Source organism: Panthera onca, chromosome E2, assembly GCF_046562875.1.
Source record: "Panthera onca isolate mPanOnc1 chromosome E2, mPanOnc1 haplotype 2, whole genome shotgun sequence".
Classification (NCBI taxonomy): domain Eukaryota; kingdom Metazoa; phylum Chordata; class Mammalia; order Carnivora; family Felidae; genus Panthera; species Panthera onca.
In genome coordinates, this window is record NC_138353.1 from 57,138,620 (window position 1) to 57,260,515 (window position 121,896).

The 121,896-nt window shown below is 55.2% G+C and overlaps 3 protein-coding genes across 7 annotated transcripts in view; 1 reads left to right on the top strand and 2 right to left on the bottom strand.

Annotated features, from left to right (window-relative positions):
* The window catches only part of MEAK7 (MTOR associated protein MEAK7), a 30,380-nt gene extending 22,744 nt beyond the window's left edge, over positions 1-7,636 (bottom strand). For 3 of the 4 annotated variants that reach the window (XR_013552580.2, XR_013552579.2, XM_078439112.2), the window contains exons 1-2: positions 7,326-7,626; positions 7,075-7,160 (exon numbers count right to left, since the gene is read on the bottom strand). The gene's annotated coding sequence lies outside the window, so the exon portion shown is untranslated. Of the gene's footprint in view, positions 1-7,074; positions 7,161-7,325 lie in introns of all 4 variants that reach the window. The other variant, XR_013552581.2, reaches the window with a different exon arrangement.
* A 37,387-nt stretch (positions 7,637-45,023) lies between these two features.
* Positions 45,024-81,442, bottom strand: COTL1 (coactosin like F-actin binding protein 1). Its single transcript, XM_078439113.2, has 4 exons — positions 81,174-81,442; positions 80,829-80,911; positions 59,829-59,986; positions 45,024-46,189 (listed from the first exon to the last, which is right to left on the bottom strand). The coding sequence occupies exons 1-4, from the start codon at positions 81,248-81,250 to the stop codon at positions 46,079-46,081; spliced, it is 429 nt and encodes a 142-aa protein (XP_078295239.1). The 5' UTR covers positions 81,251-81,442; the 3' UTR covers positions 45,024-46,078.
* A 24,272-nt stretch (positions 81,443-105,714) lies between these two features.
* Positions 105,715-118,439, top strand: KLHL36 (kelch like family member 36). 2 transcript variants are annotated; one of them, XM_078439115.2, is made up of 5 exons: positions 105,715-105,895; positions 108,183-108,261; positions 112,854-113,927; positions 115,505-115,662; positions 117,691-118,439. In XM_078439115.2, the coding sequence occupies exons 2-5, from the start codon at positions 108,199-108,201 to the stop codon at positions 118,334-118,336; spliced, it is 1,941 nt and encodes a 646-aa protein (XP_078295241.1). In that variant the 5' UTR covers positions 105,715-105,895; positions 108,183-108,198; the 3' UTR covers positions 118,337-118,439. The 2 variants fall into 2 exon arrangements, with proteins under 2 accessions (XP_078295241.1, XP_078295242.1); XM_078439116.2 differs by lacking the exon at positions 105,715-105,895 and adding an exon at positions 105,957-106,094.
* The last annotated feature ends 3,457 nt before the right edge of the window (positions 118,440-121,896 follow it).

Genomic DNA, 121,896 nt, shown 5'->3' on the forward strand with positions numbered 1-121,896 from the left:
TGGAGCATACTCATGACAGCCAAGCAGTCTGGACCGCGTTATTTGAAAACACGGTTCTAAAAAAAAAAAAAAAAAAAGAAAGAAAACACGGTTCTAAAACTCATTGTCACTGAAAAGGTAGAAAAATCAGTATGTTAATCGAAATGCTCGTATTTTTTCAAACCTGACTTGAAAAACGTCTGGAAGGCTGGATGATCACACGTATTTGAATCAAAGCAGCGCCTTAAAAATACCACCCATAAAGTGAATGTGGGACCAGGCAGGCATTTCCCTGTGATCCTGGATCTGCCCCCAGCTGGGGGGTCAGAAAAGCAGGGTCAAGGCCACCTGGGTGGCTCAGTCGGTTAAACATCCGACTTCGGCTCAGGTCATGATCTCGCGATTCATGGGTTCGAGCCCCACGGTGGGCTCTGTGCTGACAGCTCGGAGCCCGGAGCCTGCTTCGGATCCTGTCTCCGGCTCTCCCTCCCCTGCACGCACACGCTCTCACTCTTTCTATAAACAAATAAACATTAAAAAAAAGAAAGAAAAGCAGAGAGAGGAAGAAAAGCCTCTCAGGAGGCCAAGTGCTGTGGCTCATTCATTCCGTCCTTCGCCTTTGCTTGAGACACAGGCTTGAGACACAGGCACCGTCTCCCGCAGCCCAGGAGAGAGCAGCTTCGGGCCAGGTGGAGCCCGGGAGGGGGGAGGGGGAAAAGGGGAAAGGGGAGGGGGGAGGGGGAAAAGGGGAAAGGTGAGGGGGAGGGGGGAGAGGGGAAAGGGGAGGGGGAGAGGGGAAAGGGGAGCGGGAAGGGGGGGAGGGGGGAGGGGGAGGGCAGGCCACCAAGACCTGGCTGACCTCAAGGGGAAACGGGGTACAGTAGGGATTCTTCTTTCTTTCCTCTAGAGGAGAGATTCACACAACGTGAAACTAACCATTTTCAAGAGACCCAATTTGGTAGCATATTCAGCTCATCCGCAGTGTCGTGTGACCACCACCTCTACCCGGTTCCAACACACCTCCGTCACCCCGAAAGGAAACCTCGTCCCCCTTGGCGCTCACTCCCCGCCCCCTCCCCCAGCCCCCGGACGCCCCCTATGGCCGTCTCCACGGGCGTCCCTGTTCTGGACACTCATGTACGTGGAATGACACAATCTGTGGTCTCCGGGGTCCGGTCTCCTTCCCTCAGCACAGTGTTTTCGAGGCTCATCCGCACCGTGGCACAGGCCACTGCATCATCCCTTCCCACGGTTGAATTACTCTGCGGGGATACGGGAGATCGCGTTTGGTGTATCCGCGCATCTGTCCTTGGACGTCGGGGCTGCGTCTGCCTTTTGGGGGTCGCGAATGCCGCCGCTACGAACATAGTACACAGATACTTGTTCGAGTCCCCGCTTTCAGATTTCGGGGGCACATACCTAGGAACCGAGTTGCTGGGTCATACGGTAACCCGACGTTCCACTTCTGAGGAACCGCCGAACTGTTTCCCATTTTCCACCCCAGCAGCAAAGCAGGAGGGTTGCAATTCCTCCATATCCTCTCCAACGCTACTGGTATTTTGGTATCTTTTTTCCCAACAGCCACCGTGGCAGGGGGACCCATGTGCCCCAAAGAGGACCCCAGTAAGGACTCAGACAGGGACCGCAGCGCGCTTACAAAGGCAGCTGGAAACGAGGGCAAGCAGAGCCCAGTCTGGGGCTGTCACTCACAGGCCAGCCGATCTAAATGCTTCCACTCCTCAAGTTTCTCAGCAGCCCGAGAGCCACCCCCCACCCCCCGCACTCAGCCTTTGGGTTCCAAGGCTACTCGGTCCTCCTGACCTTCCTAGAACTGGCATCACCTTAACTGAAATGGAGCACAGGCCCCTCCCTCCCCGGCTCTGCTCACACTGCCCCCCCCCCACCCCCTCCAGGCTCATGCCTGACTTGCCTGCTCAAACCTGGAAGTCACAGAGACTCTGCCCGACAACCACCTGCCTAGCACCCAAGCAACCCAGAGCAGGCAGGCAGGATGCCTGTCCGATGCCCGTCACATCCCTGGCCGGCCTCTCGGGGGGACCGGCCCAGCCTCCCGCTGCCCTGCGGGCTCCCGTGTGTCTATTCCAGGAAGCCAGCCTGGCCCGAGTACCCCCCGTCCCCGCCCCGGCGGGACGCACTCCCCACCCTACGGCACTCACGGGCCTCTTGGATCGGTGCCACGTGCTCTACCCCCACGACCGGTCCCCTGCCCAAGGACAAGCTCCGGGATGCCACCTCTATGCCCCACGGTCCGCCAGGGACTCCGCACGCGCAATTCCGTTTGCCGAACCGTCCCGCCTGGAGAAGAAAACAAACCCAGAAGCCACCGGGGAGAGCCACCAGCAAGGATGGGATCCCCAACGGACACCACCCCCGGGCCTCTCTTTACCAGCGATGCTATCTGATTGCCCCGCATTCCAATTCCCCAAATCCTGAGAAAGCCTCCTCCCTGCTCACCGCCAAGGAATCGCCCTGCCAGGGGGAGGCCAGCCTCTTTAAGAGGGACATCTGGAGCTGAAAGCCCACCAGCATTTAAACGCCACTCCTCGGAAGTTTCCGAAGTTTCCAAACGTTCCAGGTGAGGGAACAGTGTACCTAGAGGCTGTGCCACGAAGGGGCCACAGGCCCCGCCTCCCAGGCCCTTCTTCTTCGTCTAACCCTGCAGTAAGTGACTCATCGTCCCCTGGGCCAGACCCCATCAGAGTGCGGGCAGACACAGAGAAGCCTCAGGCAGGCGCTAGGCTGCAGGAACTTCCCATCACACAGGGACAGACAGATAAGTGCTGCAGGGGTCAGATGGGATCGAAAGGAGAACACAAGGCAGGAGAAAATGTCCCGAAGGACACGTCCCAGCTGGGTCTCCAGGCTCCCACAGGGGGCTACCCTGGGAAGTGGGGACAGTGGGCACAAAGGTGCAGGGGGGCGGACTAAGATCGCTGAGGGGAACCAGCGGGGCTCCGGAGTCAGGGGGCCCTCCTCGTCTGCCTCCACTCACCTCTGCCCCCCACCTTCTCCTCTGTCCCACGGGAACACGTCCCTCCACTGTTGTCTGAAAACACAGCAGGACGGAGTGGCCCGGCCAGATCTCCCGGGGGCCCAACGGGCTGTGAGGAAGGAACAGGGCTGGGCGAGCCGGCAACATTGAGGACAGGAGAGGTGTAGACCATCAGCAGGGGGCTGGGCACAGGCCAGCGCCAGGAGACAATGGGAAAGGCCCAGAAGTAGGGCCAACCGGCAACACAGGTTTTCTTCAAGTGGGAGGGAGAAGGGTGTGCATAGCTGCTTCTGGCAGGACTCCAGGCCTGGAGTCACACGGTGGGGAGGACATCAGCCTCAGAACATCCCCCGGCCCCCCATCCCACTGTGCTTGGCGCCGGCCGAGTGCCGGTGAACAGACACATCTGAAACAGTTCCAAGGACAGGCCCCCCTCCTCTGAAAGAAGGCACAACAACGGCACCAAGTGTCCCCCAGTTCATCTGGCCTCGCCTAGGTCACTACGATCTTGCCAAGTCTTTCTCACCAACTCTGGAGAAGAAATCAAGGCCTTCAATGCATCCTTCTCCCCAAATACAACCTCCTGAACTGTCTTCCCTGGCAGTGGTTTTCTCGTGGGACCCTTGCGGTACGTAGGACAGCCTCTTTGCCTGGCAACCCGACGCTGGCCTGAGTCTTCGGTAGGCTCACAGAGACCAAGTTCTCTTTCAGCAGGAAGCACCTAGATGTCACTTTAAGACCGCTTACATCAGCAGTTCCCATCTGGGGGCCATTGTGTCCCCTAGGGCACATCTGGCAGTGAGGTCCGGCTGCTGATGCTGACTGACATCTAGGGGGTAGGAAGCAGGGGTGCTAAATCTCCTACACAGTACAAGACAGCCCCCCACGACAAATTACCTGCCCCCAAATGCTACAGGGCTGAAGGTGGGAAACTGGCCTTGCAGTTTTGGGGCAGTGGGGTGGAGCCCAAGTGCACAGATAATCCTGAATGCTTGCTTCTCAGCTCAAGGGCCTGAGCTCTGAAGTCACGGTGCAAGCCAAGATGGACAGACCCAAGTTCAAGTTCAGACACTGGCTGGTTTTATAACTACGGGCAAGTTACTAAGCCTCTTCCAACCTTAGTAAAATGAGGGAAGTGCTACCAGCCCCATCATGAGGAAGAAACGATTAAATGAGGCAACACGGGGCTTTCTGGGTGCCAGAAATGGAGACAGATGGGCCCAAGCAAGGCAAGTTTGAGTCCCTCCCCAGGAACAACGGAAGCAGCCCGGCCTGGAAGCAAGGAACCCCCTCAGTGTTGGGGGACAGCCAGGAGCAGTCTTCCCGCAGAACGGAGCCGCAGATAGCACAGTCAGTCCTCACAGCCTCCCCCGCTGGCCTCTGTCCTGGGTGCTCTCCCCTCTGGCTGCCAACATCCAGCCCCTGCCTCCAAGGGGCCACTGTCCTGAGGGCAGTCACCTGGCCCCCAGTGCCCCCTTTCTGGGAAGGCCCCCAACCACCTCATCAGGACATACAGACTTCAAGCCCTGCTTACATCCCAGAACCAGCGGCCCTCTGCAAAGGGTCAGCTCAGGCCTGGGCCCGCCGTCAGGCTGCGCGCAGTCCCTGCTGGCCGGAAGGTGACCTGTCCTGCTTCTGCCCAAGGCTGGCTTCCCTTCCTCCAGGGAGCCCCACTGGCTTATCTGCAGGGCTGTTAGCCCTGGGGCGCTGTTTTTCTCCCCTCCGTGAACTCAGCCACCAGCTCCACTACCCCCCCACCCCCACACCACAGAGCTAGTAAGTTGTGGTCAGAATACAAGATCCCCCACTCCCACCCCCAGTCCAACATAACCAACCCCCCCCCCCCCCGCCCGTCTCCTTCTCCCACAGATGCTCCCCAGTTCTTCCCGCGTCTATGCCGCCTCTACCACCGCCCTTCCCGGAGATCGGGCCTCAACCCAGGGGATCCCAAGGTAAGTAAGTACCTGCTGGGACCCTCTGATCTTAACCACACGAAAGGCAGAAGACGCGGGGTGATTTTGTGCTCCGACTGACCACGCGGGGAGGCCCTCCCTCCCTCGCAGCTGTCCCCCCAAACCCCCCACCTCTCCCGCCCTGGGGCCCAGAGGGGTGGGCGGCCAGAGAGGGGCAGGGCCCAAGCCCACTCCGGGCACCGTTCTCTCCCGGGCCCCGGGCCTTCGCCCCAGACCCCTCCCCTGGCTCAGCTGCTCGCTCCGGGCCGCCGGGCCAGCGCCCCCCGCCCAGCTCCCAGCGGAACCTGCCTTTCAGGTCTCCGGCGTGGATTTTCCTCCGGAGCAGCCCGCCCCCGTTGCCAGGCGACAGCGCTGACGGGCAGCTATTTGCCCCAATAGCAGACATGGAAGCTGAGGGGGCCGAGCCCTGGAAAGAAGTCAGCCAATAGGCGTGCACCTCATGGCGCTTCGGCGGGCGGGGCTAGGGGCGGGGCCAGCAGGCCGGAAGGAGCACCCGGGAGCGGCAGGATTCCCGCGGGAGCGGCTGCAGAGGAGCAGGGAGGGCGGGCAGGAGAGCGAAGGGGCAGGGTTGGGGCGGGAGGCAACGAGGAGCACCTGGGGGGGAGGGGGGGGGCGTGGGAGAAGCTGGGGTGTGGCTGGGATGAGGGAGTAGCTGGGAGAGAGGAGAGTGGGCCCAGTGGAGACAATGAGGGAAGAGGCAGGTAACTGGCTGCGGATCCAGACCCAGGCGGCTCCCCTGTGATACCCCTAACCCGCAGCTTGGATGCCAGCCCTCCCCTGCCCTCCCCCAGGTAACCGAGTCCTCTGCCCGCGTTCATTAACTCATTCTTCCCAGCGGTGTTTAACCGTGCTCATATCCGTTCCAGCCTGACCCACTGTCCCTGACCCCACGCCCTTCTCCACCAGTAACCACCCCCCCCCCCTCACTCCACTCCAGAATGTTTCCAGACTGTTGTCCCAACTCGTTCACTTTCCATTCCTTCCTCAAACCCCTGACACCTGGCCCCAGGGGCCCTGTCCCTAAATACAGCGGGCACTTTCAGTCCTCGCATGCATGCCTTATTAAAGCCCTCCTTTCTGGGCTTCTAGGTCGCTAGTCCCTGGCCTCTCTCTTCCCCTCTCCCAGAAGTTTTCACCGAGCCCCTGCTGACTTCTGCTCTGCGGGAGTCCCTCTCCGTGTTCTCCCCATGCACCCCTTCCCGAGATAACAGCCTTCCTCGTGACTTCACTTCCTGCTGTCCGCTGTGCTGACCCCCAAGCCTGCACTTTGACCCCATATGCTCTTAGCTTAGCAGGCATCTCTGCAAGGCTGTACCTCAAAGCCAGCCCAGCGGAACCCAAACTCAGCCTCTTCCCTCCAAAACTGTTCCTCCCTACCTCCTTCCTCAGTGCATGTCAACACCTGCCACGCCTCCTCGTCCCTCTTTCCCCAGGTTCTGTTTTACCTCCAAGATAGGTCCTGCATCGACCCCTTTCCCTCCATGTCCCCGGGAGCCCCCTCACCCAGGCCAGACTTCAGTAACAGCCTCCTCCTGGCCCCTTTGCCTCCTCCAACCCCCGCCCTACCCAATCAAGGGAGCACTTAACTGGCAAATACCTATCTTGCCCCCTAGAGACAGAGAACTAGGATTGCGGGATCAGCTGGGCCACTCATCAGGCCCCAATGACAGACACAGACAGATAAAGCCAGCTGATGCTTTTTACCGATCCTAAAATTCACAAGAAACGTTCTTTCTCAAGGACGCGCGTCTGTACCTGTAAAGTACCATCAAGATCCCTTTGAGTCGTGAATGTTTCACTCCAAAAGAACTTAAAACTCCGAAATCATAGATCAGCCCACACTTTGCTGTTGACGCTCTCTCAGTGAGCATGAAAACTTCCCGCTCCCGCCCGGAGAACCTGAGTCAACTTTGCCAGATTTCCAACCCAGGCGCCGAGCTCCAGAATGGCGTTGTGGTTCCCGAGAGAACAGAGCCACTGCTGCCCTTTGGAGCCCAGACCTGATGCTGGTCCCTTCCACGTGGCCCTGCTTGGCACCAAAGCCTGCTGCTTTCCAACTGCACCCAAACCCCACTTTTCCACAAAACCCTCTGAAAGCTCACGCTTTACCTTTGTCAGCGGAGCTGCCCAAAGTTCCTGGGGCACTGGGTTCACAAAGCCGCCTTGTCAGATTGCGGGGTTGGTCCTGGTGGAGGCTGTCATGAGGCAACAGGTGGGAGAGAAGGGAACACACAGCATGTCTAGGCTTCAGAAGGACTCAGAAGCCATCTGAACATTCTCCCTTCTTGTGTCAAGGGTCTCCTGCCTTGCCAAGCTCTTTCTGCCCAGCCTTGCCTCCACCCTCCCTACCACTCACTTACCCCTTGGCCATTTTCCAGCTGGGAACCCGGCGAGGGGAGTTCCTTCCTGCTTCTAGCCCTGCCTGAGGGCTGCACGTGGCTGATGACAACCTGTAAAGCGCGGTCCCTCGTGGCACGACTGGCCTGAGCACCAAGGAGAAGCTGTCCAGGAGAGGCAAGTGTCCCAAAGCCCAGCGACACCGGTGAAGGATCCCCACTCTCCAGCTCATTCGGGTTAGGTCTGTGCCACCTGCAGCCAAGGCAGTGGAAGGATTGGATCCCCCTGTGCTTACGCACACGAGCAAGCTCAGAGGGATAAAAAGCAGACCTACTCACGGTTGGTTTGATAGTGTTCTGGCCTCAAGAGCCAGGGACACCCCTGCGCCCATTGTCTGCACCGCCCGCCCCCCCCACAACCCCCGCTGTGCTTTGGCCTCAGAAAACCCTGCAGTAATATTCACGGTGGCTACACCATGCACAGAGTCAGTCTGCTTACCATCACCACGAGCTGGCAATTCTAAGCAACATCGGTGATATAACTGTCCTCCGTGAAAAACGCTTTTACTGGTCTAAGCACTAAAGTAGGGGCTCGCTGGGGCACCTGGGTGGCTCAGTCGCTTGAGCGTCCCACTTCAGCTCAGGTCATGATCTCACAGTTCGTGGGTTCGAGCCCCCCATCAGGCTCTGTGCTGATGGCTCAGATTCTGCGTCTCCCGCTCTCTCTGCCTCTCCCCCACTCATGCTCTGTCTCAAAAATAAATAAACATTAAAAAGAAAATTTAAACTAAGGGCTAGCTGACTTGCCCTGTGAAAGGCCAGGTAGTAAATGTTTTTAAGGTATTTCAAGCCATTCAGTCTCTGTCACAACTACTCGATTCCGTGGTCATTGCACAAAACAGCCACAGACAGTACACGAACCATCGAACGTGGCTGTGTTCGGCTAGGACTTTAATGACGGACACTGAAATTTGAATTTCGTGTAACTCTCACAAGTCATGAAAAATTCTTTTGATCCCCCCCCCCCCCCCCAACCATTGAAAATGTGAAGATCGTTCATAGCTCACTGGCTATACAAAAACAGGCAGCCAGCCAGATTTGGCTCACAAGTTAGTATGGTTAACCATCGTGCTTTAGTAATATTTATATAAGCTTGAAATTTGCACATTTGTATGGCATACCCTTTAAAAGCTGGGTGTTTTGGGGGGAACTCCCCTTCGTAGGTCTGGCTCCCCCCCCCCCCCCATGGCCTCAGCTGTAGGTGCTCATTTCAAGAGTAAGTTTGAAATATCGGGAATTTTCCAAACTCACTGAGGATGTGGCTTGTACCCCGGCTTCTCCTGGGGTACATTTTCTTGTGTTAAAAGAGCGGATTTGAAGGAAACGTTGGAAGCCTAGTGATCGCCAACGCCAAGAAACAGACCTTGGGCTACTTTGATGAGCTTATGCTGCATGACCCCTGGAGCTTTTGTGATGAACAATTCTCAACAACAGAGCAGGCTAAAAGCCTTTGGAATGAATCCCAAACACACAGGCATGAGCAGTTTTTCCGTTTCTGGAATGTCCTACGTAATGAAATTTGTATCAATCTGGGTCAAACGTAGGCTCGCGTCTAAAGCTTGCCCTATTTGTGGAGCTATGTGTCACGAAAGAAGTTTAGGAAGTTAATAAAACAACTACATATATACGATTGACTCAATAATACATGTAGGAGAAGAGGCGAATCTCCCCTTCAAAACAACCCCAAAAACCAAAAAATCCCAATAATTTATGTAGATGCTCTGTAGTCAAGGAGGTGGAGCCTAACTTGCCTGTACACGGACTTCCTTCCAAAGGGGACAGGATGAACGTGGGAGCCGGGTTAACCCTGCCGTGGAGAAGTCTCACCAAAACGACCTCGGCCACGTGATCAAGGTCAACATCAACGGCGATGAGTTGGGTTGGTGGCACGGGCCCTTCTGACCAGAGGGCCTCTCTGTTCCACTGCCTGGCACACCCTTGGACTACCTTCCCTCCTGTGAGCTCACATCTCCACTCCAGGGAGAGTTAATCCCTCCCAGAAGGGGGGATCTTAAGGGCTGTGGAGATGAGGGGAAATCTGAAGGGACTCGCTGGGGGCTGAGGCCGTTTCCCCGGGAGTAAGTGGGGAGCCAGCCTCTCACCTCAGGACCGGGGCTAGGGGAGTGGCGGTCCCCCCACGGGCTCCAGCCAATGCCCACGTCACACGTGCATTACCAGAGGTGTAGGCCCGGCAGAGAAGGGTCTGCTCCTGGCAGTGACCGTCCCGCCACCCCGCTGCTCATCAGATGTGCAGGATCTGGGCCAGGATTCAGAATGCAAAGTGGGCACGGCCACCTGGGGTCACCGGGGTCCAGCAAAGACAGACTGCAGGGGCGTGAGCCCGCCCCGGGGCAGACTGGGAGCCACCAGCCAGAGGCCGGGCAATGCCCAGTCGGGGGGAGTTGCAGCGGGCCAGGAAGGCTTCCAAGGATGCACCGAAGTGGACCTGAGATCAAGATCAGCTGTGAACACGGGCTGGGCCCAGATGGCCCAAAGCCAGCTGGCCACAGAGGGGAGGGTCAGAGCCAGACACGGGGACACGGGGATAGAAGGAGAGGGGGGCAGGGAGGGAACAGAAGCTGTGTTACTGGCTTGAAGGTGGAGGAAGGATTTCCAGAAGCCAGAAAAGGCAGGGGAGAAATTCTCTGGAGCCTCCAGAAAGAACACAGACCTGCTGACATCTTGGTCTCAGACACGTGACCTCCTGAACCGTAAGGGAGTGAGTTACTGCTCTCTTAAGCCACTAAAGGTGGGGTAGTTTGCTCCAGCAGCCATGGGGGGTGGGGGGAGCAGGAATAACCTCTCCTCCCTCCGTCCCTCAGCTGGGAGCCTGCAGGGGTCAGAAAGCAGGGGGGCCAGAGGTAGCAAATCAAGATACAAGATGCCCAGTTAAATTTGAATTTCAGATCAACAGTCACTGTTTTTGGTAGAGTCCCCAATGTTGCATGGGACCTACTACGTACACTAAAAAGAAATTATTGATACAAATGTTACTGGGCATCCCGGTTTTATCCGGCAACGCTAGTGACAACAGCAGCTGTAAGGGAAGAAGGGAGCAAGGAAGACAAACACCACACTCCCCCACCCCCCCCAAATGTCCACAGCAGGCTCTAGAAGGGAGAGGGGAAGATTTAATGTTGAATGAAGGTCCAAGCGTTATCAGTCGGGACTGGACATTTTTCAGTGCTAAACTGAGACCACCAGCAATCTAAAAGTGACCCGAGACTTAGTTTCCCAAGAATGGAGAAAAAAAAAAATCATGGGGAAGTTCTGGACTTTTCATCCAGGGTCGAGCGGGTTCGAGGGGCGGCAGGAAATAAAAAGGCTATCATGGTTGCACCTGCAAGGCTATCTTGGACCGGTGACAGTGGGACAGAAAGCTCCATCTCCAGCTCAAGGTCAAGGGGCAAACAGAAGCAGCCACGATGAAGGGTCCTGTGTTTGCTTCGCATCTGGTCTGGCCCCACCCCTCACCCCTGCTGGGTTAGAGTCACTGCAGGGAAGAAAACTGGCTCCTTCATTTTCCAAACCCAGACCTGTCACAGCGAATGAGGCCATGTGCCCACAAGGTGGCGCCCACGATCACTGTAAGATACTTTGCTACAGTCCTGTGTGTTTTCAGGGGCGCCTGGCTGGCCGTAGGTGGAACACGTGACTCTTGATCTCAGGGTTGTAAGTTTGAGCCCCAGGTTGGGGGTAGAGATTACTTAAAAATAAACTCTTTAGGGGTGCCCGGGTGGCTCAGTCGGTTGGTCATCGGACTCTTGATTTACAAAGTATAGTACACCGGGCACCTGGGTGGCTCAGTCGGTTAAGCCAGCTTGATCTTGGCTCTGGTCATGATCTCACAGTTCATGAGTTCAAGACCCATGTCGGGCTCTACGCTGACGGTGCGGAGCCTGCCTGGAATTCTGTCTCTCCTTTCTCTGTCCCTTCCCCATACATGCACGTGGGCTCTCGCTCTCTCTCTCTCTCTCTCTCTCTCTCAAAATACATAAATAAACTTTCCTGTGCAACCTACAGCCAGTGTCCCCTATGATTAACATCTTACATTAGTATGGCACATTTGTCACCATTAGTGAAGCAATATTGATCCCTTGTTACATGCAGCTCTCCAGACGGGGATGTTTGCTCAGACTCTCCTCGGTTTTTATGACCGGGACAGTTGGAGGCATGCTGGTCAGGTGTTCTGTCGGGTTCCCCTTTATTGGGATTTGCCTGGTGTTTTCCTCATGACTAGACTAGGGTTGTGGGTTTGAGGGGGTGAAGATTTATACCCCTTTGAGGGGTGTAAAGCGTCTGCTCGTCCATCGTATCAAGGACACATGCCATCACTGTGACTTATCTCGGTTGGTGTTGACCTTGGCCAACCACCATCCAGTGTTGACCTGGGTTTCGCCATCACCCAGTCTCTCTCCTTCCTCTTTTCATACCGTGCTCTTTGAATCGTGTGTTTTTCAAAGGTTTGCGCATGGGACATTTACTTGGGGCTCTAGTCTCTTCCTGCCTCTCCAATTATCCAAATAAAACTTCGTCGGGGCGCCTGGGTGGCTCAGTCCGTTGAGCGTCCAACTTCGGCTCAGGTCATGATCTTGCGGTTCATGACTTTGAGCCCCGCATCAGGCTCTGGGCTGACAGCTCAGAGCCTGGAGCCCGCTTCGGATTCTGTGTCTCTCCCCCCGCCCCGCCCCTGCCCTGCTCGCACTCAGTTTCTCTCTCTCAAAAATAAAAATAAACGTTAAAAAAAATTAAAAAAACATTTTTTTTTTAAACTTCATCAGTATCCTCAAAGGGGTCATAGGAAGGAGAAGGCAGGAGAGGACAGCCAGAGACCAACAGTGTGAGAAGGCCCCAGGGGCGCCCTGCCCCTGCCCTGGGAGCAGCGACCCCACACCTGTGCCCTCACACCTGTCACCTGCTTAAAAACCCTTCAGTGACCTCCGCCCTCCTGAGCGGACCCCACGACTCTTCACACCCTGGGTTTGGCCGTTCCCCGCCCCCCCCCACACACACACGCATGCCATCCCACTCTGGGTGACACGGGACACACATGGCCTCTTCACAGTGTTTCGTGAGCCTCGCAGAGTTGGTGACATCCTAGATTCACAACCCACCATGTCTCACCACGACAAAGCTGCATTTCTGCTTTTGTGGTCCACAGGCCTTTTTCTTCCTCTAAGACCATGAGAGGTGCCAAAACCTCCTCGTTGCTAAAATCCTCTGTGCACAGGCCCAGATGGCAGTGTCTCTACAGCTGAGCTGAGCAAGGCCTGTGTCTCAGCCCGCTCACCTGCGTGGGGCCACCGCGGGGACTGCCTTATATGGTGAAAAGCAGCCCCGGGGCCGGGAGGGCAGCAGGGCTCATAAAGGAAGCCCTCAGTTTCAAAAGAGGCTTTGCACGGATTTTTTGCAGAAGGTCTGGCCTCCAAGCCTGCAGTCTGCTCACTACCTTCCCCGAAGGGACCGTGTATCTATGGCAACCAGGAATTAGGTGTCAAAGAGACTTCCTGTCCGGCAGCTAAAACAAAAAGGGGGGGGGGGACAGAACAGGCCTCCAGGAACCACCCCCCCCCAAGAACGCTGTGCAGCGGGGACGAGGCGACATTGGCCACAACCACGCCCAGGACCGCGGGGCACAGGTTCAGGGGCTGCTGCCAACGGGATGTGTGGTGCCCGTGAAAGATACCAGACTTCAGCGATGGGGTGGGGTCTTTTCCTAATTTTTAAAATGGTGTGAGAAGACGGTTTTAACCGTCAACTCTCTCAGTAAGTTGCATTTTCTAGAACCCCGAGGAGGGCTTCCTGTATGGGAAACGGCATCCTGAGCCTGGCTTCCCTGGAGGAGACCAGTCCCTTAGGGTAAGTTTGTCACATCATTCACTCGCTCAGCCCGTCTCCTGCGCCCCTGCTGAGTGCTAGACACCGTGCTAAGGGCCCGGGGACACAGAAGCGAGGCCTGCGAGGCTCAGAAACAGTAAAGTGTCCCTGCCCCCGGGGCCCGTGAAGCAGGCCCCGGGGATCCCAGAATGCCGCCCCACTCCTGACCCCTCCCTGAGCCCACCCGCAAACAAACCGGAGGCAGGGTCGGGGGGCAAGAATCAGGACCACGCGGAGAAGGTGCTGGCGTGCGAAGCTGCTGTCCCCAGTCGGAGCACTCAGGGGCACCCCTGCAGCCCAACGCCCCACTCCTGAGTGTCCCCCAGCCCCCCCCCCCGCCCACCCATCTGTCCTTCCATCCATCCCAGAGGTACTTAGCCCCCACTGCCCCTTGGACTCCCTGGAAAGATTATGAAAATTCTTTAACCTAAGAGGAACAAAGCAGAATAAAACAAACCCTCCTCTACCTACCGCCTAGATCTAGCAACTGTTAACATTTTGCCCTATTTCCTACGGCTGCCGGTATCTGAAAGGAGACCGGAGTCGTCCTGACCCTCAGCCCTAAATAGGCCCATCTCCGTCCCTGTGAAATAGGACACTTGTCACCCAACCACGATACCGTTAACAAAAATCCTGAATATCGTCTGACCCTCCATCCGGGGGCTCCGGTTAGAAATGCGGGCTCTGGGGTCTTGCCCCAGACCTACTGAACCAGAATCCGCATCGCAAGAAGGTCCCCAACTAACCTGCGTGCACATTACAGTCCGGAAAACAAACTCGACACCCGGTCTGTTGGGGGCTGAATTCTACGCCTCCCGATTCATAGGCCGAAGCCCCAACCCCAGGACTCAGAATGTGGCCTTAGTTGGAAATAGGGTCAGTGCAGACGTCATCAGTTCAGACGACGTCATTCCGGAGCAGGGTGGGCCCCTAATCCAGCGTGACTGGCGTCGTTTTAAAATTTGGACACAGACAGACGCACACGGGGAGGACGACGCGAGGAGACGGGGAAAAGGGCGGCCGTCCACAGGCTGAGGGGCGCCTGAAACAGAGATCCTCATGGCCTCAGAGGGACCAGCGCTGCTGACGCCACCGTGATTCTGGAGCCCAGGCCTCCAGAGCGGAGAGAGAGGACGCTTGCGCCGTTTCAGCCAGAGCTTGGGGTCCCGAGCCACGGCGGCCCTGGGACACCATGCGCAGCCCATACTCTAAACCTCGCCTGCAGGGTTTTTTTTCAACGACCCAAGGCTGAGCCCATGCTGGAAGGTTCTGACAGAGCCCGTCTGGGTGCGGCTTAGACTGTCCCTCACGCCGCTGGCAATTCTCAGCTGCAGCCTGCCTGCTTTCCCAGTTAACCTTGACAAAGTGGGCCGGGGAGGGGGGGTCCCCCACCTGCTGCGGGGGGCTTTGCGAAGAAGGGGTGGCAGGTTATCTGGGGAGAGAAATACCCAACCTCAGGGTGGGGACCCTCAGAGCTGTGGCCCTCAACGTGTGGTCCTGGGCCTGCAGCATCCACATCACCTGGGAGCTTGTGGGAAACGCAGGTGCAGGTACCCCCCGCAGACATCCGGGATCAAGAGGCTGGGGGCGCCCAACAAGCTATGTTTTAAGGAACCCTCCCTGCAATTCTGATGCATGCCCGAGCCTGAGGAGCAGAGCCTTAAAGAAACAGGGGCCGGGGCGCCTTGGGGGGCTCAGTCAGTTAAGCGCCTGACTTGAGCTCGGGTCATGATCTCGCGATTCGTGGGTTCGAGCCCCATGTCTGGCTCTGTACTGACAGCTCGGAGCCTGGAGCCTGCTGCGGATTCTGCGTCTCCCTCTCTCTCTGCCCCTCCCCTGCTCGTGCTCTGTCTCCCTCTTTCAAAAATACATAAACATTAAAATTTTTTTTAATTAAAAAAAAAAAGAAAAGAAAAGCACGGGCCTGAACTCTGGATGTGTTCTGACAACCTCCATCCATGCCAGCCCGTGGGGACCTTAAGAGCACCCACACTCTCTCCGTTGAGGTGGCAAGCAGCAAAATCCCCCATCAATAGCCGCAGGCTGGGTATCTCCTTCCCAGACCCCCAAACTGGCATCTCCATTCAACTGATGGCTCCCGGACGTTCACTCTATTCACTTGTGTGGTGAATCATCCACACGGCCAGCCAACACGGTAACAATTTCAAACAGTCGGAGAGAGAGAGGATAGAATACAAGGGAAATCCTGACACGCGGTCCCCAGTCCTGCTCCCCCAAGGCAGCCACGACCAGAAGGTTCCGGGGGCTTTGCCCGGAGCCAGTCTGTGAATCCACACCCAAGTGCATTCACAGCCCCTTCAACACACACACCGGAAGCCAGCGTCATACCTGGTCTCTTTCCTCCGTGTACCATCCACCCTGGAGCTCATACGACCGTCTGTTTTTATAACGTGCCGCCGTCTGAGAACAGATAACTGAGCCCGTCCCTTACGGACCAGCATGTCGCTTGTTCCCCATCTTTGGCCTTTACGCACAAGCCTGCATTTCGCGGTTTTGTACATTTTTACACAAAGGGCCCGATGTCGAGCGGCCAGGCGTGTGGATTTCACGAGCCAGTTAAAACGTCGAGGGGCTGATACAAAGCGAAAAGGACGTTGAAAAATGAGAATACTCGCATAACTTCTGTTGCATCGAGTAAAATCGTTTCCACACCCGAGTCTCGGGAAGATGAGATTTTTTTTTTAAAGAGCCATTAACAGAGTGCGTTGTTTTGTAGGACGCTCGCTTTTCTGGTGCGACTACAGGCCTGGAATGTCTTCACCCTGGACCCTGCAGCTGGTTCCTAACCCTTGCAGATCTGCGGGCAAGGGGGGGCATCACCGGGTGCCAGAACCTGCGTTTTTTCCCACGTGATTCACGGGCACGTGAAAGTTCGAGAAGCCCTGGGCTAAAGAGGGCTTTGCCGACACCCGCTAAGACCCAGCGAAGGGGTACAGTCAGCATGAACTTGGGGGGGGGGGGCAGGGTGTGTGGTCGGACAGCTGGCTGGGGTCCGATTCTGCAGAGTCTGTTTGCAGGACACTGAGAAAGATGCTTCATCTTTCTGAGCCTCAGTCTCCCCATCTTTTTTCCTTGCGTCAATAAGGAAGGGACCCTCGACTCCCTCAGGGGCCATGGTCTTCTGGGCTCCGACCGTCCCAGAAACCCATACGGTCCTACATACTTTAAATTCCGTGGTCGTGGGGTGGCCGGGTGGCTCAATCGGTTAAGTGTCCGACTTGGGCTCAGGTCATGATCTCACGGTGCGTGGGTTCGAGCCCCGTGTTGGGTTTTGGGCTGACAGCTCGGAGCCTGGAGCCTGCTTCGGATTCTGTGTTCTCCTCTCTCTCTGCTCCTCCCCCGCTCCTGCTCTGTCTGTCTGTCTCTCTCTCAAGAATAAAAAAAAAAAAAAAAAAAAAATGAAGGTAGGGCAGAGTTGCTTCCCTGGGGGAGGGGCATCCCTTTTGGGTTTCTCCTGACTTCTGGTGGCTCCCAGCGGTCCTCGGTGCCACGGAACTTACAGACGCATCACTCGCCTCTGCTGCCATTGTCACACGGCCTCGTCCGTGTCTGTGACTTCTCTTCTGTCTCCCATAAGGCCACCAGTCATTGGATTCAGGGCCTGTCCTGATCCAGGATGAGCTCATCTCGAATCTTCATTACATCTGCAAAACCTCCATTTCCAAACAAGATCCTGTGTACAGGTGCTGGGCAGACACGTCTTCGGGGGGGGGGGGGGGAGAGTGTGGGGGGGGCCACCGTTCAAGCCACCACAGCTCGGCCTGCAGTTCGCTCCTCTCTGAGGAGCTTATGCTTGTCACACCCCCTCTCATCCGGGAGGAAGAGAGGCTGTGTCCTCTGAGATGTCAGTCCTCTGGAAGCTGGCGGGGGCCGCGCTCACTCCGGCTGCGTTGTGCACCGCCCTGACCACAGCCCGCGGCTCTTACACCCACCGGGACACCGAGGGCCACAGACACGCAGCCAGGTGGCTGTGAGGCCTGGCCCCACCCAGCAGCCCGCTGATTTCATGGCGCAAACCGGGGCCCCAACATCCAGGGGAGGCCGACAGGGAAGGACGGGCCCCAGATAAAAGGGCGTTCATCTGGCGGTGCTTAGGGAAACACCTCACGACGCCACAGGATCGGGAGCTTGTTTGATGAGCCCCAAGGATTAGTGTCCCGAGTCCTCCACGGTCACATGCGGGAGGCCACCAGAGCTGGGACGCACGCCCGGACACACGCTCTCGGACGGCACAGACGGTCTGCGGGATCCCGTGGGGAGTTCATACAAGCCCGGATGCCCAGGTTGCGTCTACACCAAGGGAGTCAGCAGCTCTGGGAGACGGGGTTCAGGCATCGGGGGTTCCCGTGCACGGCAGCATCGAGAACCACGGGTGTGTAACCAGAAGCTGTTGCCGTGCCGGCCGGGGCTTCGTGGGAGGACATGGGGCTCGAGCTCACGACCCTGAGATCAAGAGTCACACGCTCCTCTGACTGAGCCAGCCGGGCGGCCCGTGCATGCTTTTTGGTTAATGTTTTCCCCTGTCCCATGGACACCGACTTCGTAGTTAGAACCCTTACCTTAACGACTCACTTTCCGTGTGACAACTAAGCGTCCCTTACTTGTAGAGAAACATGAAGGTCCTGGGCATTGCTGACCATTTGCCCAGAGGCGCCTCAGGAAGGTCCTGCTTCAGATTCTGTGTCTCCCCCTCTCTCTGCCCCTTCCCTGCTTGTGCACATACGCACTCTCTCTCAAAAATAAATAAACGTTAAAAATTAAAAAAAAAAGAATTTTCCAACCAAGTTCTGTTCTTTGAGTGAAAACGGACGTTGTTATTTGAAAATGTAACAATACCAAGCAGGCAAATCACACTAGGTGCCCAGCCATGTTCCAAGCCCTTCGCGGCTCAGAACCGTTTAATTATCCCTCGGGCCACGAGGCAAGTTCAGGCATTAACCAAGCGTTACTGCCCCGAGGACACGGAGGCCAAGAAAGCTTAACTGACCTGCTCAAAATCCCATGAGAATGTCTGAGCTGGGATTTGCTTCTGGAATCTGTGAACTCAACCACTGCCCTTTGCTGCAAAGAAAAGAAAGGACGCACGAAGAGAGGAGAAGCCAGCTCAGCTCAGGAACAGGACCCAAACCCACAGAATTTAAGGGCAGAAATGCCCTTAGCCTGCAGCCTCAGGGGCTCGTTGTGGGCAGTACATCAAGAAAGGGGGCAGGGCAGACCCACTAGCTGTGTGACCGGGCCACTTCTCTGCCTGGCTCAGTTTCCCCGTCTGTAAAATGGGCGGTGATCGCACCCACCTCCTATTCTAGGCATTAAGGAAAACTCGCAAAATAGCGCCCGGCTCCTCAGTGGCCAGCAGAGGTTGGCTTTCGTTATTCCTGTTTTTCTGCTCGATTCCACACGCCCAACAAACCACCAGCGCTCCCACGCACCGCGGTCTGGAATGGCGTGAATCTGCGGGGATAACGCAGCCCCCTACCTCAGAATCTGTCCAGGCCGACTTTGTGACAACCGCGTGGGGATCACAGCGGCTTAGGATGTGTGCCTGTGACTTTTAAAAAAACATTTTTTTTAATGTTTCTTTTTGAGAGACAGAGAGACAGAGTGCAAGCAGGAGAGGGGCAGAGAGAGAGGGGGACCCAGAATCCCAAGCAGGCTCCAGGCTCCGAGCCGTCGGCACAGAGCCCGACGCGGGGCTCGAACTCACAGACCGCGAGATCATGACCTGAGCCGAAGTCGGACGCTTCACCGACGGAGCCCCCCCAGGCGCCCCGATGACCAGGACTTTTTTCAAGGTCATAAAAGGGTTGCAGCTGTATCTGTGGGTCAGTTCTCTCATTTCCACACCAAAGCCCCGAACACGGATTCTGGCAGATGGAAAACTAGGCTTCCTCTCGGAGCCTGTTTCCTCCTCTATAAAATGGGCACAGTGAGAGTTGCCTCCATTCGTGTCACTCAGGGTGGCGTCAGGGACCAGCAGCACCAGCAAAGGCTGAGATCCGTTAGAAACGCAGACCCTCGGCCACCACCCCCAGAGCTGCCGAATCAGAAGCTAATTTTGCTGGAGATCCTCTGGGGAATTTGCGGGCACGTTACATTTTTGAAAAGTCCTACCCTGCCTCGCAGAGTCTCGTTTGGAGCAAGTAAATTGTAAGGCTCCTGTACATTATTGACTTAGATACAGGTTAGCTCCTTCCCCTTGACCTTCTTTTCTGCCCAAAGGAAGGTAGAAACTCCACCTTGTCCGTCACCTGCAGTCGTGGTGACCCTGGGCGGAGGCTGGTGTCTGTACCTCATAAGCACAAGGTCTCATCCTCCCGGGGGCCCCTCTGGGGTGGAAACTATTGTCCCATGTGACAGACGAGCAAACAGATGCTCAGAGAGGTCCTGTGACTTGCCCACGTTTGCCGAGGCTGAGGCAGGCCGGGGGACGCTGTCTGATGCCACAGCCCTTGTTCTGATCACCACGCCCTCCTCCCCGTGTCCCTCAGCCTGCGCCCTTTGGGACCCCAGGTTTGGTGCCCTCCCTGCTCCCGTCCTCCAGAGACACCTGCAGGTTGGGGAGGTGGCCCTGCCCCCCCCACCCCGGGGCCACTCTGGGAAGTCTGGACAAACACCCTCCAAGCCAGACCAGCCAGGACCGAAACAAAGAAACCCAAAAATGTTACCAACTTGCAAATTTATGGGCAGTTGGGGAATGCCGGGCTTGCATATTTTAACGCTGTGTCCTTTTGCCCAGTCCTCTGCAATCACGTCATTCTGATTCTCTCATTCACACGGGTAACGAGGGCGGTGGCTGGGACAGTGAATGTGGATGCAGTGACCCTTCCAGAATAGAGTGGCCAGATGGCTCCGTCTTCCTGAGAGGGGTTCCCCAGACACGCCTGAGGACCTTGGGAGCGTCCCTGGAAGCTCCTTCCTCAATGGCTCAGATCTCATCTCTTATTTGGGAGTCCTGATTTCTTTCTTTCTCTTTCTTTCTTTCTTTCTTTCTTTCATGTTTATTTATTTATTTTTGAGAGAGAGAGTGAGCGTGAACAGGGGAGGGGCAGAGAGAGAGGGAGACACAGAAACCCAAGCAGGCTCCAGGCTGCCAGCGCAGAGCCCGACCCGGGGCTCGAACTCACGGAACCGTGAGATCATGACCTGAGCCGAAATCAAGAGTCAGCCACTTAACCGGCTGAGCCAGCCAGCCAGCCAGCCGCCCCCGGAGTCCTGATTTCTTGTTTCGCACGAGTTCCCTCCCGGGGACACCCTGGCCGCTTCCTGCCTGCAGGAGGGAGGCTGGGAGGGTTCTGCCAGTCTCGTCATCGGGAAGGACATCGGAGCCCGAGGGCCAGGAGCAGGAAGCCACACAGCAGAGCGGCTGCTGGAAAGGCCCCTGCGGCTGCCACCCCAAGAACGTGATCTCATTGCTGAAATATCACGGTGGCGCATTCGTTCGACCATTTTAAGGCACATTTAGTCGTTCCTTATCAAAGAAATATAAAGACCTTCCGGACACAAAAAGCAAGAAGCCACACACACACACACACACACACACACACACACACACACGGTGTGTCGGGAGTCACCAAGACCGTGCCACATTCAGAGACTCACTAGAAGGACTCCTATTTGCACACGTGGTTGTGTTCATGGCTGAGATCTATTTAGAGCAACGGGGTCAGGATACGCAGCCAGATCCTAAGGAAAAACCCCCAGGTAGAGCCTTTCCAACTGAATGTATGTGTCCCCTCGAAACTCATATGTTGAGGCTCTAAGCCCCAATGTGATGGCATTGGGAAATGGGGAGCCTTTGGGGGATTAGGTAGGCTGGACATACATGAACTCACGATGGAGAATGAGAACAAGATTCAGCCGATTCCACGGTTTCTTAAACACGACAATCGACACCAAAGGGCAGGTGTGCAGAGGGGGCCCCTTGGCTGCACTGGGCGAGGAGAAGGTTCTCTTTGCTCTAATCTGGTCCAGACCCGACTTCTGCCCGGTCAGGCGCGTGCAGAGGTCCCCTTTGGGGTTCTTGAGCTGCCCTGCTCTGCCCTGGAGGGCTCGGCTCTGTCTACACTCGCCCTAGTAACAAGGAATTTACCAGAGTTTGCTCCCAATTCCCATGGACCCCTGCCCCGCACGCGTGGGGTCTCCACCAGACATCTGCCCTGGGGCTACCTTTTCTCTCAAATAATCATCCTGGACTTTGTCCTCTACGGTTCCCCCCACCAGTGGTGGCCCCCCTTGAATGAAGTTCTAGGAGGATCGGAAAGCCCTTTCCTTTGAGTGGAAAGACCACCTTTCCAGCCAGGTCTGTCTTGCTCACTTGAGTTCCTTTGGTTGCAGGTAACGTAAACCCAGCACCGGGTCCATGAGGGCGTAACCTGGATGCCCACAGGCTCTGCTTGGAATTCTTTTTCTTTTAATTTTTTTTTTTTAACACTTATTCATTTTTGAGAGACAGAGAGAGACAGAGCATGAATAAGCGAAGGGCAGGGAGAGAGGGAGACACAGAATCCGAAGCAGGCTCCAGGCTCTGAGCTGTCCGCCCCGAGCCGGATGTGGGGCTCGAACTCACAGACCGTGAGATCGTGACCTGAGCCAGAGTTGGACACTTAACTGGCTGAGCCACCCAGGAGCCCCAAAACCAGGAGATGCCCAGGAGGCCCCTACCCGGTCCTCGAGGGAGCCACCCGGAGGCTGGCCTCACCCAAGAGCGCACGTCCCGTGTCCCAGGACCCGTCTCGACGGCCATTTCATGGGACAGAGACGCTGACCGGCCCCGCTGGGGTCAGGCATCCAGTCCTGGGGCGGCCGCTGCCGGCCAAGGGGTCAGGGGCCCGCGGGAGCGACACGCTTCCGTGTGGAAGCAGAAACCGCTGTCAGCAGTTGGCAGAAAACAAGCGTATCTTGCAACTTGCTGTAGAACACATTCCACGGCCCCCTGGCCACCGCAGCCCCCGTGCGTGTGCGGCTTAACCATTTCCTTGCTCACTCGCCCGCGAACTGCCCTTCTGGGAGCAGGTCCTCCGAGGGTATCTGGTGATCGATGAGCCGACCTTCGGCCTCCAGTCCATTTCCAGCCGAGCTATCGATCTGGGGGAGATTCTCCGGCTTCTGGCCATTTTCTTGCTCCTCTCGTTTCAACGCGAGCCGACCACGATAAACAAAACTTGACAAGCAGGCCGGGAGGGGGACCGATACGGGCTGCTGTGACCGTGCCTGGTTGGCACAGAAGCCTCACGTACGCGCGCGTGTGCCTTTCTAAGCCTCCCCAGGCGAACCATGTGTCCTTGGCCCTTCGAAGTCGGGGCCTTTAGGGATGTGTGGCACAGCGTTCTCGGGGGGCCACTCAGGGTTCTGTGTGGGACAGACAGCGGCCTCTCCAAAGGAAGTTGATTAGACTCGGGGAGATAAATCTTCGGCTTCCTTCCTCTCTGAGACGATTCTGGGCAAAGTGCCCCCCGCAGTCCCTGCCGGGGGAACAAAGGCCCTCTGTCCAGCCAGGCGCCTCCACCCGACCTCTTCTGCATTATGAGCCGTGACCTCATGATCATTTCATAAAGCTTGCCAGGCTCTGAAACGGCTACTCCCCGCCCTCGGGCTGCAGGAGACCGCTGGGCCTCTCCAGACCGCTGTCCCCCCCCCCAAATGTCCCCCTCTCTAGCCCTGGGGGCCTGCCAACCCCACCCCCGCCCCACCCCCCAGCCATAAATGCAGCCAAGCCTTCTGCTGATGTCACCCTGGCTGTCATCCAGGCCCCCGGAAGGCTTCCTCTAGATGATCGCCCTGAGGGGACCCTGACCTGCAGGAAGGCCTGGTACCCCAAGGGGACGATGAGCGCAGGCTTTAGGGGCGGACACGGCGGCCTTCCAATCCGCCCAGCACCCGCTTCTCAGCCACCACTGGGGGGGGGTGGGTGGGGGGGGTTGGGGGGGGGGCTCCCGAGCTCCCTGCCTCCGCCTCCTTGTCTGCCCACGGGGGATGGTGACAGCAAGGCTGAGCTCACAGGGGCGGTGAGAGGCTACACGTGGTCACGTGTGTGTGCCGTGCTGGCAGAGGGCAGGGGCCACAGCCAGAGCGGGATAAGCCCCAGCAGGGGGGAGGTGAGAAGGTGTGCCTCCTGGCTCAAAGGACAGGAAAGACCTTTCTCCTTTCTTCTGGCCACCCTCCCCTCCCCCACCCCGCCACCCCCTTCCCCCAACCCTACTTGTCCTGCCGTTTTTAATGCATTATTTGAGGACACACCCCCTGGGGCACAGGACGCTCTCGGACAAGTGGGTGGAGAGCCGCAGTGGTTCCTGGGGAGGGAAGGGAGCCGGCGGCTGTGATGGGTTCTGGGAGGCAGGGAGGTGGCAGCGGGAGGCACCAGCAAGGCCCCCACGCGTGCTCCACTGTCCCATCGCACCTGACTTACAAAACGCAAATGCAGGGGCGCCTGGGTGGCTCAGCTGGGTAAGTGTCCAACTTCGGCTCAGGTCATGATCTCGCAGCTTGTGGGTTCGAGCCCCGCATCAGGCTCCACGCTGACAGTTCGGAGTCTGCTTGGGATTCTCCTCCCCTCTCTTTCTCTGCCTCTCCCCTGCTTGTGCATTCTCTCTCTCTCTCTCTCTCTCTCTCTCTCAAGAATGGATACATGGGGGCATCTGGGTGGCTCAGTCGGTTAAGCACCCAACTTCAGCTCAGGTCATGATCGCACAGTTCGTGGGTTCGAGCCCCACGTCGGGCTCTGTGCTGACCGCTCGGAGCCTGGAGCCTGCTTCGGATTCTGTGTCTCCCTCTCTCTCGGCCCCTCCCCCCGCCAAAAATAAACCTGAAGAAATGTTTTTAATGGACAAATGGACTTTAAAAAAGCAGATTAAAACAATGCAAATGCAAAGATAAAATTATTAAGAATTTCAAACCAGCTACCACGGAGAATTAAATCCCAAGCGTGGCCCACCCAATCAGGGGGCCCTGTGTGACTTCATGGCCCAAACGCCCCGGAGACCAGCCCTGACGGTAGTTACTCTTTCGATGTATCCATCACCCCGATTCTTAGATGCGAGAACGTCATTCATCGGATAAACGGTTTCTAACCACTTGAGAGTATCTACGAATGCCGAACTTAGACACACGCAGCCACTCTACTCCTCAGAACATGCCCACAGAACCAGGGCACGTGTAAGACCTTGTGCTAGAATGTTCTTAGCAGCACTACTCACGCTGGCAATGACGCGAATGCCCATCGACGGTAGAAGGGTGTGGGGGGAAGGGTGGTCTATCCACAGGACAGAGACCCACGCAGAACAAAGAATGAGTTACGACTGACCGTGGTGGCGGGGCCGGGTCTCACGAATGTGACACCAAGTCAGAGGAACCAGACGTGAAAAGAGCACGCGGTGTGTGCGTGTGTGTGTTTGTGTATGTGGTTCGCGCACAAAAGCAGGACAACAAATCCATGCTGTTAGAAGTTAGGATGATGTTTACCATGCGGGGGACTCAGTGAGAGAGAGCCAGTGGGTTAAATACTGTGAAGTACGATGTCTTGATATCCTCCTGGTTTGATTTATGGCTCCTGACCGGAGGGGTTCAGCCAGCATTGGATGAGCACCTACTATGTGCCAGGTAACTGGGGACACAAGGTTAAGGATATCTCTCTCTTGAAGAGCTCGGGGTCTGGTGCCAGAGTCAGAGGGATGGCCCTTCCTTTAAAAAAAAAAATTTTTTTTTTTACATTTATTTATTTCTGAGACAGAGACAGAGCATGAGTGGGGGAGGGGCAGAGAGAGAGGGAGACACAGAATCCGAAGCAGGATCCACGTTCCGAGCTGTCAGCACAGAGCCCGACGTGGGGCTCGAACTCACAAACCATGAGATCATGACCTGAGCCGAAGTCGGTTGCTCAACCAACTGAGCCACCCAGGCACCCGATGGCCCTTCCTTTAGTGTTCAGCGTGTGAAGTGCTCCCCAGGGGGATTCCGGAGGACGTGAAGGCTGGAATGGTTTTACAGGCCCAAGGAGATGGGCCAGCGGGGAACGGGGCGAGCAACACCCCAACAGCTCAGATCATTTAGGCATCAATCTACGAGTGGCTCAAGAGCCATAATAAGCCAATAGCAGGGGCCCGTCACTCAGCTTCCTTCTGACTCATGGTTTGGAAAGAGTCACACGAGAGCAAAGCTTAGCTGCAAGACTGCTCACTGCAGCGTTGTATAAATAGTGAAAACATTGGAAATAACCTATGTTTCCGACAGCGGGAGATTGGTCCAAAGAGGGACAGGAAAGAGAAATGAGGGAAAGCTGTGCACCCGCTGGAGTGGTGCTGGGGAGGACCACTGAGTGGCCCAGGACCGTGGACGAACAGAACGCATGCCAGGGCGGACCACCGAGTGGCCCGGGACCGTGAATGAGCAAGATGTATGTTGGGGAGGACCCCCAAGTGGCCTGGGACCATGGATGAACAGTACATACACCAGGAGGACCACTGAGTGGCCCGGGACCATGGACGAGCAGGACACATGCCGGTGGGGGGGGACCACTGAGTGGCTCAGGACCGTGGACAAGCAGGACTCATGCCGGGGAGGACCACCAAGTGGTTTAGAACTGTGGACGAGCAGTATATACACCGGGAGGACCACTGAGTGGCCCAGGACCGTGGATGAGCAGGACGCATGCCAGGGAGGACAGCCAAGTGACCTGGGAACGTGAACGAGCAGGACACATGCTGGGGAGGATCACTGAGTGGTTCAGGACTGGGGACAAGCAGTACATACACCAGGAGGACCACCGAGTGGCTCAGGACCATGGATGAGTAGGATGCATGCTGGGGAGGACCACGGAGTGGCCCAGGACCATGGACGAGCAGGATGCATGCTGGGGAGGACCACCAAGTGGTTTAGGACTGTGGACGAGCAGTATATACACCGGGAGGACCACCGAGTGCTCAGGACCGTGGATGAGCAGGACGCATGCTGGGGAGGACCACGGAGTGGCCCAGGACCATGGATGAGTAGGATGCATGCTGGGGAGGACCACGGAGTGGCCCAGGACCATGGACGAGCAAGATGCATGCTGGGGAGGACCACCAAGTGGTTTAGGACTGTGGACGAGCAGTATATACACCGGGAGGACCACCGAGTGCTCAGGACCGTGGATGAGCAGGACGCATGCTGGGGAGGACCACGGAGTGGCCCAGGACCATGGACGAGCAAGATGCATGCTGGGGAGGACCACCGAGTGGTTTAGGACTGTGGACGAGCAGTATATACACCGGGAGGACCACCGAGTGCTCAGGACCGTGGATGAGCAGGACGCGTGCTGGGGAGGACCACGGAGTGGCCCGGGACCGGGGATGAGCAGTACACACGCCGAGAGGACCACCGAGCGACCCGGGGACTGCGGTGAGCAGACATCGTTCCCTGCACACAGGGCCACGAGCCTACCAGCTCCAAGGCTGAAGGAAGACACGAGCTCTCTGGGTCAGAGAAGGGCTTCGTTAGGTCTGCCTCTGCTCCCTGTGTCCCAGGTCCCTCGGGGGCGATGATCCGTGGCCCAGCATGTTCCTCCCCACGGAGGAACCCTGAGCTCAGGAAATCCAAACCTCTTCTGCTGGGCTAGAAGCCTGCCTGGCCATTGTCCTGCGGCAAGACTCCGTGTCTTAGCGGGCAGAGAATCAAAGCTGCCTTTGGCTTGGGGAACACGTCCAACCAACAAGGCCTTCTGCTACTTAAACAGCCTTACAGACAGTCAATGCTTCTGCTTACAAGACAGGCAGAAACCTGAGACGGCCATGGAGAAGGGTCCCCCCCAGAATGACACAGAGAAATGGCGGCATCGCAGAGAAACGGTTTACGAAACAGCCCCTGTGTTGTGCGAGATCTCGAGTCTCGGGGATACACACACGCATATTACAGAAGCGCTCATCCTCTCAGCAACCTCGGAGGCGGTGCTATTCATTACCCCCATTTTCCAGGCGAGGCAAACTGAGGCCTGGAGAGGTCACGCCGTGGGGAATCCGCACAGCTGGATTCTGAACCCAAGGTGTCGTGGCCGCTTAAAACCACTTTCCTCTGTGTCTTATTACTACAGGACAGAAAGCCCCTCCACCAGAAAAATCAAATGAAGCTAAAACCAGCCGTAGCTAGAGATCAACACCATGTAGTAACACGCAAATGCTCCGGGATTAAGTCAAAAGGCAGGATAAGTAATTTACGTTCAGCAGCATCACAGATACGTGCGAAGAAACAGGTACAAATACCCGGATGGTGGGGGAGCATTAGACGCAATAAACAAAGATCCCACTGGCCTCGCTCTGGGGGGCTGATCGCTTCGGGCTGCTTTTTTTCTTTCCTCCATTTTCTGAATTTTCTATAATACAGTTATAGTTCTCTCATAATGAGAAAAGGTAGAAACATTTAAGAAGATAAAGCACCAACGAGGCTACTCAGAAGCTTTTCGGGATAACAGGGGTCAAGACCTACCCAGCCGAGGGGCGCCTGGGTGGCTCAGTCGGTTAAGCGTCTGACTTCAGCTCGGGTCATGATCTCGCAGTCTGTGAGTTCGAGCCCCGCATCGGGCTCTGGGCTGACGGCTCGGAGCCTGGAGCCTGTTTCCGATTCTGTGTCTCCCTCTCTCTGCCCCTCCCCCGTTCATGCTCTGTCTCTCTCTGTCTCAAAAATAAATAAACTTAAAAAAAAAAAAAAAAAAAAAGACCTACCCAGCCAAGAGGTTGTGCGCAGCCTCATCTGCCTGGAGACTGTTTGACTCAGCTGAATCCTTGCTTGCTTGCTTGTTTATTAAGATTTTATTTGGGGGGGGGGGGAGGGGGCGGCATTCGGAAGGATTCAGAACTAACGGTCTAGGCTGCAGAAACACCCCAACTTCTGTCATTCGAGGTAACCGTGTCAAAGCAACATCAGAAGAGGTCGGGCTTCTTTGGGAAACAGGATTCTCAAAAAAATAGACGAGGAAGGGGCCTGTTTGTCTCTCCTTCTAAAGACAATGCTTAATAGCCTCCTTTAAAACAAACAAAACAAAACACAAAAACCCAGCGACTTTAGTTGGGCAGATCTCTCTAACCGAACAGAGCGGCGCGCGTGTACCTTGGCCCTTCCCAGCCGCCAAAGGATCTTGTTACTTTTCTGTCTGAGGTGCTTCCATTTACAAAGAAACAGACCCTGGGGCGCTTGGGTGGCTCTGCCTTGATTTCTGCTCAGGTCATAGTCTTGTGGTTCCTGAAATCCAGCCCCGTGTGGCGAGGCCAAGCCCCACCTGGGGCTCTGTGCTGACGGCTGGGAGCCTGCCTGGGATTCCCTCTCTCTCTCTCTGCCCACCCCCCTCAACATAAATAAATACACTTTTAAAAAAAGAAAAGAAACAGAAAGTGCCAGACGCACCTAGAGCTTTTTAAATGTGGATTCATTCCAATGAGAATTGGTAAATTTCACATAGAATCCAGGTTTCTGACGCTTCTTGAACTGTTCGCTGATGACACCCCTAACTGGTGAAGTTCACTGAGTTAGGGGGCCACTGCCACTTTCGGGGGGGGGGGGGACACCTGCTCTGCTCGGCTCTACGGTCTACACGGGGACCACCAACCATTCTGAGTTGCCTGGGACGTGGGTCTTTCGGGTTTAAAACCAGACAGTTCTGAGGCCAAACCTGGGCGGTTGGCCACCCTTGTCCCCACCCAGACCATGTGCTCGCCCGTGGTCCTTGTCTGGCCCTGGAATTGGAGTCTGAGACCCCTTGTGAATTACATGTTAATAATATGTTGACCACGCATGATCTCAGGGTAGGTGGGATCGAGCCCCGAGTCAGGCTCTGTGCTGACGGTATGGAACCGGCTTGGGATTCTCTCTTCCCCTCTCTCTGTCCCTCCCCCACTCGCACTCGTTCTCTCTCTCTCTCTCTCTCAAAATAAATAAATACTAAAAAAATAATACAATCATATATGGACCATATGCCCTCTCTTTTGCCACTCTGGCCCCTGACCCCTTTGCCCTTATGTGATGTGCCCACCTGCCCTCCACCACCCACACCTGCATTTCTTTGCCCAGTGGCTGCTGTCTTTGGCCAGGACCACTCTGCCCACCTGTAAGGGAAGGAAGTGCAGAGGCCTGATGTCCTGGGCCAGTGTGAGGGAGGGGAGGGCAAGTACCAGCCTTGCCTTGACCTTAGAGGGAACACGACAGCCTCCAGGGTGCCCCGGGGGGACCGAGTCCCTGCTGCCTCGTATGGTCACAACCCTCCCATTATTTCTTCCCTCCTGTCTCACCTCGACCCTCCTGCTCCCGTATCTGAGACCACTTCCCAAATGACCTTGCCTTGGGTTCTGTTGGTTTGGGACCCGAATTAAGTCAGCCACGAAATCCCCAGCACAGGCTGGCCTGGGGAGCACTCAAGAAAGCATCTTTGAGCAAATCAGCCAAAGGGGTATGTTAGGTAAGCCTTCCTGCTGGCTGAAGTGGGGCCCAGGGCCCGGCTCTGGAGTCAGACCCGATTCCAGAACATCCGTGTCACTTACGGGGGTCACTTACCGCCCCTCTGGGCCGCAGGCCCCTCATCTGTGAAATGGGCATAATCACCACTTGCCCCGAAACGTGGTTGGGAGGACGAGGAAGTTAATGCAGGAACACTCACAGCGCAGGCGAGCATCCCCGTATGTGGCACCTTGTGGGGTCCTTGCTGATCCCGCGGGCATCTCCTCTACCCAGACCCGAGGACCCCCGCGGTCTCACAGCGAGATTGTCAACCGAAGGGCAGGTGCCTGGGGGCTCGGACTCACGCTGCCTGGTGCCCGAGGGGCTAAAGCACATCCACCAGACGGAGCCAGTTCTCCTTCACGGTGAACACGCCCGGAGGACAAGCTGAGGTTGACTCTGTGAATACTTCCCGGGGACCAGTGCATAAGCAGAGTTCGGACAGGAGCCCAGGGAACATTCCAGAACAGCTCCTGGCTCTCAGGAAAACAGCCAGGCAGAGGTGGGGGATCTGTGCGTAATAGCTCGGCTCTGGAGGCCCGAGCTGTCTATCTCCAGCAGGGGACAGCTGCTGGGAAACCGCACATCGGTGTGGGGTGACAAGCAAGCCCAGGCACTGTGCCTATGTCTCCATGGCTGACACCCCACCCCCCTCACCATCTATCCTAGCTACACCGGCCTAGCGAAAGTCCCCGTGCATACATGCCTTCGTACCACAGGGCCTTTGCATGGCATCGTGGTTTCCAATGGCTGCTCGCCAAGTTTGGGAGTCCCAGGACCGCCTCACTTCTGACACCGACGGCAAGTTTGGGGGCACCCGAGATCACACTCAGATTTGACACCTTACCAGGAGGACTCAGAAAAGCCATTGGACCCATGCCATTACCGTTGACACAGACTGAAATCAGCAAAGGGAAGAGGTGTATAGGGCAGAGTTCTGGAAACACGGAGCACAAGCTTCCAGGTGTCCCAAAGGGGTGCTTATTCCCGCAGCACTGATGTGCTCGGAGTATCGCCAAAACGAGCGGCTCACCGGAGCCTTGATGTCTAGTTTTCCCGGGGCTCGCTCACTGAGGACGTGGCAGACCACCTGCGCGGCCGATCTCAGCCTCCAGCCCCTCCAGAGGTCAAGTTGAGACTGTGCGCCCACCCTCATCAAAAAAAAAAAAAAACAACCCACATTTTTAGACCAAGGTTAAAATCCCCTCCCGGCCCTTCTGACCCCTAAGAGGCACCGGAGAGAGAGAGAGAGAGCACGGGAGCAGGGGAAGGGCAGAGAGAGAATCCCAAGCAGCCTCTGCTTGGTCAGCACAGACCCAATGGCATCCTTGCTCCAAAGTCAAAGCCACAGGGCACCTGGGGGGCTCAGTCAGTTAAGCGTCTGACTCTCAGTTTCCACTCGGGTCCTGATGTCCCAGTTTCCTGGGTTCGAGCCCTATGTCGGGCTCTGCGCTGACAGTGTGGAGGCCGCTTGGGATTCTCTCTCTCTCTCTCTCTCTCTCTCTCTCTCTCTCTCTGCCCCTCCCCTGCTCGCTCTCTCTGTCACTCTAAAAAAAAAAAAAATCGAAGCTTCTGGATCAGAAATGCTAGGGGTGGGCCCAGCCGTCTGCATTGTAACATGCCCTGCCGGTGGTTCTGCGCCTGCTCAAGCGTCAGGACCCCCCATGGAAGAGTGAGCTTCCCCGTGGATGTTTTAACATTCCAGTGATTACACAGCAATTAACACGAGCCCTAACGTCACCCCCGCAAAATCTCCAGTCTCTTATCCATCGTGTTAAGGAAGACTGACCAGGGGACACTGAGAGCCAGGGAAGCAGAGGGACCGTCAGTCCGGGGGGCCACACAGCTTTCCCCGGGGCAGAACCAGAATCAGAGCGAGGGCCCCCACTCCCCGGCCTGCTGTCTCTGCCCAAGGACCTCCCGTCCAGGGATCCTATCCTGAGTTTTCTTGGTTTCAAAGCCCCCCCTGGGTCAAGGGCACACGATTTTGCATGAGAAAGCCTACATCTGGGGGTCAGATTGCTCTTCAGATGTGGTTTCTACTCTCCTGGCTGTGTAGCCTCTGCAGGGAGGCTGGAGGTCCCCGCATGCGGGGCACATGCAGACGGAGGGCCCTTCTCGCTCAGCCAGCCTGGGCCCTGAGGGAAAGGGCCCCGGGGTCAGCCCAGGGTGGAAATCAGAATCTCCCAAAACCAAAGCCCAGAGCAGCCTTTCAAAGTGGAACCCCAGGGTGCCATGAAAATGGCCTCTGGGGGCGCCTGGGTGGCTCAGTCGGTTAAGCACGGGTTCGTGAGTTCGAGCCCCGCGATGGGCTCTGTGCTGACAGCTGGGAGCCTGGAGCTTGGGATGGATTTTGTGCCTCCCGCTCTCTGCCCCTCCCCCACTCACTCTCTGTCTCTCTCAAGCGTAAGCCTTTAAAAAAATATTAAAAGAAAAAAAAAGAAAAGAAAAGAAAATGGCCTCTGGAGCTGTTCTTTTTTTTTTCTTTTTTTTTAACTGAAAGTGTGCATCATGAATAATTAAATAGCTATCGCGTCCTGTCTTTACGATGGGTTCCGGGCGGGGAGAGAAAGAAAACGTGAGCACAACCTTTTGGGCCGACGGACTTGGGTTCAAGTCCCAGCTTCACCCCTTAGCTTTGTCATCTCAGGCAAACAGCTTCGGCTCTCTGGGCCTCAGTTTCCTCGCCTGTAAAATGGTTTAACCATACCGCATCCCTCAGAGACGAGCACGGGGTGTACCCTCAGTGACAACGGCGGCCCCTCCTGTGCAGGGAGGGCCCCCACCCCCTTCCCCAAAACACCCCTCACTCTCTCATGTCGGCACTGGGGCGCTGGCGGGGGGCTGCATGGGAGGCCCAGAGCCACGGCTGTCCCACACATAAATGAAACCTGAGATCCTAAGTTAATGTGACTGCAGACCTTCGGGTGTAACGGCCTTTGTCTAGAAGAGCCTTTTAGGAAAACTTCCAAGTGGGAGCCAGGTTTTCAGGCCCCTGTGGGCTTGTTAAAACCGGCACGTCCCCCCTCAGCCAGGCAGCCCTAGGGAGGCCTGCTTGCACCCCCAGAGCTCTCCAGCCCCCCGCCCCCGACAGCTGGTGTGCCCCCAGCCTCCTCCCAGAGGCCCGCGCGGGCTGCAGGCTGCAGGGGTGGGGTTTCCTCTCTCCCTCTTTCAGCCCAGGAACAGCCCCAGCCCCCAAGGCCAACTCAGCACAATGCACCCGGCTGGGGAGGTCAGAGCCCTCCCACAGCATCTGCTGAGGGCGAGCATAAATCCAGCCAACAACCCCCTCCGGGGGACATCTCCAGGTCACATGGGGAGGGGGTGCTCGGCCCAAAGGGGGCCTTAAGATACTCCAGGAAAGCAACACACCCAGGCTTGCTTTTCCTCAGATGCTCCGCAGTGCTATGGAAACAGCCAGTCACACAGGCAGCTGAAGAGAATGTTCTAGAATCTTTAAAGAGCCTGGCAGGAACGAGCTGGGCCTGGAGACCGAGCCGGGGGTGTCTGTCTGGGGCTTTCCAGCCTCCAGCAACCTGGGACCCGCTGTTCCCGCACCTCTCGTTCATTCCCTTGGCAAGGGAGCCAGCCCGTGGGGCAGAATGGCTCCCAGCTCCCGACCACCCCCGCTTCTCCACGTCGTCCGGAACAACTAGAACGTGCTTTCTGCATGAGATGCCAGCCCCTGTTCCATAAATATCCCGATCCGGGCCCTCTTTTGAACATCATGAGATCCGAGAACACAACGGCCACTGTGATGTGGGGTGAGAGCCGCCCTCTGAAACAGGGCAGGACCTCTTCCCTGGCCGCAGTCCCCACCCCTCCATGCTGTCCCCTCGCCACTCTGCCCCCCGCCCAGAGAGGGGAGGGCCTGAGGAGGCCCGGGCCAGACAAGATACAGGTGGCTCTCCCACTTGGGATCAGCAGGCTGCAGAACAAGGAAGGTGGGGGCAGGGGGTGGGGGGTAGGGGGTATGGGGGGGACCAGAGGGGCAGGGATGTGTTCATCCCTGTTTGTTTTTTGAGACAGAAAGCACAGTTGGCTGGTCTGAGCTGGGGCGGTGGGGGTAGAGGTAGAGAGGGGCTGCTTAATGGGTAGCAGGTGTTCTTTTGGGGTGATGGAAAGTTCCGGAACCAGACAGCAGTGATGGCTGAGCCACATGATGAATGTGTGTGATGCCGCCGAATGATTCACTTTAAAATGGTTAAAATGGGGGCACCTGGGTGGCTCAGTCGATCAAGTCCTCGGTTTGAGCCCCATGACGGGCTCTGGGCTGACGGTGCGGAGTCTGCTTGGGATCATCCCTTGCTCTCTCTCTCTCTCTCTCTCTCTCCCCCCCCAAATAAATAAACTTAAAAAAATTTTTTTTAACTAAATAAAATGGTTAAAGTGGTAGATGTTATGTGTATTTTACCACCAAAACAAAAAACAGAAAAAAACCATAAGACCCAGTGCAGGTGAGGGAGTGGGGAAGCGGGTGGGGCGCACACAAACCCAGGGCTTCCGGACTGCTGGTTCCTGTCATCATCTAAAGGTTCAGCTTAAAAACCCTGCAGAAACTCTGGAGTGAAAACGTGTTAGCAAAGGAGTTCAAGACAAAGAGGCCAATTAAAGACAAAGGAGCAAAAGCTGGGGACAACCTAAATGCCATATTCCTTTTCTACGGCTGGGGAACAAATTTCCGCCACCTTAAAACCAGACCCTCCCGAGCCCTTGCCACCCACGGACGCCCCCACAGCCGCGCAGGTCAGTGGCACCGAGCACCACGGCCGGGTCCTCGGGGCATCGAAACCCCAAGGCCAGCAAGGTGCAGTCGCCTGGGGCTCAGGGCCGGTTCCAAGCGCGTTCAGCTTGGTGGCGGAATGTGCTTCCTCGTAGCTTTGTACCCGAGATCCCCGTTTTCCCGCTGACCATCGGCCAGGAGTCTCTCTCAGCCACCCGCCCCCAGCAATGGAGTATCCCCGTCGCACCAAACCCTCGGACACTTTGGACTTCCCCGCCAGAGAGGACTCACTCTTTTAGGTCAGGCCCACCGGGGAGAATCGCCCTTTCTTAAAATCAGCGGTGCCGTGGAACACGCCCCAGCCACAGGAGCGACGCCCCTTCGTCTTTATCGGTCCTCCGCACCCAAGCCCGGGGGATATGCATGGTGTGGGTCACTGGGGGTCATCACAGAATTCTGCCTGCCACAGTGTCCATCGCGGGGGATCAGTCAAGTAGGGATACCTCCATGATCTCGAAAGGGAAGGAGAATTTAAGTAAAAGGAGATCTGTCTATGCGAACTGACGACGAACATTTTCTTTGATGCATTAACTGAAAATAGCACATTGCAAAACTATACACATATATACGTAAAAATAAGACTTCACGTATGTGTACAATGTCACTTAACATAATTTCTTTTATTTTTGTAAGTTTATTTATTTTAAGGGGGGGGGCAGGGGAGGGACAGAGAGAGAGGGACAGAGAATCCCAAGCAGCCTCTGTGCTGTCAGCACAGAGCGTGACGCGGGGCTCGATCCCACCAACCGTGAGATCGTGACCTGAGACGAGGTCAAGAGTCAGATGCTTAACCGACGGAGCCACCCAAGCGCCCCACTTACATGTAATTTCATTTTATCAAAAAAATTCTATCTATGCACGCCTGTGTGTGTGTGTGTGTGTGTGTGTGTGTGTGTGTGCACATCACAAAGCCGCAAGAATACAGAGGATTGAGGCGCCCACAGTTTGTACTTTGGTCTGTGTTCTTCCAGACTTTTTCTTTTATATCCTCCGAAACTACCAGAATTAGTTACATCGGAAATCTATTACTTCTGTAGTTTAAAAAGATTGAAACACTACTAAGAAAAAGGTCACGATGTAATCACTAATTTAATCTCCCCATTTTTTAAGGCACATAAAGGAAAACCGGTCCACCCCCACAGGCCCTTTGATGTGATGACACTGGGTGTAATTTCCAAGCCAGGCTCGTTCTTTGTAGTTTTGAAATGTTCCTTAGTGACTCCTGAACTTACTCACCGCTAAGTGAGAGATTCCAGAAATCAGAGCGTAGCAAGAACCTGGAACCACTCCCCCGGTACCATGTTTTTCTCGAGGAGCAGGGACCGAATGCCTGTGTGCAGGCAGGTCACAGTCTGAAGTGGGTTGTCTACACTGGAGGTAAGCAGCAGCCTGAGATCAGAGCCAGGCTCAGAATCAAGACCCAGCCGCTAATGGAAGGTCGGGAGGGGCACACACACCAGGGGCCAGCAGGGGTGGGGACCCAGGCAGGTGGCCTGAGTCAGGCTCTGTACAGAAAGCAGAAACGATTCAAAGTATTTCTAGCAGAAAGCAACTTAGTACAGGGTATTAGGTGCTTACAGAAGCGATGGCTGGCGGAGAAGCAGCTCCGGACCCAGCCGCCGTAATGACCCCCAGATGCCACCGAACTGACCCGCCAGGGGAACCGCCGCCCTCAGGAGGACTAAGAACCAGAAAGCAGTGCAGGAGACCACTGAGTCAAGAACACGCCTTCTGAGCTGCCGTCCAGGCTATCAGCCCCCACGGCTGCCCTGCACCTGCCTCGAGACACCCACAAAACTGGAGACCGGACGTCAGCAACCGCCATGCGCGTCAGGGGGAAACAGGCCACAGACAGACAGCTTCCGTCTCCCCCGCCCCTGCCTTCCGAACCTCACACGAGTGCATCCAATGGACACCACCAGATTCCCACCCAGAGAGCCCTGGCCGAGAGCTTGGGGAATTCTTTTCTCTCTCTCTTTCTTTTTGTAAGATTTTATTTTTAAGAAATCTCTGTGCCCAACGTGGGGTTACAACGTACAACCCTGAGATCATGAGTTGCGTGCTGTACCCACTGAGCCCACCAGGCGCCCCGGGGAATTCATTTTTAACTTTTCAAGGAAGTTAGAACGGGTGCTGGGTCCAAGGGTGGTTGGTTACCCAGGAGGGGGCAGTACGACCCAGGAGGTCAGGGACCCGGGGGGTGGGGGGGGGGTGGGGGGGGCGGGGCGGAGAGTCAGGGCAGAATCCAGTTCGAAGGCCCAACACCACGTTCGCGGCCCCAGCGGCAAACACTCTGCCATGGCGCCCAGTTTAGGATTCTTGGATGACTCCAGTGGTCCTTAGGTATAGTAACGGGGGCCGGGTTTCTCTGCTTTACTCTCACCGCGGCTGCGCAGATAAACTCTCGCTCAACTCACACTCTGATTGTTCTCAGTCATCTAAGTTGTGGTGGCCACGACTGAGTGGCTGCCATTATCAGCCAAGCACTGTGTTCAGGGCTAAAGGCCTTGCCATATATCGGACAGTTTGCAGCAACCTCCTAAGATGGGGACTGCGCTTGGGGCGCCTGGGTGGCTCAGTCGGTTAAGCGTCTGACTCGTGGTTTCGGCTCAGGTCATGATCTCACAGTTTGTGAGATCGAGCCTCAAGTCGGGCTCTCCACGGACAGCATGGAGTCTGCTTGGGATTCCCTCTCTCTCTCTCTCTCAATAAATAAACCTTCAATAAATAAATAAATAGTGACAAAACAGAGGCCCAGAGGAGTTTTGAAACTTGCCCAAGGTCACACAGCAAGTGAATGGCAGAGCCAGGATTAGAACCCCACCTATTTAACTACATGGCATTTAATTAACAGTATGACAACCACAATTTGGCTACCACAATTCATCTTTGATTTTCTGTTTTTTTCTTTTTCTTTTTATTTTGAGAGAGAGAGAGAGAGAGAGAGCGGGCACACATGTGTGCAGGGTAGGCACAGAGAGGAGGAGAGAGAACCCCAAGCAGGCTCCGCGCTGGCCCTGCAGAGCCCGACTCTGGGTTTGATCGCACAAACCGGGAGATCACGACCTGAGCCAAAATCACGAGTGAGAGGTTTCACTGACCGAGCCACCCAGGCGCCCCTCATTTTCTCGTTAAGTGAGAGAACAACTCTGTGCTTCCTAAATGCAGCCTGTTTGGCAGACAAATGTTCAAAGCCTGGGATGCCCGGGGCGGTAAATCATAAAAGGAATCCTTCCTGCGGGGGGAGGAGCCAGAATCTGCAGTACTCTGTGGGGCCCGGGGCTCCCTTCCAGAGCGAACATTCTGTTCTAAAAGCAAGCCTCCTTCCCCTGTGAAACAGTACCTGGGATCTTAGCCACCCTGGAGGTGAAGGCTCAGGGGGTGGGGGGAGGGATGGGGGGTGCTGCTTCTTGGAGGACCCTCTGTGATCACTCTTGAAGCGATCGTAATACGGTCCCGCAGTTGCCATAGCAACTCCCCATCTGGGCTATTTAAATGAAATATAGGAAGCATCTTTGGCTTCCGGCCTATCGTGGCTTTGAAGTGTGAACCCTTCATTCAACACCTATCTACAAGTGTCATCCAGGGTGTCCAACTGAGAGGCTTACGGGGGTCCGACGGTTAACAGAAAGGACTTTTTGTAAAAGGACGGCAGGGGATTAACCAAAAGTCGGGGCCTGTAGGGCCCTGCCAAGTGCACCTCCCCCACTCCCATCTGTACGGGCAGCCGTCTCAGGCCCAGCCCCTCCTTGCTCTGCAAGAATGTAATCCCGGCGTTACAGATCTTTTTTGGGTTTGTCAAGAATTGTTGAGAGCTGGGTTTGCCTGTGAAATCTTTCCATCTTAAAAAAATTGGCAACCGGTTCAACATTTGGAGCGGGGCTTCTGAGGACTGGTGTGCAGGTGGCGCACTGCATCACTCGGCGGTCACCTGCTAATGACTATACAACCGTCCAGAAGACAGCAACAATGACGCTGGCAGTTTTCACTGATGGGAAAAAGCATTTGCCATGTCCTAATAAGTGGAAAGAGCAGGTTACAAAAACATAAACAGAGCGTAAGCTCTGTTTTGGAAAATAAAAATGTGTGCTCTGTGTGAAAAAGTCTGAAAGGCTGGGGGCGCCTGGGTGGCTCAGTCGGCTGGGCGTCCGACTTCGGGTCCGGTCACGATCTCACAGTTCGTGGATCAGGCCCCGCATCGGGCTCTGTACTGATGGCTCAGAGCCTGGAGGCTGCTTCGGATTCTGCCTCTGTCTCTCTGCAGGAAAAGAGGGCAAATAATCTACCAAACCCCCACCTGTCCACCACACAGATGCTGACCTTTTATTGTATATATTGTCTGTAGCTCTTTTAAAAATAAATGAAACCAAAGGGATACAGCTGGAGTCCTTCTGTGACCCAGCTCCCTCCTTCCCTCCCCGCCCCCCACCCCAGGGCTCACTATTCATTCTCCCAGCGTCTGATACAGTTTTGCCGATACGTATATATTCACAACCGGTATATTATTCTCTTTAAGAAGGTAGCTCGGGTGTAATCATTCTATATCCTTATCATTTTGCGAGTTGCCTTTTACGCCCGCCTTTACGCTTTATGCTCTGGGGTTTACCAGTGGAATCACATTCCATGTCGCCCGTGCACGCCGTCGCAGCTTTTGCGTGCCCTCGCCGGTGACATCAGACTCGGGGACTGCTGGGGACGAGCCAACCAAGAACACGTCGCGGTCTGCCCCAGCTCTCTCCAATTTGCCAAAACAACCCGTGCCAGAATTAGCTCTCGGTTCAAAGAGCCCTCTTCTCTCCCTTGTCCCCCAGCTGCTGGGCAGCTCCCCCAGACCAGGGACGGGGTCCCCCCCTGCAGGCTGCAAGCCCCCTCCCCACACTCCTGGTCTCCAAGTCTCCCCAGACTCACTGGTGTGGCTCTGGGGCTCAGGGCAACACCGGCCCCCTCCTGCCCCTCCTCCCCCACCTGGGAGGGAGCCAGCCTCCCAGCCCTGGGCGCCTCCCCAGAGGAACCTTAAGGCCCCCCCAGGGACAATCAGAAGGGAGGAACAGTCTGGGTAATGGTGGGAAGCTCCTGGAGGTAGAGAAGCTGGACAGGTGCACCAGATAGGTGGACGGACACATAAGGCCTGTGCTCGGCCTCCAGGGGCCATCTGGGGACACAGCCAGAGGTGGGAGCCAGCGTCCAGGTGAGGAAGCTGGGAAGCGCCCCCCACTCCCCGCCGCTTTGCCTGGCTCAGCACAGAACAGATGGGAGCAGGGGTGGGTCCTGTGTATGGCCTGGAAGGCAGTGCAGCCCCGTTCACGGACTGTCGCCTGAGCACCTCCTATGTGAGAGGCTCTGGGGACGCTGTCCCTGCCCTGGAGAGGGTGACAGTTAATGGGGGAGGGGGCAGATGCAAAAGAGGTAGGGACGGGTCCTGGGGCTCCTGTGACTTTGACCACCGCCTGGGGACTTAAAACAACAGAAATGTCTTCTCTTACGGTTCTGAAGGCCAGAGGGCTGAAATCAAGGTGTGGCAGGGTGGGGGGACCTCCAGATGCTGGAGGCCCTGGGGAGGACACTGCCTGCGTCTTCCAGCTGCTGTGGCTCCAGGCGTCCCTCGTCCCGTGGCCACGTCGCTCCAATCCCTGCCTCTGTCTTCACCTGGCCTCCCCCTCTGTGGCTCTGTCTCAAGTCTCCTCCGCTTTCTCTTATAAGGACCACCTGCCATTGGATTCGGAGCCCCTCCTAAATCCAGGATGATCCCATCTGAAGATCCTTAATGTAATTACATCTCAAAGGCCTTATGGCCAAATTCGATCACGTGCGTAGGTTCCAGGGCACGGACACATCATTCGGGGACTGCTATTCACCCCACTACAGAGGACCTTCTAGAAGAAGCAGATCAGGGCGGAGACCAGTCTCTTGTCCAGGGGGAGGGGGTGGGGCCTTCAGGAAAGTGAGGGGAGGACGGCCGGATCAGCGGTCCAAGGAGGGAAGTGCACAGAGTCCTGGCCGGAGAGACAAACAAGGCCTGCTATTCCCCCGGTGGGAAACTTAAACTTGATCCCAGGGCAATGAAGCCCCCCCTCCCAGGGGGCTTTTAGCAAAGGGCTGATAAGGAGCTGTAGTCTGGGGAGGGAAACTCTCTTCTAAATTTAGGAGGAGCTTTTCTTTGTTTTTTTTTTAAGTTATTTGGAGCGAGAGAGGGAGCTGGGGAGGGGCAGAGAGAGGGAGACACAGAATCGGAAGCAGGCTCCAGGCTCCGAGCTGTCAGCACAGAGCCCGACGCGGGGCTCGAACCCACGAACCGTGAGATCATGACCGGAGCCGAAGTCAGATGGTTAACCAACCGGGCCCCCCAGGCTCCCCTCTGAGGTTACGGTTTAAAAGGCTATGACTCGACCCATCCTGACCAAGATAAGCAGAATCCAGGCTCGGACGATTGTCCCCGTTGGAAGATGCTTCTGGGTCTGCCTTCAAGGGTCCTCTGGCACATCAAAGAGGCCCGCCAGGTAGAGCGTCATGCGGTCTCCCCCAAGACACCTTCAGTTTTTCTCTGCTCTTATCTTGAACTACAGGGAAAAAGTGGTAATGGCTCTCACGCTGTCATGGCCCCATGGCCCCATGGCACCATATTGGAGTTCGAATGCCTGGCATTTATCCCTCTTTCTTTAAAAAAAAAAAAAAAAGAAAGTTCATTTGAGAGAGAGCGAGAGAGCGCACGTGGGGGGAGGGCAGAGAGAGAGAGAGAGAGAGAGATAGAGAATCCCAAGCAGGCTCCACACCGTGGAGCCCAACGATCTCGTGACTGTGAGATCGTGACCCGAGCCGAGATCAAGAGTCGGACACTTACGTGACTGAGCCACCCAGGCACCCCGTCTCTCTTTCGTTGAATGGGAGCCCAGCTGCCAGAATTCCTGCTACACCCTGCCCGGAAGGACCACCTGCTAAGGGGCCCTGTCCCGGCCAACAGGCAGCTGGGGACCCACGTGAGGCCACGCAGCCTCTTCCTGTTGGGCGGGACGTTGGTGCTCACTCCATTCCTGTGGCAGACCCACGGCATAGGCCTGGGTTCAAATCCTGCCTGGCTGTATTTCTGTTCACAAATATTTGGGGACATATCCCTGCCCCACTGGACTCCAGCCTGGCCATATGCCTTGCCCTGGCTACCCCAAAGGGAGGTGAAGTGTCCTCCCTGAGGTCACACAGGCTGTAAGCTGTAGAGCTGGGATGGGAACCCTCCCACCTCACCCCGTGCCCGCTCCCACCACCGGCCCCCCTCCCAAGCCCCTGTTAGAAGGTGGCACCTTGGGGAGGAGACAGGGTCGTGAGGTGGGGCTAGACCTCACGCAGGAGACCCCATGGAGCTCCCTCCCTCACCCCTTCCCTGTGACGACACAGTGAGAACCAGGAGAGAGCCCTCACCCGACCACGCCCACGCCGGTGCCCTGACCTTGGACTTGCGGCCTCCAGGCTGTAAGAAATCAATCTCTGCTCTTTATAAGCCCTCCGGGTCCGCGGTATTTTGCGTAGGAGTTCAGCTGACGAAGACAGGTAAGTACTGTGTGCACGGTCCTGGTTTCTTATTTATTTATTTTTTAAAGTTTTATTTATTTATTTTGGCAAGGGGGCAGGAGGGACAGAGAGAGAGAGAGAGAGAAAGAGAAAAAAAGCCCAAGCTTCTGCACTGTCAGCCCAGAGCCCAGCATGGGGCTCAATCCCACGAACCCTGAGATCATGACCCGAGCCAAACTCGAGAGTCAGACGCCCCACGGTCCTGCTGTAGAGAGGAGGAAACTGAGGCTCGGAGAGGTGAAGGCACCGGCTGCCTCTAACCTGGCTCGGCCCGAGTGCAGAGGTGTCTCCTGTCCCCAGCGGTCACCTCCTCACAGCTGCCCCTTTAGCACCCGTTTCTTGCCTCTCTTCTGCAGCTCACTGAGAAGCGGGGGGCCGGGAAGCAGTGGAGGGACAGTAATGAGGACAGCCCCTCCTGGGCGGGGGAGGGGCCGCAGGAGGCCCGGCCCCAGCTGGGGCACCCCGGGGCTGGGCCCCCAGAGTCCACGTTGATCAGGAGCCCTGGGTGAAGTAGAGAAACAGGAGCGTCCCCCGAGGATCAATCAGCCAGGAGCCGCGAGCTCCATGCTCCCCGAGGGCCCAGAAACACCAGGGCAACAAGTGACTTGTTTGACTGCGGATCGCCTCTGCCCCACCCCCACCCCCACCCCGACCGCCACCGCGACCGTCTTTGAGTGGGAGGCCGCCCCTGCCCTAGCAGATGCCTGGCCGCTAACAGGGTCACACAGGCCTTGGCACGCCCCCCACTGAAAGGTAAGGTCCACGTCCCCTCCCCTTGAACTTGGGGGGGGGGGGGCGGGCTCACGACCGCTGCCCCAGTAGAATCCAATGGATAGGCTGCCACGTGACTTCCGAGGGCCACCCAGCCTCCCCCTGGTCCTCAGGGACGCTCGCTCTGGGGGAAGAAGTCCAGAACGCTGACCCCGCCAGGCCAGGGTGGGGGGGCCACGCTGGGTGCTCACATCCACGCCCCGCCGAGCTCCCGGATGGCCGCCCGTGTCGGCCGCCGGCCACAGGACAGGGGCCACAGGAGAGGGGCCTGTGGCCGGCTAGCACGACCGGCCGGGCGGATCTGACTGCCACCGCGTTGACACCCTGCTGGTGAGAACCGCCCGGCTGAGCCCTTCCAGGATCCCCGGCTCCCAAAATCAAGGGCAAAATAACGGTGGCTGTTTTTCACCGTGCGATTCGGGGGGACCCGGAACAGCTGTCGAATGACCAAGCGAAGGGTTTCAGAGTGCATCGAGGCGGAGACTTGAGTAGCTAGAACCCCATCCCTACCCCCTGCCAGGCCCTGACCGAGGGGGGGATCAGGGAGGCGGGGCTCAGGGCCCTCTGCCGAGACGGGAGCTGCCAGAGGTCGTCCCGGGCAATGTCACTGGCCCCCTGCCAGGCGCTGGTTACAGGGGATAAAGAGACGCAGAGGCAAAGCCTCCCTCTGCCCTCGAGACCTCACGATCCCCTCAGGTGCCCTCTGAAATCCCAGCAAAGGCCAGAGCCGCCACCGTAGATTAAACCCAAGCTCCTTGACACACAAACCCAGCTTCGCCCTTTGCTTCTTGCCCCGGGCACACATCCCCACGGAGCCTCTGTCCCCCGACCGCCTTCACCCACCTCACTGCTCCTCTCCTTCAGGTTTCAGGCGTCACCTCCTCAGGGAAGCCCTCCTTGATGCCTCTGACCAAGCCCAGGGCCCTCGTAACTTGCCCTCCTGGAGCCCGGCTTTTCTTCCAGAGGGGGCCTGTCCTTACCTGTAAGTGTCCCCAGCTCTCTCACCAGAGTTAAAACCCATGTGCCGCGAAGCCGGAGACCTAGTTCGGCTCGCTCCGTTCCGGGTGGGGGAAAAATCTGGGACACGCAGAACTAACCAGACCTAGCGGTGGGCCTGGCGTCATGAGAGCGGAGCCCCGACGGGGACACCGGCAGAATCCTTCCCGCCCCTTCTGCCTTCCGACCCCTGCCGGCGGGTGGTAGGTATTCCTGGTTTTGCAGATGAGGAAACTGGGGCCCAGAGAGGTTCAGTAACTTGCCTAAAGCCACTGAGCTTTAGGGAGACGGGCAGGCATTCGAACCCCGTCGCGGCTGGGGCAGGGTGGTGGTGGGGGGGGTGCGGCGGGCTGCCTTCAGCCCTGCGCCGGTCTTGGGTGCTGCCCTGCCCGGCCCAACACTCAGCTCCTCTGCGCCCGCCGTCTGTGTGTCTGACTTAAACTCCTCCGGCCTGATTCTGAGTCCCCCCCGGGGCTGGCGTCCCGGAAGTACGGTTCTTTGGCTCGAGGACAACCTCGGAAAGGCTGTCGCAGCCCAGCCGAGGAGGGCGCTCTCCGTCAGCCTTTCCTGAAAAGCCAGCGTGGACGGTCCTGGCCACTCGGCAAATGTCACAACCCTGATGCGTCGTCACCCTCTCAAACGCAGGGCCTCTCCGCCGCCCTCCCAGATGCGGCGCCTGGGGCCCTGGGAGACGGAGGTTCGAATCCCAGCTCCGCTTTCTAGCTGGGCGGCCGCAGGTGACCCACTCAGTCTCTCTGAGCCTCAGTTTCCATGAAAGGGACACAAATGGCATCTAGTTCTTCAGGTTATGGTTAAAAATTAAGCTACTGGGGCGCCTGGGTGGCTCGGTCGGTCGGGTGGCCGACTACAGCCCAGGGCATGATCTCGCGGTCCGTGAGTTCGAGCCCCGCGTCGGGCTCTGTGCCGACGGCTCGGAGCCTGGAGCCTGCTTCGGATTCTGTGTCTCCCTCTCTCTCTGCCCCTCCCCCACTCACGCTCTGTCTCTTTTAAAAATAATTAATTAACTAAATTTAAATAAATACATAAATAATTTTTTAAAAATTTTTAAAAATTAAGCTACTGAATGTGAATGTGCCTCTGTCCCCAGTAGCCCCATAAATGCCTCTTAGGTCCGAATAGGACAACTGCCTCCGTTGTTACAGGGAAGGAAGACGCTTCCTAAGACAAATCAGGCAAACTCGTTTCTTTTTGAAAAACAAAAAAACCACATTTATTTCTGTAAACTGTTTGAGGGCAGATGTTCACAGCCCCGATACAGCACAGACTTCCTACCCCCAAATGAAATGAGCAAGGAAAGAAAGAGAAAGAACGGGACGCATGAAGAAACAAGCCAATCTCATCTTCCTTTGAAAACAAAACTGCGTTTGGACGTGTGGTGTGGACCTGGGATGAACACCACTGACTTTCTGGGGCCACGCGGGCGGGGGTCCGTTCCACCGGCGGCTCGGCGGGGCCCCCCGAAAGCGAGGAATCGGGTTCTGCCCGAATCCCCACTCGGCACCCCGGCCTCCCTCCCTGGCGTCCTCATCACCTTGGGAGCCCCTGAAGCGAACCCTGAGAGATGCCAGGTCACAGCTGGACTCGGACCCGTGTCCCCACTCCGCGCCGCGCAGTGGGGTTCCGAGCAAAAGGGTAGGAACGAGCCGCTGCTGGGCAACTGTTAAGGCAAATTTTCTCTCTTCTCTTCGGTCGGAGTCAGGCTTCGATGTGTCACTGCCGGGCATGGGTAGCTTAGGCAACTCTGAATGCAGGGGTGAGGGACCCCCGGAGCACGCTTTGGGGGGGGGGGGTCCGAGCCTGACGCATGGGATGAACGAGGGTGCTCCCAAGACGGCCCCCCGACGGGCGCGGCCCCCAAGCCACGCAAGGTGGTGGTGGAGAAGCCAGGCGGGCTACGGTGTAAGAGAATGCCAGGAAAGGGGGGTCACCGCAGGGGGAGCCTCAGATCTGATGATGTGCATGGCCTTGGGATCAAAATGATTTTTCCTTAGAACGAGAAAGAGCCGGGAAAGGAAGAGGAGATAAAAGAAACATGTTCCGCGAGCTTCGGGAGATAGGGCGCAACCGGGCTTGGGAGGGCAGCGGGGAAGGGGAGGCAGGCGGCAGACAGGGAGGCGTGTGCCTCTCACTGCATCTCCCGTCCCTGGCGGGCTGGTGGGCTGGTGGCTGAGGCCACGGTCCCCTCCCCCGGGGGGGCAGGCAGATGACTTTGCAAGGGGCAGGGGAAGGGCTGGGGTTACTCCGTCTGGGCGTCGTAATTGGCTCCCCCCGCCTTCTTGAGCTCGCTCTTGATGAAATCTTCCTCCAGCTCCTTCCGATCGCTGATCACAAACTCTTTAGCAAAATTCTGCAAGAAAAGAACAAAATAAAACACAGAGTTCCCGCGAAGAAGGGACAGGATCTACATGCTGCTCAGACGACACACGAGCGAGTCCTGGCACCTAAAACGCTAAGAAATGATCAAAACGACAATCGCGTGGTTGCGTGGTTTGGCGAGAGAAAGAAAAACCGTGACTGGAGATCACAAAACGTGTGACATCAGGGTACGGTGTAGGCCCGAGGCCAAGGACGTGGGGCCAAAGTCAGCCCCGGTTTGAATTCTGGCTCTGCCATTTTCTGGCTGCATGACCTTGGGCAAGCTCCTTCAACTCCCCGGGCCTCAGTTGCCCTGTCTGTGAAAGACCAACCTGTCAGGAGAACAGCAGGAGAGGAGGCTGGAAAGCCCGGCTGGAACACCAGGCTTTCCAGAACAAAAAAGAGACAGGAAGAAAGACAAGCGGTGAGTAGCTTTTGCTCATTTCCATGGTGTGAATATTCCCACAACGGCCGGTTTCAGCCACAGCAAAGAGCTAAATGGGTACGGCCACTGTCCCAGCACCCCCCCCCCCCCGCCCCCAGAGGACACAGGCTTCAACCATAACATCCCACAGGCCAGGCACACGTGGGGCACTCCGTAAATGCCCGTGGCATGAATGCGTGGAGCGGGTGACCGGGCTTATCCGATAACTCCGAGCCATGAAGAATCAACGAATCAACGGCTGTTGTGGTATGTGGGTCACAAGACTTCGATAAACAAGGAAAATTTCAGGATGGTGTAAGAGACGATTACCAAGGTACAAGTAACAAGCCTGAAGGTCAGAAAAATCATCCCCATTAAAAAAAAAAAAAAAAAAAAAAAAAAAAAAAAAGAAATCCACAAGGAAATTGTGTTAACAATTACCGCCATTATTAAGCACCTACGGGTACCAGACGCAGTCACGCATTGGCAAACTTAAAACACTTCAGTGTGACCCAGCCAGTTCACCCCCAGAGCTCTACACGAGGAAATAAAGCACACGGTCCCACAAATACTTGTACACGAATATTCATAGCAGCATCACTCGTAACAGCCCCAAAGTGGAAACCACCCAGACGTCCTCCGACAAACTGCGGTCTATCCACACAATGGAATATTATTCAGCCACAAAAAGGAACGAACGTCATGGATGAGTCTCAAAACCGTCACGCTGAGTGAAAGACACCAGATATGAAAGATCGCCTCCTCTATGATCCCTTTCATATGAAATGTCCAGAAAAGGCAAATCCACACAGACAGGAAGTAGATTGGCAGTTTCCAAGGACTGGGGGTGGAATGGGTGACTGGTATTGGGGACGGGGTTTCTTCCGGGGGGATGAAGATGCCTTGGAACTAGACAGGGATTGTGGTTGCACAACACCGTGAAGAAGTACCAACGAACTCTATGTTTTAAAACGGTTAGTTTTAGGTTATGTGAATTTCACCTCTATTGGAAAAAAAAAAAAGAAGGTCACCATGCCTCCAAGAACAATGACTAAACCAGGGGAACACTCAAGGTTGAGCCTCACAGTATAAAGATAAACCATTTGCCAGGCCAAGGAACTAAGACTACTAACTGGGAGGCGAGAGGGGAAGGTTAATATTTATCAAGCAACTAATATGTGCCAGGTGTAGGCTCACGCATTTTCTCACTTAATCCTCCCTCAGTAGATTAGCTGTGTTCCTTTAAGATAAGACCCACGGGTTGGGTTTGGAGAGATTGTGTAGCCCAGAAGGACTAGACGTCCTTCTGACACTCTCTAGTCCCATTCCGTCATCCTGTGCCGTCTGTCCTCACTACAGTGAGGGAACACGAGTTGGGGCAGAAAGGGGAACTGAGAATTAACGTGTTTCTCAACCTGAGCCCAAGCGGCACGGCGGGGGGGGGGGGGGGGGGGGGGGGGCGGGGGGAGAGGCAGAGAGCAGACCCAGGAGGAGGAAGCCAACATCTCGAGAGGCCTCTAGCAGGAAGTCCGAAGTTCCCCTGCCTCATGATAGCTATATATGGCAATCTAAAGAAATACGAACACTCCTGTTTGTGTCTGTTAGCCATTAGAAGATTTAGATTAAGAAAAGTTTGATAAGAGCCTAAGAAATCTACAGTAAAAGTGTAAATGGAGCTATGCATAGTCCAACTTGAGACCACAGGCATATGGCAAAGCAAATCACGGCCAAAATGAGGAACGATCCAGAATAATGGAACCCAGTAAAAACACGACATAACAATAAATGTAAATGAGCAAAATTACCCTCCCCCAACACAGCTATGTCTTAGACTACCAAAACCACCCCCCGAAACCCTACGCTACATACCAGAGACATGATTTAAAAACCAAAAGGCTAGTAAGAATGATGATTATACCCAACAAAAGTACATAGAGGAACAGCCCCATCGGCTCCCACTATGGGAACAGCACCTGCCCTCCAGGGGGCCAAAGGAGAGGGAGGGGGTGGAGCCACATGGAGGGGGCCCCACCAGGCCTCACAGGCCTCCCCCACACAGGATGCTCATCACCCCCAGAGGCTTCAGAGGGGAGCTGACACTTCCCCTGAGGGTGTGGACTCTACAAAAAGTCCCTGAAGGTCTGAGTCAATCCAAAACCCAACCCGCATCAACCCCCTCCCCCCCCACCTCTGTCCCTTTCCAGCAGTCCTCAGGATAGGCCTTCCACTGGAGAGGGGGGACACCAGCGCCCCTGGGGGGGGGGGGTGGGCTTCATTGTGACATTTCAAAAAGAGGCAGAAACAGCAAAACCATATGCCCATGGGGCAGAAGCTGCAAGAGACAAAGGCATGTCCTCACTAGGAAGGACACAGGGCCCAGAGCAATGCTAACACATAGGGAATTTTTCATTTTCTAGCATCCACGGTGAAAAGAGTAAAAAACAAACAAACAAACAAAAAACAGGTGATACTTTCATAGGATTGCATCTAACTTTATATATCCCAAATACTGCCATTTGAACAGGTTACGGACATACAGAATCACTCATGGGACCTTCTACGTTCTTTTCTCCGTATTAAGTTTCAGGAACCCGGTGCACACGGCCCACCTACGGCCCAAAGCGGTACAGATGTGCCAAACCTCAAGAGCTCAGCAGCCACGTGTGGTTGGTGGCGGGGCAGGTCTAGCTAGAACAGGAAAGAGTCTGAAAGAATAATGTGTTCAGTCAAGGAGAAACATTAATCATAAAATAGCTGAACTGAGCTGACTGGAGGCCTGGAAATGTTCATCTTGATCTGGAGTTGAAAAAAAAAAAGAAAGAAAAGAAAAAAGAAACCTTAACTCTGACATTCACCCCCTCCTTTGATTGAAAAGCAGCATGAGACCCAGAGAGGGGAAGCTATTCATCCCCGGGCACACAGCAGCCTCATGGCAGGGGTCCTGGGGGCAGGTCCTGACCCTAGTCTGTCCTGTCCTCTCCCTTCCTCTGCTCCAGACTGCCCGCCCCACGACAGCCTCTGTCATACCCTCAAGGCTGCCAAAGCCACATGTCATAGACTTCAAAGCAAAAAGGTGCCGGTCTGCAGGTAGGGTTACCTATGGTTCTAGAAAGATCTTCTTTGTCATATCTAAGAACACTCTGTCCCTGTCTGATAGCTTCCAGAAAGGGTCACTCCCCCCACTCCACCCCACCTTTTTTTTTTTTTTTTTTTTTTTGCCATGGCAGGACTTTTCCAAGGAAGAGGCCCATCCATCTAAATCTGACTCCAGGATGGCTTAGAAACCAATGACCAAGTTGAGGACACATTTGTCCCTGAGACTTTTCTCAAGTGCATATGTGTTCATATTTCAAAGATGTAAGACAGACATTCTTTCCAGCGGAAGCTTCCAATGGTCTGTTCCAAGGAAGGCAACTCTAGAGGACAGGTTAGGAACCAGGCTCTGTACACAGCCAAGAATCTATTTGCAAAGCTGGTTTAAAAAGCGCTGGGGTGCCTGGGTGGCTCGGTCAGTTAACCGTCTGACTTCGGCTCAGGTCATGGTCTCGCGGTTCGAGGGTTCGAGCCTCGCATCGGGCTCTGTGCTGACAGCTGGGAGCCTGGAGCCTGCTTCAGATTCTGTGTCTTCCTCTCTCTCTCCCCCTCCCCTGCTCTCTCTCTCTCAAAAATAAATAAACATTAAAAAACACTAAAACATTTTCCGATCCTTGGTTTTAAACCATGTCATTTTCAAACAGCTCCCAACTGGCTGGCTTTAAACCCCTGCGTCAATCCTGAAGCATGCTGGGTGCCGCAGGTTTGGACCGAACACAAACAAGGGGCAGTTGTCCATTTGAATCTCCAGCAGCCGGCCCTCCCCAGGGACTTACCCCCCTCCCCCATCCCGAACTACCACTCCCCACCCCCCACTTCCCTGTCCCCCCAAGATTCCATCTCCTGGTGGGGTGGATCCGACGAGGGTGCAAAGGGCTTAGACACTCCATGAGGGTACCCAAGAATCGTTAGGTGATAGTTTGGGTGATCCTGGCTGGGTTCACCTTTGTTTGCAAGATTGCCAGGGGACTCTGAGATCCAAAGTTTCCTGAAACACTCGAGTCTGAAGGCATAGGGAGCTGGCTCGTTCCTCTTCTCTCACCCACGATGATTCCTTCACCTCCACCCTTATTTTAGTGGAGGAAAGTCCGGGGAATTCCTGAGAATAACCAAGGCAGTGACTCTGGCATCACCTCGCCCTTGGAGAGAGAAGATAGCAAATCCAGCTGCACACCCAAAAGCTGGGGTGGGACACGGGGTTAGCCGTGGGAGGACAGCCTGTCAGGGTAGAAGTGTCAGGTCTCGTACCCAGAACATTAGGACTAAGGTGGGTTGCTAACCCGTGCAGACAATGTGGGTGCAGAGGAGGGTCTGGGAAGAGAAGAGGAACGTGGAGTCTTTAACGGTGAGGTTTGTGATGTCAGCAATGCACGTTCCTACAGAGCAGGGCATGGTAAGAGAGGTGACCTTCATTGTATCCAAAGATAAGGAGAGCTAATGCAACTCACGCAACAAACACATGCTTACGAAGCACCTATTGCATAGCAGACATTCTCCCAGGTCCCGGGAAGTCAAAATTCTGGTACCTAGGGCTCTCTCTGAGAGTCTGAGCATAAAAGGAGAAGCAGAGGACTCGAAAATGCCCTAAGGGAAGCAGCCAATGGCTCTGGGCCCTGGTTTCTAGCTGCGTGAAAGAAGAGGGCTAGGCAACAGGCTCTCTGGCACCTTCCCACCAGCCATCCTGGGTTTGCACTTAAGCCATCGGAGCGCGTGGGACAAAATTCCACCTCAGATGCCAGAATCTGATGGGCAATAGGGAAAAAAAAACTGGCACAGAAAAGTCATCTATGGGATTAGAGCCTGGCCTTCAAAAGGAAGGCCCGTCTTCAAAAGGAAGGCCCGACGTGGCCCGTCCCAAACCCTTGCATAGACGTGTGGGGAGTAGGCTCTCTCCTCCTATGTGTGTGAGACACAAGACAAGACACACGCTGGCCACAATCATGTATCTTTCCCCCAAGTGGGTGGAGATTAACTAGAAACCAAAGACCTCAGTGTGCTGAAGGAAAGCAGTTGGTACCCTGCCGCCTGAATCTTGCTAGGAGAAAGGACACCCTCCAAGGACCATGTGCCAGATGAAAATGCACGGCATCGAACCCGCTGGGCATTCAGCGGCAACCCCTCCTGGGCCCCCCACGCTTGCCCTCCTACAACCATTCTAAAGAGCTTCAAAGACCCAGCTTCTCAAAATCCTTCCAGCAAAGTGTAATTTACTCAAAAAGAACAGGTTCTTATAACAGCCATGAGTCATCAGAGAAACAAGAAAAAAACAAACACCAAAAGGGTACAGTCTAGTGTTCGGCAGGTTCGGGAACAAAGGCACATACGTCACCTGAGCGTCTCGTGAATGATGTGACCCTCCTTCGCGGGGGAGAGAAAACAAAGGCCATGAGAGAGGCACGCAGTCAGGTTTCAGGTGGGCACGATTCAGGGAATCGTCCAACGCAGACGGATGGCAAGGAGGCATGACATCCTAGAACACGTGGTGGGTAGGTCTGGGCCAAAACCTAATAGGGACAGTTGTCCATATGCCTCGAATCCTGACCCCGGCAGGGCCACCCACCTCTTTAAAACTTGGGTGACTGCCTAGGTTCTGACCCCCGCTTTCCTGACCGTGGACACTTACAGAAGCCCGACTCCCCTCTGCCTGATGTCTGACTACGCCTACGTCCAGATCAGGAATGTGGGAAACACACGTCACTCCTCCCGCATCCATGGCAGACATAACCAATCGTGCCACTTTCCTCACGAGTCCGGACTTCGCATCAGAAGCCTCCTTAACCCAGAGCCCCAGCTGTCGACCAACTGGCAAGCACAGTGCAATCCGGGCCGGGGTGTTCAATTTCCGCCCGGTCAAAATCGTGCCCGTCATTTCTTGTTCCCCAGCCACGCCCACTTGGGGGAAGGCTGCCCGGGAAATAATTCAGCAGATTTTTTTTTCCTAATTATAATATATACGCACAGATGTTCGTTGTCCGTAAACACCAGACTGTTTTCACTTTTCGACAAAAGCTGAATAAGTAAACAGCATCGCCGTCAAACCCTTCATACACATCAGGCACTTTGATAGGGTATTTTCTTTAATTTTTGCGACTCCACGCGTCAGCCAGAGATGCTCGTCCCGAACTTTCAGAGGAGGAGGCTCAAACTCAGGTTAGGGAAGTAGCCCGATAGAGGTCGCACCTGCCGAGTGCTGGGCTGGGCCTGGGAGCCACGACTCACCCCGTGCTGAGATCCCTGCCGGGAGAGCGTGCCCGTGTCGCACACGGGCACTACGCTGAACACAACAGCACGCAGACGCTAAAATGATGAAAGCACACTTACGAAGCGTTAAGAGGACACAGGTACCTCTGGTATGACTAATCACCTTCGTAAAACACGTTCCATTGGCAAGGGCTCCACAGGAAGCCGCAGGAATCAGACATCTCTGCGTGAGGTGAGGGATCGCGGCTGATCGTTCTTTTGTGCCTTCGTTTTGTCTGAGCCACTTTAAAAAAATTTTTTTTAATGTTTATTTATTTTTTAAGAGAGAGAGAGAGCGTGGCAGACAGAGAGGGAGACACAGAATCGGAAGCAGGCTCCAGGCTCCGAGCGGTCAGCACAGAGCCCGACGCGGGGCTCGAACTCACGGACCGCGAGATCATGACCTGAGCCGAAGTCGGACGCTTCACCGACTGAGCCACCCAGGCGCCTCTGAACCGTTTTTAACAACCACAAGGCCCTGGGATGCACCACCACGGGGGAGAAACCAGGGTGCCTGGGGCTTGTTCCAGAAGGGAGTCTGAAAGGCGGCATATCCAGGGACAGAAAATGACAAGATAAATACAAAAGTGAGGAGAGGTACAGGGAAGGGACAAGAAACAGGGAGGAAAGATCCAAACGACATACACAAGATGCCAGGAGCAGAGACAGCTTCGGGGCGCCCTCCGCGATACCACCCACCCCCCTTCACGGGCTGCCGGGGCGTTGGATTTCCGATCAGGTCGTTTGGGTCTCAGACATAGGCCACAGGCCACAGAAAGCCCCTTTGCCCAAGCCCAGGCCCAGGTGAAACGCACGGGGCCCAGAAGGCCCTCTCCGGCTCCGAGAATAAAGGGCCTTTCCATAAACCCCGAGCGTGAAGAAGCGTACACATTTCCCGGTGAAAACGAACAGCCGAAATCCTCTGGAGGGCCACGAAGCAGCCATAGCCCGTCCCCCGAGTGCTGGGCGGCATCGAGGCTCTGAAGGCAGAGCGGGGACCCCACGAATCTCGTCCCACGGAGGAGCGCGGCTTTCTCCCGGGCGACCCAGCCAGCTTCGCTATTGCAACGAAAGCAGAGCCTCTGGAAACTCCAGCCCCGCCGCCAAAGCCCTCCCTGAGGGTAACTGGCTTCCACAATTAAATCCGATCCGGACACCGGTTATGGAACGTGTAGGAATGTTCTTCTGTCCTAGGGATACGCAGAGTAAGACACAGTCCAAAGCCAGCCCGTGTGAACAGATGTGTCTCTTTACTTTTTCACACCTGTTTTGGTGCGTTTCCAGGTACGAGGACTGTTCTGTAATAAAGCAGGCCTGGTCCCTGCCCTCGAGATTCCTTTCGAGGGTCCTTTAATTATACTTAAATGGGACCCGTGAAATTCATGGGATCATAGCAGAAACACGTGAAGGAGAAATTCTGCCTGAGGCTGGTAGGAGAATGGAGTAAAGAATGAGGGTTTTGAAGGACGAATAGAAGTTCACCAGTCACCAAAACAGAAAACTTTTTTTACATCCTTTGCATTTCCGGATCCTTTGCAACAGCTCTGTGGGCATTTGCGTTCTCTTTTTCATAACACCTTTTTCACAGGTTGTAAAGATAAAGTTACTTGCCCGAGGTCCTAAAGCAAAGAGTTATGGAGCTAGAGTATCACCTTGGGTCTCCCTCCCCCTTCAGCCCATGACCTTTTCCGTTGGACACAGCAACATTTTTATTTATGTATTTATTTTTTAAACATGTTTATCTTGAGAGAGAGAGACAGCGTGAGTGGGAAAGGGTCAGAGAGAGGGAGACGCAGAATCCCAAGCAGGCTCCAGGCTCCGAGCCGTCGGCACAGAGCCCGACGCGGGGCTCGAACCCACGAACCGTGAGTTCCTGACCTGCGCCGAAGTCGGCCGCTCCACCGACCGAGCCACCCAGGTGCAATTTGCGGAGTCATGATATTCCATTTCCAGAATTTTTTTTAAGGCTCTACCATCAAGAAGATGAAGTATGTCTGAAAATAAATCTAAGAGGTTTATTGCCTGCACAACTTCTCAGAGCGTTTAATATGCCGTGCGATCCTGCAAAGGTAGGGCTTCCGACCCGCACGTGGCCTCAGAACATTTCCTTGGGGCTGAGGACTTTGGAAACGTGCAGGAGGGCAAGGTGCCAGCATCGGGGCTCTGGGGCCAGGCAGTCTGGGCGCTGGACGGAGTGCCACCGCGTCCAGGCGCTGGGAGCCTGAGCAAATTACTCAGCCTCCTTGGGCCCAGGAGGGGCCCATTGTCTATAAAATGGGGACAGTGATAGAAGTGGCCTGTCCGGCAAAGAATACACGATTGCGATATGGGACTTTTCCCTCCTGTCTGAGTGTTAGGTATATCTGGGGGGTGGGAAGGGGTCCAGAATTTAAGCCGACCCCGCTCCCGGGGCTCAGGAGCCATCAGAGTACACATTAAGCTGATGGTTGCAGAGTCCCTGAAACGTCGGTCCTTCCTGCCTCCCCTGCCCCTTGGGGGAAACAACACCACTCTCCTCTGCCCAGGCTGAGAGCGGAGACGCGCCCTCTGGCTGTTCCCACTCCGGAACGTTCAGAGGACATCAAAAAATAAATAAAAGGATCACGTGAATAGAGACATTCTGCAAGGCAAGCACGACACATCAGTGACAGAGTCTGATCCCAGTCAAGACAGCCTGGCCCAGCACGGACAGCGGGCCCCGGACAATGGTGGCTGCATTGTCCCCGTAATCCCCCACAGGCGCCAGAACAACGGGCGCTCCTGTGCGGCAGACGACAGCCGCGGCGAGGCAGCCACGCGTGCTGTCCCCTCCGCGCAGCCCCCGGACTCAAGCCCGGGCGTCGCTACTGTCCGGCCCGACCCGCCCGGAAGCTCGTCTTAGCCACGCAGGCGCCCCAGCGCCAGGACCTTCCGGCGTCGTTGATGGCGGAGACCGTGGTCCGAGAGGCAGATACCACTTTACTCCCGTTCTTGGACTTCAGGGGACCGGGAGGCCCAGAGAAAGCAAGCAACGTGCCCAAGGCCGCCCAGAGCTGAAATCTGAACCCACAGCGCCTCGCTCAAAAAGCTCCGCCCGTTCGCCGGACAAAGCGAAATGAGGTTCCTGTAAAGGTATGATGCCATGGACCAAGTAGCACTTTTTTAAAATGAAAACACTAAAAAAAACAAAAATAAAAATAAATAAAATAAAATGAAAACACTTCGGGATACGTCCAAGCAGAATATGACCCAGCAAATAACCCACTCAACCCTTCGTTTTATCAGTGGGGAAGTTGTGGCCCGGGAAGGGACAGAGGCTTGCCTGTGGCCAGGCAGGCAGCATAAGGACCCACCTTTCTCGATTCTGGTGCCTCGGTGTCAGTTTACACGGCCTGCGTTTCGCGCCAAGTGCAAGGCCGTGGGGATGTTACTTCCATTGCAATAAAAGCCAAGGGTGTACCGAAAATCTTAAGTCCTAGAGTCAATACGCTCAGTCTTCCCCTGGAAATCATGGCAAGAGGCAGTTGGGGAAGTAACACCGTCCACAAGACGCAGAATCCAGAGTGTCCCGTCTGGAAGGCCCCTCAGCATCTCAGTCTGAGTCTCTATTAGACAGAGGGGACGCTGGTACCCGCACCAGGATCGGCACGATTTTAGCGGCTGTCGAAAGACACCATTAGGCACGCATGACTGACCCTTTGGGACTTACATGGCTGTATTTGCAACTGTCGGATAAGTGCGAGGTATCGCGATAGCTTCAGATACTAAACCCTTTTAAATGCAAGAGTGGAACACACAAAGGGCAACGGTCAAGATGCAACATGGCACCTGCAGGCCAAGATAGCGTCCCAGCTCCCCCACCCAAGTGACGTTCATCGTTCATCGGCATCCCTTTAACACGAAGCCCCGCCTCCCTGCCCATAGGATGTGCATGTGACCTGAGCTGAGCCAATCAGGGTCCTTTATAAGGGAATGATTGACACCGAGGGCTCTATCTTCCCTTGGGCTCAACACCCAGAAGAACCACCAGAGCCTGGACCACTTCTGCTGTACAGAGGCCGCCGAAGGCTAAACTCAAGAGAAAAGACAGATGAGGGGAAGCTATTGCTTGAGCCCAGAACCCAGCCACACCTAAAGCCCAGTAACCCTGCACTTCCCAGTTTAGAGAGTCAGGCAATTCCCTTTTTCGCTTTCACGTCTTTGAGCTCGCCAACCAATGGATGATGGCCAAGAGTCCCAAGTGAAACTCCCCACCAAAGAATTCTATTTCCCCAAATCACCCTCGGTCACTGGCTCACTGAGCCAAACTGGGATGAGCACTAGACCCAAAAGGTACTCTCCCGGAGCTCTGCTCACGGAGACGGAGATTCCCTTGGAGGTGATGGAAAAGTTCTGGAACTAGACAGGGGTGATGGCTGCTCAACGCTGGAAATGTGCTTCCAGGCCACTGAGTCATAGGCTTTAAAACGGGTAAAATGAGGGGCGCCTGGGTGGCTCAGTCGGTTAAGCGGCCGACTTCGGCTCAGGTCATGATTTCGTGGTCCGTGAGTTCGAGCCCCGCGTCGGGCTCTGTGCTGACAGCTCAGAGAGCCTGGAGCCTGTTTCAGACTCTGTGTCTCCCTCTCTCTGACCCTCCCCCGTTCATGCTCTGTCTCTCTCTGTCTCAAAAATACATAAACGTTAAAAAAAAATTTTTCTTAATAAAATAAAATGGGTAAAATGAGGGGTGCCTGGGTGGCTCAGTCGGTTGAGCGTCTGACTTCCGCTCAGGTCATGGTCTCACAGCCCGTGAGTTCAAGTCCCGCGTCGGGCTCTGTGCTGACAGCTTGGAGCCCGGAGCCTGCTTCGGATTCTGTGTCCCCCTCTCTCTCTGCCTCTCCCCTACTCATGTTCTGTCTCTCAAAAGTGAATACACATTAAAAAATAAATAGATTTCTTTAAAAAAAAAATAAACTAAAATGGGCAAAATGAGCAATTTGATGTTATTGAATTTTTACCCCAATTATTTTAAGTGGAAAGGAAAACAGAGCCCTGCGAGATTCAGAAGATTGCCCCACTGGACGTCACCCAGGCAAGGCGCTCTCTCCCGGGCCGCCGAGGGGAGAGGAATAAGCGTGCAAGGAGGAATTCGGCGGGAGACCTTTGGCCACGGAACAGGCTACCGCCATAAAGGAGACCCCTGATGGCCGGTTGACCATTAAAACGGCCCTGGTTTGAGCAGGTGGCTTTCCAAAGCGAGGGTCCATGCCGGACAGGGTGCAGCCAGTGATGTTAACCAGTAACGCGGATCAGAATGTGAAATCAACGACATGCATTAAGCACATACTATGTCCCAGACACGGTGCTAACCCGTTTCTAGAAGGTAATCTGACACCTCGCACCTTTTTAAAATGATTTTCGTGTCTATTAAGTCTGGAACCCCGCCTCCTGAACATGTACCCTAAAGACATAAGTCAGCGGGGGAGGCAGAGGAGCCGTGTGTATGAAAAGGGTGGTTGGAACGTTATCTGTGAAAATAAAAACTGGAAGCAACTCGATGGGCCAACACCAGGGGAATATTTGGCCCATGACGATGCACTTGGCAAAGGAACACTCAGCCAGCAGAAAAACGCGCATCCCGGAGCCGGCAGCCACATCATTTAGGAGATGCCCCCTCGCGTGCGATTTGCAGGCTGTGACCGCGGGGATGCGCAGAGGTCGGTGGGAAAAAATGGGCCACGATCATGCAACGGAAGGACTTCTTTTTCTCTTTCCTAATAGAATTTGCTAAATCAACGTTTTCCGCGAGGGATGATTTTAGATTCACAGAAAAGCTGCAGGAGACAGTACGAGAGCTCCCACACACCCCACACTCTGTTTTCATGAGGCTTACGGTCTTCCGTTGCTGCGGTACGTTTCTCGCAACTGAGAAGCCCACACTGACGCGTTACCGTTAACGAAACTCCTGACCCCGTTCTGATGCCACTGGCTTTTCCGTGCCAGGATCCGATCCACGATACCGCGTTCCGTGCGGCCTGTTTTGGTGCGTGTTGCTGGTTTGGGTTTTTACAACGCAGTGGCTTTTCACACATTCGTGGATACGTGCAAGCATCACGCCAGTCAGTTCAAGGATATTTTCATCCCCTCCGAAGGAAAGCCCGTACCCGTCCGTCCGCCATCATGTCCCGATCGTGGGCTTTGAGAAACCCTTTTGCGAGACGGAGAACACTCCGGGAAGGAGAGAGCACTCCTTCGCCTCCCTTCCCCTAGATTCTCTTTCTGGAATTCAGATTTTCTCTTCTCAGTGTGATCCCAAGCCTTAGCCCCAAACAAACCACCTCGGAAGCTTCCGGCAGTACCGATCTGTGATATGTCCGCTTGGAAACAGAAACCCTCTAAGGGAAGTGTCAAGAGCTCAGAGACAAAACCAAGGGTATTCCCACCTCCCCCTCTTCCTGCTGATCTAGCAAGGACTGGGGGATAAGTGTTATTGAGTACCTACTGTATGCCAGGCACCGTTCAGGGAGGCCATGCATGAAGGTGCCCATTGGGTCGTCAAGGCCACCACTGGGAGCCAACCATGATCACCCGCGATCCAAGCAGGTAGAGGTCCCCATTTTGGTCGTCCTTCCAGCCCCCTTCTTCATCCTTCCAGCTCCCTTCCTCATGAACCGCCTGCCCCACCTCAAAGGTGGGCCCCCAGCTGCCATGTTTCCATGACGTGGTGGTCAAGTCCTGAGCCTGCACCCTGCATACAACTGCGGTGACATTTCGCCGGTGGCTCTGGCGGCACAGAGATGTGGCCCAGCCTGCTTTCAGTCACAGGCGCCAACCCCGGCCTGCTCTGTCCCTGGGGACGGCGACCCTGAGTGGGGCGTGACCCGCCCAGCCTCGGAAAGAGCACAAAGCCAATTACCTGCACCACCTCCTTCACCAGGGTCTTGTCCGTGCCCGTTTTGGCTCGCTGCAGCCCGCTGACGTTCTCACCAATCCACGTGATGAGGGCAAACTTGGACCTCTTGCTCATGGCATCCCCGGTGGTGAAACGCACAAAGGCGAACAATCGGACGTCATCTGCCGGGACAGCAAGGAGAGGGCACGGGGCTCAGTTAAAACGTCCCAAGACGGTGTCCCCGGGGAGCAGCCACGAGCCGGAAGGCACCCAGGGCAACGTGGCAGGCGCTCAACACGGACCTCGGCCAACATTCCCTCATTTAAAAAAAAATGTTTATTTATTTTGAGAGAGAGAGAGAGAGAGAGAGAGAGAGAGAGGAGAGGGCACGAGCAGGGGAGGGGCAGAGAGGGAGAGAATCCCAAGCAGGTTCAGCATTGTCAGCACGGAGCCCGATGCGGGGCTCGATCTCACAAATCGGGAGATCATGACCAGAACTGAAACCAAGGGTCCGATGCTTAACCGACTGAGCCACCGGGCGCCCCCGACATTCCCTCGTTTAATCCAGCATTGCCACCACAGCCTCCGAGGCCCAATTCACAGCTGGGAAACGGGGGTTCAGAAGGAACACGTGACACTCCCACGGCCACATGGGCAGTTCGAGGCCATGCTGGGATCTGAACCCAGGCCTCTGTGGCCACGACCCCTGCAACCTCCACCCCCCACCCCCCCGCCCATCCGTCACTCGCGCAGGGAAGGGCTCAAATTCTGGATCTTATGTAGGGAGACCTTCCTCAAGTCTTCCGAGCCCCGGAGGCCCTGCTCGGAATAGGAACTGAGCTGCGGGGTGGGAGCTGGGGGGGATCGCGTGGCCCCGATCTTGCTGTGGGATACGGCTCCAGGACCGCGGGCCACGTCTAGCTCACGGCTGGAACTCGCTCTTTACGGTGGGGACCGTCCTGAGCAGAATCCCTGGCCTCCACTCGCTAGATGCAGGATCACCCCTCCGCCCCCGGGACAACAACCGTCCCCTGGGGGGCGGAACCGCCCCTGGCTGACGATGACCTTCTAGACAGTCGGGGTCCCCATTTGATGAAGCCCCTCTTTGTGTTTTCCACCGAAATTCTGTGTTTTTCACTGAGGAAATCATAGACCCTTACTCAGCTGGGTTCCCAAACGGTTCATATTTTAATCGCGATGATGGCGGAGAGCTCATCTCAATCCCTGGCTGGAGACGCCCGCATGGGACTGTTCTGGGCGGGGGGCTCCTCTCCTACTAGCTGCTCGATCAGCTTTTCCATCCATGCAGGGCTTTTGGCTGCCGGCTGTAGGATTCCTCAGGTTCCCAACGACAGCGGGGAGCTGTGCTTCTGACATGTCCGTGTGTATCTGAATCGCTCGGGGATCCTGCTAATGTGCAGATTCCGAGGCCTCGGGTCTCGGATGGGGCCCCGGGGCCTGCGTTTCTAAGTGGCTCCCCGGTGACACAAACGCTGCTGGCCAAAGGACCACATTTGAGGCCTTTTTTTATTTTCCTGTATTTTTCTGAAAACCCAAGGCATCTTCCTTCCTAGACTTTCCAGGTGCTTCTGTGCTGAATCCCACACAGCATATATAGGTTTAGGCACCAAGATCACACGCCCTCTGGGTGTAAAGGCGACAGTCTGGGGCTGATTAAGTTCTCTGCCTCGTTAGGACCTCAGAGCCTGAGCACAAGTTGGCCAAGAAGCTGTCTGGAGGGGCAACCACCTGTCACAAGGGAACCAAGGAACACGGTCCTTTGCAGGCCACGGACTCCTGACCCAGACACTAGAGGCCAAGCCAGGAGGCTTCACGGCACCGATTTCTTAAAGGACACGGAACCACCAGTCACGGTTCTGAAACACGTTCATGCTTCACCGTCTCATTTGGTCTTTGTTAAGTTTTATTTCTTGTTGTTGTTTTTTTTTTTTCTTTTTGAGAGAGAGAGAGAGAGAGAGTGCAAGCAGGGGAAGGGGAAAGAGAGAGAGAGAGAATCCCAAGCAGGTTCCACGCTCAGCACCGAGCCCGATAGAGGGCTCGATCCCACAGCCCTGGGATCGTGACCTGAGCCGAAACCAAGAGTCGGACGCTCAACCCACGGAGTCACCCAGGCGCCCCTCATTTGGTCTTTATAATGAGGCCGTGAGGCGGGCAGTGGGGGAGGAGGGGACGTCAGCGTCTTCTTCATCAACATGCACTCCACCCTGTGACAGATGAGGCTCAGAGGTCATGCGATGTGCCCAAGGTAACGCATCCTGGCCAAGGGGGCTGCAGGCCGAGGCCTGGGTGGCTTGGGCGTGCCTGCCCAGCCCCCTTCCTTTGGGGAACTGCCCCCACCGGCCACGGGAGTCTGGCGGACACCCACTGGGGGACCCACCCACGGGGGTCCAGGGGGACAGAGAAGGACAGTCTCAGGGACACCGCATGGTCAGATCGACAGGGCTTGGTGACAGACTGGCCACGGGAGGAAAGGAAGGAGTCCAGGGGCTCCCACGTGGGGGTGAGACCTCTATCTCGTACCCTCACGGACCCTGACTTAATCCCCAAACACTGAGCCTCCGCCCCCTCCTCCGTAAAACGCGGTGAGTTTTTTCTTTTGGGTACTGCCTGCCCCCGCCCCCCCTTTTTATTTTTAAGAAAGAAAAGAAAAAGCCGCAGTGAAAGATAAAAGTCACCACGTCAACTATTTTAAAGCACACGTTCGGTGGCATTTAGTACGTTCACAGTGTTGTGCAATCACAGCCCCTACCTTGTTCCAGAACACATGCCTCTTCCCCAAAAGGAAACCCTTTCGCCCACGACAGTCGCTCCCCGGCCCCCGTCCGCCCGGCCCTAAGCAACACTAAGCCGCTTTCCGTCTCCGGATCTGCTTGTTCGGGGCATTTCACGTAGATGGAATCACACCGCCCGCGGCCTCTGGGGCCCGGCTCCTCTCCCTCAGCAAGTTCAGCCCCCGCGGTGGCCCGATGGGTCCCTTCCACGGCCAAGGTCTGCTCCTCCCACATCCAGCTGCTGAGCCACGTGTGGGATCCTTCCAAACAGGGGACCACATCACTAGTCGCCCACGGGGATTAAATACCACGGGGGCCCGCCCGGCCCGCCACAGCGGAAGCCTCTCCCTGAAGCTGTGGCCACAGGACGGATTGCGGGGAACGAGGCGGCGGGTCTGAGGACCCGAGTGGACGCAGCCACGCGGGATGTCTGGGTTCCCGTGGCTCCAGCTGGATCCCCACCCCCCCGTCGCCGGCCAGAGCCTCCACGTGGGAAAGTTGCCTGTCCCAAGTGCCAGCCCGGGACCTGGCGTGAGACAGGCCCACAATCAGTCAGTCACCAAGGGCGTGGGGAGCCCGGCCTTTGCGGACCTTCCAGAAGCGCAGGCCAATGTCATTTACATCCTCGTGGCAGCGGGGGACCGTTTGCCCGGGTGGCCGCTGGGCGCTGGCTTATCTGACACCGGTCTGGCCAACGAGACTGCTGACATCTTTGAAAATGCGAGAGTCCCGTTACGCCTGCAAATGTTTGCTGCTCCCGATCGGGCGTGACACCGGGAAGTCAGCTGAGCCTGCGCGGGGAAAACGCGGTTGGTCGGGGCGATGTTTTCGCAGCTGCCCACGCAGACGCGAAGCCTCTCTCCCCCTGCTCTAAGCCCATCTTGACCGCAGACTGGTTTGTGCAGGGGGAGGCGGTCGTTCGTAGTCTGGGCCAGGCCACCTCCTCTCCTCCAGACACACGGGGCCGACCTGAGACACACGCACACACACACACACACACACACGTACACACACGCGGCCACAGCACCGCAGGGGCGTGGAAAACGCCACACCCCTCACTTCTGTCCCGCTGGCACCCGCTCACACACAGGAAAACGTGGGTGCCTCCACAGAAAGGCAGCGCTAAGCCTCATCGTAAATGTGTGTGGTGTGTGTGGGGGGGCACACATGTGTGGACCAAGAAGGACACTGGCCGGGAGAACGTTACTACTCGACGTTGCCGTCCCTCTCATGGTGCCAGCCGGTCCCCAGGGGGCCAGGGGCACACCTCTGGGGCCTGAGACTGGGGAGCCGAGGGTGTGGGCAAGCCCAGGGGGGGAAGCCGGGCCCAGACACTCCCACAGCACGCGGACCCCCGCGCTCCCTCTCCCAGAGGCCTCAGCCCAGCCGTCTACACCGGCCGCTCACGTTCAGCCTTCTGCTCCCCGGCCCGGCACCCAGGCGAAGAGTCCAAGTTCTGGAATCCAACAGAAGCTCCCCCGACTTCGTACCAGCTCTGTGACCTGGACCAGACGCACGAATGCCCCTAAGCCTCAGTTTCCGCACGCGCACAGTCATGAGGCGGCCGAGGGGGCTGCAGGAAACAGAGGGCGTGTGACAGGCGCGGCTCGTGGGGCGACCGCTCTTTTTCTATCCCTACCTTTCCAGTTCCGACGGGCATTTCTGGAGGGCCTACTATGTGCCAGGCACAGTGCTAAGCACGGGGGGCGCAGATAAGACGAACGAGGGTCCTGGGGATAACGGGAGCCGTCTGCTGGGCACCGACGACGGGCCGGGTACCGTCCTAAGCTTACGCGTATTGGCACATCGCTTCGTGCCGAGCTCTCTGTGAGGTCTCCACTGCTCCCGGGCCCATTTTATAGCCGAAGACACTGAGGCTCAGAGAGCTAAAGTGGTAAGAAGCCAGACAACGCTGGCCCTGCCCGTGGGAGCACTGGTTAAGCGGAGGACGGTTCTCGGAGCGGGGGCCCCCGGACCAGTCCAGTCAGCAGCCCCCCACCCCGCCCCTCCAGGAAACCATGAGCACGTGGTTGCCCGGGTCCACCCCAGACCTACCGACTCACAAGCTCTGGGAATGGGGAGTGGCAGCCGAGCCCCTGGGGGATCTGGGTGCTTCCAAAGCTTGAGAACCACTGACCTAGGGAGGGTGGGGGAGGGGAGGAGCATTCGTGCCAGCGCTGGTGGGAAAGGCGTGGCAGGAGGTTTCAAGGGCAGAAAAGCTTCAGTGCCCCGAGCCCAGCCCACCCCCTCCCTTCCCACCCACACTTCTCTGGTTTTGAGGAAGTGATCGTGAAAAGGAGCTTCCTGTATGGCCTGGCTTCGCATCATCATAATTTACAGACTGATTGTGCATCAGGCATCATTCCCAATTTGGGGCTGTGAACACCCACTCCTTCTCACCCAGCGAGAACCTTGGCCATGAAAAGACGGCCCTCCCATGGTGTGAATAAACCCCACACTCAAAAGAACTTAACCTTCTGGGTGGCCTACAGAGCCTCACAGTGTGAAAGAGATCCCACCAGCCCTAAGGCCCCACCAGCTCAGGGCAGAGCAACACCGGGCAGGGTCCACCCGGTTCCATGTTCCAGTTCTCTCTTCAAGGTCTTTGCTTTCATGTACTTAGCAAGTTAATACACAACGTGAGGCTGCCATTGCCAAGTTCGTGGGCACGGCCTGGTGCAGAGTAAGCGCCCAGAAATGCCGCTGTCGTCACCTTGGGCTCTCTCCTCCATGCCCCTCGTTGCCTTGGGCTCTCCCCTCTCACCCCCTTCTGGGCCTTGCATTTCCCTCCTTTCTCTCCCATTGACCACCTTCACCCCTCACCACCTGCCCCTGTATTTCCTTCTCTCACGCTCTCTGTCTGGGGCTGGACTGGCAGGAAGGATTCAGGAGCGAGAGTAGACATGGCAAGAGGACAGGGGGCGTGATGCTAAGCACTCAGGACAGGGTGGCTGTGGAAGGAAACACAACGAGAGGAGATGACCACACTGGGCACAGGAACAGAGGGAGGAAGGAAGGAGGAGTCAGATTTCGCTGGCATCGCCACGGCCACCAGGATGAACCATTCCGTATTTTCCCAAAAACTGTGAATGGCACAGAATGTCCACCAAGCTCTCAGGGACTCTCCTGCCCTCTCCCCACTGATTTGAAATCCGCCCCCTGCTTCAGCTCAGGTAATCCTGAGAGGCAGATTCTGACCACCCCACCCAGCATTCTCAGCAGGGGGACCCCAACACGGGGTCCACACTGACCAAGGGCCCCCACCTTCTCCCAGAAGGGACCCTGGTCTTCCTCTCTGCCTCTCCTTGAAGCCAGCCCTGGCTGGAAAGGGACAGAACCCAGAGGAGACTGAGGATCGTTTGCAAATGCTTTAAACAATTCTTTTCCATTTCACACAAAACACAAAGCGGACGATCATGAGAAGTACAAATAAGCCAACGATAAGGGTCTCACCACCTACGTAACCCCCTAAGTAGACGCTCTGGCATGTGCCCGGTTTATCTATTTAGGTACTTTCACATCTGTCCACTCGGTGTTATCTCCCACGGCACGAGGCACTTCGTGGGCACTAATACACATCTGCTGGCCAGCAGAGGGACAGAGAGAGCACACGCATCATTTCGTAACCTCCATCCAACAGTGAACTCGCTCTCAAGAGCGAGTCAAAAGAAAAGGGAAGGAGAAGCGGGGAGGAAATTGCCCCAGAGCGCGACATGATTGCAGCTTGCTCTAAAGCTGACCTTACCTTATATAGACTCCCTAAGAAGTTATGCAAACAAGGTTCATGTAAGGAAGAAAACAACCCACACACCAAAAAGCTGAGCTGTCAGCTTCCACCAAGAGAGCTCCCTGGAGTGGGTGCGGGAGGAAATGGGAAAGAATTCGAACATCCTGCTGCCTGGGGCCGGGGGACAGCTGGACAGGGACGACAGCAGCCCTCCCTTCCACGGGGCTGCTCACAGGGGTGGGGGGTGGGGGGGGGGCAGGCATAGTGGGGGGAGGGGAGCCCAGGCAGTAACGGACGAGGACCTGGGAGGTGGAGAACGTCCTCTCTAGGAGTCAGAGGACAGGGGGCTTGGTGGCTGCCCCCGGGAGGGGACTGAGGCCTGAGGCTGATAGGAACGAGTTCCTCCCTTGACAGGAGAGACCTGTCATTACTGAAAAGCCCCATGTGACTCACACTCTCTTTTTCAAGGTGGTTCTTAACTGTTTGCCCTGATTGGTTAAACACACAACAAAAAACCCTCCTGTCCCACTCAAAAAATTTGGGGGAAATACTAAGCACAAAAAAAAAAAAAAAAAAAAGAAAGAAAGAAAGAGAGAAAGAAAGCCCATTACCCTAGGAATAAGGCCCCTGTTCACATCTTGGTTCATTCGTCACAGAGCAGGCATGGAGACTGGATTTGATTACGTGCTCTGTGCTGTGGGTCCGTATATAGAGGGTCCACACCTGCCGTCTGAGATCTGCTCCCCCATTCGTCAAAGGGAGGCTTTTTAAAAACTGTTTTTTGATGTGTATTTTTGAGAGAGAGACAGCGCATAAGCAGGGGAGGGGCAGAGACAGCGAAGGGGACACAGGATCCGCAGCAAGCTCCAGGCTCTGAGCTGTCAACACGAGGGCCTGATGCGGGGCTCGAACCCACGAACCGCGAGATCCTGACCTGAGCCGAAGTCGGACGCTCCACCCACGGAGCCCCCCAGGCGCCCCTCAAGGCGGTAGACTTCTCCAGGGATTCCTGACTCACTGCGGTTCCATTACATGCGAGTGACCCAGCTTTCCCACTCTGGCAGAAAACAGGAGAAAATGGAGTACACGACAGCCAGAGGGAAGGCAAGGTGATTACTTCGGTAGAACCCTCCGGGAGCGGGCTGATCTGGATACCCAAATTGTCAGGGTAGCTGAAGGTTCTCCCCAAATGACAAGGCACCGGAACTTTCTTGCTGCCTTTTTTTTTTTTTTTCTGATGGTTAGTTTTACTTCCTTAAATGGAAGTCAGCATGCTAAACCCGACGGGACCTTCTGACTTTGAGAACAGAGGCCACAACCAGGTCCCGGAGGCAGAACCCACTCCTACAGCACCTGCAGCGAGACACCGTGGGGACGCTGAAGTGTCTGACTGTCCCAGCACCACAGTCCCCTGTCGTGCCCCGCTCTGCATTCTTGCATCTGTTTTTGCTGTCGGTCGTCGTGGACACGTATTAACAATCTGTGAAGAGGGACTTTGCTCAAGAAGACACAGTCCCTCGGGCGCCTGGCGGGGGGGGCTCAGTCGGTTAAGCGTCCGACTTCGGCTCAGCTCATGATCTCATGGTTCGTGAGTTCGACCCCCGCGTCGGGCTCTGCGCTGACGGCTCGGAGCCCGGAGCCTGCTGTGGATCCTGTGTCTCCCTCTCTCTCTGCCCCTCCCCTGTTCACGCTCTGTCTCAAAAAGAAATAAACATTAAAGAAAAAATTTTTTTGAAAAAAGAAGAAGACACCATCCCTGCCCTCAAAGGACGTACACTCTAGCCCGGCAAACAAAAACAGAGCGTGTGACACAGAGCAGTTAATGCCACAGCAACAAGTTTCCACAGGGCGGATGGGAACGTCAAAGAAAGCAGGAGATTCATTCTGCCTGGGGAGTGGCGATCAGGGCGAGCTTCCAAGAGGAAGTGACGTTTCAACTGGGTCTCGGGGAGCCAAGCAAATCCTAGACCCCAGCAGCCTGAGGGAGCCAGGAGCCCCAGGCTTGCGTCCCAGCTCTGGCTCTTTCCACGGGGTGACTGCGGCCCAGTGGCTTCTCACTCCGATCCCCAGCTCTCCGGGCTGCGGCGTGTGGCTCTTTCAACTCCGGCGCCCCTGGGTGCCGGGCACAGAACTCACAAAACGTTTGCACCCCCACCGATCCCCACGGCTGGTAACCTTCCAGCCCTCAAGTTCGCCCACACGTTCACAGCTGACTCATTTCACTTTTACCGACTCACTAATTTATTAACCCCTATGAACACCCGAGACGGACCGCCTACTTTTCTTTAAATGCTCATTTCTGATACCAGGGCTGACGGCAATGAGATACACACGCCCTGGGCACCGGCTCCGTCCTGGGCGTGGGCTCGGGAAGACGAGAACACAGCCACGGGACCTATGTCCCTGGATATCAATCCTCCCCAGAACGGAGAGCGAAAGCCTCAGAAGCGAGCCTTGGCACAGAGCCAGCGGTGAAAAAACGCTAGACAGTGATGACAAGAGGTCAACTATCACGGAGCCGATGGAAATGGCGAGGAGAATGGAAATCCAGGACATCAAGTGCACACGGCACGTGCAGGGGGGGCGGGGCGGGGGGGGGGGCGGGGAGGGCAGCGCTGAGTGCATCCGAGGGGCCCACGGGGGTGGAGGGTCGCCGTGGGGACGGGCAGGTCTGCAACAGACGGAACAGTGACAAGAGCGAAACATGCTGAGCAGGGGATTCTCCACGAGAAGGACCGAGGCAAACTTCCAGAAGGCTGTAGAACAAAGGCATAGGAAGAAAACGCTCAAGTAAAACCCAGAGTCGTCGCCGCGGCCCACGGGGCCCCCCGGACCCCCTTGCCTCTACACATTGCAAAAACTGAGACATCATTCACGTATCATAAAATTCACCTTTTTTTTTCAACTTTTATTTATTTTTGAGATAGAGAAAGAGCATGAATGGGGGAGGGTCAGAGAGAGGGAGACACAGATTCTGAAGCAGGCTCCAGGCTCTGAGCTGTCAGCACAGAGCCCGACGTGGGGCTTGAATTCACGGACCGTGAGATCATGACCTGAGCCCAAGTCGGACACTCATACGACCGAGCCCCCCAGGCGCCCCAAAATTCACCCCTTTTAAACGCACAATTCATTGGCCGTTAGGTCTAATTCCAAAACATTCCGTTAGCCCCAAAAGGAGACCTCCTACCCGCCGGTGGTCTATCTTCCTTCATCCCCTGCCCCCCACCCTGGCAACTACTCCCCAGCTCTCTAGCGCCTCGTTCTGGAACCTTCAAATACATGGGATCGCACAACGCGTGGCCTTTCGCGTCTGGCTTCTTTCGCTTGGCATCATGTTCTCAAGGCTCGCCAGCGTCACGGCGTCGACAAATCGCGATTTCCTCCCTTGCTACGGCTGGGTAACGTCCCACCACGTGGAGAGACGCGTTTTGTCTATCCTGCATCCGACGACGGTCAGCCGGGCGGTCTCCGCTCCCCGGCTCTCGTGAACGATGCTTGTGAACATTCGCGCGCAAGTTTTCGCGTAGACCCGTGACTGCGTTTCTCTCGGGTAGATACTAAGGAGTGGGATTGCCAGGCTCCTGGGAGAGATGCCTGTTCAAACCCCTCGCCCATTTTCTTTTTTGTTTATTGTTGAGGGCCTTCCTTTGTGCCGGGCCCACTCCACTCCCAGGCACCCGAGTGTCTACCTCCTTCGCGTTCAGGCTTGCCTCAGCGTCCCCTCCTCTTTAGGCCTCCCGTGACCAAACCCTGGCTGACGGTGGCCCCGCTGCGGGCCACCTCCAGGCCGTGGCTTCTTTTCATCCTCTTTGGGGCATTCGGGAGTGACCCAATTTGCCAGCTTGTCTGTGATCGGTCCCTGTGCCCCCAAAACAACGCGAGCTCTGTGACTTATGTCCCTTGCGGCCAGAGGGGCTGGCATGCGGCAGGTCCTCGATTTGTATTTGTTGGATGGGAGTGAAGAGAAGTCACGCTGAGGGAGAGAGTAAGCTATTTTCTCAGAATCGGACACGTGGCAGCGCGTTTTGCTAAATCGAGAACGGGGCGAGGGGCATCGTCTTCAGGGCTGCGGGGCTCGCGGGAGTGAACACGGGCCCTCCTCTGTTGGGGGGTGGGGGGCGGAGGGGGGCTCGCAGCCCAGGACCCGGCTCTTCTCAGTTTTCCCCAGGAGCCCAGCGTGACCCAGAGGGAACCCTGGCCTGCCCGAGGCGGCAACCGGCTTTTATCTGAAACCAGGAACAACACGCTCCAGTCTACAGTCGGGGTAGAATCAGAGCCCCCCAAAAGGGACGAAAACTACCTCCGGGTCAGATCAGATGACCTCCCGGAACGTCCTTTCAGGCAAAAGTAGCAAAGTCAGAATTGTCCCCTGGGAAGGACAGAGGCATTTGAATCACAGAGGTGTCCTTCAGAGACCATCGCAGGTTTTCCACTTCTTCCAGAAAAATCACCTCTGAGCTGTGAGTCCCACTAACGTGTGCCACCAGCCAGGGACACAGGCCTTAGGTCTGCCCCTGAGCGTTCCAGAAAAGAGCTTGCGGAAAGCTATTATGAGCGTGGGTCCTAAGAGCTCTGATCACAAAGAGAAATGCTTTCTCTTTCGCTTTATTGCACCCCCCCATCAGATGACAGATATCCACGGAACCTCCCGTGGTGATCATTCCGCAGCACGTAGAAAGCAAACCATTGTGCCTTACGCTGCTAATGACATCTGTCAAATATCTCTCAGTAAAACTGGGGGGTGGGGGAAGGAAAAAGCTTTTTTGTTTTTTTTTTTAAGAGAGATTTTTTTTTTTAATGTTTTTTTCAAGAGAGAGCGCGTGCACGCGTAAGGAGGGGAGGAACAGAGGGAGAGGGAGACACCGAATCGGAAGCAGGCTCCAGGCTCCGAGCTGTCAGTGCAGAGCCCGACGCGGGGCTCGAACTCACGGACCGCGAGATCAGGACCTGAGCCGAAGTCGGACGCTTCACCGACGGAGCCGCCCAGGCGTCCCCAAAAGAGCTTGTTTGAAAAGAATTTCAGTTGCAAGCGTAGGGAAGCAGCGGGGTGTCGGGGGGGTGGCCAGGAACCCAGGAGCCAGGGAAGGAACAGAGCGGGGCCTCTGTGCAACCTTGGGCCAGGGCCTTCCCATCTCTGAGCCTCAGTTTTCCCACCTACGGAGTGGGACTTACAGCGGGACCTACCACACTGGGCCACGGTGTAGATGAGATGAAATCATTAGATCACAGCGGCTGGCAAGACGGCTGGCCACGATGTCCGCGTCGGAATCTCCAGAACCCACGACTATAGCACCTGACCCAGAAGGGCCTTTGCAGAGGTGATTGTTAAGGATCTGGATAGGAGAGAGCATCCTGGATGATGCAGGTGGGCCCAACGTCATCAGGAGCAAAAGAATCAGAACCAGAGACACAGCAGCTTGACAAGGACGCGACCCGCTCTTGCTGGCCTCGAAGGTGGAGGAGGGGCCCTGAGTCGAGGGACGCAGGCGCCTCCGGGAGCTGGAAAAGGCCAGGAAATGGACTCTCCCCTGGGGCCTCCAGAAAGACCACACCCCTGCCTACACCTGGAGTTTAGCCCGGTGCCACAGATTTTGGACTTCTGACCTCCAGAACTGTCAGATGATAAAATCGCGTTACTTCAAGCCACTCGGTTTGTGGGAATTTGTTCCAGAAGGCACAGGAAAAATGAGGTAGAGGAGGATAAACGCAGCCCAGGACCAACTCAGGACGTAAGGCAGGCTGATTTCAAAATGTGCTGGTGAGACAAAAGACAAAATGCTGAGGGCATAGCCCCGCCAGCAGGTCAGACACAGGCCTCGGGGGACCTGCCCCTGCTGAGGCCACTGACTGAGCTGAATCTGAAAAGCCAAGCACACAAAATCAGGTGGGCGAGGAACGCAGCCATGCAAGGGCCCTGGGGCAGGAAACCGGAGCCAGAAGCCAGTGGGGGCAGAGGCAGCGGCCAGGGAGCCTTGGCACCTGCAGATGTCCATACGGGCCACTGGGTTGCAACCTCAGCAGGGGCACAGCGTGCCTTCGCAGGGGGGTGGGGGGTAGCGCAGCTCTCAAACATCTCAGGGGACTGTCATTCCTCTACTCAACAAGCAGCAGATGAGAATGCCAGGTGGTGTTCCAGGTGCTGACGGGACAGCAACCAGGATTCCGCCCTGGGGGGGAGCTCAGCCTCCAGCAGGGAAAGTCAGACGACAGACGTGGGGACGTGGGGACGTGGGTACGACGTGGGTACGACGTGAGGCGCTGCTGGGTGCTGCAGCCTGCGACTTGGGCCCACGTAAGGAAAAGAGATCAGGACCGGCTAACCACGGGGGGCAGGGGTTCGCCACCAAGGAGGCCACCACCCCGGCCCGAGTGGCTCTCTCCAGGCCCTTGCTGCACCGCTGAAGAAACAGGCACCCCTCACCCCGCACAATGTGGTGAGCATCACGGAGGCAAGGAGGCCATCTGCACGGAGGGGACATTTCCACTGGGCCTTGACAGGTGTATAGAAGTCCTCCGGGAGGACAAAGCTCCTTGGACACAGATCTGGGGTCCAAGGCCACCTACTCTCCCATCTCAAGCAAGCAACCTTCGACTCTTCAAGGAAATGGTCAGACTCCTCATCAGTGAAACGGGAAAACTCCTACTTACTCATCACGCACACATCCTTCACGGATACGAAACAGTATCTGTGCCAATATGTGCAAAGCGTCCGCATGGAGCCTGGCCTTTGAGCAACCGAGGGGTCAGAACCCTCTGTGTTGGGGACGAGCAATGGGAGGGCTCGTAAGGGGCATTCTGTGTTATCGCTAAGCATTTGGACCTTATGGGCAAAAGCCACCAGATGTTCCAAAGGGGAGAGGAGTTGACGCCACCTGGCCCTGGGCTACGCGGTCACCAGGCAAAGGGCGTGGCACCCAGCAGGCGCTCACCCCATTCCCTGCAGAAGGAAAAGCCAAGATCAAGGGTGGGAAACGCCCACTCTTGTGGGGCAAGAAGGGAAAAGAGAAGCGGGAGCAGGAAATGAGAACAGGAGGTAAGAGACATAAAAGGAGAAGTATGTGTGTTTGCAGGGGGAAGCAGGGGGAAGGAAACGTGTTTTTTCAGTGAGTCGTGCTCACCAACAAAAGCTGGGAGAACACAGAGTGGAATAAGGACAACGAAACGGTCACTAATTTTGGTGACCAGATTACCAAAGACCTACGTGTGGGGTGCCGTGCTCTAGGGGTGAGGGGACAGTCCCCAGAACGTAACAGGTGGAGAAATGATGGAAGATGAGGGGGCGGAGGGAACACCTAGTCGCTCCACAAGCAAAACTTTAAAAGTCTGCACCAACTCCCAGCGATCTTCAAGGAGCAAAAACTCAATTCAATTCAATTCAATTCAATTCAATTCAATTCATCGAAGACTCTTTCTGAACAAGGACACGCTACTTACCAGGCAGATGGACAGGTAGCAGCCTTCCCCATGGAAGGGGAAAGACCACAAAGTCAAAAGCAGGCACCACTATCACCCCAGAGGCAATCCAGACGAGCCATCTCAAGTGTGCCCATGCATCTTAGGACACAAGGAAGCAAGGCAGTGCAGCTCAAAACCCCTCGGCGACACACGTGCGGGAAAAGAAAGCAACGAGACACTGTATATCGCAGAAAGCCGTGCAGGTAGTGGGTCACTAGCCTTCAGAGTGTCACCTAAAAATCACAAACCCAACACTGTCTCTGGAACAAAGGAGGTGCTCCGTCCCCATTCGTTCAATGGGCGGACAGACTGCTTAGCGCTTTGCCACGTTCACAGCACTGTTGCAGATTTAAAGCTTCCTTTCGACCTCCTATTCCCTTAGACTCACTAGACGTTTCTCTCCTGACCTTTTGGCTGAAATTTCTGGAGTCTGTACGTGTATGGGCCACAAGGGGGTCGGGAAACAGCCAAGTGCAGAACAGCACGATAAACTGACCGCCGATTGTACGTGCGTTGTGCAGCTGCACACACAGAGGCCCCAGACGAGGGCATTTGTCTTATTCGCGCCCCATCCGCTTTCTTTTGGTAGCAGCAAAAGTTCCGTCCTTGACCAAATTCTAATCTGGCCTTCTGAACGCTTCTTCACCTAGGTCTCAACTTTCGGACTTCTGTGTTCATCTGTGTGTTACTCGCGTTCAGCAAGAATCCTGCTAAGTTTAGCAGTTCGGCCAGAATCGCCCTCAGCCCTGACGCTTCCTCTTGGCCACTCCCCACCCACTGGCCCCCACCTTGCTTCTTGACTATAAATTCGGACTTTTTCTTGTTGTATTCAGAACTGAGCCTGATCCCCCTCCCCCGTTGCAAACCCACACGGTAATGGTCCCTACACCTGTCACACAGTCCCCCTGAATAAAGCCTGCCTTACTGTTCTTGGGCAAGTGTCAGAATAAATAGTATTTTCTCTAACTATAAACGCACCCATTTTCCTTAGAAACCACCCGACTGCCGCTGTCAGCCCCTGGTAGGGCTGACCCCATCCCGGGCCTATACTAATGCATTCTGTTTCTCTTCCTGGGAGTAGAACAGACCAGAAGAGGAGAGTGCATGGTCACGGATGGCCCCTTTCAAACCCTTTCTTAAACATCTGTGCTAAGTGGTCAGGCAACCACTCCCGACATGCCTCCCACGATGGCGGTCTCACTGCCTTCAGTGACAGCCCATTCTAACCCAAGGACAGTCCTTCCTCAGGTGAACCTACAATCTACCCCTGAAATTCCTACTGTCTGGTCGTTCTACCACGTGGGGTTGGGGTGTGAAGAAGTAAAGTGGGCACATGGCACAGGGCAGCCCCTCAAACACCAAGGACAACACTCAAGTCCCCTGAGATGCCTCTCCGAGCTAAAAATGCCCGGATACCTCAACCAATCCTCATAGGAGAGCTTTTGAATTCCTGGGCCAGCCTGGATTCTCCTCCCTCAGCCCCGCCCAGCCATCTACCCTGGGGGCTATGGCCTCGGGCTCTTTTCGATGGAAATGATAAAGAGCCTACTCAAGTTGGCTTGAGGAAAAAAAATTGAACTGGCCCCTGGAAGCAAACGGCCTCAGGAGAGAGCTCCAGGCGTGGCTGCACCTGAGACTTTAAGCCACGCCCTCTAGGTCCCGCTCCCCATCTCTGGCTCTGCTCCCGAGTCCCCACAGGGTGCAAGGGTCCCGAAAGCTCCAGGCCTTCACTATGCTAACAGGTCTTAATCCCAGAGCAAAAAGGGCTCGCCCAGCAACTCTGTCCAAAGTATCAGGGATGCAGCCGATTGGCTCGACTTGAGTCACGAGGGCCCAACCCCGAACCAATCAGTCAACAGAGGACACCGCTTACGCTGAGTGGCCAGCGTCTTCCCAGTGGGGCAGTATGGAGTTAAGTCAGCTTCCCTGGAACTACACTGGCAGAGCGGGGATTACTCTGAAATGAGAAAAGCCCCCCACCCCAAGGATGGGACGTCCAAGGATGGACAAAAATATCAAACCCCGCTTTTCCCTGTGAGTGAGGTTTTGAGCTGAAGACTCCAGGCTCAACAAAGCATCGTGGGAATATTATCCGCACCCAGACCCTCATCTAGCCAACATCACAGGGCATCTACCCCAATCAAGCTTCACGCGGACACTGACCTCCAAGTTTATTTCAACCTATCCATTGATGTGCGACACCTTCCAAGAAGGTTCTGCATTAGCAACAACCATAGTTTTGAGCCCTGAGGCCATACCAAGTGCCGCTTTGTATATATCATGTCAATGTATTCTCACAACAAAGCGGTGCAGTCATTATCCCCATCTTACAGAGGGGGAAACAAAATGCGGGAGTCTTGCCCAAGGTCACACAGCACCTCAAGGCTACAAGTCCAGGCAAGATACCCTGGCTTGACCATCGATGCTCGTACCCGATCGGCTCTAAAATATGGACCCACAGAAAAGTGGATTCGTTCCCAGGTGCTTGGATCCTTTCCAAAATAAAACGGGCTTGCGACAGAGTACTTTGGGGTCCATCAACAAAGAATTGGTTAAACAATGCTACACTTATATGAGAGAACATTACGTAGCCATTTTAAAGGCTGGGCAATGACAATAGAACATGAGCTCTCTGAGGACAGGGACCTTCTCTGTTTCTATATTTATCCTCAGTGCCCAGAACAGGACCCTGCAGAAGAGCCACTCACATACGTGGAAGGAAGAAATATGTGGAGGGAGGAAGGGAGGGAGGCATGAAGGGAAGGAAGGAAGGAAGGAAGGAAGGAAGGAAGGAGGAAGGAAGGAAGGAAGGAAGGAAGGAAGGAAGGAAGGAAAGAGGGACACACGAATTAACGAACTCATTTCTGAGTAATAAAAGTGTATCTGAACTATATCCAGTTTCTATTCTCTTCTTTTTGCTTAGTCTGGCTTTCTCAATATTCCACCAGGGACACACAATACTTATCAAGTACAAAAACAAAACGTGATTTCATAGACAGCTTGAGCCACTGATCGTCGTGTACCCATGATCTGCAGGCCCTTTCTGCCGCAATCAGAGAGATCACATATCCACTCAGCCTGGCAAGTGGCTCCCCTCGGCTCCCCCAGGCTCTGTCAGGGGCACCCCCCCGCCCTGCAGCACAGCTGGCTACCCCTTTCCTCCCCATCGCTTCTTGACCCTCCCACCTCTCTGGTGCTCTCAGACCACACAGGCTCCTGCCACACCAATTAAGTTCCACCAAGGAGATGAAGACCATGACAATCACAGTCATTAACATTTAAGGAGCGCTTAGGACCTCCTCAGCACGGTGAGTTGCTTCCTTAACCCTCCTAATGACCACACTGTAGCAAAGGATGCGCAGGCAGGTCACGCAACTGCCCCAGGTCACACGACTGGCCCGACCCGGAAGCCAGGCCGGCCCGATGCAGCCTAAACCTTGAACCGCTGTGCCAACCGTCTCTTCCGCAGTCGGTGCTTATGGACTGAGCGTTACTGCGCACAGACCCAGGCGAAAGGTCCGAGGCGTGCCACGCCGCCCTGGGGTCGAGTGGCTACTGGGGCTAATCTGGAGCTCTGGGCCCACTGGGCACGGCGCTGAGGCACGTGCCGGGACCTTCAGAACAGAAAACACAACGTCCTCGTAAGAGGTACGAGAGTAAACCCCATAAAAAGTACCAACAGTCGACGTGCCATCGGGGGCCTGCGCTCTCCTTTTAAATGTGTTCTTTCGGCCAACCCTCCCAGTCACTGTCAGAGGTGAGCACCGCCAGGACGCCCATTTCACAGACTAGAACACTGAGGCACAGAGAAGGGGATGTCCTTGCCCCAGGCCACACAGCAAGCAAGAGACACAGTTGGTATGTGACTCTAGAGATTTTCTAACTCCGGGTTGTGGAAATAAAAAACACACCCCACTATGCGAGCTCTCGGACCATCTCTCGTGGACTGAGGTGTGGGGCAAAAAGCCAAGAGTGGAGGCAGTAAAGCAGTTGGGGGGGGGGAGGGGGGGCAGGTGCATCCAGCACCAAAAGAGCCAGTACAGAACACAGAGGGCTCCAAACCCTGCCAGCAGAAACAGGAAGATGAGCAACCTTCCAGAAAACAGCCGCAGCCAAGGAGAGGCCAGGCCTGGGGGCGAGGAGAGATGAGAGGCAGCAGCCAGAGGGCACGGGGCTGGGAAAGAAGGGCTGGTTCGGAGAGAATGCCAGAAACGGGCTGTCAGGGAGGAGAGAAAGCCCGGGAGGAAACGCCCCGCCCCACCGCCCCTCCCCCACCCCACCCCAGCACCTTTGGAGGGAGAGATGGAGCGATGCCTTCTGGCTTCTAAGTCCCCTTTGCACCTTGTTCGATGTTTGGAAAGGGGAAGGCTGGGCCAGAGCGAGAGCCTGTCCCCACGGCCTGGGCCCCTCAGGCTTGCAGGACACCTGCCTGGGAATTAGGGCCACAGAGAGCCCTCCCCGCATCACATAAGTGGTGTATCCTGCAAACAAACTGGAACCTACTGTAGCACTAAAGAAGCCTCCTGGCTTGAAAATGAGAATCTAAACCACTTCCGGGGTACCTGGCAGGCTGGGTCGGAAGAGTGAGCCACCCTTGATCTCGGGGTCGGGAGTTCAAGCCCCACGTGGGGTGTGGAGATTACTTAAATAAATAAAACTTAAAAAAAAAAAAATCTAAACCCACTTCCTTAGAGAGACGAGGCCACGAACATGGGACTTGGAGCCAGCCTGCCTGGGTTCAAGTCCCAGCTCTGCCACGTCCTAACTACGTACGTGATGGCCGGCAAGTTGCTTAACTGCGCTGGGCCTTGGGCTACTCACATGTGGAAGGGGAACGATCTCAGTCATGGGGACAAGGCACGCCAAGTGCAGCGACTTGCGAGTACAAAGCTACCGGCCGGTGGGTGCGTTCTGAGTCCTTTGTCACTGGGTCACGAGGACACGGCCGTGGTTTTCCGAGGGGAACCAGTGCAGACACAGCAACCGTAACTCGTCTATACATTTGTCCAACAGATGGCTGGGGAAGGCAGGCAGATTTCCAGCCAAAGCAGACGGAGCTTCGGATCCCACAGCCCATTCATAAGATCAACGAGCAGCAGGGAAAGCATTTTTAGTTCCCCCGCCAGGCACTCCCCACTCCCATCCCTGCCACTGGGGGAAGGGTCAGAGTAAACCGCCTGCAAGGCCCCAGGGGAGGAAGGAAGTATTCTCTGACCGCACCAAGCCCTTCCAATGGCCGCGAGCATCTGTTCAGAGTCTCTTCTATTGACAGGATGCACTTTCGTCCCTGGGTCACCTTCTCCTACTTGCTGGAGCGGACAATAGCTTCAGAGGCAAGACCCAGTCTGATGGCGGCGGCGGTGGGGGCGGGGGGGGTGGGGGGGTGGGGGGTTGGGTGGGAAGTGATGGATGGTCAAAGGGAGGAAAGAAACTGCTAGTTTTCTGTTCCTGAATTCAGCGAGGAGGGAAGCTGGCCGGTCGGACAAAGCCTCAGATCCGACCAGGCAAAAAATACTGCTAAATCTCCTGGTTGTCCACCAGATTGGGGGGAAAGCCAAGAGTCTGTACTTAGGCTACTTGCAAAAGCATCCACCACAGCGGAGGAAGGGTAGTGGTGGTACAGAGGCAGGGATCCTGAGTCAGGGGCCTGGGTTCAAATCCCGCCCCAGCGGCTCTCCACGAGACACCCTCGGTGCCTTATTCAACGGGAGCTGTTACAGCATTTCACACCTCTGATATTTTAGGTTTAATTTTTAAGCAATCTGTACGCCTTAGGACCGCCCAGCCCACAGCAGACTCTTCAGAAACATTCTTTCAATTAAACCAAAGGCAAAATACCATTTGGATAAGGAAACAGTGAAAGAAAGGTGCGGCCACGTGATCCCGTGGCACAATTTCATACGTTTTCTTCATTTCACAGTTGGCCGTGTAGTTTTGTGCAGGCACTGCCCCGAGCATTTTACACACGTTGACTCAGTTACCCTCACAGCAGTCCTCTGAGACTACAGGTAAGGAAACCAGGGCCCCGAGAGGTTAAGTAACTTGCCCCCAGTCACACAGCCAGGAAGTGGCCAGTTGGTGATTCACACCCAGTCTGCGGAGCTGGCCCAGAGTTCCTGCTCTAACCTCCAGGCCACACAGCCTTTGTTTGCACATCTGTTTCAAAGCTAGAGACCTGGAATGGGTCCCATTCCCAAAGGGGCTGGGCTTTTTGCCTCTACCGAGGGGTCTGTGGTTATACACAGCATGCATTCTTTCCTTTCAATGGTTTCACACACCCCCAGGGAAGTGCACAAAGTTTACACATCAGAAGTGTTTTGCTCAATGATTTCTTACCTAGGTACACACCTGTGTAATCACCTCCCAGATGGAAAGAGGAGACATTTCCAAAAGCCTGCGGCCTTCCGTGTGCCCCTCCCAAGTCAATGGCTATCTGCCCCAAAAGGAGATCACTCTTCTGACTTTTCACACCACACATCGGATTTGCCTTTTCTACAATTTCACATCAATGAAATTGTACTCGTCATATGGCGTGTACTCTGTCCTATCTGACTCTATTTTCTACAAGGAAAAAACACACATATGACCAAAACACTGACAATGATCTCGGGAGAAGGGAGGATATAGCTGAGTTTCTTTCTCCTGCAAGTTCCAGGATTGTTTTTATTTTGGCTCACTGACTGGTGAAGGTGGGGAGGGCGGAAGACGAGTTCGGAACCACACCGAGTTGACCCTTGGAAAACCAGTGACCCGCAGGGGGCAGAGGAGCCAAAGGAGCCATCTCTTCTGGAGAGGGTACTGTGGCAGCAAGGGAGCCAGGCAGTCCCCCCTGGTTGCTCTGGATGTCCAGAGGGAGCACGTTTCACGAGGCTTTAAAATCCTCAAATCTGGTTCCCCCAGCGCCAGAGGCGCGGTGGGGGTGGCCAGGCTCCTCGCAGCTTGGCCTCCGCAGAAGCTCCTCTTTCCCGCGTTGACAATTTCCCCCAAAGATCAGCAATCTCCCCCCACCCCCACCCCCGCCCCAACCCCCTCGAAGGCGCGTTTCCCTACCTGTGCACTGTTGGATGAAGTCCTGATACTGTGATCCCTGCTCGCCGGGGACGATGGTGGAGCCGTCATATTTAAAAGTCACCCTTTGGATTGGGAGAAGAAAAAACACACACATACACACATCAGCGATGGTAGCAGCCAGGTGCCAAGCTTCCAGCAGGACAATCTAAAGGATGCTCTGAATAGGGAGAAGCCAGCGCTGGCTTTCCACGCTGTCCTGGGTTAAGGCTGCGGGAGACAGCAAAGCATGACCCTTAATCCGTCCCGTTTGGAAGCCGGCTCAGTGCACCAGGCCCCTCGCGAGCCCAGGGAGCGGGGCTTGGAGAGCAATGGAAAGTTCCTCACCAGATGACGGCCGAGCAGTCGTCGCGCACCAGGTTGTACGCCGCCCGGCAAGCCTCTTTGTCGATCTTGGTGGCCATCGCCGCAGGGCCGCAGCAGGGACACTCTGCCCGGAGCGACTGAGCGCTCCCCGGGCCGGCCGCAGGGAAAGGAGCGCGGCGGGGACGCGCGGAGGGCGGGCGGCGGTGGTGGCAGCGGCGACAGCGGCGCGGGCTGCGAGGGGCGAGCTGCGAGCTGCGAGTGCGGCGGCGGCTCCGAGGGCGCACAGGGCGCGCGCTGGGATCCAGGCCGCGCCGCCACGCCCCCCTCCGGCCATTGGCCGCTGGGCCGTGGGGGCGGGGCCTCTTGATTCGCCTACGACCAATCCCAGTCCGGGCGGGTTGCGCAACTCCGTGGCAGGGGCTGGAGGAGGGGCTTTCTGCTCCTCCCTCCCCCTCCTCCCTCCCAACCCCCTTCTCGTTCTCCCACTCCCCCCCTCCTCCTCCCCACTTCCTCCTCCCCAACCCCTCTTTCTCCTTTCCCTCACCCTTCCCTACTCCCTCTCCCTCCTCCCTCCTCCCCTTCCTTGTGGAAGCCCTCCTTATTCCCTCCCTGCTCCCCTCCTCCCCTCCCCCTCCTTGCTCCTCCCACTTCCCAACCCCTCCTCCGCCTCTTCTCTTACCTCCCCTCCCTTCCTTTCTTCCCCCTTCTCTCTTCCTTTTTAACTCTCCCCGTTATCTCCACCACTTACCCCTTCTCCTTTCTCCCTATTCTCTCCTCCTCCTCCCTTCCCCCTCCTCCCTTGTCTTCTGCCCTCCTCCTCCCTCCCACTCCTTGCCTCTCCCTCTTCCTTATTCCTCCTCCCCACCCCCCACCCCCCGCCCAGGCTGCAGAACTGCAGACCTCCTAGCCTCCAAAGGGGACCTCCAAGCGGGTGACTTAATGGAGCAGACCAAAGGAACTGACCCCACCCCGTGTTTGACCCTGGGTTCTAGGTGCGGAGGGACTGGAAAGAAGGAAGCATTTCAAATAGGAGGGGATAGAAAGTGGATTGCTTCCAGAACGCTGGTGGGATCACTGTTTACTTTGTATTCTGGTTATTTGTATTCTGGTTATCTCCCCCTTTGGGTTCCTCTGAGTGCAAAAGCTGACTCATTCGATCTTCCTCCCTCCCTGGCTGACTCACTCATTCATTCCTTATCCTGCCAGACCACAAAGACTAGTAACCGTGTCAAGGCAGGTAAAAAAGAAAAACAGGAGCAGGTGTTGCCATAAATAAAAAGTCAAAAACAAATTCCAGTCCGAGGCAGCCCAAAGCAGTTCCTATCTTACTCCTTGATAAAGGTACTGATACAATTGACCGTTGGAAAGAAACAAAAAAACGATGCAGACCTCGCACCACTGATCGGGGGCAATCCGAAAGCATCACGGCTTTAAGTGTAAATAAAGGAGACCGCAGAAGTTTCCGAAGCAAACCCGGGAAGAAGTCTGAAATGAGAGAGGTCTTTCAGGCTTGACTCAAAATCCAAACCTAGAACAAAACAAGGACACATTTATATGGATAAAGAGTGCTCTTCCGAGGAGAAACAACATAAACAACACATAGTGCCTCGTGCAAAGTGTGAAAACAAAAGACAAAGCAGGGAACAGTATTTGCAACTCACATCACAAAGAATTCATCTTGCTGATGTATACAGAAGCCAATCTGAGTAAAAAACGAAAGCAGAAACCGGCCCAGGCCACAACCAGATAGACTAAATGGCTCTCAAACATATGCTCCCTTTCAGCCCAAATTAAGGCAGGACAGAGATCCCTTCAAAATAAACTAGCAGGTCAGCAAAGATCAAAGTTGGACAAGCCTGCTCTGTGGTGAGGCTAGGGAGACCCAGCCCCTGTCACACTGGTGGGGGTGCACGTGGGCATCACGCCCAACAGAGGCCACTTGGCAATGTCTAGCAGATTTACAAGCCTACGTGCTCTTGACCAGTCAAGTTCCCCAAGAGGTCAGTGGTGCCCAGGGCTGGCTGGACCCTGGAGTTAGCGTGGTGCCCTGACCCCACACTCGGAGATGCTGATGCAATTGATCTCAGGTCCAGCCAGGGGGCCGGGATGCTTAAAGTCCCCCTGGGTGATTCTCCTGTGCAGGTGGGGCTACAGCCGCTGCTATAGCCAGGCTCACGTGTGTGTAAATCTATTCAAGGTTATTCATTGAACTTTATTTCCAGCCGCAAAAGGTTAGGAGCGACCTAAAATGCCCATTGGTAGGGGACTGGGTGAATAGAGTATGACACAGGTCTGCCAAGGAGAACCAATGCAGCCGTGAAAGAGGTGAGGGAGGGGAGTCTGGGGTAGGGAGAGACCTTCTGTATGGACTGATATGGAACATTCTACCCGATATGTCATGAGCACACAAAGCAAGGTCCAGAACGGTGTTGCTCCCTTTTGGGGTAAGGTTGGGGGTGTAAATAGATATTTCTATTTGTTCAGACATGCTTAAAAGCCTTTGGGAGAGCACACAAGGGTCAAAGAAGTCATACCTGTGATGGAAATGAGTGGGAGGCCAGATACCAGCGGATGGGGATTGAACCATCTGAATGCATTATTATATTAAGTAATCCCCCCCCCCCGCAAAAGTGGCTCCCATCCAGAATATGACTCCACGGGCCCAGCATCCCTGTAGGAAGCACCTTGACTGTATTTCGCCTTTAACTATTGTTCTCCTTCTATTCGTTGTTGCTGTCGCCCCCTATTGGACGGAAAGCGTAAAGGGCTGGTTTTCAAGGGAACCGCGATTCTGAGCACCGCGAGGTCAACTCGGCCCAGCAAAGGCGGCAAAGGAAAACGGCACGCCGGAACTAAATTTGTTTAAACTGAAATCCGCACCCTATACCCACCAAGCTAATTCATGTTTCTTTAGAAATCAAATGACAATATTTGACACCTTGTTTAATGTACTGCGTCAAGAATTGAGGGAGTGGTATAAATGCGGGCATGCATTCATTCATTCCTGGCCCTGGGCCCATTATGGTTCCAAAGGGATCGCAAACTCACTCGCCTGCAGGGGGCAGGCACGGAATATAAATGAGCTAAGATCGTCCTGCAATCTGCAAGAAAAGTGTTTCTGCGAAAGGTGATCCTCTCTGTTGCGCCCTCCCCTGGCGGTCACTTTCGGCTTCAGAGCTGACATCCAAAGGGAACCACTGGTTCTCCGCTTTGCCCTCACTGGCATTCTTACTGCAGGAACCTTGGCATGGCGGGTGCCAAGCCTTCCAGTTGTCTAGGGAAAGCAGAGCAGAATACCCGGACCTCTCTGTGAAAGCTCTTGATCCTTAAACTTTGGCAAAGATGTTCCCTTTAAGAGTTGCCTGGGTGCAGGGGCACTCAGTCGGTCAAGCGTCCAACTTGGGCTCAGATCATGATCTCACGGTTTGGGCGTTCGTGCCCCGCGTCGGTCTCTGGGCCGACAGCTCGGAGCCTGGAGCCTGCCTTAGGTTCTGTCTCCTCCTCTCTCTGCCCCTCCGCAATTGTGCTCTCTCTGTCTCTCGACAATAAATAAATGAAAAAATTAAAAAAAAAAAAAAAAAAAAGAGTTGCCTGGGTGCAAATCTGAGCTGGACAAATACTCTCGTGGCCTCGTGGGGCTTACAGTCTAGCAGGGAAGCAAGCAGTTATTTTGGGGTGAACGCTGTTGGCTGCTGACCACAGAAGGTTCTACTCGAATAGACTTCCACAGTGGAGGGCAAGTAATGGCTCGATGACAGGAAAGCCCAGAGCTAAGGGGGTTTCAGGTGTGTCAACTTACGGCAGCGGACCCCTCATGCAGATGTCAAGCGTGCCCCTCAGAGAGGCCTTCCCCAGCGTCCCAATAGAAAGAGCCCCTTCTAGAACGTCCGCTGGTCACTCTCTATAGAAAGTACGTGCAAATCATATATCTGATAGGGCTCTTGTATCCAGGATAGATAAAGAACACTTACGACTCAAACAAACAAAGACAAGTAGCCCCATTTATTTTTTTTTTAATTTTTTTTAACCTTTATTTATTTTTGAGACAGAGAGAGACAGAGCATGAACGGGGGAGGGGCAGAGAGAGAGGGAGACACAGAACCGGAAGCAGGCTCCAGGCTCTGAGCCATCAGCCCAGAGCCTGACGCGGGGCTCGAACTCACGGACCGCGAGATCGTGACCTGAGCTGAAGTCGGACGCTTAACCGACTGAGCCACCCAGGCGCCCCAAGTAGCCCCATTTAAATAGAGGAAAAGGGGGGCACTTGGGTGGCTCAGTCGGTTAAGCGTCCCACTTTTTTTTTTTTTTTTATTTTTTTTTATTTTTTTATTTTTTATTTTATTTTTGGGACAGAGAGAGACAGAGCATGAACGGGGGAGGGTCAGAGAGAGAGGGAGACACAGAATCGGAAACAGGCTCCAGGCTCCGAGCCATCAGCCCAGAGCCTGACGCGGGGCTCAAACTCACGGACCGTGAGATCGTGACCTGGCTGAAGTCGGACGCTTAACCGACTGCGCCACCCAGGCGCCCCAAGCGTCCCACTCTTGATTTCGGCTCAGGTCATGATCTCACGGTGGCGGGATAGGGCCCCCTCACACCCCGCTGGTGGGCATGTGAAATGCTGTGTCTACTTTGGAAAAGAGCTTGGCAGTTCATCAAAATGTTGAACATGGAGTTGGCACATGACCCAGCAATTCCAGCCCCAGGAATACACCCAAGAGAAATGAAAACATACATCTACATAAAAACTAGCATGTGAGTGTCCACAGCGATGTTGCTCACAATGGCCAACGTTCCAGAATTTCCGTCTCCCCCAAAAGAAACTCGGCACTCATCGGCAGTCACTCTCCTGGCCCCTCACTCCTGGCCCAGCCCCTGGCAGTCATGAGCCTACCTTCTGCCTCTCATGGATTTGCCTCTTCCTGATGCTTCGTACGGATGGATTCCCGCCATGTGATCTTTTGTGGCAAGCTCCTCCCATGTCGTGTAACGTTTTCGAGGTTCCCCCAGGTTGTAGGACGAATCTGTACCTCTTTCCTTTCTGTGGCTGAATAAATATCTCATTGTATGCAGAGACCATATTTCGGGCGTCCATTAATTAGTTGGTGGACATTTAGGTTTCTGCTTCTTGGGTGCACAACTTGTGAATATATGAAAAATCACTGAATTGTACACTTAACAAAAGGTTTAATGAAGTTTTTTAAAAGAGTCAAGGAAGGGGTGCCAGGGAGGCTCCGTTGGTTGAGCGTCTGACTCTTGGTTTCAACTCAGGTCGTGATCTCGAGGTTCGTCAGTTCAAGACCCACATCGGGGTCTGTGCTGACAGCGTGGAGCCTGCTTGGGATTCTCTCTCTCTCTCTCTCTCTCTCTCTCTCTCTGTCTCTCTCTGCTCCTCTCCCATTCATGCTGTCAATCTCTCTCAAAATAAACTTTTAAAAAAAATTGATAAAAATAGTCTCTCTCTTTCTGCCTCTCCCCCCCCCCACCTTGCGTGTGCTCACTCTCTCTCTCTCTCTCTCTCTCTCTCAAAAAAAAAGAAAAAAGAATGAAGGAACATTCTCGAGCTTGGGCTTGAATATCTGGGTAGGCGGAGGGAATGAGTCCAGTTTGGGACAAGTGGCATTTGAGCTGCCCGTGGGACATCAAAGTGGGGACAGCCAGCAGAACCACAGGGCTGCAACGGGACAGAGAGTGGGCCAGACATGCAGATCTGGAAGCTATGGGTGTGTAGGGTGGGGGCGATCAGGCCAGGGATGTGTGAGATGGCCCGGGATGCTCGAGGTAGAAGAAGGTCTAGGGCAGAGCCCAGAAGCCCCAAGGATCCCCAGCCCCTTAGGATCCTTTTCCTAAGGGAAAAGGAGCCAGTGAAGCAGACTGAGAAGGATTTTCCAGCGGGAGAGGGGGCATTTCAGGAAGAGGGGAGTGACCAGCATTGGACAAGCTGGGACCCATCCCTGTGATATTAAGCAGGGGAGAGAGAGGGGTTCAGCCAGGGGGGCGGGATGTAAGACAGTACACAAAGGTTTTAATCTGTTATTGACCCAGGAATGGACAACGGACAGAAACTAGTGTGTGTGAGCCCCACAGTGCGTGTTTCACAGCATTGCCTCTTTCGGGCCCAACCGCCATGCCAGGTGGACGAGTTATACAATATATATAAATGCGTGATGACAGTAGGGAGTATCAGTAATAGTAATTATGTGGCGCATACATTATATGGTGATTATATTATGCAATATTAGCCATAGTAACGTCTTCCTAATGAGTGTGTGCCAGGCGCCGTGTTAAGTGCTTTGCAACTACCTTCTCAGCTAATTCTCACGTCCGCTGGGGCGACCCTGTCACTAACACCCGGACATAGATGAGGGAGCTGAATTCATCCCCCAAGGTTGCACAGCTAGAACATTGCGGAGATACGAATTGAACCCAGGCAGTCTGCCCTCAGGGGTCTGAGCCTCCCCACCAAGAAGCAGAGTTTGGAGACCTTGACATCGATCCAAGGTAGCTCAGCTATACATGCCCTGAGACAACCAGAAAAATCTGTCCTGGCCTTTCATAGACCATTCACTTGGGCATGGGTTTTATTTCTTTCACTGCAAAAGCTTACAGACTTTGTAAGGTTGGCGTCCTGGTTTCCACATTTTCCTTGGAGCTACCAGTTGAAAGAAAAAAAGAAAGAAAGAAAGAAAGAAAGAAAGAAAGAAAGAAAGAAATCCCACCTCAGCTGTAATTAGAGATGAGAATAAAACATAACCCTGAAACTTGCTGTTCTCAGCAAGGTGGTTGTCATTCTGAAGCAGGTGCCTTACACGGAACAGATATTTATAGCAAATGACATTTATAGAATCGGTGCTGAGCTCACCCATTGTCAAATCTCTGAAAAGAGGTTCCCAGGAACCTTTGGAAAATGAAGATGCTGGGCCAGTGACTGAGGGAGTGTAAAACAGAGCTCTTGAATGGTCTTTTTCAGGAACTGAGTCGCTCAGAGACAACGCCGCTCGGGTTCCAGACATCCAGCCGGAAGACACTGGAAAGGCAACGTGACCTGGGGTCTTAGCTGCTGGTGAGTAGGAAAGAGGTCTAATAGTTAAGGGTTTGGGCAGCCACTCGCCCAAATCTGGGCTCTGCCATACCTTTCCTCAGCCTTAGTTTCCTCTTCCACAAAATGGGTATCTCCCACCGAGGAATTCTTCGAGCATCACATGTGGAAAATGCGTGTGAAAGATATAACAGCGGCTGGTATTTTACATGCCAGCCCCCACATCTGTTTGCAACCTTAAACTACTTAGTAGAAGTCACACGCTGCACTAGAGTCCACAGGGAAGCATAAAGTATATACACACACAGCTGACCTTTGAACAACGTGGCTTTGAACTGTGCAAGTGCACGTGGGTGTTTTACGGTACAGCACTATAAACGTATTTTCTCTTCCTTGCGATTTTCTTAATATCTTGTTGCCTCCAGCATCATGTATTGTAAGCACACAGTACCTACTACATATACAAAATATGTGTGAATTGGTTGTTTACATTATTGGTAAGGCTTCCAGTCAACAGTCAGCTATTACTAGTGAAGATTTGGGGGAGTCACAAGTTATATGCAGGTCTTCAACTGTGCAGGGGTTCAGCTGCCCTAACCCCTCACTGGTCAAGGGTCAAGTGTGTATACACACACACACACACACACACACACACACACACACATATATATATACACACTCTCTCTCTCTCTCTCCATATATGTATCAAGTATATAAGCAGGAAGAATTGAATGCAGGGTATTGACTGCACCAGGGCTGGGAGATCTGAGAAGCCACGCAAGTTGGCGAAGTGCCCCCAGAGAGTAAGCACAGCACGGAGACTGGCAACCAGCCCTGGGCTGGAGGGACAGAGAGCCCTGGGGCTGGGGTCACCCAGGGAAAGCTGACGCGTGGAGGAGGTACGGCTGCTAGAGATTTGCCCCAAAAAGGAGTAGAAACACCCCAGCCTTTTCCCCCCTCCTGCCGTCCAGTCTCTACCAGTGTCCCCCATTGGCCAGTCCCAGCAGGAAGCCACTGACCAGGGAGCCTGGGAAATACAGCCGGGGTGGGGGAGGCCCTTCTCCCACCCCCACAGTGATGCAGAGCAGAGCAAGGGGGAGGCTCAGACCTAACTTGCTCTGAAGGAGCACTCCTGCCCCGAACACGGGAAGAGGGGGTCGTGCTTTACGGTGAGCGGTCAGACCACAGTTTGAGAATTGCGTGCTGATGGGGGGACCACGCTTAGAGGAGGAGCCCGGCTGACACAGGGCAGTGCTCAGGACAGAGCGGGGAGAGAGGCCTCAGATGCAGTATATCCTTCAGGAGGGCAGTCCTCACGGAGGACGGGAGAACTGCCTCTCCATTTGGCAACTGGCCGTCTTCGTGCATGAACCTCCGGAAAGCAGATGAAAAACAGTTACTAGAAGAATCGGGATAAAGAAGCTCTTTCTGATGCAGACAGAATGGGCTCCTCTGTGAGGTAGCGAGTTCCCTGTCGCGGGAAAAGAAACACGAAAGTTAACTCTTGGTCTAGTGATTGTTGCTATTCTGAACTAGTTTTTACTTTTGCCATGTCAGAGAAGTTTCAGGGGCACCTGGGTGGCTCAGTCGGTCTAGCATCTGACTCTTGATTTCACCCCAGATCATGATCCCAGGGTCCTGGGATTGAGCCCCACATCGGCCTCCACACTGAGCATGGAGCCTGCTTAAGATTCTCTCTCTCTCTCTCTCTCTCTCTCTCTCTCTTTCAGGACGCCTGGGTGGCTCAGTCGGGCGTCCGACTTCGGCTCAGGTCATGATCTCACAGCTCCCGGGTTCGAGCCCCGCATCGGGCTCTGTGCTGACAGCTGGGAGCCTGGAGCTGCTTCGGATTCTGTGTCTCCCTCTCTCTCTGCCCCTCCCCCGCTTGTGCTCTGTCTCTCTCAAAAATAAACATTAAAAAAATGTTTTCATAAAAAAAAGATTCTCTCTCTCTCCCTCCCTCTGCCCCTTTCCCCTACTCACGCTCTACCTCTAAAAAAAAAAAAATATATATATATATATACATATATATATCTTCTAAAAAAAAAAAAACAAAGACAAGAAAAGAAAAGTTTAAGCGACACAGCGACTCTTATATCATCAGCTAAATTTTCACATTTTCTGTCTTCTCTCCCCTGAGCAGGGTATAAATTCCTCAGAGGCAGGAATGTGTCTGTAGAGCTGCCTGACTTTAGGCAAACACAGTATATGAAAACCTGGGTTTTCCGGTTTTGCTGAAATCAGACAAGCCTGCAAATCTGACGCAAAAGTTTTTCCAACAGTAATTTGAACGTTGAATACTTTCAGGTTCACAGGAGATGTTTTCGGAACCATTTATTTCACGCCGGAGAAGGGAAACCATTACAATGGGGAGGCCCACGGGGAGGAAGAAGTTCATGTGGACAATATGCAAATCAGAAGCCACGACTGTCTACAGGACACAGCGAAAGTGAGCATCCCTTTGGCTTGAAGCAACCATAGCAGTGACACGCCGAGAGTAAAGACAGACTGTTCGAGTTAATTAACGGGAAATATTCCATGTGGTTCAAGGAATGCAATACATCAGAAATCAAATATTCAATAGAATTAAAATGAAATCCATTTAAAAACCAGTTCCCTGTTTGGACATTTAATAGGCAGAGAAAAAGGGAAGACAAACTAGAAGAGAAAACCGGAAGAGCAGGAAAAAGGGAAGACAGAGAAGTTCGGAAAGACAAGGAGGCTTTCTTATTCTAGAAATCAGGACTCTGGTCAATCAGCAAAGTCAATATCAGTTCCCTTAGCCTGGAATCCACCCCTTCCTAGAGTTCCTAGAGACAACGTTCGCTCGTTCTTGTCACCCTCAGATTCCCACGGTGTATGCAATGCTTAATTAAATCAGTTAATGACAATGACAAACACAACTGCCAGGAACAAGTTTGGGCACAAACACACCCAACCCCAGATAAGCATTGAGACCAATTGGTAGGGGAAGGAGTCCACAGGTGCAGGGTTGAGCGTGCTACCGTGTTTCACAGAAGAAACAGGACCCGTCTGCTAACCGAGGGAGTCAGTTGGGCAGTCCCTATCAAAATAACACCAGCATTCTTCACAGAGCTAGAGCAAACAATCCTGAAATTTGTATGGAACCAGAAAAGATCCCGCTTAGCCAAAGCAATCTTGAAAAAGAAAACCAAAACAGGAGGCATCCCAATCCCAGACTTCAAGCCGTAGTACAGAGCTGTCATCATCAAGACAGTATGGTACTGGCACAAAAAGACAGTCAGACCAACGGAACAGAATAGAGAACCCAGAAATGGACCCACCAATGCATGGCCAACTAATCTTTGACAAAGCAGGAAAGAACATCCATGGAATAAAGACAGTCTCTTCAGCAAATGGTGCTGGGAAAACTGGACAGCGACAGGCAGAAGAATGAACCTGGACCACTTTCTTACACCAGACACAAAAATAAACTCAAAACGGACGAAAGACCTCAATGTAAGACAGGAAGCCATCAAAATCCTCGAGGAGAAAGCAGGCAAAAACCTCTTTGATCTTGGCCGCAGCAACTTCTTACTCAACACGTCTCCGGAGGCAAGGGAAACAAAAGCAAGAATGAACTACTGGGACCTCATGAAAATAAAAAGCTTCTGCACAGCGAAGGAAACAATCGGCGAAACTAAAAGGCAACTGACAGATTGGGAGAAGATATTTGCAAACGACATATCAGATAAAGGGTTAGTATCCAAAAATCTGTAAAGAACTTCTCAAACTCAACACCCAAAAAACACATAATGCAGTGAAGGAATGGGCCAAAGACATGAACAGACACTTCTCCAAAGAAGACACCCAGATGACCGACCGACACATGAGAAAATGCTCCACGTCACTCCTCATCAGGGAAATACAAATCAAAACCGCAATGAGATACACCCTCCCCCCCGTCAGAATGGCTAACATCAACAACTCAGGCAACAACAGATGTTGGCGAGGATGCGGCGAAAGAGGATCTCTTTTGCGTTGTTGGTGGGAATGCAAACTGGTGCAGCCACTCTGGAAAACAGTATGGAGGTTCCTCAAAAAATTGAACTAGGGTAGAACTACCCTACGGCCCAGCAATTGCACTACTAAGGTATTTACCCAAGGGATACAGGAGTGCTGTTTCGAAGGGACACGTGCACCCCCATGTTTATAGCAGGATCATCGACAATAGCCAAAGTATGGAAAGAGCCCGAATGTCCCTCGATGGACGAATGGACAAAGAAGACGTGGTATATATAGACAATGGAGTATTACTCGGCGATCAAAAAGAATGAAATCTTGCCATTCGCAACTACGTGGATGGAACTGGAGGGTATTATGCTAAGTGAAATTAGTCAGAGAAAGACAAAAATCATGACTTCACTCACATGAGGACTTTAAGATGCAAAACAGATGAACATAAGGGAAGGGAAACAAAAATAATATAAAAACAGGGAGGGGGGCAAAACATAAGAGACTCTTAAATATAGAGAACAGAGGGCTGCTGGAGGGGTGGTGGGAGGGGCGATGGGCTAAATGGGGAAGGGGCTTAAGTAATCTACCCCTGAAATCATTGTTGCACTATATGCTAACTTGGATGTAAATTAAGAAATTAACTAATTAATTTTTAAAAATTTAATGGTAAAAATGCTAAGCTTTATGTTATGTATTTTTTACCACTATATAAAAAAAGCACATTTAGTTGTTTTTTAAGGTGTCTAAGATTGAGACATTTAAAAATTTTGAATGTAGTTTGGAACACTTAAGGGAACTTAAAATAACTAAATTTGGGGCACCTGGGTAGCTCAGTCACTTCGGCTCAGGTCGTAATCTCACGATTCGTGAGTTCGGACCCCAAGTCAGGTTCTGTGCTGACAGCTCAGAGCTTAGAGCCTGCTTCAGATTCTGTGTCTCCCTCTCTCTGCCCCTTCCCCGCTCCTGCTCTGTCTCCCTGTCTCTCCTAGATGAATAAACGTTGAAAAAAAATTTTTTAAAGAACGAAATTTGTAAATGGAGTTAATTGCAGGGGAAATTTTAACCCACTAATTTGTGAATTGATTATTAACAAACGAAAACCAGGTTGAAAAAAAAAAAATCAGGTGGAAGTTGGCTAAGAGAGTCATCTTAAAAGATAAATGTTTATAAATTAAAATTTGGGGGCGCCTGGGTGGCTCGGTCAGTCCAAGTGTCTTACTCCTGATTTTAGCTCAGGTCATGGTCTCATGGTTTGTGGAATCGAGCCCCACATCGGGCTCTGTGCCAACAGGGAAGAGTCTGGTTGGGATTCTTTCTCTCCCTCTGCTCCTTCCCCACAGGCTGGCTCTCTCTCTCTCTCTCTCTCTCTCTCTCTCAAAAAAAAAAAAATTAAAGTTTGATTAGACATTAGAAGTTAGGGATGACTTTATGCATTAGCTCATTTTGTTTGGTCATCCATTTACTTTTTTGTTCAATAAAGATTCCTTCCGTGACCTGATAATACTCGACGCGGTGCTTACGGCAGGCTAATTGGCCTGTTACTATGTCCTTTTTTATTGAAGGGGAGTCTGGGGCCCAGCCACCTGTCCATCGGCACACACATGGCAAGTAAAAAGTGGCCAGCCTGGAACCCAGACCCTCGGGTGCTTCCTGTATGCAATGCTGTGGGTTCCGATTCATCTTCCCCCGGGACCAAAGTTCAAATCCTCCGTGGTGGCAGTGTGAGACAGAAAGGAGACAACTCCAAAAGCCACTTTGGAAAATGACAGAGACATGGACAGAAAGGCACATTTTCCCAGGGGAGAGAGCCACGGTGAGGACCGCGGACCCAAGGCACGTCTGATAGAATGCTGAAGAGAATTTCTGAGTTAGAACCAACAAGGGCTACTGAGGCACCCCGAGCCAGCAAGAATGAAGCTGTCAGTCCCCTGAGCCTGGGGATGGGGAGACAGGAAGGAGTGTTCCCGCAGCCTGGGGGATGGGAGCCTCGGATGGGGGTTGCTAAAGCTCCTTCTTCCTTGACCGGATGTTAGTCAGGCTCCTCTGAGACCTCTCCTTGATGAGGCCTTGACCTTGGCTCCCATCCTCTTGGACCTGCCAAGCCCAGTTTGGGCAAAGAATCCTGCAAAGTCAGTTCAGGGAGAATCCCCTGACCCTTGGTATCTGATCAAATTCCACATCTCCCACCTTTGGCCTGTCTTCAGCAAGAACTGTGCCCCCCACCATGACTCGTCCCTGTAAGGTTCCATCCAGGGCTCGCCATCCCCCCATCCAGCTGTAAACCCCCAGCTGTCTCTGCTGTATTCAGAGGTGAGCTCAGAGCCTCTCTCCTATTGCCATGGTCTTAAAACAAGTCTACTTGCATCTTTAACGACTGTCAGAATAATTTCTTTTTTAATAGGATGGCCTGACAGGAGCCAGGGTCATGGAAGGGAGCAGCCACTGACGGAACATCAACCCAGAGCAGAGAGCGTGCAGGAAAAGAAATGTCCCAACCTCTCCCTTCCCGCCCTCCAATCTCCTCGTGCCTTCCATTGGCTGAAGCCAACAGGACGTCCACAGGGAGGGGGCCCAGGTGATGTCCGTCAACGTCAAACTTCTAGAATCTGGAGAACCTGGAGAATGAATTGGGGAGAGGTGTGGGGGGCGAGCCAATGGGGAACAATCAGCCCACCCTGCTTGCCAATGGGTGGCATAATTGATGGGATCAGAATTCCTTTTTCCTTTACAATGTCCAGAAGTCGGTGAGATGAACACAAGAAGAAGGGGCAGGGCCAGGAGGAGAACATGGAAGCCAGGGAAGGATTGGTGCCAGCCCACCAACGGCGTCAGGGGAAGCAGGCAGGGGACAGGGGATCGACACACAGACCAGGCCAGCCAAGTCTTTGGAGGCCCGGGAGGTGACCAGAAAAAGGACTTTGCACGAGATTGGAGGTCAACAAGGCAGAGAAGAGGTGTGGCAGACAGACATGACTGCACAGTTATCGTCCCAATCCAAAAAATCCCAGCACGGGTGGACTTTGGCCCCCAATCTGCCGGATGACAAACGGTCACTTGGAGACGTACACACCCTTCCCACCCCCTCTCCCTACCCGACCCACGTCACTGCACGGGCCTGTCCGATGCACAGAGCTGCTTTGTCAAAAGCAAAGTGATGGGGAGACCCAGCCAAGGCCAGGTACATCTTGCCTTTGCCCTCAGACTTCTCAGACACCATGGTGTGCAATATTGCAGAGCCCTTTGGGGACTCACACATGCACAGCCCAGAATTGGGCCATGGGGTTAACTCCCACGGCCTCCCCTTGAGCAGTGGGGCGCAGGAACTCACACACAAATGTGTCCCCGTTTTGTCTCCTGGAAGGACAGTTCTGAGCTGGATTACACAGGCTCCCCAGAGGTCCCATGAGATCCACCATGAAGTCACCCCTGCATGGGGGCAGGGCATTGGACAACTCCATGGTATATCCCTCTGATTCCCTGTTCCACACCCCCAACCCGCATTCCTACTTCCTGGAATCACATGTGTTATGCAACTTGGAAGAGAAAAATACGAAGCTTTCCAGTTGAGCTCAGCCTTCCGGGAACAAACCACATGGGAATGGCCTGGCCTTGAGTACACAGACTCATAATCCAAGATTCTCAGTCAACAAATAGGTCTTCGTCTCCAGAATGCTGCCACTCGTGAGTCGGAGGGAGTACAAGAAGGATAGACCCCATATGAGTTCGGACTCCGCTGTTGCAAGTGAGAGAAACAGAAACCGTACTGACATAAGCCAATAGTTTGGGGAGAAAAAAAAAGAGGGGGGATGTAATTCACTTCTCTTGCAGTGTAATTCACTTCCTTCCATGCAGAGAATTTCCGGCTTACATCCTCCCTCAGCGATAAAGAAAAGAGGACTTCTCTCTCTCTCTCCCCGGACAACTGTATAAAAATGCCAGGGCACGATTCTGATTGGCCCAGCCTGGAGGACGTGTCTACCCTTTGAGCCAATCACTTGTCGCCAAGGAAGTGGGCTGCTGTGATTGGCTAAATATGCGTTATACGCCCAGGCCCGTGGGTGGGCTTCTCAGATCGGCAACTTCAAGAGAAGCTCCCGGAAGGGACTTTGGGGAGGAATCGTTTCCCAAAGGACGATGCAGCCCATGCTGTTGGTGTTCCGTCCGTATTCCTCCGGCCTCCCTTCTGCAGCTGCCAGGACCTGCAGGCCTGGATGTGAGGCCTTCGATTCTGTCCCCTGGCCGGGCAGGCTGGAAACGCAGGCCGGTTAGCCCTGCCAGCAGCTGTCAGCCCATACTCGCCAGGAGTGTTGTGTAAGTACCCGGGCCGCCCCACCCCTGGGGTGGGAAAGCTCCAAAGGGTGTGTTCTCCACTATTTCCGAGAGTTCCCTGCGCCTAAAGCTCCGGCCACCTCCGCAAGTGGGGCTGGCTTCATTCGTGCCGCGGGGACCCCTTCCCTTTTGCTCCCTTGCTCCTTCCTCCCAGTCAGCGTTTCTGCACTTTCCAAATCAGCTCCTTGAACTTGGATCTTAGCCTCAAGGCCTGCGCCTGGGGAACCCCGGCGATCGGGTAGGGGGCAGGGCTGTCCCTGCGCAAGAAGGGCAAAATAACAGTTGGCACCCACAGCCCTGCTTTCTCACTTACCTGTCCATCTACAGAGCTTTAGGTCAGGCGTCGAAGAAGCAGATCTCCAGACCTGGATTCTCTGCCCTGGTTTGCGACGGGAGAGCCCTCAGGAGAAATCTGTAAGGAACAGAGGAAGTAGGACAGGGCAGGAGGAAGCCCAGCCAAGGGGGATCTCAGCTCGTTCCCAGAAAGAGCTCTGGAGCTTGACTAGAAACGCAAAATTATCCCCTCCACCTTGAGGCAAGGGGGCCACACTCTGATACTGGTCAACCAGAGGCTGCAGGCTGCCCTCAAGGGGAGGAGGTTGAAAGCCTCTAGGCGGAATATTCTGGGTATGCACAACTCGGACATTCACAACTATTCACAACGGATGGGATCTGGGGGAGGCCGGCCCGCATCTTCTACTGGTGGATTGCAGCTGGTAGGAAAAGGAGCCTCAAAGCTGCTAAAACTGGACACAGACAACAAATATATACTGAATGTGACAAAAAAAAAAAAAAAATAGGATACAGGCGCTTTGCCTTCTCCAAGTTTATGGTGCACTTGTAGAACTTAAAATAAAGCTGCCTTGGGGCACCTGGGTGACTCAATGGGTTAAGCAGCTGACTTCGGCTCAGGTCACGATCTCACGGTTGGTGGGTTCGAGCCCCGCGTTGGGCTGGGTGCTGACCGCTCGGAGCCTGGAGCCCGCTTCGGATTCTGCGTCTCCCTCTCTCTCTCTCTGCCCCTCCCCTGCTCACACTCTGTCTCTGTCTCTCTCAAAAATAAACATCAGGGGCGCCTGGGTGGCGCAGTCGGTTAAGCGTCCGACTTCAGCCAGGTCACGATCTCGCAGTCCGTGAGTTCGAGCCCCGCGTCGGGCTCTGGGCTGATGGCTCGGAGCCTGGAGCCTGTTTCCGATTCTGTGTCTCCCTCTCTCTCTGCCCCTCCCCGGTTCATGCTCTGTCTCTCTCTGTCCCAAAAATAAATAAAAAAAAGTTGAAAAAAAAAAAAAAATTAAAAAAAAAAAAAAAAATAAACATCAAAAAAAAAATTTTTAAATTAAGGTGCTCAATCACCCAGTGCCAGACGCGCAGCTCAGCGCTGACGGGTTTCTATGTTCCTGGAGTCGGCGTTTCCCGCTGTTCCCCGCAAGCTCCCCTGGTTGAAGCCAGGTTGGGCCCTCCCTGGACTCACCTGCTGCCTCTTACCCCGGCCTTCGTACCCACTGTTTCCTCTGCCTTTCATGCCCTTTCCTCCTTCACCTGCCTACTGATCCCCCACGTACCCCTGTGAAAAGCTCAGATGTCAGTCTCTATGTCAAAAGCGGGTAAGCTTTATCCCAGGGGAGCCAGAAAACTTCAGTATTTGAAAAAAAAAAAAAAAAAAAAAGGTAGTTCATGAAATTTACCACGCCAACAGAGTAAAAAAAGAAAACACTGACCGTGGCAGTGAACCTGTGTTGTGGACTGAGTACAGCACCCCAGGCACCCTGCTAAGCCCTCTGCAATGACTCACTAAATTCTCCCTGTGACCCAGACGCTCCCTGTAGGCTCGGTTGTAAACCCCGTTTCACAGAGGAGAAAAGCAAGGCACAGAGAGTCTCGGTAACTTGCCCGAGGTCACACAGCTGGTAAGTGGTAGACGGGAGAGCTGAACTCCCGACAACGACCCCGGGTGTCGTTACTACCTGCCGTGCCGAAGGAACGATTGGAGGGACCGGCATACACGAAGTGACGCAAGATCCGGAGAGAGGACAGCCCTCCGGGTGAGTCCCCGCAGTGGAGGACAGAGAGGCTCGGGCAGGCAGTGCAAGGGTTCTGGCTGGAGGCTGCAGTGCAGGACATGCATCTATCTCGTCTGTGAAGCCGACTTCCAGGGACCCGGTGTCCCGGCCTCCCTGGGGTCCCCGGGGCACGGAGCCTCCTCCGCCCACCCCTTATCCTCTCCGTGTCGCAACTGTGTGTTCACGGGGGACGCGCGCTGGGTTTCACTCAGACCTTTTTGGCCAGGACTTATTTGCCCTGCCTAGAAACAATCCCCTTTTCTGGAACAAAAAAGAGGGACAGGATTCGAGACCCCAGGAGCCCTGGTGGGAACAAAGCCAGAGCCCACTCCGGGAGGCAGTGACGCAAGAAGCCAGTCCCTGGCAGGTCAGAGCAGACCAGCTGCTCAGCTGACCAGGTACTGACCAGACACTTCAGTATTTGAAAAAAAATACTTTCTCCCAAGTGGGGGCAGGAGTGCTGCCTGATGCTCTATTCCTAGAATCCTTCAGGCACCACTTCTGGGCTCAGTGGAGAGTGTGCTGTAATCGATTAGCAATGTCTGCCACGGGTATAGGATGAGAAGGATGGGCAGGACAGTTACGTGTTTACCATCCCAGTTAGCGGGGCGTGGGAGAAGGGAGCTGATAACTAGTAACACCAGCAGCTACCATCTACTGAGCTCTTGGAACGTGCCAGAAACCACAAAAAGTGCTTTTCCTGCCCTATTTCATTTCATTCTCAAACCAACTCCAGGAGATAAGGGCAGCCCCTCCTTTAGAAGGTCCGTTCCACCAGGGCCATGATTTTATCTCCCTGTGTTGCTTACTGCTGTATCCCCAGCCCCTCGAAGAGTACCTGGCAGGGCCTCCGCGAAGCATCTGCTGTTGACTAGATTAACTCTCATTTTGCAGATGACGACACTGAGGCCCAGAGGCGTAAGTGACTTGCTCCCAGGCCTGCAGCTAGCAGGAAGCACCGCTGTGGGACAGCGTCTCTTGTACAACCTTGTGATGATGGCATCGTCCTGTAACCTCTGCCGTCCAGGGCAACAGTCCCTAGCGCACGTGGCTGTGAATGCTCGACATGAGGCTCGAGCGACGAATTTTGAGTCTTAGGTGGTCTTGGCTAATTGACATTGAAATGGCCACCGGGGGCCGTTGGTGACCACTTTGCCCAGCATCGCTCTAGAGCCTGGGGGGCTTGACTCCCCCCCCCAGACCGATACCAGACGCCAGATTCAGAATGTGGTTCTGATGCACACGGGTACCCTGAGACGTTCCCGGTCTCCACCGATGCGCACGGATACCCTGAGACGTGCTCGGTTGCAGTTCCGTCGGGGAAGGCAGGGGTGTAACCAAGGAGTAGACTTACCACGAACAACTGTGTTTGTGTTCTGCCGGCTGCAACAGTTCTGGGAAGGCTTTTTTCCGCGTTGTCTAACCTTACACGAGACGTCGGAAGACTCTAGAGGAGGATATGGCCCACTCGGGGTTACCTGCTGGCCTTGGACCCAGACCCTGAAGTCCCTCCCAAGTGTTTCATTTTAACAGTTGACGAAAAGAGAAACACGTGGTCCGCCTGGCGTGCCCCGGGGGAGTCAGGCCGCGGGTGATGTGAGCTTAGTTAGGGGCCTCGGTGTAAGCGGCAGGACCCAAGACAGAGTCAGCAGCAGGTGAAACCGTGACGGGCAGGGAGCCTCCTGTACATCTTACACGTGGCACAAGCTTCCCCGGTCACCTTGTCCCTACCTCTGGCCGGGGGCGGCCGTCTTTCCTTCCTTCCAGTCACGGCATCCTCCTGAGAAAGTGCCAGAAGCTGATGGAAACGCTAAGGTATAAACGACCGGGAGGCAGAGCGTCCACTGCCCGACAATTTCTCTTTTGACAGGAAGAAGGGGCTTCAGCTGGGAACCGCTCTCCGGCTGGCCGAGCGTCAGGCATCATCAGCAAAAGCTCACACATATTCAGCTGTCCGTGGCAGGTGCCGCCGGGAGTGCTGGTCATAGGGCAAATCAGTGATTTATTACTATTTTTTAAATGTTTATTTATTTTTGAGACAGAGAGAGACAGAACGTGAGCGGGGTAGGGGCAGAGACAGAGGGAGACACAGATTCCGAGGCAGGCTCCAGGCTCCGAGCTGTCAGCACAGAGCCCGACGCGGGGCTGGAACCCACGAACCGCAAGATCGTGACCTGAGGGGAAGTCAGACACTCAACCGACTGAGCCGCCCAGACCCCCTGTGTGGCTCTGCCCATTGGCTGGCCTGATCCTCTAGAGGCATCTGGTGCTTCCTGTCCTCTGGTCTAAACAGTTAACAAACTTACAAGAGTGAGCCTGCCAAGAACTGCGCTTGGGGCCGTGATCCAGGTCGGGCCCCTGGGCCTGCCCCTCTGTGCCCGGCTGCGATTTTTCTAGATTACTCAGCTTTTGGGAGGGAAGCTGGGCCAAGGACAAACACTTGGTGAGAAGAACAGACTGTTTAGAGAACAGGCCCACCTCCTTCTCCCTCCCTCCTCCTCCAGGAGACAGGGGAGCCTGCAAACGCCCCGCAGGGGGGGCGGGGCCAGCTCCAAGTGCAAGTTCTCAGGGCCCGCCCCTGCCAAGCCCAGCTGCTCTCTGGAAGTCTGGCTGGCCTTTCGCACTCACGCTCGCTCGAGGGGACACCTTTCTCTGCCTCCCCTTCCTACCGGCTGCAACCTCCTGGGCACAGGGAGGTCAGGGCCAACTCAGTAGCCTGAAGGAAAAGCAGCTTGCAGCCCTTTCAGAGAAGCTTCTAGCGCGCTGGTTAACTTTGGGCGCTGGCGCACGGTGGCGTGGGTTCCTCATCCTGGTTCCTGCGCTCACCCATCTGTGTGGTACGGGATGCATCCTCCACTCCCAGAGCCTCTGTTTCCTCATCTGTAAAGTGGGGTGACGGCAGCATGGGGCCCGAAGGCTACCGTGAGGGCCGGTGTATTACCTGCCATTAACTAGGCCTCACTTGCCTACACCTTCCTCCTCCCCGCCCCGTGCCTTTTTCTTTCTTTTTTTTTTTTTTCCTATTTTTATTTTTTGCCATTCTGTGTATCCAGATGACGTGTTCTTTACGAGGGAGAGTCAGCTGTGCGTGTTCCTGAAGTATCGAGCATAGAAATAACAGCCTCGCGTGTCCCTCTCTGGTGACAGTTGCACCTGCCCCATCTAGGGCCGGCAGCCTCACAGAGCTCGACACTCAGGCTTGGGATTTAACGCTCTGAGATTGTTGTCTTGGAATTCTTAATAATTCCATTCGTTGGATTTGTATGAGTGGGTTGGTGGGCGTGGCTCACAGGTTTACATCACTGTCGCTCCCGTGGGGGCTTGGGCACAGACAGGTGCAGGGAGGCTTAGGGCCAAACCTCTGGGCGCTGCCCACCCAATTCCACGGCCTGGGGTGCCGTGAGGGTCTGCATGTGTCCCACAAGCATCTCCGTGCTCCAGGCACACGGCACAAGCCGGCACCACGACAGATCAAGAGAGATTGCCGAAGAAAGGAAATCACGTTCTTCTTGCTTTAGGGGCCCCACATTTTCACTTTGCCCTGGACCCTGCAAATTACGTGGCTGGCCGTGGTTCCGTCTGGTGCCGGAATCTCAGAAGTGTCAGGGCACTGAGCCACTGCCAGGGGTTCCCACCGGAACAGCCTTTGGGGGGGTTATTTAGAGCCTCACAAACATGCACTCCTCTGGGCCAGCGTTATTTATAACAGGGAAAGCGGCCCAACAATGGGGGAGGCGGTCAAGCGTACAATCAAGATGGGGGGGGAGGGATCAGATGCCCCTGGAGAAGCATGTCTTGGAGGAGAACTTAGGGCGTGAGAAAAACTCATGATATTTGCAAAAGAGGAAAAAAGGCAGTCAGCAGAGGGCCTGTACCACGTGACTTCATTTGCATAGCTGTGTGGGCAACATATACCGGGCTGACTTACACTTAAGTACTGACAGCTGCTCTCCTTAGGTGGGCGATTTTTTTTCCCCTTTTGTAGGTGCGTGTTTTCAACTTCCACACACGGGGCGCACATCACTTCTGCCATTGCACAGAGCAGCCACGGTGCAGGGGGCAAACTTAGTTCAGACCTGCAGACTGTGAGGCTTGACTGCCTGGGCTCAAAGCTCGGTTCTGCTCTGGCCAAGCTCTGTGACCTTGGGCAAGTGATTGAACTTCTCTGGGCCCCAGTCTCCCCGTCTGTGAGCCGGGCGAGTAATACCACCTCCCTCAAAGAGGCACGGAGATGAAATGAGTTAAGAGGTGCAAGGGGCTCAGACCAATGGCTAGCTCATAGCCAGCTGCGTACGGCATTGATGTTAGTCTTGTAAAGAAATTATATAAGAGAAAAACCCAAAGACGCAACAATATTAGCAATCGTTACTTCTGGATGGTGCGGAAGTGAGTGGTTTACTTTTCCTCTTGGACTTCTCTGCATTTCCCTTGAAGCATGCACTCCTTTTACAATTGGAAAGAAAATAGTAATTAAAGGCGAAATAAAAGTGAAAGTGTCGGGGAAAACAGGATGAAGTCAGGTTCCACAGGAAAACAGCATGAAGTCTGCATGCTTTTCCGGTCAAGGTCACCAGTGGATTCTTGAGCTTGTCCCAGGCCCTTGTTCTAGGCCTCCTCATCCGGTTGTGGTCTGAGTTCTCCTTCATAAAGGATCCAACATCTGGTGGACAGATGCCAGTGCTGAATTAGAGGCTCTCGCGATCAAGTATCTATAGCTAAATCTTTCCAATAGATATATAGCCATATACACATAGATTCATACATATATCATTTACTATACTATATCCATCCGTCTATCTACTATATATATAATATGTATATATACAGAGAAGGAATCGTTAACTACAACTATAAAAAAGAATACTCCCGCCCACAGCGCCGAAAAAGAACCCTAACAGGAGACTGACCATGATATGGTAATTGCTCACTCACTTGCTTGCCTCCCTGCCTAAAATTCCTGAAAATGTCTTCTATCCCAGGCACGTACCACAGTGCCTGGAGCATTGTAGAAACTCCCGGGGCGCCTGGGTGGCTCAGTCGGTTGGGCGTCCGACTTCGGCTCAGGTCACGATCTCGCGGTCCGTGGGTTCGAGCCCCGCGTCGGGCTCTGGGCTGATGGCTCAGAGCCTGGAGCCTGCTTCCGATTCTGTGTCTCCCTCTCTCTCGGCCCCTCCCCTGTTCATGCTCTGTCTCTCTCTGTCTCGAAAATAAATAAACGTTAAAAAAAAAAAAAAAAAACTCCCTCCAAGTCTGTTGAATGAACTAATGAATGAAGGCGGGCGTGAGTTCAAGGAATAGCAGACATTCACATGGCAAGATACAGACATAGAAGAAGATGTGGGATTAGCTTTTTTCGGGGGGGGTAGACATAGATCGAGGGAGGGTCAAAGATGAGCAAGGAAGGCTTCCGAGTAAAGATGATCCCTGACTGAAGGCCTGAAGGTGGTTCCAACGTTAGTTTTGCCCTAAGTCCCTTTATTTTATTTTATGTTAGTTTTTTAACGTTCATTTAATTTTGAAAGAGAGAGAGAGAGAGTGCGAGAGCAGGGGAGGGGCAGAGAGAGAGAGAGAGAGACACAGAATCTGAAGCAGGCTCCAGGCTCCGAGCTGTCAGCACAGAGCCCGACGCGGGGCTCGAACTCACAAACCCTCAGATTATGACCTGAGCCGAAGTCAGAGGCTCAACTGACTGAGCCACCCAGGCGCCCCCTACCCTAAGTCCCTTTAAATTAAAAAGATACTTTCTATACTTTTGTTTCTCCACCAGTTAAAGATATTTAGTACAAATCTCAATCGTCCCAAGTCATCTTTGAAAAAGGCCCATGAGTGTTGTGTCTAGCACGGAAAGGGCAAAGACCAGCCTCGAGGATTTCCCCGGCCATGCTGACACCCCATCCCTGTTTTCTATTCTTTTCTGGCCCATCTTCAGGGCTGCAACCAGCCCCTGCTTTACGGGGCCCTGAAAGACGCGCTGAATCCTTCCCAGAGAAGACAGGGAGTAGAAAAACAAGGAGAGAGAGCCTTTTGTTTGATTTTCTTTTTGTAACAGCTTTACTGAGAGGTAATTCGCATACCATAAATTTGCCTTTTTAAATGGTAAAATTCAATGGCTTTTGGTATATTCAGAGTTGTGCAATCATCACTATTACCCAATTCCAGAACATTTTTGTCACCCCAAGGAGAAATCCCTTGTACGGCCACCCCCATTTCCTCCCAGCACCCCCAGACCCAGGCAACCACCAACCTACTTTGTCTCCATGGGTTCCCCTGTTCGGGACACTTCATGTAACTAAAATCATACCCTGTGTGTCCTTCTGGTGTCTGACTTCCTTCACTCAGCGTAATGGTGTCCAGGTTCAACCAAGCTGTAGCAGGAGGTAAACTGGACAACTGATAGACGGGTGGGTGATAGTTAAATTCACTCATCCCACAGTGTTAACCAGATTACGGAGCGCCTACTGCGTGCCAGTCCTGAGAGCCCGGCCAGGAATGAAACCCACCGTAAACTCTGTCCCGGAGGGTTTCTAGTGGGGGAGAGAGACCCTAAACCCAATGAGTAAGAAAGGGATTTGGCACATTCAACGGCGCCAAGAGCCAGGTGAAGCGCAAAGCTGCAAGCGGCGACAGAGGGGGAAGGCGACCATACCTAGAGGGGCCAACGGACGCCTCACTTTAGGGTGAGCGCAGCGGGCTGAGGACCCCTTGCAGCGCTCAGGTCGGTCCCTAGGGGCCGCGCCAGGGACTCTGGCGGACCCTAGCGCGCGCTTCGCAGGGCCAACCTGGAGGCCGCGCGCGCGGGGGCGAGTCCGGTGGCGGGGGTGGGGCTGCGGCCCAGGGTGGGCGCTCCGGCCCCGCCCCCTCCCGCGGCCGCGCTCACCGCTCCCCCTCCTCCGGCCGCGCGCACCGCCCCCAACTCCCCCGGCCGCGCGCACCACGGCCTCCCTCCCCCGGCCGCGCGCACCGCCCCCTCTTCCCCCGGCCGCGCGCACCACCGCCTCCCTCCCCGGCCGCGCGCGCCTCCCTTCACCGCCCCCCTCCTGCCGCGCGCGCCTCCCCCCGCCCCCCCGCCTCGCGCGCCTCCCTCCCTCCCCCGGCCGCGCGCGCCCTCCTCCCTCCCCGGCGCAGGCCCCGCCTCGGCGCCGCCTGAGCCCACCTCCTCGTGGCCGCCGCCATTGGCCGCGCGCGCCGCCTCCGCCCTCGGCCTCGCACTTCCTGGCGGAGCCATGGCTGCGCAGCCGGCCGGTCCCGGGGCTCCGGCGACCCGGCCCCGCCGCCGCGCCCGTCCGGTCCCGCCGCCGCCGGGGGTCCCCGCGCCGCTCCCGTAGCGCGCCCTCCAGGTGGGCCTCCGCGCGCGCCGTCGGCGGATCCGGGGGGTGGGGAGGGCCCCCGCCCCGCGAGCGGCGACCCCCGGCCGCGCCGCCCCCTCCCCCTCCCGGCGTCCCGCGGTGCTGGGGGGGGGGGGCGCGGCGGGAAGGGGAACACGGAGGGGCAGCGGCCGCCGCCGCAGGTGAGACAGGTGCGGCCTGCGCGGCCCAGGTGAGTGTCCCCGCGTCCCGCCGCGGGCGCCGGCCCGGCCGCGTCCCGACTCCTCCTGCTCGCCGCCCGCTCGAGCTGGCCCGGCGGCCGTTGGGCCGCCAGTTCCGCCGGCGGGGGTGTGGGGGGGGGGGGTGTGGGTGCGAGCCAGCGACCGCGGCGGCCCCGAGACCCAGCCCTCGAGACCCGGGGCTGGTGAGTAGCGGCGGGTGTCCGAGGCCATGTCCCGATCGCCGAGGTCCGGCAGGTTCAGGGTAGAAACCCGGAGGCAGCTCGGAGAGCAGGCTCCCTGGGGACCCTCCGTCCGGACGTGGCCTCTGGTCCCATGTTTACTAAGAGATCTTGTAACGCGGAACTGGGGATCGCCGCTGCCGGTGCGGATGGCCTTGACCCCTTAAAGCACGCGAGGCGGCTGACACCCAGCGCTCCTGTACACATTGGCCCCAAACCGCTTGCCCCGAGACAAAAGGGAGCCTCCACCAAGGGGAACTCTCTTAAGAAATCTTGGCCTAGAAAAGAACGCTTTGAGCGCTGAGAGCAAACCTGAGCTCTGGCTGGTTGCGGGGGGGGGGGGGGGGGGGGGGCGGGGGGGGGTGCGGGGGAGGGTTGTGGAGAGAGGGACCTGCTGCTTTCTCGGGTGTGACCTTGGACGGCCCCCTCCACCACCTGAGCGTCAGAGTCTCAGAGGGTGAAGGTAGAACATCCAGCAGGCCCGGCCGAATATTGATTTCCTTCCTTTCCCTCATGAACCCCCCAGCAGCCCAGGGGCAGTCAAAGGGGACAGGGGGGTGGGGACAGCTGGCCTTTGTCACAAAGTTGCTAGTTTGTCAGGGGAAATCTAGCTGTCCTTTCCTTCCCCAGGGAGCTGGACAGGATGGATTGTGCCCGAATGTATGTCCCCCATTATCTTGACACTGTGCTTACATTTTGTGACATTTTTCTTTATTAGCCTAGGCTGTTGGTTCAGTAGGTAGCAACTTAGCAAGGGGAAGAAATTCCTCGTTAAGCCCAGGGTGTGACTTGCTTAAGTCCCTTCTCGGTGCCCCCATGCCCTCCAGATCCCCTAAAGCCTACCTCTGTGCTATTGTTAGTGAGTTACTTGGCTGGAAGAAACTTTAAGGTGTCTGATTCACCCGCCCATCCCGGAGACGTGATTACGAGGTCTGGAGGTGAATGTGAGCGTTTGGTTTTATACTGGGTGGTCCAGGCAGGGCCTAGGCCTCAGTAGAGGTTTCCTGCCTGTGGGCAATTTTTTTTTTTTTTTTTTTTTTTCTGTTTTGAATGGCCAGGCAGGGTAGCTTGGGGTTGAGAGCAAGGAGGCCCCCCTGGGTGGGAGGCCCAACCCCGCAGCTCCTTCCTGGCTGTGTGATGCTGGGCAGTAGCCTTGGACTCACGGGGTTTTTCCAGGGATTAAATCCGTGAAGACACAGGAAGGCGCTTAAAGGAAAAGTACCTGTGTCGAGACCGTGAACGTATTTTATACGTGGCAGTCATCACTGGGTCACAGCCCTGCCTTCGTCATGATCTTTCAAAAGTTAAGCTGTTCTCACAGACTGGGCCACGTCCAGCAGAGCTTTGCGGTGAAGGGCCCATGTCTGGCCACTTTTGGGGGCCGGACGGACCCGGGTTTGATTCCCAGCCGTTTACGAGCTTGGTGACTGGAGCTCAGCGTCCTCATCTGTAAAATGGGATGTGACATTAGCCTGGCCGAGTAGTTGCGGGGCTTACACGAGACAGCCCAGGTAAATCCCTTAGCCGGGGTCTGTGGTCATTATATGTTGATCTAGCCGAAGGCCTAGTTGAGATCAAGCATCAGAAGGCAGGTATTTGTAGGAGGTGGGCTGTAAAAGACAGGATACTGTCAGATTTTAGTGACTAAAGGAACAACGTTAAGTCCACTGTCTGATTCTAATCACCTGAGTTTTTCAACTCAGCGTAAAAGAGTTCTCATTTCTGTACTGTCTTCTCTCCGTCTTTCCTCCGTGTAACTGGTTTCACCCTCGTCGTCCTCGATATCTGCCAGCAGCCTGCGATTACTGAATGACCTGGGGTTTATTACTGCACACTCAAAAATCCCTGTTCTTGTCCTAGGGCTGGGATCTCTTCTATGATGGAGGGAAGCCGGCAGACGCGAGTGTCACGGCCGTACAAGATCAGCGAATCTTCAAAGGTCTGTGAATGGCCGCTCGCCACCCTGTGCAAGTTGCCTACGAAGTGTGGTATTTTTCTGATGAGATCAGTCCTAAAGGCCAGACAGATTTTCTGTTCCCGGTGGTGGTGTTAGCCTCCTTAACAATGAGTAGACAGGTAGCTCGGGCACGGGGTAGAAAACATCCGAAACTCAGAGCAGGAGCGTGAGGGACGTTAGAGATACACCTTGACTCGCTTGTTCTTTGCCTCAACTCAAAGATGTGGATGGGACAGAAGGAAAAAGCCATGGGATGTGTGTCCCCACTTGGGGGCCCCAAAACTCCAAGGACACGTCCATTGACAAGCCAGCACCTGACCTAGCGGTCGGGGTCACGTGTTGCGTACCTGGGTATTAAGGGCCCGGAGTCTTTCCCCCAGTCTGCCTCTCTGGGACCCTAGGAGCGAGTGAGGGTGGGTTCCCTATGGCCAGCCTACCAACCTGTGTCATGCTGGCCACATCAGGATCACCCTGGCAGGGGGGAACGTATCCAATTCGGAATGCATATGCCGGGCCCCACCCCAGACCTGCTGACTTACAATCTGAGAGCAGGACCTGGGAATCTATACTTTCAGCAGACCCGAGGCTACTATAAATAAGGATCGGGGGACCAATTTTCAGGCCAGTCTCCGTTCACACCTGTTCCTCTATAAATATCAGTAACACCTCTTTTTTTCTTTAAAAAAAAAATATTATTTTTTTAAAAAATTTTTTTCATCACCACTTTTCTTTAAAAGTGGCCCTTTTGGGGCGCCTGGGTGGCGTAGTCGGTTAAGCGTCCGACTTCAGCCAGGTCACGATCTCGCGGTCCGTGAGTTCGAGCCCCGCGTCGGGCTCTGGGCTGATGGCTCGGAGCCTGGAGCCTGTTTCGGATTCTGTGTCTCCCTCTCTCTCTGCCCCTCCCCCGTTCATGCTCTGTCTCTCTCTGTCCCAAAAATAAATAAAAAACGTTGAAAAAAAAAATTTAAAAAAAAAAAATAATAAATAAAAGTGGCCCTTTTGGAGATTTAAATGTTCTGGTTACCTCAGATCGTGCATTTTCACTGGAGCCAATATTGCCCCCACAGTTGGTTCTTGGGAGAGGGGAGGGTATAAAAAGAATTCTCTTTTTTGCGATCAGAGAGCACAGCTATACGTACAGTTCACGTACAGATACACAGGATATGTGTGGCGTTAGAATCTCACGGGCGCCGTTAGGAAAAAATATGTCAAAAGAAGACTGAAAAAAGACGGAGGTAACCACTTCAGATAAAGGGACCTGTGAGCAGCGTGTAGATTTGAGGGCAAAACAGAGGTTCTGCAGATGTGCATAGAAGGAAAACGGGGTAGAATTTTCAGGAGAGGTGGGTTCTCCGGAGAAACGGGCTCTTATTTCCATCTGAGTTACCGAGAAGGCTCTTGCCAAGCCCGGCTTTATCTGCCGCGAAAACCCAGAAAGGTCTCGCGGCTGTCTCAAAGAGGCTTTGTTTCAGAGCCTGGCTGCAGAGACAGTACGGCTTTCTGAGCGTGGTGATAGTGCTGGAAATCTTTGTCCCCGAAAGGCGCGTTCCGGGTTCGTTTCTGTCGGAATCTATCCCGTGGTTACATGGTATCCGTGTTTCTGACTCACTGTACTTAAAGAGGGCCCGGAGGGTAACCGTAGCCTGGATTTTCTAGACGTCAAACACACCCAGGTAGCCAGCCCCCAGATTACAGCAGAGATTACCGGACCCTCCAGTCCCAGTCGCCAGCTTCCGCGACTGGAGTGTTGTCTGCCCTTGAACTCAAGGCGAGTAAGGCTCCTTTCGCCGGTTCCTACGCCTCTGAGGTCTGGCCCTGTTGCTGCCTGTGAGCGGTAGGCTGTTCACCTTCCGGGCGCGATGGAGTCTTCCATTGTGTGACGGCCGCTGCTGGTTCATCTGCTCTGAAATGTGTTGATCCGTTCTGATGATGAATCCCGTTTGCATGTAAAACACTCCGTACGTGCTGCATTCTGGCTGGGGTTGGCTGCTGAGGGCCTGTGTTTCTTCTCTCACGTCGCCTTGCCGCGGGTAGAGGCACTAAAATAGGGAATAAATGAACGAGTAAGAGTTAGCACCATCGAAGAGTGTGGGGGTCGAAGCTTCTAGGTTTTAGGAAACGCTGCGACTCTGTTGCTGAGGTCCCTTTGAAACCGGGAGGTCGTGTTTGGTGTTTTTTGGTTTTTGGGGGTTTTTTTCTTTTGAAAGTCTTCACCTCTGCCGCTGCACTGAAATATCCAGAAACGGGTTGTCACTGAGACCCAGGTGAAGAATGAAGCGTGCCTACTTAGCATGGAGACCCAGTTTTAGAAACAGTGGCTGCCCTTTTCCCTGCCCTGGCTCACTGGAGCAGATGGTCCTCTCCGCAGCTGTCATCTGGGGCTGTCCCCATCCCCCACCCCCTCCAGGGGGCTGGTTTTTCTTTTTACGCCGCAGCTGGGGGTCCTGTGTGCACCCATTGAAGTGTGCTGGCCCCACATGCCCACCAGCTTACAGACAACCGGGGGCCTGGGGCGGGGGGCACACAGCCCACCTGACGCCCCTCGCTTCCGGGGGCTTTGAGCCTTCGCGGTCACGAGAGGGGCTGCCGGTGTGGTGCTTGGACGCTTCCTTCCTCGAGTCCGCACCCGAGAGGGGCCCCGAGCCGGGGTGTGTTGCAGCCCAGACCGGGCCAGCCGGGCTCTCTCTGCCGGTAACCAGAATAGGCAGGGAGATCCACGTATGGAACCTCCGAGAAACCGTCCTGTGATGTGAGAACAACACAGCCTGGCTCTCCGCACTTGGATGGGAAGGCAGCTTCGGGCAGTACCTGTTAGGCGTCCACGTCACAAGTCCGAGAACGTTGCCCGCACCTGTAACCTAGAGGGAGCGGTGGGTGTTGGGAGTGGCCGGGTGAGGAGGGACCGCGGGGAAACAGTTATTACCCCCGTCACGGGTGTGTTGGGAGGAAGGGAAGAAGGCGATGACACCACGGCAGGACACAGGTTGCAAAGTGGCCTGCGGGGACCTGGCGGCCCCCCCCCCCCCCCCACAGCTGCTCACACCTGCTGAGCCCTCAGCCCACCTCCCCTCACCCGCACCACTTCCCCTTTGAGGCTCGGTGCCCGGCCAGCCCTGTCTGCCGACACCCTCAAATAGACCAGCTATGTCACCCATGTGCCTGGACGGCCTGTGCCTCCCTGTACTGAATTTCGTGGTGTTTCTGATGTAAATAAACCGGGCGGTGTGTGGATCCCGAGCCCCCGGAGCCTGATTGGCCTTCCAAGGATGGAGACGCTGCTGCCTGGGTCTGACGTGGCCTCGTACCCTCCAAAGCACGTGGCAGGCAGACAGGACTCCGCAAACGTCTCCCGACCTGGATTGCTTGAATTGACCCATTTTCGTTGTTCACGTGAACTGATTTGTTGATTCCGGTGCCGTGTGGTGATTAAACGTTCGGGCTCCAGAATCAGACCTAGCCGCAAATCCCAGCCCTGCCTCTCAGCCACTGTGGGACTTTGGGCAAGTTTCCTAGTCTCTGAACCTCAGTTTCTCCTCATCTGGGAAATGGGCATGATTACAGATCTTCCCTTGGAGGAGGGTCATTGTGACCCGCGAATGAGACAGCACATACCCAGCGCACCGTGCGAGATTCGTATAAGCCCCGCCCTGGGGAAGAGGCCACGCTCCTGCACTTTTTCCCCAGAGCACTTTAGTCGGGATGCATCGCGGAGTCTCTGGGACCCGCCCCATCCCTGGACCCATCGATAGAAGTGGGAGCCCCTTGCATGGCTGGGCGCTAAGCATTTTCTACAACACGGAGCGAGCAGTCTTCTTTGGTGGGAGGCCTCCGTGGGAACCCTGGGTCTCCTGGAGCGGCGCCCCGTCCTCTTAACGTCCCATGCCGAGCGGTAAACGCCCTCCTCCGCACTTGTGAGACCAGGAAAAGGGGGCTCAGAGGCTTCTCAGGGCTTTCTCAAGATCACACAGCTAGTATGTAGCAGACCTGGGATTCAAACCCAGCTTCTGTCCGTGTTTACAGGCTATACCTGAGCAACTGGGCTGCCCCTACGGGACGGCCATTTTTAAACCTATCTGCTCCGGACCCACAGTAAGAAAGAAAGGGGGCAGGGAGAGAAAAAATACAACTTTGAGGAACTGTGTTTAGAAAGAAAAAAAAAAAAGGAAAGACGAAAGAGGAAGAGAGATTACGTTTTTAGGGATTGTGTTTATAAAGAAAGACGGTAGGTAGGAAGGAAGGGAAAGGAGAACGGTAAGTTTTTAGAAATTGCCTTTGCTAGGCCACATTGTTTGGTAAGTGATCTCTGCCCCCGCTGTAGGGCGCAAAGCCACACCCCGAGGTCAAGAGTGTCCTGCTCGGCGACTGAGCCAGCCGGGCGCCCCTTTAGGAGCTGGCATTTGAAAAGAAAGAAGGAACCCTACAGGGTGTGCACCAAATCGCTCTCGTTTCGTTAAGTGCGGGTGGCGAGGCCCGGGGTTGACCCCGGGACCCTGCAGGGGGGAGGGGGGGCGGGGCCGGGGGGCGGGGCTGCCGGCCGAGCCCTGACGCGCGCGCGCACGCGCTCTCGGCCGCAGGTGTACCACTGGGCCGACCACTCGACCACGGTGCTGCAGCGGCTGAACGAGCAGCGTCTCCGCGGCCTCTTCTGCGACATCGTCCTGGTGGCGGACGAGCAGCGCGTGCCGGCCCACCGCAACCTGCTGGCCGTGTGCAGCGACTACTTCAACTCCATGTTCACCATCGGCATGCGCGAGGCCTTCCAGAAGGAGGTGGAGCTCGTGGGCGCCTCGTACATCGGGCTCAAGGCCGTGGTGGACTTCCTGTACGGCGGGGAGCTGGCGCTGGACGGCGGCAACATCGACTACATCCTGGAGACGGCGCACCTGCTGCAGATCTGGACGGTGGTGGACTTCTGCTGCGAGTACCTGGAGCAGGAGGTGAGCGAGGACAACTACCTGTACCTGCAGGAGCTGGCCTCCATCTACAGCCTCAAGCGGCTCGACGCCTTCATCGACGGCTTCATCCTGAGCCACTTCGGCACGCTGTCCTTCACGCCCGACTTCCTGCAGAACGTCTCCATGCAGAAGCTGTGCGTCTACCTGAGCAGCAGCCAGGTGCAGCGGGAGTGCGAGCACGACCTGCTGCAGGCCGCCCTGCAGTGGCTGACGCAGCAGCCGGAGCGCGAGGCCCACGCCTACCAGGTGCTGGAGAACATCCACTTCCCGCTCATCCCCAAGAACGACCTGCTGCACCGCGTCAAGCCGGCCGTGTGCTCGCTGCTGCCCCGGGAGGCCAACTGCGAGGGCTTCATCGAGGAGGCGGTGCGCTACCACAACAGCCTGGCGGCCCAGCCGGTCATGCAGACCAAGCGCACGGCGCTCCGCACCAACGAGGAGCGCCTCCTGTTCGTGGGCGGCGAGGTCTCCGAGCGGTGTCTGGAGCTCAGCGATGACACCTGCTACCTGGACGCCAAGAGCGAGCAGTGGGTCAAGGAGACGCCCCTGCCGGCCCGGCGGAGCCACCACTGCGTCGCCGTGCTGGGGGGGTTCATCTTCATCGCCGGCGGCAGCTTCTCCCGGGACAACGGAGGGGATGCGGCGTCCAATCTTCTTTATAGGTATGACCCCCGCTGTAAACAGTGGATCAAGGTGAGATTAAAGCCAGATTATTTCTTTACTCTTGAGGACTTTTGCTCTCTTAACCTAGCCTTGACTGCCCCCCTTGCTCTCGGGCCCCGGCCCCCGTCCCGCCTCTGTTCTGACGGAGGAGGGGTGAGGACACAGGGGCGCGCCCGGCCCGAGCCCGCGCCCTGCCCGGGGCGGGGGAGGGGCGGGGGAGGGCCGAGCGGCCGCCGCGCAGGCGCAGGCGCAGTCGCAGTCGTCGTCCCCGTGCCGGGCCCTCCGATAGAATTTTCTGCGGGCGACACAGACGTTCTGTGCCTGTGCTGATACCCCGGCCACCAGCCACGTGTGGTGACTGAGCGCTCAGAATGCGGCCAGTGGGACCCAAGGACTCAATTTGGGGTTGTATTTCACTTGAACTAACTGACGTCTGCCCGAGTGTAAATGGCCGCCCGAGGCTGGTGGCTGCCATGCTGGATGGTGCCGGCCTAGAGGTTGGACCCAGGGTTCGGACGGTGTTCCCCCAGAGTCGCCCCAGAGCTCCCCCTTCGGGAAAGGTTTGGAGCTCGTTTGAGGAGGCCACGGAGGCTCCTGCCTGGTGGCAGCCGTGGCCGAGCAGGTGTGGCGAGGGTGGCGAGACCCAAGGCTGGGTCTCGCTGTCAGGCCCGAGTTCACACCCCAGCTGCGCTGAGTCGCTGCTGGGGATTTCAGACTGCTTCCTCGCCCTCCAGATTCCCAGCTTCCGCCTCCGGAAACGGGGTCGTAGGGGGGGGCGTGGACATCCCGAGGTCAGGGGCTGGGGCCGGTGGGGGTTGGCAAGCCCCTGGCGCAGAGAACTCCTCCCACAAACACCTCCCCAGACCACGACCCTCAGAAACCGGTCTGCCTTTCTGCCCGTGCCTCTGCGCTTTTGCTTAACTCGGTGATTTTATCTGAGCGCGAAACTCGGAATGGGCTCCGGTGACCTTTCTGTTTTATTCTCGAAAGTCTGCAAACCACCCTGCAGCGTGTAGGTCCTGCCCCTGGAAAGAGGCCCCCTGTTTGGAGCCCGTCCACGAGAGCTCCGTAGCAGGGGCAGCCTGCAGGTGCGGTCTCCTTTGGGACTGTGTTCCTTTCTGTGTCCTGCTTGGATTATTTAAAAAAAAGAAAAAGTTGAGGCTTCTGCTTTTTAATTTCCCACTGATTGCCCCTTTCTGTCTGTCAACACGATAGCAATCAGCATTAATTCTAAAAGTGTCTGGTGTGGGAGGAGCAAGAGGAGAGATGAGTTTTTGTTCCAGGAAACCACTAAACCGGTCATTCTGAACCGTATGCTCTGCGGAATTCGAGTCCACAAGGTCAGCCGCTGCCCAGGCCGGCTGGGGGACTGTGTTCTCTGTCCCCTTCTCGGGGGACAAGGTCTCAAGGGTTCCGGGAGCTCTTGAGAAGTCCTGTCCGAAGAGCCCCTCTTTCGTCAAGGGTGACTCCCTTCCCCAGACGCGCTTGGCCACTGCCTGACCCTCCTGGGCTGTGCGTTCCACAGCACGCATTTGGGAGCCGAGTGCCCGATGTTGACGTTGTCCCGAGCGTGGGGAAGGGAAGGTACAGGTGTCCCGCCTCCGCAGGTGGCCTCCATGAACCAGCGCCGTGTGGACTTCTACCTGGCCTCCATCGAAGACATGCTGGTGGCCGTCGGTGGCCGGAACGAGAACGGAGCTCTTTCTTCAGTGGAGACTTACAGCCCCAAGACCGACTCCTGGTCCTACGTGGCCGGCTTGCCGAGGTGACTGGGGGCGGGGGGGGGGGGGGGGGGCAGAGTCCTCAGGCGGGCTCTACTCTGGGGCTCCGGTTGTCCACCTCGTCTTGGCCTCTAATTTCAGGAAAAATCTCCTGGCTTGTAGATAACTCTGGGTAGACTGTGCGGGCAGAGGGCGTGGTGGTAACAAGTCAGGGGACAGACCATCCAAGTGCAATGTCCCCTCTGCCGCCAAGACAGACATCCCTCAGTTTCCAAGTCTGTTCACTCCTGGAGCTTCAGGAAGAAAGTGTTAGGTTCAGATAGAGAGGGCCTTCCCGAGAAACGTCCCTGAGCGTGGACCTGGGTTGGTCCTCGAGGTGACAGAATAGGGCTGTTGGGAGCGAGATGTTCCCAAGGAGCCTCCCCCACCCTGCTCCACGTCATCCAGCGCCCGGGGGCTCCCCGGGGTGTCCCAGGGCTCGGAGCTCCTCCTCCTCGGTTGCCCCGCGTGCCGGCGTGCACTCGGGGAGCCCCTGTCACCCTGACGGGTTTAGCAGAAGGTGCCTGCCACTTAACGTTAGCAGTTCCCCGTGGCTGAGCGTGCAGGCACGCGTTCCGAACCAGTCTTGCTGTGGAACGCATCTGGCGGTCTTGGGTGCGTCCCCAGGAGCTAGACGGGCGAGCGGTGTGAGCGTTTGATGGTGAATCCCACCGTCCTCCGGTCCCCAGTTACTACCACCTTCCTGTGGAGGTTGTAAGAAGCTGGTGGAGCAGTGCCTTTGGCAATTGGGATGACCATGTGTCACCTCTGGGCCAAGTGCTTGATATGATGAGTCCCTTGATACCCAGGGACCTGGTGGGGTGGGGGTAGGCGCCCATATAATCTGTCATCCAAACCAGGATGACAGTGAACCTTAACTGTAAATACCGACCCCGTCACCGGCAGACCAAGACCTGTGATCTCCTTAGGTTTAGGTACCTTTTTTTTTTTTTTTTTTTTTTTTTTTAATCCCATTTTACAGATGGAGGAGTGAGGCTCAACGATAATGATAAGAGCCTCTGCGGCCATCGCTGTGGGCCAGCTGGAGTGATTCACGTACCTAAACGCTAAAACAAACCTGATTTTTTTCTTTCTAAATGGGCCTTAGGGGTCCGAGGTTGGAGTAAACCTAGCCCGTGATGCTGTAATCGTTAGTGCGTGTGCTGAGCTGTCAGCACAGAGCCCGACGCGGGGCTCGAACCCACCAACTGAGATCACATTCCGAGCCGAGGTTGGACGCTTAACCGACGGATCCACCAAGGCGCCCCCACACGGCACTTTTTAGAGCAGTTTTAGGTGTACGGAAAATCGAGCAGAAGGTACAGATTGTTCCCATAGACTCTCTCCCCTGAGCTCATTTCCTCTGCGCTACATTTGTTACAACTGACGCACCCAAATGGCTACAAGACACTCACCGAGGCCCACGCTAAGCGAAGGCTCGCTGTGTCGCCCGTGCTGTAGGTTTGGACAAATGTCAGGGGCGCGCCTCCACCCGCGCGTGTCACACAGAGTGTTTTCACTGTCCTGTGAGCCTCCTGTGCTCCACACATTCATCCCACCCGAGCCCCGGGCCCCGACGGCCCAAGGGTTTTTTTCACTGCCCCTGGAGTCTTTTCTGGAATGTTGCAGAGTTGAGGCTGTGCTTTGTTTCGTTCCCGTTTGCTGTATAATTTGAAGGGAACCTACGAGTGCCTCAGTCACACGGCCCCATTGTTTTTAGCTCTTACGCGAGGGATCTGCCGTGTCATTATCCCCGTCCTGACACGGGGAAATGGGCTGCGGGCACAGGCCGGGCGGTCTGGCCGCCGAGCCACGTGCGCACCTGCCCGCCCGGCTCCGCCGCTTTCTGTCCGGTGACAGCTGCCATCTGCAAAGCGTGCGGGGGCCGCCCGCGCCCTCCGTGATCCCCTCGGGGCCCCGCGGCCCCCTTCCCCCCCCCCTCCCCCCCCCCCCCGGGCGAAGAGGGAAAGCGCGGGGCCCCGGCGCGGCGCTGAGCCCCCTCTATGTCTCCGTCCGTCCATCTGTCTCCGCAGGTTCACCTACGGCCACGCGGGCGCCATCTACAAGGACTTCGTGTACATCTCGGGGGGGCACGACTACCAGATCGGCCCCTACCGCAAGAACCTGCTGTGCTACGACCACCGGACGGACGTGTGGGAGGAGCGGCGGCCCATGACCACGGCGCGCGGCTGGCACAGCATGTGCAGCCTGGGCGACAGCATCTACTCCATCGGCGGCAGCGACGACAGCATCGAGTCCATGGAGCGCTTCGACGTGCTGGGCGTGGAGGCCTACAGCCCGCAGTGCAACCAGTGGACCCGCGTGGCCCCCCTGCTGCACGCCAACAGCGAGTCGGGCGTGGCCGTGTGGCAGGGCCGCATCTACGTCCTGGGCGGCTACAGCTGGGAGAGCACGGCCTTCTCCAAGACCGTGCAGGTCTATGACCGCGACAAGGACGCGTGGAGCAGGGGCACCGACCTGCCCAAGGCCATCGCCGGCGTGTCTGCCTGCGTGTGCGCGCTGAAGCCGCGGCTGGAGGACAAGAAGAAGAAGGGCAAGGGCAAGAGGCACCAGGACCGGGGCCAGCGCCCCCGCGCCCCGCCCCCCCCGCTGGGCCTCGAGGGGCCCCGGGCCCCGCCGCCCCCTGCCGGAGGCCGTAGACCAGCCACGACCCCGTAGCGTCCAGACCCATCACGTACCTCCTAGCAGCCTTTTTTACTTTGATGATGCTTGGTGTTTCTATGATATCACAGTAACCGATTAAATATTCTATATCATTTTACGGATCATCTTGCTCGAGTCATTAAACCTGGGCCCAGGCAGGAGACACAACTCTCCTCTCTGTGCAGGGCCCCTTCCTCCCTCGCGGTGAATCCCCGAGGGTGCTGCCCCCCCCCCCCCCCCCCCCCAGTCCGCACCTCCCTCCACTTGGCTGAGCTTGTGCAAAATTCAGGTTCCGGAGCCCCACTTGAGAAGTATCCGTTGTAAAAGTACCAGGAGTGAGGGCGGTGGGGGTGCCTGGAGACTGTATTTCAACCAGTTCCCGGAATGACTGAGCACTGGCCACGTCTGGCAAACCGCAGGCAAGGCCAAGTGCACTCGTGTCGTGAGTGGGGACACAGAGACCCCGACAGGGTGAGTGGGTGACGGAGTGACGCTCACTAGACAGGCAGGACCTGGGACTTCTCACCAGGGAGGTGTTCCCACCGGGATTTCCTGATCAGGTGACTCTTGTTTCTGAGTAATCCCATTTTCCTGATGGGTAGCTCTTCCCGAATTCTGAAAGGGTCTAGGTAATCCAAAAACTAAAAAAAAAAAAAAAAAAAAAAGCATGAAGCTCTTTTATAAACATTTTTCTGTAATTTGTGCTTTTTGCTTTATTTTTCCTGAACCCACTGTTAACTTACTGATGTACTGAGCCCCCAAAATCTATGTTCCTTTCTCAGGAAAGAAAGAGTGGGCATCCTAGAACTTGCCATTGTTTTCTGTGGCTCGGCACCAAGAAGCCCTCGGGAGCCCCTCCGGGAGCCGGCCGAGTACACGTTGCTCCCAAAGGAGGCTGTCAGGTACCCCCCTCTGCACACCGCCACCCCCCCCCCCCACCCCAGCTCAGCAGTCCGCTGCTCAGCCGTTTTGTGCTGCTAGGCAAGTTTTAACAGGCCCTGGCTGATCCCTCATATAAGCGGCAGGTCAGAACCCGAAGGCCCGGCTGCTTCAGTCTGTATAAGCTGGCAATGCGTGCTCAACCCCTCCTCTTGAGATGTGTGACCGTCCTGTGCAGATTTCCTGCAGGTGTCACCAACGGTTTGTGCCCTCGAAGGTGAGCTGGGGACTCTTTCCCAAGCTGCTGTGGACACAAGGACGTTGGGAAGATAAGAGCGTGCTCGGTTTTTATCACGAGCCAAGGGAGGCGTTCGTGATCTATGCCTTGACAAAGATCAGATTGCAGAGACGAGAACACCTTAAGATTTATTGTTAACCTTGACATTAGAATATGACTCTCAGTTAACTTCCTTTAAAACGAAAAATTATCTCCTTTGTACTTCTTTTCCTTTCCCAGAAAGGATTATTGTGATTTTGAGCAGCTTGGGCGTTGAAAGCTTCAGTACCCGAATCGTGGCCCTCTGTTGTTAGTGGGGTGAGGGGTCTGCTGACTTAGCTAGTTCTGTGCACGTGGAAGTCCCTAGAGGCTTGTTGACAGGTTCTGCAAGGCATGCAAACAATCAAACCAAAAACCCTATACTCTTCTTGGAGCTCCACAATACTTTGCTGTATTAAAGGCTCTGAGAAGTCCTGCATTAACTTAGCATTCCATCAACCCCACGTTTCTGAACTTCACTGAGCCTGAAACCCTTTGTGTGTGTGTGTGTGTCTTCTATCTCGTACAGCCCTCCACAACATTTGTTTTGCAGAACTTCTGCCCAACTTTGGGATAGCCTACCCCCTTCCTATTCCAGGAAAGATTCCATTACGTGAAGACCCTTTAGAAGGCATGGAACCCATGGTCTTTTCTCCCCAACTCAGCCTAACTCGTGAACAGAGAGGTGGTTGGTGGTTCAACCAGACTCCAGGGGAATCAACATAGATTCCACGTGTGCTTTGGGCAGCAGGATGGCTTTGACCTTGGGAAGAGGCGAACCGTCAGTTTTTAGCTTAAGCCAGCTCTCTTCTTTTTGACCACCAGGGCATGTCCCCGGATAAGGGCGCAGCACTGGTCACTCTTCTGATTTTCTTGCGCCTTGTGGATTACGTCCAGTGTCCCGCACCTCACGCTTCGTGACGTCACTCTTGCCGCTCTGAAGGCACTCTGTTATTTACGTGGCTTAGAATCTAACATCACTAGCGTTGGGAGCGTTCTCTTAAAGGTGAGGTTGAGAAGTTCCTTCTCGTAAATTAACGTCACCTAATTGGGGGTGGTCTCCCTGTGCCACGAAAGGTTTTGGAGCCTCTCTTAGGGGTCAGTGGAAAAGAGTCTCGGGACCGAGGAGCGGCGTCCGGGCACCAGACCGCGCAGCGATGGGACCCGTGGCAGCTGTCCGAGGTGTTAAGATAGAAGTCACTCTGCTGTGCGTGTCCAGCCGAGAATGGGAGGAAATGCTTTTTCCCCCCGGATGGGCAGAGCTTGGGGAGGTACTCCTGCAGGTGGCCGGTAGAACTGCAGAATCATGGGAGTGTGGTTTCCCAGCGCAGTGACAGAGACTGGGCTCCGGCGGGCGGCCCCCCTGAGACACAGCGGCACCGCTCTCCGTCTCGGAGGGCACCCGGGTCATTTCTGGCGATGTTTCGAAATGAGCGTGGCGGGCTTCCGTGCAGGTTTGGGGTTGGTATTTTTTTTTGGTGTTTTGGTTTTTTTCTCACTTTGAAAGAACTAGAGTTTTAAGTTCACAGTCGTACGTCTTGAGTTTGCCCCTTCCCCGACGTCAGAACCCTGTTTGCTGAAGACCTAAATGTAACACCAGAATTGGAAGGAACGTGGAAAGCGCTGTGACTTACCGTGTTCTTCCTGCCGTCGGAACACACGGAGGTCGTCTCAGCAACTTGTTTTGTGTGTGCGGCTCTCAGTGCTTCTCACGTTAGATGTTGAGCGTTAACATTTTCCCATTTTAGAAAGGCGCCCGGATGGGGCTTTGTAGGTCTCCATCTGAGCAGAAAACCTCGGTGCGTGTGTATCTGTATCGTGAATGCCCCTCCCCTTGCTGCTTACTGATAAGGTGACCTCTTGGCGACTTAGTAGAAACCCCAGAAGCCAGCCCTAAGGGGTCTTCAGTGCGGGGTGCAAACCCAAATGCCAAAGGGAGTGGAGTCTGTCCTCTGAGGTCCGGGGTCCCCACTCTGCTCGAGCGAGTTAACCTGCGGTTCAAAGTCCCTGGCCCCTGAGCCAGGGCGACCTTTCAGGGGCTCGCAGCACCGTGGGAAGTGAGGGACACCCGCCCCCACCCCCTTGTAGAGTTGTCAACCTTCCACCATTACCCTGGTCCTCGTGGCGCGTGGCTTGGCCACCACCTGCCTGAGGAGCAGCTCACGGGCCTTCTGTGTCTCTGAGCTTTCGGCTAGAATCTCAGACCGCTGCCCACCCCCTCCCCCCGGGAGGGGCCCCTTCATCCTTGGCCTCTCCACGGATTCTGAGTGTCCCCGGAGGGGAGGGGAGCGGAGGGGGCGGTGTCCTGCCTCCAGCATAAACCCCTGGAGCGCAGGGCAGCTCCAAGGGTACTGGGAGGTCCGGCCCTGCACCGCCGCCC

What these genes read in the sequence shown, in the direction of transcription:
- COTL1 (XM_078439113.2), bottom strand. Translation starts at nt 81,250, where the DNA reads ATGGCCACCAAGATCGACAAAGAGGCTTGCCGGGCGGCGTACAACCTG. An exon ending in GACTGCTCGGCCGTCATCTG is followed by an intron (nt 80,912 to 81,173) that starts GTGAGGAACTTT and finishes CCCAATCCAAAG; the next exon opens with GGTGACTTTTAAATATGACG. An exon ending in TGGTGAAGGAGGTGGTGCAG is followed by an intron (nt 46,190 to 59,828) that starts GTAATTGGCTTT and finishes CTTTTCTTGCAG; the next exon opens with AATTTTGCTAAAGAGTTTGT.
- KLHL36 (XM_078439115.2), top strand. Translation starts at nt 108,199, where the DNA reads ATGATGGAGGGAAGCCGGCAGACGCGAGTGTCACGGCCGTACAAGATC. An exon ending in GCTGTAAACAGTGGATCAAG is followed by an intron (nt 113,928 to 115,504) that starts GTGAGATTAAAG and finishes CCGCCTCCGCAG; the next exon opens with GTGGCCTCCATGAACCAGCG. An exon ending in TACGTGGCCGGCTTGCCGAG is followed by an intron (nt 115,663 to 117,690) that starts GTGACTGGGGGC and finishes CTGTCTCCGCAG; the next exon opens with GTTCACCTACGGCCACGCGG.